Source organism: Bufo bufo, chromosome 2, assembly GCF_905171765.1.
Source record: "Bufo bufo chromosome 2, aBufBuf1.1, whole genome shotgun sequence".
NCBI lineage: Eukaryota > Metazoa > Chordata > Amphibia > Anura > Bufonidae > Bufo > Bufo bufo.
Genome location: NC_053390.1, coordinates 194950395 through 195055729, shown reverse-complemented (window position 1 = coordinate 195055729; position 105335 = coordinate 194950395). Strand labels below are relative to the sequence as shown.

General features: G+C 46.6%; 1 protein-coding gene across 4 annotated transcripts; it reads right to left on the bottom strand.

The window, feature by feature from the left end:
- Positions 1-18591: 18591 nt before the first annotated feature.
- On the bottom strand, positions 18592-81893 carry LZTR1 (leucine zipper like transcription regulator 1). Of its 4 annotated transcripts, none has more exons than XM_040415991.1 (20): positions 81600-81893; positions 78444-78506; positions 74684-74740; positions 73973-74052; positions 72823-72931; positions 56956-57039; positions 56330-56387; positions 55776-55915; positions 45782-45983; positions 43501-43611; positions 41822-41914; positions 35662-35757; positions 34729-34909; positions 33770-33939; positions 25600-25756; positions 23273-23399; positions 22447-22596; positions 21648-21753; positions 20522-20602; positions 18592-19339 (listed from the first exon to the last, which is right to left on the bottom strand). In XM_040415991.1, the coding sequence occupies exons 1-20, from the start codon at positions 81746-81748 to the stop codon at positions 19232-19234; spliced, it is 2322 nt and encodes a 773-aa protein (XP_040271925.1). In that variant the 5' UTR covers positions 81749-81893; the 3' UTR covers positions 18592-19231. The 4 variants fall into 4 exon arrangements, with proteins under 4 accessions (XP_040271925.1, XP_040271926.1, XP_040271924.1 ...); XM_040415992.1 differs by having other exon boundaries at positions 18592-19336; XM_040415990.1 differs by having other exon boundaries at positions 18592-19281; positions 81600-81892.
- Positions 81894-105335: the final 23442 nt, after the last annotated feature.

The following is a 105335-nucleotide window of genomic DNA, read 5'->3' as shown; positions in this document are numbered from 1 at the left end:
AAATGGGGTCACTTGTGGGGTAGTTATACTGCCCTGGCATTCTAGGGGCCCAAATGTGTGGTAAGGAGTTTGAAATCAAATTCTGTAAAAAATGACCTGTGAAATCCGAAAGGTGCTCTTTGGAATATGGGCCCCTTTGCCCACCTAGGCTGCAAAAAAGTGTCACACATCTGGTATCTCTGTATTCAGGAGAAGTTGAGGAATGTGTTTTGGGGTGTCTTTTTACATATACCCATGCTGGGTGAGATAAATATCTTGGTCAAATGCCAACTTTGTATAAAAAAATGGGAAAAGTTGTCTTTTGCCAAGATATTTCTCTCACCCAGCATGGGTATATGTAAAATGACACCCCAAAACACATTCCCCACCTTCTCCTGAGTACGGCAATACCAGATGTGTGACACTTTTTTGCAGCCTAGGTGGGCAAAGGGGCCCATATTCCAAAGAGCACCTTTCGGATTTCACAGGTCATTTTTTACAGAATTTGATTTCAAACTCCTTACCACACATTTGGGCCCCTAGAATGCCAGGGCAGTATAACTACCCCACAAGTGACCCCATTTTGGAAAGAAGACAACCCAAGGTATTCCGTGAGGTGCATGGCAAGTTCCTAGAATTTTTTATTTTTTGTCACAAGTTAGTGGAAAATGATGATTTTTTTTTTTATTTTTTTTTTCATACAAAGTCTCATATTCCACTAACTTGTGACAAAAAATAAAAACTTCCATGAACTCACTATGCCCATCAGCGAATACCTTGGGGTCTCTTCTTTCCAAAATGGGGTCACTTGTGGGGTAGTTATACTGCCCTGGCATTCTAGGGGCCCAAATGTGTGGTAAGGAGTTTGAAATCAAATTCTGTAAAAAATTACCTGTGAAATCCGAAAGGTGCTCTTTGGAATATGGGCCCCTTTGCCCACCTAGGCTGCAAAAAAGTGTCACACATCTGGTATTGCCGTACTCAGGAGAAGGTGGGGAATGTGTTTTGGGGTGTCATTTTACATATACCCATGCTGGGTGAGAGAAATATCTTGGCAAAAGGCAACTTTTCCCATTTTTTTTATACAAAGTTGGCATTTGACCAAGATATTTACCTCACCCAGCATGGGTATATGTAAAAAGACACCCCAAAACACATTCCTCAACTTCTCCTGAATACAGAGATACCAGATGTGTGACACTTTTTTGCAGCCTAGGTGGGCAAAGGAGCCCATATTCCAAAGAGCACCTTTCGGATTTCACAGGTAATTTTTTACAGAATTTGATTTCAAACTCCTTACCACACATTTGGGCCCCTAGAATGCCAGGGCAGTATAACTACCCCACAAGTGACCCCATTTTGGAAAGAAGAGACCCCAAGGTATTTGCTGATGGGCATAGTGAGTTCATGGAAGTTTTTATTTTTTGTCACAAGTTAGTGGAATATGAGACTTTGTATGAAAAAAAATAAATAAAAAAAATCATCATTTTCCACTAACTTGTGACAAAAAATAAAAAAATCTAGGAACTCGCCATGCCCCTCACGGAGTACCTTGGGGTGTCTTCTTTCCAAAATGGGGTCACTTGTGGGGTAGTTATACTGCCCTGGCATTTTCCAGGGGCCCTAATGTGTGGTAAGTAGGTAAATGACCTGTGAAATCCTAAAGGTGCTCTTTGGAATATGGGCCCCTTTGCCCACCTAGGCTGCAAAAAAGTGTCACACATGTGGTATCGCCGTATTCAGGAGAAGTTGGGGAATGTGTTTTGGGGTGTCATTTTACATATACCCTTGCTGGGTGAGAGAAATATCTTGGCAAAAGACAACTTTTCCCATTTTTTTATACAAAGTTGGCATTTGACCAAGATATTTCTCTCACCCAGCATGGGTATATGTAAAATGACACCCCAAAACACATTCCCCAACTTCTCCTGAGTACGGCGATACCAGATGTGTGACACTTTTTTGCAGCCTAGATGCGCAAAGGTGCCCAAATTCCTTTTAGGAGGGCATTTTTAGACATTTGGATACCAGACTTCTTCTCACGCTTTGGGGCCCCTAGAATGCCAGGGCAGTATAAATACCCCACATGTGACCCCATTTTGGAAAGAAGACACCCCAAGGTATTCAATGAGGGGCATGGCGAGTTCATAGAATTTTTTTTTTTTTGGCACAAGTTAGCGGAAATTGATATTTTTTATTTTTTTCTCACAAAGTCTCCCGTTCCGCTAACTTGGGACAATAATTTCAATCTTTCATGGACTCAATATGCCCCTCACGGAATACCTGGGGGTGTCTTCTTTCCGAAATGGGGTCACATGTGGGGTATTTATACTGCCCTGGCATTCTAGGGGCCCTAAAGCGTGAGAAGAAGTCTGGAATATAAATGTCTAAAAAATGTTACGCATTTGGTTTCCGTGAGGGGTATGGGGAGTTCATGTGAGATTTTATTTTTTGACACAAGTTAGTGGAATATGAGACTTTGTAAGAAAAAAAAATAAAAAATTCCGCTAACTTGGGCCAAAAAAATGTCTGAATGGAGCCTTACAGGGGGGTGATCAATGACAGAGGGGTGATCAATGAGAGGGGGGGGGATCAATGACAGGGGGGTGATCAGGGAGTCTATATGGGGTGATCACCACAGTCATTGATCACGCCCCTGTAAGGCTTCATTCAGACGTCCGGATGCGTTTTGCGGATCCGATCCATCTATCAGTGGATCCGTAAAAATCATGCGGACGTCTGAATGGAGCTTTACAGGGGGGTAATCAATGACAGGGGGGTGATCAATGACAGGGGGGTGATCAGGGAGTCTATATGGGGTGATCACCACAGTCATTGATCACGCCCCAGTAAGGCTTCATTCAGACGTCCGGATGCGTTTTGCGGATCGGATCCATCTATCAGTGCATCCGTAAAAATCATGCGGACATCTGAATGGAGCTTTACAGGGGGGTGATCAGGGAGTCTATATGGGGTGATCACCACAGTCATTGATCATGCCCCTGTAAGGCTTCATTCAGACGTCCATATGCGTTTTGCGGATCCGATCCATCTATCAGTGCATCCGTAAAAATCATGCGGACATCTGAATGGAGCTTTACAGGGGGGTGATCAGGGAGTTTATATGGGGTGATCACCACAGTCATTGATCATGCCCCTGTAAGGCTTCATTCAGACGTCCGGATGCGTTTTGCGGATCCGATCCATCTATCAGTGGATCCGTAAAAATCATGCGGACGTCTGAATGGAGCTTTACAGGGGGGTAATCGATGACAGGGGGGTAATCAATGACAGGGGGGTAATCAATGACAGGGGGGTGATCAGGGAGTCTATATGGGGTGATCACCACAGTCATTGATCACGCCCCTGTAAGGCTTCATTCAGACGTCCGGATGCGTTTTGTGGATCCGATCCATCTATCAGTGGATCCGTAAAAATCATGCGGACGTCTGAATGGAGCTTTACAGGGGGTTGATCAATGACAGGGGGGTAATCAATGACAGGGGGGTGATCAGGGAGTCTATATGGGGTGATCAGGGGCTAATAAGGGGTTAATAAGTGACGGGGGGGGGGTGTAGTGTAGTGTAGTGGTGCTTGGTGCTACTTTACTGAGCTACCTGTGTCCTCTGGTGGTCGATCCAAACAAAGGGGACCACCAGAGGACCAGGTAGCAGGTATATTAGACGCTGTTATCAAAACAGCGTCTAATATACCTGTTAGGGGTTAAAAAAAACACATCTCCAGCCTGCCAGCGAACGATCGCCGCTGGCAGGCTGGAGGTCAACTCTCTTACCTTCCGTTCCTGTGAGCGCGCGTGCCTGTGTGCGCGCGTTCACAGGAAATCTCGGCCATCGCGAGATGACGCATATATGCGTGACTCTGCGCAGGGCTGCCACCTCCGGAACGCGATCCTGCGTTAGGCGGTCCGGAGGTGGTTAAAAGTCTTACTTGAGCAAGACCCATTACTGTTAAAAGGTTGAGGCATCTGCTTTTGCATTTGTGAAAGGTCATATTTTCCCGTTGCAAAAACCAGCAGTAGTCCCCTATCATGTTGGGATTCCAGAAGCCTTGATACCTGTTCTCCATTGTAGAAATATCTTTATGGAGACTCTCTCCATGTTCGTCACTTACGTGTCCCAAATTGGGTGGGAAAAAGTCAAGATGGGAATGTCAAGTTGTTCATATGCTGTAAGCATGTTGTCTACTAATTCAGCATAGTTTGCAGCTCGTCTGTTCCCAAGGAAGTTCTGCACTACTAGCACAAATTCATCCCAAGCTGCAAGTTCCTGTCACTACCAGAGCTTTGAGACGTTCTCACAGCTCTGTTTCTCCGCCCCTGTGATGAGGTCTTTACTTTCTGTTTCCTTCCTCCCAGCTGTTCCTCCTGTCTTTGATTTCTCTGCCTTTAAATCACCCCTCCTCCTTTGTAGGGAGCGGATTATATTTCTCATTTGAGTTGTATCTCTTGCTTGAGTATCTTCACTTGTGTGCTATCATTTCACTGGACCTGTGTTCTGCTGCAGCAAGTACTCCGGATATTGCCAGCTGTCTTTGGATCTGTCTTCATCTGCTGCTGCAGCTCCTTCAGCTAAGTGTGCAGACATTGTAGTGTTTCTGTTTGTTTTCTGACTGGATCTGAGGCGACCCCGGGGCCGTCCATATACTGAGCAGGGCACCGGTGGCCGTGCCCCTTCCACTATTGTAGGGGTTACAGTGGTCATCAGTCTTAGGTACGCGGGCATGCCTCGTTCCACCATTTGGATCCGGGCATGTGCTTAGCAGCATAGGGAGAGCTTTGAGGGTCTGACAGGGGTCACCCTTTATCCTCCCTAGTTTGGGTCCGGTCAGTAGCTCTATTTACTTGTTGCTCACATACAGCCGTGACATTATAATCCGCCAAAACCGTCCTTTTTGACATGGATCCGCTTTCTGGCCTGGTTGACCGCATGCAGGGTCTTTCTTTGGAGGTAGCGGATCTCCGTCAATCTATGACTCAGCTTCATGCATTGGGCTATGTTCCGGCCCATGGAGTCTGTTGCGAGCCAAAGGTCTCACTTCCGGAAACGTTCTCCGGGGGCAGTGAGAATTTTGTTCGCTTCAGAGAGGCATGCAAACTCAATTTTTGCTTGTGTCCCCATTCCTCTGGTAATGAGGAGCAGAGGGTGAGGATTTTCATCTCCCTGCTCAGGGGTAATGCTCAGACTTGGGCTTTTTCGCTGCCATCAGGGGATCCCTCCCTTCGATCCGTGGAAAGATTTTTTGTGGCCCTGGGGCAGATATATGATGACCCGGATCGTGTTGCTCTGGCCGAATCTAACTTACGTTTTTTATGCCAGAACAAACTGTCTGCGGAGCTTTATTGTTCTGAATTTCGGAGATGGGCAGCTGATTCAGGTTGGAATGATGCTGCACTCCGGAGTCAGTTCTGTCATGGTCTCTCAGAGAGATTGAAAGATGCGTTTGCTTTCCATGAGAGACCAACGTCCTTAGAGTCTGCCATGTCATTGGCGGTACGCCTTGACAGGCGTCTAAGAGAAAGAAACGAGACCTCTCTGTCCAGCCATTGTCAGTCTAGGGGCAGTGGTGCGGACTCATTCAGTGTGCAGGGGCCTCATCCTGTCTGAGGAGGAGCCCATGCAGCTAGGTCGACTTGCCCCTGATAAAAGAGGATTTAGTCCTCAGAGTATGGTGTGTTTTTGTTGTGGGGGCATAGGTCATTTGGCAAATGTTTGTCCGTCTAGGAGATTCTTGAACTGTACTAAGAGCGATAATAAGAGAAAAACCTCAAAAGGTAAATCATCAAACTCTGCTTCATCTGCTACTTTGGGCAAAGTTGATGTAGGAATTGATGCTTTTCCTCTGACCTGCAGTTCCCGTTTTCTCCTGTCTGCCAGGGTGGCGCTAGAGAGCAAAGTCATTTCTTGTGAGATTTTTGTCGATAGTGGAGCGGCCGTCAATCTTATTGACACTCAATTTGTGGCCATGCATGGTTTTCAGGTTTGCACATTAGAAAAGGATATACCTGTTTTTGCTATTGACTCTGCTCCACTCTCACAGAGATCTCTGAAGGGCATTGTTCACAATATCCGGTTAGCTGTAGGTGACACTCATGTGGAGGATATATCTTGTTTTGTCCTTAACGGATTGCCTTCTCCTCTAGTTTTGGGGTTACCCTGGCTCACTAGACATAACCCCACTATTGATTGGCAAGGAAGGCAAATAAATGAGTGGAGTGACTTTTGTAGAGAGAATTGTCTCACAGCGACTTTTGCAGAGGTGTCTACTAAAACTGTGCCATCATTTCTCTCTGATTTCTCGGACGTGTTTTCCGAGAGCGGTGTTCAGGAGCTACCTCCTCACCGGGAGTTTGACTGTCCCATTAACCTCATTCCCGGCGCCAAGCTGCCAAAAGCACGCCTCTACAATCTCTCACAACCGGAAAGAATCGCAATGCGAACCTATATCTATCTCCGAGAGTCTCGATAAGGGGCATATTCGTCCCTCAAAATCACCTGTTGCCGCTGGGTTTTTTTTGTTAAAAAAAAAGATGGCTCTCTGAGACCTTGCCTAGATTTTAGGGAGCTGAACCGTATCACGATTCGCGATCCCTATCCCCTTCCACCAAATTGTTGGGGCCAAGGTTTTTTCCAAATTGGATTTGAGAGGCGCGTACAACCTGGTCATGGTCAGAGAGGGGGATGAATGGAAAACTGCCTTTAATACCCCTAACGGGCATTTCGAGAATCTCGTTATGCCTTTCGGCCTGATGAATGCTCCGGCCGTCTTTCAGCATTTTGTTAACAGTATTTTCTACCATTTAATGGGGAAATTTGTATTGGTGTATCTTGATGATATTTTGATTTTTTCCCCTGATGTTCAGACCCATCAGGATCATCTTTTTCAGGTTCTGCGGATTCTGCGGGAAAATAAATTGTACGCCAAGCTGGAGAAATGTCTTTTTATGGTATCGGAGATTCAATTTCTGGGTTTTCTCCTCTCTGCTTCTGGTTTTCGCATGGATCCGGAGAAGGTCCGTGCTGTACTTGAGTGGGAGCTTCCTGAGAATCAGAAGGCATTGATGCGCTTTCTGGGTTTTGCGAACTATTACAGAAAGTTCATTTTGAATTATTCCTCTGTTGTTAAACCCCTCACTGACATGACAAAAAAGGGGGCGGATTTTTCCTCTTGGTCGGAGGAGGCGCTTGCAGCTTTTTCTAAGATTAAAGAGAGTTTTGCGTCTGCTCCCGTCTTGGTGCATCCCGATGTTTCCTTACCTTTTATTGTTGAGGTGGATGCTTCCGAGGTGGGGGTGGGTGCGGTTTTGTCCCAGGGCTCTTCTCCTGCCAAATGGCGACCCTGTGCCTTTTTCTCTAAAAAACTCTCCCGGCAGAGAAAAACTATGATGTGGGAGATAGGGAGTTGTTGGCCATCAAGTTGGCTTTCGAGGAATGGCGCCATTGGTTGGAGGGGGCCAGGCACCCTATCACCGTTTTTACCGACCATAAGAATCTGGCATACTTGGAGTCAGCCAGGCGTATGAATCCGAGACAGGCCAGATGGTCTCTGTTCTTCTCCAGATTCAATTTTGTCGTTACATTCCGCCCTGGGATCAAAAACGTGAAGGCTGATGCTCTCTCTCGCTGTTTTCCGGGAGAAGGAAACTCCGAGGACCCGGGTCCCATTTTGGCGGAGGGGGTAGTTGTTTCTGCTCTATATTCTGATTTGGAGGCCGAGGTCCAGGCTGCCCAGACTAAGGCACCTGCCCGTTGTCCTTCTGGGAAGTTGTTTGTGCCTCCTGAGCTACGTCACAAACTCTTCAAGGAGCATCATGATACTGTTCTTGCTGGTCACCCCGGGAGTAGAGCCACAGTAGATCTCATTGCTCTGAGATTTTGGTGGCCGGCTCTTCGTAGGTCGGTGGAGGGTTTTGTGGCTGCTTGTGAGACGTGCGCTCGCGCTAAGGTCCCTCGTTCACGGCCTTCAGGTTCCCTTCTCCCGTTACCCATACCTTCCCGTCCTTGGACACACCTGTCCATGGACTTTATCACGGATCTTCCTCGTTCCTCAGGGAAGTCGGTGATCCTGGTGGTGGTGGACTGTTTTAGCAAGATGGCTCATTTCGTACCTTTCCCTGGTTTACCCAATGCTAAAACATTGGCGCAAGCTTTTGTCGACCATATTGTTAAATTGCATGGCATTCCCTCTGATATTGTTTCCGATAGAGGCACGCAGTTTGTGTCCAGATTCTGGAAGGCTTTCTGTTCTCGCCTGGGGGTTCGGCTGTCCTTCTCTTCTGCTTTTCACCCGCAGTCGAATGGTCAGACTGAGCGCCTCAATCAGAATCTGGAGACATATTTGCGCTGTTTTGTGGCAGAGAACCAGGAGGATTGGTGTTCATTTCTCCCTCTTGCTGAGTTTGCTCTGAACAACCGTCGTCAGGAATCTTCTGATAAGTCACCATTCTTTGGTGCACATGGGTTCCATCCGCAGTTTGGGACATTCTCGGGAGGGGCTCCTTCTGGTTTACCTGAGGAGGAGAGATTTTCCTCGTCTTTGTCTACCATTTGGCAAAAGATTCAGAGTAATCTTAGAAAGATGAGTGAGAAGTATAAGCGTGTGGCTGATAAGAGACGTGTGCCTGGTCCGGACCTGAATGTGGGTGATCTGGTGTGGTTGTCTACAAGAAATATTAAACTGAAGGTTCCCTCCTGGAAATTGGATCCCAAGTTTATTGGGCCTTATAAAATCTTGTCAGTCATCAATCCTGTTGCCTTCCGTCTTGATCTTCCACGGGTTTGGAAGATACATAATGTATTTCACAGATCTCTCTTAAAACCATATGTCCAGCCCACGGTACCCTCCTCTTTGCCTCCTCCTCCGATTTTGGTTGATGGCAATCTGGAGTTTGAGGTTTCCAGAATTGTGGACTCTCGCATTGTCCGCGGTTCTCTTCAGTACCTCGTTCATTGGAAGGGTTATGGTCCGGAGGAGAGGATGTGGGTTCCGGTGTCGGACATTAAAGCCACTCGCCTCATCAGGGCATTTCATAGGGCTCATCCTGAGAAAGTGGGTCCTGGGTGTCCGGAGTCCACCCGTAGAGGGGGGGGGGGGGTACTTTCTCACAGCTCTGTTTCTCCACCCCTGTGATGATGTCACTACTAGAGCTTGGAGGAGTTCTCACTGCTCTGTTTCTCCGCCCCTGTGATGAGGTCTTTACTTTCTGTTTCCTTCCTCCCAGCTGTTCCTCCTGTCTGATTTCTCTGCCTTTAAATCACCCCTCCTCCTTTGTAGGGAGCGGATTATATTTCTCATTTGAGTTGTATCTCTTGCTTGAGTATCTTCACTTGTGTGCTATCATTTCACTGGACCTGTGTTCTGCTGCAGCAAGTACTCCGGATATTGCCAGCTGTCTTTGGATCTGTCTTCATCTGCTGCTGCAGCTCCTTCAGCTAAGTGTGCAGACATTGTAGTGTTTCTGTTTGTTTTCTGACTGTATCCGAGGCGACCCCGGGGCCGTCCATATACTGAGCAGGGCACCGGTGGCTGTGCCCCTTCCACTATTGTAGGGGTTACAGTGGTCATCAGTCTTAGGTACGCGGGCATGCCTCGTTCCACCATTTGGATCCGGGCATGTGCTTAGCAGCATAGGGAGAGCTTTGAGGGTCTGACAGGGGTCACCCTTTATCCTCCCTAGTTTGGGTCCGGTCAGTAGCTCTATTTACTGTGTATGCTCTTGTTGCTCACATACAGCCGTGACAGTTCCAGAGGGTTGAGCTTTGTTCTGAATGTATCATGCATTAGTTTGTTAATTTCAGGGACAAAAAAAATTCCAGCCTTTATTTTAGCATCAGTTTTCAGTGTGCTAAACTTCTTCAAATACTGGAAACCATTTCCATCATGATCAAGTGTAATTACAAAGTTTTTCATTAAACCAAGTTTAATGTGAAGTGGTGGAAGATAAACTTGAAGTGGATCAACCAGTGATTTGTGTTGTAGAGCAAAAGAAAAGGTTGATTCCAGCTTCAGCGTATAAAAGTTTTCTTTATTCAGCTTGTAGTATAAAATCCGACACAAAGTCACATGGAGAGACACAGATAGATTGTGACGCCTTTCGGGCTATGGTATTGTGCCCTTCTTCAAGACAATACAATGGTGTTCAACAAAAAATATTATTTACTACAGTCAGGAATCCCTATGGGAGCTAAATACTCACCGTCAATAGCAAATATATATATATGGCGTGGTGGGAAAATAATTTTCTTTTTTCTGACCACAATCCCTATAGAGAAGATTTCAAATGGTATGGTCGTTATATCGACGATATGCTGTGGGTGTGGCAGGGGGACACAGAGAGAATAGCTGAGTGCATAGAATATTTCAACAATTGTACTACATCAATAAAATTCACCTTCTCCAGCGACCCAGGGAAAATTGTTTTTCCCGATTTATGTCTGGAGGGTGACAATCATACCAGCAGGGTGGTTACATACACCCATAGGAAGTCTACAGCTGGTAACACTATTCTCTCTGCCTCCTCCTGCCACCCACCACACGTCCTGAAAAATATCCCAAAAGGAGAAATGATAAGGGCCAGGAGGAATTGCTCTACTCAGGAGCTTTTTGAAAGAGAGGCTGAAAATATTGCAGCAAGATTAAAAATAAGAGGTTATACCCAAACCAATATCAATAGAGGTATTAATTTTGCCAGATCAAAAAACAGAGAAACCCTAATTTTTCCAAAAAGTAATAAAAATAAAAATAAGAACATGGACAATGAGAACAAAAATGAGAATGGGGATACAGATGATAGGGAGTGTAAAAATACATTGAAAAAAGAAGAAAAAAACACTAATAAAGAAAAACCTATCATTTTCACCACTAATTATAGCAGAGATTATTTTAAGATCTGCAAGATCATACGTAAACATCTTCATGTTTTAAACTATAATGAAGAATGGCATAATATAGTATCCACAGGGGTAAAATGTGTAGCAAAAAGAGCCCCCACAGTGGGCCAAAAAATCAGCCCTAGTCTGTTTAGGGAAAATTTTCCCAGAACAAGCATTTGGCCTAAAATAAACGGGAACTATAAATGCGGCAGCAAAAAATGTATCTGCTGTCGACATATGTCCATTTCAAAAGAGGTTACATCCATGGCAAACAATAAAAAACATTTGCTGAAACAATATATAAACTGTAAAACAGATCATGTGGTATATGTTATAACATGTAAAATATGCAATTTACAATATGTTGGTTGTACCACTAATGAACTGAAGGTGCGTATAAGAAAACATTTGAGCGATGTCCCTCATTTCATGTCTCGTAATGTCTCAGCGGCAACAAAACATTTTGCCACTGTTCACAAGGGCGATACCTCTGCGTTTTCTGTACAGGGAGTGGAGGTTGTCTCCACACCTGTCAGAGGAGGTGATCGCAAACAAAAACTTCTAAGTAGGGAAACATACTGGATGTTCATTTTAGACACTTGCATACCAAAGGGTTTGAATAGAAAGCATGATTTAACCCTGCAGTACATGTAGTGCACTATTATATATATATACACATTTATTGGCTTCTTTGTATGTGAAGGTTTGTTGAAACACTGTGTCCCCACCCATGTGTTCCTGGGAGGTTCTCCTAATCTAGTAACACCTGGGTCTGGGACACAGTCTCCAATCAATTCAGAAATTGAAGAAGGAGGAGCATATCCATTTGTGTGGTATATAAAGCTTTTGTTTTTAGTACACCATTGTATTGTCTTGAAGAAGGGCTCAATACCATAGCCCGAAACGCGTCACAATCTGTGTCTCTCCATGTGACTTTGTGTCGGATTTTATACTACAAGCTGAATAAAGAAAACTTTTATACGCTGAAGCTGGAATCAACCTTTTCTTTTGCTCTTGGACTTATCAAGTGTGGCTAGGTTCAAGCCACTCCTTTTCCGTGCTTCATGCAGGTGACTAAAGGTGAGAGCTGCTAAAATCCTTTCTCTTTTCATAAGTGATTTGTGTTGTACATTGTACTGACCAACTGTGTGCTCGACTCTGAGAGGCCACTGTCTCATTTTGTAATGATTGTTGTCATCACGACTGTTCCATAGGCACAAGAAACACATGTGCTTTGTGTACCCTAACTGTAGGCCAAGCAGCAGTGCTACCACTTTCAGGTCAGCACAAATTTTCCATTTATGTTCTGAGTATTTGATCATTTTCATAATTAACTCCATAGAAGCACGGGTCTCTTTCATTCCAACCACATGAGCCAATGGAACAGATGGTTTTTCGTTACCATTGTGCAACAAGACATAGTAACATAGTATATAAGGCCGAAAAAAAGACATTTATCCATCCAGTTCGGCCCGTTATCCTACAAGTTGATCCAGAGGAAGGCAAAAACCCCCCTGTGAGGTACAAGCCAATTTTCCCCACTTAAGGGGGAAAAAATTCTTTCCCGACTCCATTCAGGCAATCAGATAAATCCCTGGATCAACGACCCCTCTCTAGTAGCTATAGCCTGTAATATTATTACACTCCAGAAATACATCCAGGCCCCTCTTGAATTCTTTTATTGTACTCACCATCACCACCTGCTCAGGCAGAGAGTTCCATAGTGTCACTGCTCTTACCGTAAAGAATCCTTTTCTATGTTTGTATACAAACCCTCTTTCCTCTAGACGCAGAGGGTGTCCCCGCGTCAGTGTCTTGGGGATAAATAGATGATGGGAGAGATCTAGACAGCTTTCAAACTTATTTTGCTAGAGTCTATGAATAGTCTACATTCATCGAGAACATGTGTACCATCTAACTCCATCATACGACCATTTACATCAGTACAGAAACAGACATCGCTTTCCATTCCATAGTATGCAGCTAACTTGGTGTGTCGATAACGAAAGTGTGAAGTTGTGGTGCCTCATTGTAGCAAATTCCATTCCTGAAGTCCAGAAGCTAGCAGTTCTGACTTTTCTTTAGATAATGACAGATCTCTTACCAGGTTATCTAAATCTGATTGGCTCAGCAAGTGAGGCTGACCCTCCAGTTGTTCTTGATCAGGAAATACATTGTGACAATCAACATCTTCTTCTTCATCAGGATCAGAACCGTCTGTTTCAATTGCCATTCCTGCTGTGGGAGGGGCAGGCACTGGATTCTCTACATCGTGTGGTACTGGTTTAAGAGCAGACTCACAGTCAAGATACACAATTCGTGACTTGTTTCTCTTTGAATATCCGGCGATTTTAGTCATGCAAAAGTAACAGTCTGAATGGTGGTTTTTCTGCTCACGTCAAACCATAGGCACTGCAAAAGTCATTACTTTCCTTTCCTTTTACCATTCAACCACATTTGCTTTTATCCATCTTAAGTTTCAAAACAGATCACTTTATCAAAATCTGTCCAGCTTGCCTTATAAACTTACTGCTGACATCAGCCTGAGTGCGTCCGAACAGGTCTGGACATGTCCATTGGAATATCTTCAATATAATGCATTAATATTATAACTGAATAGGCTTTGCATGTATAACCTAAAATGTAGACGTGTCAGGCAAATTCCGAGTTCATATTTGTAATCAGCGCGCTCATTTTAGTATAAATCCCATTTTTCTCTCATTGTTGCGCGGTGAGGTGAACAGACCAAAAACAGCAAATTTGCCATTTTGATTATTTTTTTCCCGTTCACTGTTTGGGATAAATATTTTTATATTTTATAGCATGGGCGTAATACCCATGATGTTTATATTTTTTTAAATTGTCTATGTGTTTTTATTTTAATTTTGGAGAAAGGAGGGTGATTTCAATTTTTATATATTAAAAACCTTTTTATTATACCATTTTTTTTTTATAGTTCCCCTAGGGAACTTGAACAAGCAATCATTAGATTGCTTGTCTCATAGACTCTAATGCATCAAATCTGAGAATTTTACTGTGTTCCAACTGAGCCCTGCCACAGGCAGGGTCTCCATCGGAACCTATGTGCAGCAGCCTCGGATCATTCAGGAGGACTGAGGCTGCCGCACACACCATCTGGCTCCCCCAAATCCTCCCTTTTTTTTAACCTGACAGATGCCGTGGTCGCATTTGACGACGGCATCTGTGGGGTTAAATGTCTGCGATCGAGGACATCGTCGATCGCATACATTAGCCCCCTGGGCCTGCTGTTTAAAACAGCAGGCACCCAGCGACTATGATGTAAATTTATTTAGGCGGTTGGGAAGAGACACTACCATCAAAAACATTTTTATCACATTTTCTGCCTATATATACACCGATATATATATTTATATTTAAGCCTATAGATGATTTTCTGGATCGTATATATATTTTTTAACTTATCCTTTGTATTCTACTTTCTGTCCTGGCTCTTAAGTTCCTTTGTTGTTGGAAATTTTAGCATGGCAAACAGCCTCACTTGACTTTCTCAGTCAGAACATTCACTCTGACCAGAAGAGGAAGGGGGTGATTGACTCAATTAGAACATCACACATTACATTGACAAGTGTAATGCTCTTCTGTGGGCATCTTCATCTAGGAGAACAATAAATCTGTTATACTATTATCCTAATTCTACATCTACTATTATACTAGTAGTTGGCATTTTCCCCTCACAGTAGCAGTAAACTGATGATGGGCTTCATCTCTGTGTTAACTGCTAGAGAAGGACAATATGTTGCATGTAATTTTCAATAGCATAGCAGAAATGAAAAACAGCCCAAAATAGTTTTCTATGAACAGGGAGTTAAAAAAAAATACCCCTTTTCTGATAGAAGTCTCCCTTTAAAGGTCCTTTTACATGGTCCGATGCCTGGCCATAACAAGTCGCTCATTATATCAGAGTGACGCTTGTATATTATGCTTTTTACACTCTCTAATGCAAAGTGATTGCGGAGGACAAGATCCCCATACAATTTGTATATAGTCAGCAGAATGTCCTCTGAAGATTTGCCAATTTTCAAGAATGAGTATTTGTTTGGCCCGTTATTGACACACTGATGTAAAAGCTTCACTTACTTTAGAAAGGTGAGCCCTGAGGGCATGAACCTTTGTGATATCAGTGGGTATATGAAGGCTAATAACCTATTGTTAGCTGAGGGAACAGCATAAAGGATAACTAAAACCTTGGACATGTCTGCCAACAATAGATGGAAGAGTAAGTGTAATCTTATTACACAGACAAACTTCATTGAAGCCATTACGATTGGATGTTTTGTTGTGTGTTAAGTGTACATCATATTGTAGAATGCTGATAGGAATTCAGAATTTATACTAATGTACAATATTTGAAGAACAAAAGGTAGTTCTCAGACATCCACAACCGTATACAATTATTCATTAGGGATCTGAGATGGCCATTTTGTAAACAACTTGTGGTTTATCTGATAACATTGTTGTCTTGGATGACAATGCCATAAATTAAGCTGACAGTGGAATCAATGTTTAAGGCCCCTTTACAGTGCCCAAACATTGTGCAGATTACCGCCAACAAGCGTCCCTAGGAACACTCGTTAGTGATAATCTGCCGCAGTAAAAGTGCCACTGATTACATGATGAATGAGTGTAGGATAGTTCATGCGGTCACCTAAATCATTGTTTGCCGGCAGCAGATTGCGCGATGGCATTAGCGATTGCTCCTCTCCATGTTGTGGATGGGGTTGCTGCATGCAAATACAGCGGTCTCCTTCACTGACCAGCAGGCGATTGTTGGGAAGGAATGCTTCCTTCCCGACAATAGTCTACTCAATTGAGCAGTGTAAAGGGGCCTTAAGAGAGTAAAGCAACAAATCACAGTAAAAGGGGGACAGATCATGTACTAAAATTTGTCGTTAGACCGCATTCACATATACTCTATAAACTCCAGCAATCTAATCTGGTGGAGGAACAGACTGCCAGAGTTTACTGTATCTGGCATAGCCGAAATAGGTCCAAAGTCCTCTTTTTAGATGAAAATAAATTTTGCATTTCATTTAGAGTTTGAAGTCTCAGAGTCAATCAATGTTGCTTGATGTCCAGTGTGAAGTTTCCATAGTCAGTGATGGACTTGGCCTCTTCCCACACTGCCAAAAGTACTATTACCTGGTTTAATAACCATGGTATCACTGTACTTGAATGACCAGCAAACTCGCCTGACCTAAACCCCATTGAGAATCTATGGGGTATTGTCAAGAGGAAGATCAGAGACACCAGACCCAACAATGCAGATGAACTGATGGCCGCTATCAAATCAACCGAGGCTTCCATACCACCTCAGCAGTGCCACAGGCTGATCGCCTCCATGCCACGCCACATTGATGCAGTAATTCACGCATAAGGAGGGCCCAACCAAGTTGTGAGTGCATATACTGTACATACTTTTTAGTAGGCCAACATTTCTGTATTAAAAATCTTTTTTTTTTAAATTGGTCTTATATAATAAACTAATTTTCTGAGATACTAACGTTTGAGTTTTCATTAGCTGTAAGCCATAATCATCAGCATTAAAAGAAATAAATGCTTGAAATAGATCACTCTGTGTGTAATGAAACTATAGACTATATGAGTTTCACTTTTTTTTTATCGATTTACTGAAATAAATTAACTTTGATGATATTCTAATTTACTGAGCTGCACCAGTATGTCTGCTTTCGGCTGGACAAAAAATGCTGCGTACAGTGACCGGAACAGAGTGCGAACCGACATGAACCTGGTCTTATCTTACCTTTTGCAGAATTGTAAATATCAATATGATGGTTTTTCTCTTTGTAAATCTAGTAGACTATTTCTATGCAGTCTGGAACAAATAATGATCAGACACTATTACACTGCAGCAATAAATACATTTTATTTGTAAACGGATACATGGCTGCTTTCTCTCATATCACAATATACAGAAGATACTTGGGCACATTATGCATATACTATGTACAGTATGAATACACAGACGGTAGGTGTGTACAGTATATAAACATGCAGTTATATCATCCACAATTGCTTAAATGGAAAATGTCCATTCCGTTTTGGAATATTTATTTATTTTATGCACTTATATAGCGCTGACCTATTCCGCAGCGCTTTACAGACATTAGCATCAAGCTGTCCTCAATGGGGCTCACAATCTAAGGTCCCTATCAGTATGTCTTTGGAGTGTGGGAGGAAACCAGAGAACCCGGAGGAAACCGACGCAAACACGGGGCGAACATACAAACTCCATGCAGATATTGTCCTTGGTCGGATTCAAACCTAGGACCAAGGCACCAGTGCTAATCCCATAACCTGATCCTCCAAAATAAAGGAAAAGATTTACAATAAATTTGTCATTTAAAAAGGGATCTAAAATCAGAATTAAAAACTTCGGACAATTGCTTGAAATAAAAACCATCATAAAGTCATCCCATTCTCCAGTGCCGTTCGATGGTCCGGTACAGGACAGTGATTGGCTGCAGTGGTGCACGTAATGTTTGTAAACAAGCAGTTGCAGAAGCACTGCACCAGACCCCCAGAAAACAGAAATGGGGAAATAGGGGATTATATTATTTTTGAAGGAGTCATCCAAGAATTTTGATTATTTTGGACAACACCTTTAACAAGTTCCAGGTTTACTAGATCTGATTTAGCACATACACGTTGGTAAAATGCCATAGGATAGATTTCAGGAACGTTAGGATTCTGAGACGTTTTATTTTGGTGGCAAACTCAAAACGGACGGTGAAAAACTCAGTATAGCCATGCATTTCTCACAATGCTCTACTACACTGATTACAATGTAAGTTTTTCGCAATACTGCAAACTATGAGTATTTTTCAGAAATACTTCTGACTGTGCAAAAGCGTGCATCCCATTAGGGGACGTCAAGAGCCTCATGCCTTTTGTCTTCAACCGTTAACACGATAACGGCATGTCTAAATCACAACTACAGTAAAACTATTACCAGTTTATAACCTCAATATGTATATTCCTAGAAGAAATGGTCCAAAGAAGCTTCATTCACAAGTGCAAAGAAGAGTTTCATGGATTTGGAGGGGTTATACCAAACACAAGGGCTAGAATATGCACTATGCAAGTTTTACAACAGCGAAAGTGCCATTTGCTAAAGGCCACTGTAATCAAGTGCTTGTTCCATCTGAAAAAGCCCTCTCTGTAGTCCAAATGATGGTCATGAGGCCAGTTGCTTGCCAGCTATCACCAGGGGAAGCGTTCTGTCCATTTTAAGGTAATCCACCAGATGAGCACAGCTCTCCACTTTGGTTAACATAAAGCCATTTCCAATGGTCCTAAAAGGTGCCCATACATGAACGCTCATTCAGTCAGTAGCTATATCTCCCTACTCCCCCATATATGCTCGGCCAAGCGTGGACATGGGAAGAGAGGAGAAAGCTGCTGCCAGACACATCTGTATGCAACTTATCTCCTGGGACAGAGATCAACAACCTCCAGCATGCCAGGTGTTCTGAAACTACAACTCCCAGAGTGCTCCATTCACTTCTTAGGGTGTTAGAAGAACAGCCGAGTATGTTTGCATGCTGGGTGTTGTAGTTTCACAGAAGCTGGAGTGCGAAAGGTTGCCGATTCCAGTCCTAGGAGAACAAAAGGATCGGATGTCGAAATTCAAGGCACCTTCACATAGTCCTATTTTGGTAACTGTCTATTTTCTTTACAGATAGGGTTGGTTTTCTGCCCTAACGGCTGATCCACACGACCATGCTAGTCCAGGAAACATGATCCATGTGACTGCATCATAGTGTTTTTTATAATACAGTCAGTTCCTATCTGATTGCGGGGCTATTGTACTGTACTGTGAGCAGTCTGTCCAGGAGAGGTGGCTGACCCAGTCCGAGCACAGTCGTGTGAATCAGCCCTAAGAATGATGTTAGAATAAATAATTGGTAATTAAATGGGAATAAATCAGCTAAGTAATGTAAACGAAAAACACAGGAAATGGATGTGAAATCGCAGGCGAATACAAGCAACTCCTAAACATGACACACACTTTGATAGTGGCGTCACTTAGCGATACTTGACTTGTTACTGCTATAATGTGCAGGGCAAATCTTCTTAGTATCCTGATACAGTAAATGCAGATCACATCACCAGCTGGTTATGTACTAGATACAGCTTCATGGTCCCATATGTTCGGTCTGTGAAGGACATCCAGCTTCAGAAGTGAGGAATGCTTCATCAATTTGTCCACTACTATGTCCTAGAAAGCAGGCGTTCATATATCTGAGCCTAGTTCCGCACACTGCTTGTCTGAGATGTGGCTGGCCAGAGACTCGATAATGTTAATAAGCAAAGGCTGGCTCAATGAACGGAGGTTCGGCAGCTTGGCAACCTTCATGTGAAGAAGGAAAGGAGGGAAAATGAGAAGGAGTGTGGTCATCTTCTATCTGCTAATAAAGGTTAAATGGCTCTTAGATGAATATAAAAAAAAAAAGTTCAATTAAAAGTCAATGAAGTAGGTCTACCCTTAAAGGGGTACGTTAACAATTAGGAATACATGATCATTAGGCAATAGTTGTGTTGGAGGACCTTTGCTAGTTGAAAGCTTAAACTAAAAGGACCATTGGTTTTAAAGTAGTAGTTATGCAATGAGACAGGACAAACAGACAAGAAATAATGGTTTTATTTCTCCACACAAATGGTAAAAGTGCATAGAAGTCCACGAGAGACAAAAGATACATACAAAAGGTAAGTGCTCCAGGTAAATTTGTAAGTATCAGTTCCTTTCTGCAGTCACATATACCACAATGGTAAGGGTTTTCTCATCTTAAAAAATAACGGCATCCTCTGAAAACGGGTGTAGTGCTGTGTGTTTGTCTAAGTTTTGTTTGCAGTGCGGCACCCGGGCTATCTACTGTGCAAATAACGGCAGCCAACCTCATTCACGTGCACAGTGCCGCTCTGCAGTTTGAGGAGGTCGGCCGCCATTGTGCAGAAGAAAACTAGGGATGCGGCGTTACACCAATGCTGCATCCACTTTATTCTCAGGATCGGTGCAGGTCTTAGAGTGTGGACCACCTAGCTATATGCCATCACTTGATAAAATGGGAATACCCCTTTAATGTGGAAAAGAGATATGAACCACAACTGGTAACAAATCCTCAAGTGAAAGAGCACGAGCTAATAGACTGATTTACAATGATGAGATGGAAGAGGAGTGTTGGTGAGATGGAAGAGGAGTGTTGGTGAACTGGTACACAAAATAACCATTATTCTGATAATAGGGAGGCACTCACAAGCCTATGGAAGTTTTACAAAGATGGTTTAATGCAAGCCAACATTCAAGGTGAATTCAGGTGAAACGAAAGCCTTATTCACACGTCAGTGATTTTGAGCCAAAATCAGTTGCGGCTGTAAACACAGAATGGGTGCAGATATTTCCCTTATACCTTATGTCTGTGGAAGCTCCAATCACTGACATGTGAAATAAGGCTTAAGGCAGCCATTCCTCATGTCCTCCAGTCCCCTACTTCCACCATACAAAAATTCAAAGGCACAGCAGAAACGATTTCTCCAAAACTGAAGATGAGAGGACAACATGATCCCAGAGCCCCAGAAAAGACGCCACCAACCTTGGTGAACTGATGGACAATGATGTGGAGACAATGCTTCTTCATATCCAGGGCTTGTGTCTTGTCTGCTGCTTCTAGGATCTGAAACACATTTCACATTAAACCAGAATTTGTCCCATTTATTCTAGATTTAGTTGATTCAGATATTTCCAGAATCCAAAGCTTAAAAGGGGATGCCTACAATTGGAGGCATTTTGGCCTGCCCCCCCATGTTTCTACGCCTGGAAGCATACTTGCCTAATCCCCGCTACCGGGTTCCCACTCTTTCTGTCCCCTGCTGCCACTTCAATATCCAGCTAGATGGTTGTCACGTGTACTGCTGCAGTCAGTGACTGCCCGCAGCAGTGATGCAGGGACAGACCATGTCAGTGGGGGACTAAAGAAGCCAACTCAGCAGCGGAGAGCAGGTAAAGGAAAACCCCTTTAAAGGGTTGGTCAGTTCATATTACTAGCTGCACATGTGCTGGTAACAGCACTTGCATGCAGCTAGTAATACGTTTATTAAGCTATAGGCCCTGATGTCCAATAATTTAGTAAGAATAACTCACATTTACACACAGGTCTCGTGTCATACGTACCAGCGCTGTGCTGGGAACAAGGCCGTTGATGGAAGGTCCGACCCCTTTAATACCTCCATCCGATGTTGTGTGTGTAAGAATTATGTGCCTAGTGAAAGGGAAAATCTTCTCCAAAACACCCCCCCCAAACTAGAGTAAGTAATGCCAATCAGATTATGTCATTTTTATCTTCACACTCATTTGCATTCTGACCCTGGGCTCCAACAAACCAGAAGTAAAATGCACTGAGAAGACTCCAGGGCTCACACACAAAATGGACTCAAGCAGGAGTGATCATGAAGATAAAAATGACATAACCAGACTCTGTGTCACTTACACTATACACCACTTGCTCTAGTTTAGGGGGTGTTTTGTAAATGACAGATTCCCTTTAAGTGCTATTCGGTATCACAACTGATCCCTGCTCTGGTCTATTCTAACAGGCTGTACATAAAATACGTGTGTTAAATCTAAGAATGCCAACAGTGATCACATACAAGGGATTTATGATGGATAAATAAGTGTAATATCACATATATGCGGGACCAGTAAGTCATAGATTCCTCTACCTGAAGCACATTCTCAACCGTCACATTCATCTCCAGATTTTGCCGGCAGTATGCCTGCAGCCGGTTGCTGAAGAATCCATAATAATATGGAGCAGAGAACAAATAACTGGTGTTCACGTTAAGGAATACTGAAAATCATGTGGACACTTTATTATTAGGAATTTGACCATTTTGGAATGACTGTTTTGGGTACCTCTGTGAAATATCAGACACTGCCTAATGTATCTATTAGTAGCGATAGGGAATATGCACCCAATGGCACGTTCTCAATGGAGATAGCTGAGGAGCGGTCATGACTGCTGCCAGTACTTAATGGCAGAAGATTGGGCAATAGTTTGCACTCGTCCCCGAACATCACCATAAAGCTGCTCGATAAGCAAGGGTTAATTCTTTGGCTGATTGATAACTTTTTACGTGCCCAAAAAAAGATGCATTTGTCAGCAGCACACTGCCCAATGTACAGATGGGATGTGCTGCTGACTATATTGAAAACGAACAGCCGCATGAACGACTAAGTACTAAACAACTGTTCACGTGGTCATTTATTAATACAATTGTCTGCCAAAGGGTAAGAACACAGATTGCACCCACCTGCGGGAGCCAATGGCTGCATGAAAAATCTGTGGGTGTGGCCTGCTGTGCTGCACTGTGACCGGACCAAGTGTCCTTATCCTAAAAGGTCTTTAAACAAGTGCTAATTAACTTGTTATATGGTTGACTGGCACTTGTCACTGCCCATGTAAACAGACCCTTAAGAGACATCCCCCTACGTTTTCTTCAATCTGGGTTAAAAGGATACAGAGAGTCTTCAGGTGGCATATTGACTTCTCCATAATAGATGTATCGGAGTAGAGATTCAAAGGCTTGTTTGCTTGGCACCATCTCACCAATAGAAATATTCACTTGTCCATCTTCAGGCATGAAAGATCGGAACATGGCCTCAAAATAGCTGCAAAGAAAACCACAGTAAGAAACGGATTTACATGCAAACCTCTTGGGGTAAGATAAACAGGTTTTACCCTCTTTGGTCTTACCCTGTCCCGTACCTTACCCCATGCGGTACAGTGAATTCCATTGTAATGCCCCACACAGATTTCAGGGTTCACGGCAAACTGAAGTATTCACATAACATTGAAACTGAAAACAGCAGTGTCCACATCAGTGCTTCCCCGATTGGCCTTACTGAACTAAACTATATCACTGTAAGGCTTATACTGGCCATACATATTAGATCGAGGACGCCAAACCATCACCAATAAGATGGCATAAAAGGGTTAAAAAGGGCATGCCGTGATGGGACAGCAGACACACGACAAGCCAGGCAATAGGCTTCAAGCATGGGGAATAAGAGAAAACTGCAAGAGGTAAATAAAAAATAAAAAAAATTAAATAAAAAATATTCAAGGAGAAATGGGAGATCGTGTATTGATGAAAACCCACTTTAGAGTGAGAAGTAGTTTATGGCACAGACCCTTTAATATTAACATCACAAAACCAATTTCCTTTCAGCGGATTCTAGTTTACTGTGAAGCGAGTTCATGTGGCCTTCAGCTAAAGATCTGTTTGGCTAATATGAAATAAAATAGATATCTAGAAGACCGTATGCAGCATAGCTTGGTGCACACCTGGAGCGAGCAGCCAGAATGGTTTTGTGTGCAGGTCTTGGGTGTCCGTCCAGCAACAAAGTGATGTCACAAAAATCTCTTCCTGCACCCTCCAGATAAGCCTTCATATCCTGGACTAGAGAGGTGCCTAAAGGACAGACAAAACACTTGCAGTATCAGTACTTGCATCAAACACATCTACTTCACCTGCCTCTCCCATCTTAAAATGACGTTCCACTCCCCCTTATAACTGTATCATATTCCACTTTAGTGGGACACAAAGCTGTAGAGAAAATACAGGTTCGCCGCAGATAATGTATCATTACCTGCAGTCCTTCTGACAGACATTCAGGGAAACTACAGGGAATAAAGAAATAACCCGTTTGAAATCATTTTCCCGCACTGGCAGACAATCCGATAAAATCAGAAGAGAACACTGATTTCTCGTGAATGTAATAAAGATTTTTGCACCCATATCACATCCCGCCTTCCCACAGGTCCAGTGACCCCAGACTTGGATTCTTTGACGGATCTTTCTGACTTTGAGGTCACATGCTGACAGTCTAATGTCTGTTGGACTTCCGCATACCTCAAACATGGACCAGAAGAGTTGGATTTTACATGTCCAATCCGACTAGTAAGTTAAGCATCATCTGAGGTCTCGTCACACGCTGAAGATGCATTTTACTGTCTCACTAGGCATACAGTCACAAGGGGTACACTGGAGAACATCTATTATCATATTATAGGGATGAGCGAATCGACTTCGGATGAAACCTAAAACTTTGTTTCAATACTGTACGGAGCGAGTGCGCCGTACAGTACTAGAATGTATTGGCTCCGATGAGCCGAAGTTATTAGTTCGCCAAGGCTCGCGAGACATCGCATAATAACTTCAGAAATTGATTTATACTGTCATAAACCATTTCCCGAACTCGGGTTCAGTTCCATGTGGGCCGCAGACACAATGGTCAGGACGACACCTCAATGCTCTGTGACCTGTGCAGAAGTCATTGTACAAGGAATACATAAGCTTTGACAATCACCTATCGTGAATCCTGTTCTATCTATACACAGAGGTGATATCTCCTTATCATTACAGGCAGGTTTAGAATAATATATATAAACTGCAGTATAGTGATCTGTACAGACCAAGAAGTGGCACCTATTAGGCCTCTTTCAGACGGGCGTTGCGGGAAAAGGTGCGGGCACGTTGCGGGAACATGCACATTGTAATGCGTTTTGCACGCGCGTGATAAAAATCGCGCATGTTTGGTACCCAAACCCGAACTTCTTCACAGAAGTTCGGGCTTGGGATCGGTGTTCTGTAGATTGTATTATTTTCCCTTATAACATGGTTATAAGGGAAAATAATAGCATTCTGAATACAGAATGCATAGTAAAATAGCGCTGGAGGGGTTAAAAAATAAATAAATAATAATTTAACTCACCTTAATCCACTTGATCGCGCAGCCCGGCATCGCTTCTGTCTTCTTTCTTTGCTGTGTGCAGTAACAGGACCTGTGGTGACGTTACTCCGGTCATCACATGGTCCATCACCATGGTGATGGATCATGTGATGACCGGAGTGACGTCACCACAGGTCCTGTTACTGCACACAGCAAAGAAAGAAGACAGAAGAGATGCCGGCTGCGCGATCAAGTGGATTAAGGCGAGTTAAAATTATTATTATTATTTTTTTAACCCCTCCAGCGCTATTTTACTATGCATTCTGTATTCAGAATGCTATTATTTCCCCTTATAACCATGTTATAAGGGAAAATAATAATGATCGGATCTCCATCCCGATGGTCTCCTAGCAACCGTGCGTGAAAATCGCACCGCATCCGCACTTGCTTGCGATTTTCACGCAACCCTATTCATTTCTATGGGGCCTGCGTTACGTAAAAAACGCACAAAATAGAGCATGCTGCGATTTTCACGCAACGCACAAGTGATGCGTGAAAATCACCGCTCATGTGAACAGCCCCATAGAAATGAATGGGTCGGGATTCAGTGTGGGTGCAATGCGTTCAACTCACGCATCGCATCCGCGCAGAATACTCGCCCGTGTGAAAGGGGCCTTAGGCTTGGGGGCCAGGGCAAAAACAGTAGGCTCCAGCAGGTTTCTGGCATAAATGCCAGCTTTCTAATGGAGAAATACCGCTGTATCCATTGGTATTTTTCAGGCTGAAAGCCGGCATTTATGCCACATCCCATTTTAGTGAATGGGTATCTGGTGATGCCATATACAGTAACTCCAGTAGCCTGCTCCTCTTCTGGAGCAGACTATCAAATTTACTGACTGCAGATGTGAACCCAGCAATCTATCAAAACCAGTGACAAACCTATATCAACAGGCTGATCAGAGTGGATCCGGATGGGGGGCTGCTGCTTCCTACGTACAATCTCCACGATCAGTGAGGAGGACAAACGCTCAAACTCTTTCATCATTATCACCTGGTTGAAGTGCGATTCCTTTACAACAAAGTTTAGGCAGTGTTCCTGGTGAAGAGAGGGGTTAGGTCAGTAGTACTCCAACAATGTGTCTTGTGAACATTTCAAAAGCTCAGCGCACATTAATGAATAATCAAGTCTGAAGCATTCACCAAACTGGAATATTAACCCCTTCTGGACTGTCGTACATATACAGCGGAAGTCTTTTTAAAGGGCTTCTGTCACCGCCCAACTTTCAGTTTTTGACTTATTATATTTGTTAATGTAAGCAGATTCCATATATGACCCTCTTACCTCGGGCTGTGCAGTAATTACAGTAAAAAACGTACTTTTATTATATGTAAATTTCTTCTCTACCAGCAAGTTGGGCGGACTTGCTGGTAGCCGCCGCATCCTCTGTTTGAAAAAACGCCGCCCCCTCCTCCACTTGATTGACAGGGCCAGCGAGCGCTCTCCTCCTCTCGCTGGCCCTGCCTGCAGCCTCAAATCCCGCGCCCTGCGCCATACCGGTCGTTGTTCGGCGCAGGCGCTCTGAGAGAAGGACGGCCGCTCCTTCCTCAGTGCGCCTGCACCAATGACGTCAGCCCTACACCCTGGAGGGGAGGTCTTCTCTTCCGGGTGTAGGGCTGACGTCATCGGTGCAGGCCACTCCGGTCGTCATTCGGCGCAGGCGCACTGAGGAAAAAGCTGCCGTCGGTACGGCGCAGGCGCGGGATTTGAGGCTGCAGGCAGGGTCAGCGAGAGGAGGAGAGCGCTCGCTGGCCCTGTCAATCAAGTGGAGGAGGGGGCGTTTTTTCAAACAGAGGATGCGGCGGCTACCAGCAAGTCCGCCCAACTTGCTGGTAGTGAAGAAATTTACATATAATAAAAGTATGTTTTTTACTGTAATTACTGCACAGCCCGAGGTAAGAGGGACATATATGGAATCTGCTTACATTAACAAATATAATAAGTCAAAAACTGAAAATTGGGGGTTGGGGGGTGACAGAAGCCCTTTTAAAAAAATGATGCACGCTCACAAGCGACAGCCACCGGTTTTTGGCTGTTTCAAAAAGCAGGTACATGGGGGTAATATCAATGCAAATGGCAATAACGCCAACTGCAGACATTTTACACCTCAAATACCATGGTCAATTGTGCTTCGGGGGCCTTCGGGGGCTTCATGTGGTAATCAGGGAAGCCGTTCCTTCTCTGTGGTAGGCTAGATCCCGCTGAAAAATCCCAGGCTGCCACAACAGTAGTTCCATTGGATGCCTGCAGGTGGCAGGGCTCCACTGGAATATGCTGAATCTCCCATAGACAGCAGTCTGTGGTACAAGCGATTAAACAATTGCTTGTTAAAGTCACTTAGGGTTTAAAGGGGTTTTCCAGGATTTTAATATTGATGACCTGTCTTTAGGATAGGTCATCAATATCAGAAGCAAAATGGACGATTTGCCTTTTTTTTTTGTTGTTACTTCACCTCCTCCAAATAATTGAATAAAAAGTGATCAAAAAGTCATAAACACTCAAAAATGGTATCAATAAGAACTACAGATCATCCCACAAAAAATGAGTCATCACACAGCATCATAGACGAAACTATAAAAATAAGTTTTGGGGGTCAGAATAGGACTATGAAAAGAAAAAAGGAGACTTTTGTATAACTTACCAGTAAAGTCTCTTTCTCGCTCTTCCTTGGGGGACACAGGAAACCATGGGTATAGCTCTGCTCCCTAAGAGGCGTGACACTAAGTGAAAGCTGTAAGCCCCTCCTCCATCAGCTATACCCTCAGCCTGGAGAGAGAGACTGCCAGTTGCGTGTCCAAGTAGTGAAAGATAACCACCAACCGGAAAAAAAGAACTGTCAAGCCCCAACGGGGGCAACCAAGCCGGAACCACAACTGTAAACCCAAATGAAGGGCGGGTGCTGTGTCCCCCAAGGAAGAGCGAGAAAGAGACTTTACTGGTAAGTTATACAAAAGTCTCCTTTTCTCGCCCATTTTCCTTGGGGGACACAGGAAACCATGGGACGTTCTAGAGCAGTCCCAGAAGGGAGGGACCAGAACAACCAGACCAACACCCAGAGGCATCAATCAACTGCCGCCTGCAACACCAGACGGCCTAAAGCAGCGTCAGCCGACGCATGAGTATGCACCCTGTAGAATTTGGTGAAGGTGTGCAAGGAGGACCAAGTGGCCGCCTTGCAAATCTGCTCCGTAGAAGCCCGATTCCTCTGAGCCCAGGAAGCCCCGACCGCTCTAGTGGAGTGAGCGGTAACACCAAGGGGCGGAACCTTGCCCTTGGCGAGATAAGCCTCAGTAACAGCCATCTTGACAAAACGGGCGATAGCAACTTTGGACGCCGCCATCCCTCTGCGCGACCCCTCCGGAACCACAAAGAGCGAGTCAGTACGCCTGAAAGAGCTGGTTACCTCCAGATAAACCTTCAGCGCCCTGACAACGTCCAGGCGATGAAGCTTCCTCTCCCGGGGGTGGGAAGGGGAAGGACACAAGGAGGGGAGAACGATGTCCTCGTTCAGATGAAAGGTGGAGACCACCTTAGGAAGGAAGGAAGGGACCGGACGAAGAACCACCTTGTCCTGGTGGAACACTAGGAAAGGTTCCAGACAGGAGAGTGCAGCCAATTCGGACACCCTCCGAAGAGAGGTGACGGCTACAAGGAAAATAACCTTGCAGGACAGAAGCCGCAAGGAAACAGTCTGCAGAGGCTCGAAAGGAGAAGCCTGGAGCGCTGAGAGAACCAGGTTCAGGTCCCAGGGCGGTACGGAGGAACCGCGTGAGCCACGCCCTGAAGGAAAGTCTGGACAGGACCAAGGGGGGCCAGTGGGCGCTGAAACAAAATGGACAGAGCAGACACCTGACCCTTCAAAGAACTAAGACCCAGACCTTGGGCAAGGCCACTCTGAAGGAAAGACAAAACGGTGGGGAGAGAAAAGCGGAGCGGAGGAATCCCCAGATCGGCACAGAACCCCAAATAGGTCCTCCAGGTCCTATAATAGATCCTAGAAGAGGACGGCTTACGAGCGCGGATCATGGTGCGGACGACGTCCGCAGAAAAACCCCTACGCGTCAGGACGGTGGTCTCAACAGCCACGCCGTCAAACGTAGGGACCTTAAACGCGGGTGGAAGATCGGTCCCTGAGAGAGAAGATCTTCCCTGGCGGGCAGTGGCCAGGGCGCGTCCGCCAGGAGCAGCATGAGGTCGGCGTACCAAGATCGGCGGGGCCAGTCCGGAGCGACCAGAATCACCGAGACGCCTTCCGCCGCGATCTTCCGAAGGACCTTGGGCAGGAGTGGGATAGGGGGGAATATGTATGGACGCGCGAAGCCTCGCCAAGGAAGAACGAGGGCGTCGGCTCCGCAAGCTCCCGGATCCCTGGACAGATAGGCGGGGACCTTGTGATTGAACTTGGAGGCCATGAGGTCCACGTCCGGCATGCCCCAACGAAGGCAAATGGCCTCGAACACCTCCGGGTGAAGAGACCACTCGCCGGGGTCGACGGTGGTGCGACTGAGGAAGTCCGCCGCCCAATTGTCCACCCCTGGAATAAAAATTGCAGATAGAGCCGGGACGTGGGCTTCCGCCCAAAGGAGAATGCTGGCGACCTCCCGCATCGCTGCGAGTGCCCCCCTGGTGGTTTATGTACGCCACGGCCGTGGCGTTGTCCGATTGCACACGAACTGGATGACCCCGCAGCAGATGAGTCCAGTGTCGCAGAGACAGAAGGGCCGCTCTCAGCTCCAGGACATTGATCGAGAGTTTGGACTCCGATGGAGACCAAATGCCCTGGACGGATCGGGGAGGAAACACGCCTCCCCAGCCTAAGAGACTGGCATCGGTTGTAACCACCAGCCAGTTGAGCGGCAGAAAGGACTTGCCCAGAAGAGGGGCCTGTAACCACCAGCGGAGAGATGACCGCACCGGAGGCGATAGACGGAAGGGATGGTCCAGAGACTCCGGCGATTTGTCCCAGGAGGAGAGGATCGCCCGTTGGAGAGGGCGGGAGTGAAACTGCGCAAATGGGATCGCCTCGAAGCAGGCAACCATCTGCCCCAAGACCCGCATGCAGAAGCGGAAGGACGGTCGACGGTAGAGAAGGAGACCCCGAATCGCCCGACGGAGGGTCAGACGTTTTTCCGAGGGAAGACGTACCTCCGCCGCTCCCGTGTCTAAAAGCATTCCCAGGAAGACCAGATGTCTGGAGGGGGGAAGGGAGGACTTGGGGAAGTTGATGACCCAACCGAACCTCGCCAGGGTCTCTAGAGTGAGATCCACGCTGGCAGCCGCTTGAGAAAGGGACGGAGCCTTGATGAGGATATCGTCCAAATACGGCAGCAGAAAAACACCCCTGGAGCGGAGTAAGGCCAAAACCGGGGCCAGGACCTTGGTGAACACCCGGGGGGCTGTCGCCAGCCCAAAGGGAAGGGCGACAAATTGGAAGTGAAGGCGAATCGGAGGAAGCGATGGTGACACCGGGCTACCGGAACATGGAGGTAGGCATCCTGTATATCGATGGAAGACATGAAATCTCCCCGCTTCAGGGAAGCCACCGCGGAACGGAGGGACTCTATCCGAAACCGTCGAAGGAGGAGAAAACGGTTGAGCCTTTTGAGGTCCAAAATGGGCCGCACCGAACCTCCCTTCTTGGGAACTACAAAGAGGTTCGAATAGAACCCTTGGAACCTTTCCTCTAGAGGAACGGGGGTAATCACCCCCCTGTCCAGTAAGGCTTTAACAGCCGCGGAGAACTCGGCCGCGCTTTTCGGGTCCCGCGGAGGGCGGGAGCGAAAGAACCGATCTGGAGGGAAGGACGCGAATTCGATTTTGTATCCGGAAGACACAATTTCGAGAGCCCAGGCGTCGGAGACGTGAGCCATCCAGACGTCCCTGAAAAGGAGGAGCCGGCCCCCCACCTTCAGGCAGAGGACTGCTTTGCTGCGGGTGTGCGGGAAGCCTGCGGCCTGCGCCAGGAGGGCTGCGCCCGAAAAAACGGCTTCCTACGCTTATCCTGGGGAGGGGCCGAAGCGGCAGCTGCGGGGCGAGCCCCAGAGGTCCTGCGGGAGGACCGAAAACGAGACGCACCAGGGCGTCCGCGGGGGGCGCCCCTGGCTTGGGGTTGAGGAAGATGGGTGCTTTTACCACCCGTGGCTTCCGAAATAAGCTCGTCTAGGCGGGCCCCGAAAAGGCGGGAACCCGCAAAAGGTAGCCCCGCCAAGGAACGTTTGGAGGCAGCGTCCGCTTTCCAAACCTTCAGCCAGAGTTCCCTCCTGACGGAAACGGCCAGGGCGGAGGAGCGTGCTATAAGGGCTCCCGCATCAAGGGAGGCCTCACAAACAAAATTCCCAGCCCGAACAATAAGCTGGGCCAAGGAACGGAGGTCCTGGATGGGGACGTCCGAGTCCAACTCCTGCTCCAGCTGCATACCCCAAGCAGAGATTGCTTTACCCACCCAGGCAGAGGCAAAAACCGGTCTGAGGGCAGAACCGGAGGCAGCAAAAATGCCCTTGGAAAGGGTCTCCATACGACGGTCCTCCGCTGACTGAAGAGAGGACCCGTCGGGAACAGGAATGGCCGTGGTCTTTGACAGACGGGCCACAGGGGGGTCCACCTTGGGTGGGAACGACCAGGTGGCCACGACATCGGCTGGAAAAGGATAGCAAATATCCAGCTTCTTGGGATTGACAAAACGGGCGTCCGGGCGAGCCCAAGCCTTAGACACCACGGAAGAGAAATCAGAGTGGATTGGAAAGACTTTGGAGGCCTGCTTGGGTCTGATATAGGAGACGCTAGCTGCGTCAGAGCTAGGGGGGTCATCTTGCACTTTAAAGGTGTCACGAATATCAGAGATGAGTTGACCCATCGCTGAGGCTAGCTTGGACAGCAGGGCCGAGTCCATTTCCAAATCCGAAGCCGCCAATTCACCTTCAGAGGGCGAATCCTTTGGAGAGGAGAGGCCCGTCTGAGTGCGCACGCGTGGCGGAGAGAGAGAGGCATCCGAGGAGGAGGCGCGCTCTACTCTAAAACGCTTCTGAGAGTGCCTAGCTCGGGAAGGGTCACTAAGAGAGGGTGAACCCGCCGCAGCGGCAGAAGCGTTGGACCCGGAGGGTGCGACAGTAAGAGTGGCATCCTGCGGGGTAGGCGGCCCACGACATGGGTGAGGCTTTCCACGGCCTGGGACAGGGATCTAGCCCAGTCAGGCGGGTCAGAGGAAGCAGGGAGCGACACAGCAGGCGACTGAGGCTGTGGTGGAGCCCGGCATGCAGGACAGTGCGGATCAGACTGCCCCCGGGGAAAGGGTTCCCTACAAGCGGTACAGGCATGGTAGCAAGGCTTGGCGGCTGCAGAAGGGTCTGACATGGTGAAAAAAATGTTGCACTTAAAGGGGGAGACCCCAGAGAAAAAACGGAACAGGGATTACACCCAGGCAGCAGCACTGGTGGCACGGAGGGGGTTAACAGTCCTACCAGACCCGCGGACAGCGCAAGCGGCAGTAGTAAGGCAGCAGGCACGGAGGGTGACTCCTGAGGAAAGATGAAGAGCTTCAGGATCGGACGGCAGCAGAGGATTCCACGCAGCACTAGAGATGTGCTGCCCGACGAAGCAGGAAGCAGCGGAGCGCATGTGGGGAAGCTCCGCCCCCCCGCCGCGCTGAAGGAGAAGGCAGAGCCGCGCGCGGCAAAATGATTTAACCCCCAATAAAGATGAAGTGCCGGCCAAGCTAAAATGGCGCCGTTCGCGCCAAGTACGCGGGCCCCGCCGCGCCTGGATGAGGCAGACGGCCTCCTGCCCACAGCCGTCCCCCCGATGCCCTGCCGCTGGAGAAGACCGAAGTCCCCCCAAAGGATGCCCGGTAAGTTGCCGGCCCTGTTATGCCCATAAGAGCCCCCAAGAGAAAATGTGTCCCTGAAAAGGGGCACCGAACCTCCCAGCTGGGATGGTAGGGAATGCGGGGAGGCGGTCTAACTGAAGTTCCCCCTCACCATTAAGGTGCCCCCAATGAAAATGTGCCCCTGAAAGAGGCACCAAAAAACCTCCCTGGGGGGGAGGGGGGGATGATGGATGGAAAACGCTCGTGAGCCTTCAAGCGTAGTCGTAGCAGCGGTGGGAGGGAGGGAAAGGGGGAGGCTGGAGCAGCCACTCTCACCATCCGCTGTCTTCACCCTCAATCCATCCAGCAGGGTCGCCCCTTCAGCTACTGGCACCGCAGTGGCAGGAAGCCGGGGGAGGGACTTGGCGTGCGGGCGACCCTTGAGCTGGCGGGACGCAGGGGAGCGAGGCTGCCCTGGTCCACCTTGTCTTCTGTGGGGGAGGCGGCAGTGCGGAATTAACGGCACTGGCGCAACTCAACCCCGGGAGAAACAGAGGGGTCTAGTGCGCCTCTGTTGTCCCTGCAAGTAGAAAAAACCCGAATTAAAAACAACAAATAACGCAAAAAATAAAAAATTATAGGAAAGCGACCCTGCCTAAGCAGGGAGTGTCTTGCCTCCTTGGACACAAAAACTGGCAGTCTCTCTCTCCAGGCTGAGGGTATAGCTGATGGAGGAGGGGCTTACAGCTTTCACTTAGTGTCACGCCTCCTAGGGAGCAGAGCTATACCCATGGTTTCCTGTGTCCCCCAAGGAAAATGGGCGAGAAAAATATTTTTCCCAAAGTTTTAATTTTTTTAAGTATTAAAACACAAGAATTATCTAAATGTGATATCGTTGTAAGAATACTGACCCGGAGAATGAAGGTAACAGGTCAGCTTTACTGCATAAGGAATGCCGTAAAAACAAAATCCATAAAACCCTGACAAAATTGCATTTTTGCTTCCCACTATATCATATGCAATATTAAATGGTGCCTTTAGAAAGTATAACTCATCCCACAAAAAAATAGCTCTCATATGGCTATGTGACTGGTAAAATAAAAACTGGTATGGCTCCAAGAAGGCCAGAACTGAAAGGGTTAAGTTAGAGCAAAACCTGTGGTGGACATAGAATACATTACATACGTGACATCTGGTGCTTCCCATGCTGTGGAAAGTAACAGCCTTGATCGGGGCCCGCCGAGCATTACCTTCAGCTGGTCCAGCTGCAGCTTGTTGGCATTTTCACACACTACAAGGACATTCTGAAGGTCAACAGAGGCTTCAATGTACTGAACGCAGAGCTGCTCCAGACGGGACAGCTTAAAGTGCAGAGCTAGTTTATACACATCCATAATGAGGAGGACGTCCTGGACATGACCTGTGGGGGAGCAGTCATCAATCTCTATTTCAGTAATGCATTGTGGGAAATACGTCAAGGAGAGTATATTTACTTATTCTGATTTATAAGAAAGAGTTTGTACGGATCATGTGATCTACTTTACTGGACTCCAAGAGGATTCTCCTCCCTTAGGGTCTATTCCACAATTCCGTTCCGGAAAAAAATAGAACAGGTCCTATTCTTGTCCGCAAAAGATTAGGCATTTTCTATTAAGTGCCGGCGATGTGCGGTCCGCAAAATGCGGAACGCACATTGCCGGTGTCCGTGTTTTGCCGATCCGCAAAACACACACGGATGTGTGAATGGACCCTTACCAGAATATAAAATCCTGTTAGTTAGGCCTCATGCACACGACCGTTCTGTTTTTTTGCGGTCCGCAAAGCGCGGATCCGCAAAAAACGGAAGCCGCCCGTATGCCTACTGCGGAACGGGCGGCCCATCGGAGAAATGCCTATTCTTGTCCGCAAAACGGACAAGAATAGGACATGCTATATTTTGTTTGCGGGGCCACAGAACGGAGCAACAGATGCGGACAGCACACGGAGTGCTGTCCGCATCTTTTGCGGCCCCATTGAAGTGAATGGGTCTGCAATAAATGCAGCTCAGATGCGGACCACGACAACGGTGTGCATGGGACGTTATTGATATGCCCTCAAACTCACTGGTGTAATAAATTTAAAAAATTGATCTCAACAAGGTGACTGGTCACCATCCTGCCAGCCCCAACCCTGCCTTGTGTAGTGATTATTAGAATATGGCCAGATTTACCTTTTCGTGGGTACTTTATCTTGTCTGTGTATAAGAACTGCATGAGGAGTTCAAATGGCCGAGCTTCTGCATCTCGGATCACCACATCCAGCATGGGAAGAGACCGGCTTGTTTTCTGGGGACCACTTGTATTCTCCTGCTGCCCATTTAGGCCATCTTCTTCTGGATCCTGCTTTTCTTTCTGATTGTGCAGAAAACAATAAGTATATTTTAATAAGCCGAATGCATAAAGGCTTAAAGGGGCTTCTCATCTCTGACATTGGTGGCATATCACCATAGGCAGATAGGTGTGGGTCCCAGAGGGTGGGACCTGCACCTATCTCTAGAACGGGCCCCTAAAGTGATGAAAAGTGCACTACACAAGCGCACTTGGCGATTTTCACAACTCCCACAGAAGTGAATCGATAGCGCACTGCGCATGCACCGCCACCTCTATGGGTGTGCCGGAACTCCCATTGAATTTAATACAGATTGGCCGTGTGTGTGTGTGGTGGCTCTCTTTCAGTTTGTGGGGCCCGTTCTGGAGACAGGAGTGGGTCCCAGAGGTAGGACCTGCACCTATCTGACATTGCTGGCATAACCTAACAAAAGTAATAGAGTATTTCATGAAATCTAAACTACCAAAGCTCATTCTGCTTGTGTACTTCCATTCCATTTATTATTCTGCCCTGAAAGTGAGATAGATATTTTCAAAGAGAAATGAAATGTAAGCAATATCCCCCCCAATAGTCTTCCCATGTTAGAAACATTCTGATAAAAAATAGATGCTCGTCTAAAAGGGTGTAAATCTTTTTGCCTATGGCCAATTTTAAAACTTATTATAAATGTACTAAACAGTATATAAAGCATTTCATAAACTCATATCTTAATATATACAGAAACAAATGAAGGAGAAAACCACCCACACGGATCAAACACCATCACTGTACCCACCTGTCGCAGCCGCTCTATTGCTTGAGTGATTTTCTTCTGCAGATATTTACATCGCGCAGTGATAATGGAAATGTGTCCCCTGACGCGCTCCTCTTTCTAGAATTGGTTTAGTGGGAAGGCGGGAGAGAACACTTGGTAAGAGGTTTATTCAGTAATAAAACTGTGTAATTGTACAACTTTGCAGATATCTTGTAAAACACACACACACACACACACACACACACACACACACACACAAGCTTTGTCAGACTTGTAGGCACTATAAAGATAAGCTGTCTATACTCTTCTAATTTATATGGTGGCATCCCGACTCTCCCCAGACACAAATGTCAGGAGAGATAAGGATCAGGCATGTTGGATTCAACTGACAAGTCCTTTTGTTAGCGGGGAGATGAGTTGCTGCAAGGAGTCCGACAGCAGCTTTTGCGCCTCTCCTGTTCACTACATATGCACTCCTGGCGTAGCCGAGCATGCGTATGTAAGGAAGGATCACGTGTATGGTCAGGCTTGAGTCGTGTTCGCACGACAGATTTTTCATGCTCTATAATCTGATGTGGATTTTCAAAAGAATTCATGGCAGAAGTCTGAAGCTGACCCTCAGATCTGCAGTTTATCATGGCAGGAATCTATTCAATCGGCTAATCTGTCCACAGCTACCCACCATGGTTTTCTACTGACCTCTCACTTATTATGAAATATTGAATTCAGTCCCCATGCAGGTAGCAACACTAATTTCCCATGAAAACAAGGTGGATATAATGTGGATTTCAGCACATATTTCTGATGAGTAACATACCCATAGGTTTTTCTATACAAAGAAGAGATCAATATTCCTATGTGTACCACAAAAATGAGCCATCTAAGCAATTAAAAAGAACTACTCTTATAATCCAGCACCTGCTCATAAGACGCACCTAGGTTTTAGAGGAGGAAAATCAGAAAGAAAGAAAAAAAATTATAATATATATATATATATATATATATATATATATATATATATATATATTTTTTTTTTTACAAGACCCTCAAGACTTCCAATTAGGCCCTCAGTGTTTCTCAGACCTCATATCAAACCCCTAGTGTTGATCAGGCTCTCATATCAGACCCCCAATGTTGAGAGCCGAAATCAGACCCCCAGTAATTCTCAGACCTGATCCCCAATGTGTCTCAGACCTCATAACAGACAAAAAAAAACTATAATAATAAACTTACCTCTCCTGCTTTAGACGCTGCCACCCTGTTGCACAGTGCTGTGACCTGACGTCGCACAGAGTGAGGTCAGAGCACAGCCCCAGCAGATGAAGACCAGGGAGCAGTGTGTATAGCCAGCACAGGGAGCACTGTATTCACCGCTCCCCGGTCCTACCATGCTAATAATGGTATTCGCTCCATAAGACTCACTAACACCCCCCACTTTTTGGGGGAAAAAGTGAGTCTTACAGGGTGTAAAAAAAAAAAAAAAAAAAAAAAAAAGATTTTTGTAAAACTTACCAGTAAAATCTCTTTCTCGCTCTTCATTGGGGGACACAGGAACCGTGGGTATAGCTATGTCCTCTAGGAGGCGTTGACACTAGTAAAAGCTGTTAGCTCCTCCCCTGGTAGCTTCAGTTTGTGCACAAGCAGTAGGAGAAGCAAGCCAACCAACGAAAAAAATGTGGAACACCAACAATGCCAAAGGACCCAAAGGGGTTCTAACCAGCAACTGCAGCGAAACAACAACACTGGGTGGGTGCTGTGTCCCCCAATGAAGAGCGAGAAAGAGATTTTACTGGTAAGTTTTACAAAAATCTCGTTTTCTCGCCCATAATCATTGGGGGACACAGGAACCATGGGACGTCCAAAAGCAGTCCACAGGGAGGGAAAAAACACAGACCCATGGAAGCAAGCGTCCCTGCAGGCATCTAAGAAACTGCCGCCTGCAAGACCATGCGGCCCAAGACAGGGTTCGCCGATGCATAAGTATGCACCTGGTAAAATTTTGTGAATGTGTGTAAGGAGGACCAAGTAGCCGCCTTACACAACTACGCGGCCAAATCGCGATTGCTCCGAGCCCAAGATGCGCCCACCGCTCTGGTGGAGTGAGCCGTGACACCTAAGGGCGGAACCCTGCCCTGGGCACGGTATGCTTCAGCAATTGCAGACCGTATCAAACGTGCGATTGCCACCTTGGAGGCTGCCAATCCCTTGCAAGGACCCTCCGGAATGACAAAAAGGGAGTCCATACACCGGAAGGAACTGTAAGCTGCTAAATAAATCTTCAGAGCCCTGAAAATATCCAAATGGTGTAACTCCCTTTCCTTAGGGTGTGAAGGAGAGGGACACAGTGAGGGAAGGACAATTTCTTCGTCGATATGGAAGTCAGTGACCACCTTCGGGAGAAAGGAAGGAACGGGCCAGAGAACCGCTTTATCCTTATGAAGAACCAGGAAGGGTCCTCTACAAGAGAGCGCCGCCAACTCGGACAACCGTCTGATGGATGTGATAGCCACAAGAAAAACTACCTTCCAGGACAGGATTTGTGAAATCTCCCGCAAGGGCTCAAAGGGAGAAGCCTGGAGCGCTGAGAGGACTAAATTCAGATCCCAAGGTGGTAAAAGGAGGACGGTATGGAGGAACCGTATGTGCCACTCCCTGAAGGAAGGTTTTTTACAGGCCCCAGGGGGGCCAGAGGGCGCTGGGAAAGGATAGAAAGCGCCGACACCTGACCCTTCAAAGAACTAAGGGCTAGATCAAGGTCCAACCCTGATTGTAGAAAGGATAGGATCGTGGGGAGAGAAAAACGAAGTGGGGGGGGGGGGGGGGGGGGATGTTCCGGCTTTCACAGAAGCCCAGGAAGGACCTCAAGGTCCTGTTATAGATCCTGGACGATGCAGGCTTCCTGGCCTGAATCATAGTGCGGATGACATCCGCCGAAAACCCTCGATAGCCACGCCGTCAAACGAAGAGACCTTAAGTGCTGACCCTGCGAAAGAAGGTAGTCCCTAAGTGGCAGTGACCAAGGGACATCTCCTAGAAGGAGAAAGAGGTCGGCGTACCACGTGCGATGGGGCCAATCCAGGGCGACTAGGATCGTCGGAATGCCCTCCATCCTGATCTTCCGTAGAACCCTGTGTAGGAGGGGGAAGGAGGGAAACACGTAAAAGGAGGGAGAACCCCTGCTAAGGGGAGATCAGGGTGTCCACTCCGAAAGCTTCAGGATCAATTGCTCGGGAGAAAAAGGTGGGAAGCTTTTGATTGAGTCTTGAGGCCATCAAGTCCACATCCGGGCGACCCAAACGCAGACAGATCGCCTCAAACACATCCGGATGCAGGGACCACTCGCCCGGATCTATTGTTGTCCTGCTGAGGAAGTCCGCAGTCCAGTTCTCCACACCCGGGATGTAGATTGCTGAAATTGCCGGTACGTGGGCCTCCGCCCACCGCAAGATCTTGGCAGATTCCTGCATCACGGCGAAGCTGCGCGTTCCCCCCTGGTGGTTGATGTACGCCACCACCGTGGCATTGTCCGACTGGACTCTGACCGAGCGACCCCTTAGGAGATGGGTACAGTGCCTGAGGGAAAGAAGAATCGCCCTGAGCTCCAGGACATTGATCGGAAGCTTGGACTCCGACCGACACCATGTGTCTTGGACTGTCCTGGACGGGAAAACTCCTCCCCAACGTTGCAGACTGGCGTCGGTGGTAACAACCGTCCAGGACATTGGAAGGAAGGACCTTCCCAGAACTGGAACCGACAGCCACCAACAGAGGAACGACCTCACCTGAGGAGAGAGGCGGATGGGACAGTCCAGACTCTCGGATGATTTGTCCCAGGAGGACAGGATCGCTCTCTGGAACGTGCGAGAGTGGAACTGGGCAAAGGGGATCGCCTCGAAACAGGCGACCATTTTCCCTAACGTCTTCATGCAGAGGCGAATGGATGGGAGCCTGCAGTTGAGAAGAAATCTCACGGAGCAGTGTAAAGCCAGGCGCTTGTCCAGGGGAAGGCGAACCTGTGCCGCTTCTGTGTCCAGAAGCATGCCCAGAAACACAAGTTGTCCGGAGTGAGTAAGAGATGATTTCTGGAGATTGACCAGCCACCTAAAGCGTGCGAGGGCTTCCAGCGTGATCTCTATGCTGCTCAACGCTTGAGCGAAAGAGGGAGCCTGGATGAGGATGTCGTCCAGATAAGGCATAAGGAAGATACCTCTGGAACGGAGCAGGGCGAGAAGAAGGGCCAGTATTTTTGTGAAGACCCGAGGCACAGTCGCCAGCCCGAATGAAAGGGCGACAAATTGGTAATTATAGTCTCCAATTGCAAACCTCAGGAAGCGCTGGTGGCTCCGCGCAATGGGGACGTGAAGATATGCGTCCTGGATATCTACAGCCAAAAGGAATTCCCCCCGTTCCAGAGAAGCAATTACGGAACGAAGGGATTCCATCCGAAACCGCTGGAGGCGGAGGAACCTGTTCAGCAGTTTGAGGTCCAGGATTGGGCGCACAGAGCCCTCCTTTTTGGGGACCACAAAAAGGTCTGAGTAGAACCCCTTGAACCTCTCTGCCGGGGGAAAAGGAGAGATGACTCCTCGGTCCAGGAGGGACTGAATGGCCTGGGAGAAGGCGGCCGTCCGCTCGGGGTCCCGTGGAGGCCGGGACGAGAACTCGATTGCATACGCTGAGGATACAATTTTGAGTGCCCAAGCGTCAGAGATGTGGGTCCGCCAGACGTCCTAGAAGAGGGTGGGGGCGCATCTTCAGGCTGAGGATTGCTTAGCCACGGAAGGTCAAACGGCCCGAGTCCTGGGACGCCAGGATGGCTGCGCCCAAAAGGACGGCTTTTTGTGCCGATCCTGGGAAGTAAAACTGCCCCTCCCCCACCCCCCCCCTGCGGAAGAGCTCGCCGCGGGGCGGGAACTAGCAAATCGACGAAAAGGCCTACCACGGGAGGAACCTGACCTGGTGTGTGAGGCACGCTTCGCTCTAGGTTGTGGGAGATGAGTGCTCTTACCTCCTGTGGCCTCGGAAATAATTTCGTCCAGCCGGGTCCCAAAGAGACGGGCCCCAGCGAAGGAAAGTCCGATTAGAGAACGCTTGGAACTCGCGTCCGCTGTCCACACCTTTAGCCAGAGCATGTGGCAGAAGGAGACTGCAAGCGTTGAAGAGCGCACAATAAGGGGGCCTGCGTCCAAGGACGCCTCGCAGAGGAACTTCCTTGCCTGGATGATCAGCTGTCTTGCCTCCTATTGACACTAGAAAAAACTGAAGCTCTCTCTCCAGGCTGGAGGGGGTATAGCTGCCATGGGAGGGGTTACAGCTTCTGCCTAGTGTCAACGCCTCCTAGAGGACATATCTATACCCACGGTTCCTGTGTCCCCCAATGAATATGGGCAAGAAGAAAAAAATGGTAATATGATGACCTAACGCTCTTTTTAACACATAATCCAAGAAGCACTGAGCAAACTCTATTTATTCTCCTTGATCCACTAACAGTTATGACTTAAAAAATGTCTTTGGATCAAAATACTTTAAATTTCTGGACTGTACCATTAGTAACATCAGGACATCATATTATTTGAATGAAGTGCTCATGCATTTTACATTCTTAATGCTGGAAATAAATTAATTCATCTCAAACTTTGCATTCAACACAGTGTGCCATGGCTTTTCTCTTTTATGTGATATGTATTGAAGAACCCTTCATAAAGTGGATTTAGATGGGCAAATTATTTGCCTGTCTAAAAGGAGCAGCCGATCACCCGATCAATGATTAAAACGCTTGTTCATCGGGTGATCCGGTCGTTCGTGCAGGCATCTAAATTATCGTTTCTGGGCAGCAGACCGTGCTGTCTAAACAGCAATCTGCTGGCCAGGAACAATACAGCTGTATGAGCATGAGAGATCGCAAAAGCAATCCCTCGTCCTCAACTGTGGAGGGGATCGCTGCATATAAATGAAGTGCTCCACCCCCACTAAACGAGCAGCCAACTGTCATGAAGGAGCGCTTGCCTCCTGACAATCTGCTGCTCCTCGGGCACGTGTAAATTCTCCTATACAACACCTGGACAAAAAGGTGTGTTGGTGCCATTGTACGTATATATGTGAAAGGTAATCTCTATTTTACAATCCACAGCTATTTAATACTTAATACAATGTAATCTCGGCTGGTTAAGAAACTACTCACTTCTCCCAAGATAAACTCCACATCACAGAACTGTTGGTTCTCAAATAACCTTCCATAATCCTCATGTAAAGTGCATTTCGGATAACAGGAGAACTGAAAAAAATAAAATAAAAAAAGATGCAAAAATGGTTTGAAACGAGCAATTGAGACATTTCCCTCACCACACAAAGAAGCTAATCCTTTAAGACATAAAATATTCTAAAAACTTACCACTCATTTATTTTAATATTGATGGGTGGAAATTGTTACTGTAGTTTTATGACTTCCATATCAGTTGCAGTTTTTTGGACTTCCTCTGAAAACCGCATATTACAGCGTCTCAGCCTCTCCAGCCTCCAATAGAAAGTCCCTGTAACACTTCATTATAATGGAAGTGAATGGGCCTGGATTTAGACCCTCTGCTAGTAATAAAAATATCCACTTTCTCTCTGTATATACACACCAGTGTCTTGGCCATTCAAACATTATTTTGGCACCCATTCATCAAGGATCTCCACTAAATAACACTGCAAACCGCATGGGTGATTAGCGCATGCGCTGTGCACAGTGTTAACATGCCCCTCCCTCATCAGCAGCCATATTAACAGCCATTGAACAGTGCAAACACAAGTGGCTTATTGTGCTACACCACATTTCATCTGCAATGGATACTGCAAAGCAAATATATGTCCAGACTTAACATCCCCATCAAAATTAGCTATCTTTACAGATGGGGTTGTCTTGAGGAGACAAACTGCTCCCTTAAACTTAAAAGGATCTAGAGAAATCCTAAACTTTCATATAACTAGCTTTTTCTGCTATGGATCACTTGCTGCACAATTAAGCTTTAGTCTATGAATACTTGCCTGGCCCCCCTGAACAATAACCCAGCATGCTTATTTGTTCAGGTCTTACGTCCGCAGCAAAGCGTCCCCACATTGTCGTACCTCTACTACAACTATGTTTGCCAGTGTGATTGTGGAATGCTGAATTAACTTGACACTACACAAAACAGGACCTGTGATCTGCATTCTGCTTTGCCCACCTCCTACACCAAGAATCTATGACCCGGTTGAAGTCAGCTTTCCATCCCTACTGTAAACGTGGATTTGCACGTGCAGATTATCGGGAATGAACGTTCCTGCAAATGCTCGCTCCAGATGATCTGCCCGTCTGAAGGTGGCGCTGATCACCAGATGAATGAGCAAAACGCTTGTGCATAGGGTGATCCTGCAGGCACCTAAATTATCGTATCTTGGCTGCAGATTGTGCTGTCTAAACAGCGATGTGCCGGCCAGAACCAATGCAGCTGTATGAGGACAAGCGATAGCGGCCGTTCGTTTTCATACTGTGGAGGTGATGAGTGCATGTAAATGCAGAGCTTCACCTCTACTGAACAAGCAGACGTCTGTCAGGAATGCTTCCTTCCTGATAATCTGCTGCTGCTCAGCGCGTGTAAATGCGCCTTAAAAGAGGCATCTAGTGTGACTTATCAGGTTGCAGGAGACTCTGATGATGTTAAAATAACCTCCAGCCCTGTACCAGCCATTCTAAAATGAGCAGTAACTTGGACTGGCTTGCTCTGTCTAATTACGCAATAAAAAGTGACAAAAAGGACCAATTACAAATGTATAATAACTAATTATTTTTCTTCCTCCCTGCCAGGCTCGACTTGCACTCTTTACATCACTTTGCGTTACCTGAAAGCGATACATTTCTCCGCTCCTGACATTGTTATCCACAGTCCCTCCAAAGATATACATGGCATCAGCGATAACGGCTGCAGCGTGAAACAGGCGCCCACTAGGCAGCTGTAATACAGGGTCATGGATATTATTTCACCATAACCGACATCAACGGATTGTACATTTTTGTTGAGGGGTGTATTTAATAGTCCAGAGTATATGCTTTTGCAAACAAATTCAGACACAGCAGTAGGGTTATAGCCTAATAATGAAACATCCCATAAATGGAATAAAAACCACACACATACAAACACATTAAATACATAAATATTGAATATTGAAGAGGGGGCAGAGCAGGAATCTGTTTCCAAATGCTCAGATAAGGGCAGCCTGAAGTTCAGACCAAGGCTGCTGTGTGCCGCTCATTAAGGGCAGAACAGTTTAATAGTGTTGAGCAAACTATTTTGGTGTTTTTATGTTTAGCATACAAGGTTCGGGTTATCTAAGTATTCCATTATGGATTCCGCTAGCACGGACCATAAGTTATGGTTTGTGGTAGGGCTACAGCTATCGATTATTTTTGCAATCAAGTATTCTATTGATTATTCCAACGATTAATCGAGTACTCTAATAAGAAAAAAAGTGAATTAAAAGAACATTTTCCTTTTTAAAAACTCATCAGCCCCCCTGTGCCATCAATCCTCAGCACCATCAGCCCCCCTGTTCCATCAATCCTCAGCACCATCAGCCCCCCTGTGCCATCAATCCTCAGCACCATCAGCCCCGCCGTGCCATGTCCCCCAGTGCCATGAGCCCCGCCATGTCCCCCAGTGCCATGAGCCCCGCCATGTCCCCCAGTGCCATGAGCCCCGCCATGTCCCCCAGTGCCATGAGCCCCAGTGCCATGAGCCCCAGTGCCATGAGCCCCGCCGTGCCATGTCCCCCAGTGCCATAAGCCCCGCCGTGCCATGTCCCCCAGTGCCATAAGCCCCGCCGTGCCATGTCCCCCAGTGCCATAAGCCCCGCCGTGCCATGTCCCCCAGTGCCATAAGCCCCGCCGTGCCATGTCCCCCAGTGCCATAAGCCCCGCCGTGCCATGTCCCCCAGTGCCATCAGTCTCTCCATGCCGCAGGAGAAGGACCGCACTGTCGTCTTCTTCCCAACATGCACGGGACCTGATACCACACAGCATCAGGCAGCGCACGCTGACTATGTGTGCATGCCAGGCCCAGGACAGTGCAGCGCGGTGCCGAAGGGAGGCCACGGAGTGGCGAGTAACAGCCGGCTTTACTTCACTCACGCTCTGTGGTCACATGATCAAAACGAATCCTCGACTGAATTGAGGACTTTTTGTGTCGATTACATCAAGTAATCATTGCAGCCCTAGTCTGTGGTAGCGGAATCTATAACTAAATTCTTAGATAACCCGAACCTTGCAAACACAAGTTCGCTCAACACTATTTAAAAGGCTATGCCCATCTAGCTCCATTCCCACATATTAAAATAAACCTATAGATCACAGGCTCAAGCCAATTTTCCTACCAGGAATTCTCATGTTCCTGTAGGAATTTCCTCGTTCCCCAGCTTCTGAACGTTTGAGGTCGGTACTACTCCTCTGACAAATAAGCAACTCCGGGACTCTCTACTTCAAGATATCAGACTCTCACCCACCGAAAAAACATTCAAAAGAAACCTGAAAACCCACCTCTACAGACAAGCCTACAACCTACAGTAACCCTGCTGTCACTATACCACCATGACCACTACTGTGTTCTTCTCCCATCCACTGTAGATTGTAAGCCCTTGCGGGCAGGACTTTCTCTCCTTCTGTACCAGTTTGTAACTCGTCTTGTTCATGCTTATTGTACTTTTTGTTTTTTATTATGTATGTATCTTATGTACGGCACCATGGAATAAATGGCGCTTTAATAATAAATAATAAGCAGCACGGGGAAAACATCACAGCACTACTCACTTCTACGCGCAAGTCTATAAATTATTATTAGAATCCGCAGTACAGGAAAGCCTCAGAGCCGCCATATTTACTTCTATTGCAGAGAGGGGTACCTGGGCCGGGAGCAATACGGCCAGCCACGCAGAAAACAATAAAAGGCAATCTGCACAACCATGGCTGTAACCAAAATGGATGGGATACAAAAAGAGGCATATCTACGAAATGTTGCAGAGAAAAAAAAATTCTTCCACTCCTGTAGACTGCAACAACATTTGGTAAGGAGGAAAAACTGCTCAAGACAGTAATCTGGACAAAGTGCCAGGAGACTTTTGTGGTTTTTACCTCGCTGTCTGGACTGGGCTGTATTACCTCCCAGGATTGGGAGTCCACATCATAGCAATGCAGTTCATTAGGCAAAGTGTTGTCTGCCGCTCCACCAAATACATAGAGGTGGCGATCAAAGGCCACCATTGTGTGCCCATAACGCCTTTGTGGAGGCGGTGGTGACCCTCGCAGTAGGTGCTCAGTAGGAATGCGCATCCAGCTGTTTGAACAAAGTAACAGGTTAGATACAGACCTTTATTGGACAAAACATTGAGAATACAAGTTCTGAGTAGCTAGGCCAATGTCCCCCATCTAGTGTGGTGCTCAGGCCCTCTGCGTATGGCTCTTCAGTTGGTGGCAGTAATAAATACTGTTGTGAACTAGTATCAACAAGGATGACACCGTTTTTTACTTAGAGTTTCACCCTTTTAATGTTTATTTGTGTCTCGTACACTAGAAGAGGTTAAGAACCTCTGCTCGACACAGCTTCACATAAACCGTAATGTTTTTATGACTGACAAAGGATGCCTAACATTTGAATAGACCTTTGAGATTACAGATCAACATGTCAGAATTTTGGTTGGGAAGTCGCAAATTTTTGTTCAAGTCCTGTTTTGCGCAAAAAATTGCCCCTTTTTGCTCCATCTCCATATGACAGGGCATGGGTAGGAGGGTGAAGGGCTTAAGCGGACACCTTTATCATTACTTCCACCAGATTTCTAGGGCAAGTAATTCCAACATAGTATTCAGATTCTGGTGCACAGTACAGCTGAGATGCACTAGAATTATTAAGTGACATGCGCTTCTTAATAATTTTGGAGTATCCTCCGTCACAGCACTCAAGATCAAAACTGGCTTTAGAAATAGTCTTGAAAAAAATCTCCACTTAACACCGTTAAACCTAACCTTCCTCAGATAAAGTGTTATTCCTTATGTACATGAACAATGTCGGACACATTTTGAAAAGTCACTTTAAGGGTGCATTCACACGACCGTATTTTTGGCTCCGCATCCGTTCCGCAATTTTGCGGAACGGGTGCGGAACCATTCATTTCAATAGGGGTACAAAAGATGCGCTGTCCGCATCAGTATATCCGTTCCGTGGCCCCTCAAAAAAGATAGAGAGGACAAGAATAGGCATTTCTATCATACGGTCGGCTACATTCACACAGCCGGTATCTGTTTTTCTGATCCGCAATTTACAGACCGCAAAACACATACGATCGTGTGAATGTAGCCTAAACAATGTTGAAACCATATTCCGTTCAGTAAGAGGAAGTTTCTTTTTTCCTCATTGGTACAATCCCCAGTAATATTATAAATACAAAGAGCATTTAAAGTGAATTTTTAAAGGGGTTGTCTCACTTCAGCAAATGGCATTTATCATGTAGAGAAAGCGAAAACAAGGAACTTACTAATGTATCAGGGTGGATAACAATCAATGATTTAAAAAAAAAAAAATGTATTGGATTTTTTTGATTTAAATCAGATTTTTTTTAATATAAAATGCTTTTTGAGGAAAATATATTACCATCCAAAGGTTATTCCATCATGAAATAAAGATTAGTTTTTTAATTATGTAGAATAAGGCTGTATATGTTTAATTTTTTGTGGTAATTAAATTCCATTAATCCATTCACAATGTCATGCTCTTCCAGAGGTTTTTGTAAGATTATTGGGCAGTTTCTCTGCCTACAAGATATTATCACAATTGCTTGGTTTAACTTTTGCAGTTCTCAAAACTGAATTTGACTCAGCAGAGATCACATGCCTCTTCTTCACAGCAAAAATGTTATAACATGAACAGAGTTGAGAAAAAGACCTTAATCCTAACTTCTACAAACCTATGAATGCAGAATCAACCTAATATGAAAAATCTTCATCTACTTGCATATTATAAGTTATACCAGCAAGAATTAGTCTTTATGTAGAAAACTATGATTTAAATCAAGCCTTACTGACTAGTGATTTAAATCAGTTTGATTTAAATCAAATCCACCCTGTAATGTACTGTTACGACTACAACTGCAGTGCAGGTGACCAGTATGGGAACTGCTGTGCATGCGTGCCCATGTGCACTCCCAGCGAGGCCAGAACTTTTTCCTACAGTGTGTAAGCTAGGGGTGCACCGAAATGAAAATTCTGGTCCGAAACCGAAAATTCAGGATGCTCTTGACCGAAAACCGAAACTGCCTTTTTGCCCAAATACTTTTAAAATACTTTTTTTTTAATGATTGGCGCTGTTATGGAGAGGGGGATCTGTGGGTGGCTCTGTTATGGAGAGGGGGATCTGTGGGTGGCTCCGTTATGGAGAGGGGGATCTGTGGGTGGCTCCGTTATGGAGAGGGGGGGATCTGTGGGTGGCGCCGTTATGGAGAGGGGGGATCTGTGGGTGGCGCTGTTATGGAGAGGGGGGGATCTGTGGGTGGCGCTGTTATGGAGAGGGGGATCTGTGGGTGGCACTGTTATGGAGGGGGGGGATATGTGCACTGTTATGGGCATAACAGTGCACAGATCCCTTTCCCCATAACAGTGCACAGATCCCTTTCCCCATAACAGTGCACAGATCCCTTTCCCCATAACAGTGCACAGATCCCTTTCCCCATAACAGTGCACAGATCCCTTTCCCCATAACAGTGCACAGATCCCTTTCCCCATAACAGTGCACAGATCCCTTTCCCCATAACAGTGCACAGATCCCTTTCCCCATAACAGTGCACAGATCCCTTTCCCCATAACAGTGCACAGATCCCTTTCCCCATAACAGTGCACAGATCCCTTTCCCCATAACAGTGCACAGATCCCTTTCCCCATAACAGTGCACAGATCCCTTTCCCCATAACAGTGCACAGATCCCTTTCCCCATAACAGTGCACAGATCCCTTTCCCCATAACAGTGCACAGATCCCTTTCCCCATAACAGTGCACAGATCCCTTTCCCCATAACAGTGCACAGATCCCTTTCCCCATAACAGTGCACAGATCCCTTTCCCCATAACAGTGCACAGATCCCTTTCCCCATAACAGTGCACAGATCCCTTTCCCCATAACAGTGCACAGATCCCTTTCCCCATAACAGTGCACAGATCCCTTTCCCCATAACAGTGCACAGATCCCCCCTCCCCATAACAGTGCACAGATCCCCCCTCCCCATAGCAGTGCCATAGACCGATCCCCCTACCCATAACAGCCCCGGCCCTGCTGCTCACAGCATCACTCACTGCATCTTTATTTTACCTTACAATCGTGACGCTCCAGTAAGAACTCTGCAGGCAGAGCGGAGGGCGGCGTAACGTCACTTACTCACGTGACGCAACTGCTCCGCCCACTTTATGAATGAAGGAGGCGGAGCAGGCGCGTCACGTGAGTAAGTGACGTTACGCCGCCCTCCGCTCTGCCTGCAGAGTTCTTACTGGAGCGTCACGATTGTAAGGTAAAAACGAGATTTTTGTATAACTTACCAGTAAAATCTCTTTCTCGCTCTTTCCTTGGGGGACACAGAAGACCTTGGGTATAGCTCATCTCCCTAGGAGGCGTGACACTAAGTGAAGACTGTTAAGCCCCTCCTCCACAGCTATACCCTCAGCCTGGAGAGAGAGACTGCCAGTTGCGTGTCCAAGTAGTGAGAAAAGGCAAAGTCCAAAAATTGGAACCAACAAGCCAACTACCCAAAGGGTAAAACAAACTCGGAAACAGTCAGAGAAGAACAAAGAATGGGTGGGTGCTGTGTCCCCCAAGGAAAGAGCGAGAAAGAGATTTTACTGGTAAGTTATACAAAAATCTCGTTTTCTCGCCCAGTTTCCTTGGGGGACACAGAAGACCTTGGGACGTTCAAAAGCAGTCCAAAGGGGGAGGGACCACAGCACCAAGGCGAAGCACCCGAAGGCATCAAAAAACCGCCGCCTGCAGACCAGGCGGCCCAAAACAGCATACGCCGAAGCCCGAGTATGCACCCTGTAGAACTCGGTAAGGTGTGCAAGGAAGACCAGTGACCGCCTTGCACAAATGCATGGCCGAAGCCTAATGCCTCCGGCCCAGGAAAAAACCGACAACTCTGGCCAAATGAATGGTGACACCAAAAGCAGAACCCTGCCCTTGGTGCGGCAACCACAACAAGAGCCACTCTGAGAAAGCGGAGGAAAGCCACCCTGGAGGCCGTCAACCCTTTGCGCGGACCTCCTGGAAACACAAGAGACCGAACGTCGACAAGAGTCGGAGATCTCCAAGTAAAAACTGCAAGGCCCAAACAACGTCCAAATCGGTGAAGTGTCCGTTCCCTGGGGTGGGAAGGGGAGGACGACTGCCTCAATGAAATGAAAGACAAACACCACCTTCAGAAGGAAGGAAGAGACGGAATGGAGAACAGCCCTGTCCTGGGGGAAGACAGAAGGCTCGGAACAAGAAGGGCCGCCACTCAGGCACCCATCAGAGACACGATGGCTACAGAAACCCAACTGTACAGGACAGAAGGAGTATAGGGAACTTCTGTAACGGCTCCAAGGAAAAATTGGAGCGCCAAGAGCCTAGTATGTAGTTCCCAGGACGGTACCGGAGGACAGTACAAAGGAACCCGAGAGCCGCTCCATGGAAGAAGTTCCTGACAGGCCCAGAGGGTCGGGGAACGCTGAAAGAGGAAGGACAGGAATGACACTTGATACTTCAAGCAACAGAGTCCCAGCCCCAGGTCCAGGCCGGACTGGAGAAAGACAGAACCATGGAGAAAGGCAGAGTGGGGGAACGCCCAGCTTCCCACAGAACCCCAGGTAAAGCCCTAAGTCCTACCACAGATCCTGGACGAAAAACTCGGCTAGAAGCGAACACTAGCGAGCCCACTAGAGTCGCCTGGGCAAGCGGGTGAAAACCCAATGATCAGGCGCAGACCAGTAACACGGGTAGAACAGTCGGTAGAACTGGTCCCGTCGGCCCCCGAGCAAGGTTGTCCCGTATCCCCCCAGAGTGGGGAAGCAGAAGGACAAACGGACAGGAACCGAAGGGTCCGCCCAGCAACCGCCAGGACAAGACAGGCTAAAGCCGAAGCCAATGTAGCCACCACAGGAAGACGGACTACAGTTCCGGTGTGGGAGATCTAAAGACAATCCTGACCAAATGGTAGTCCTCCCAAGTTACCGAGAAGGTGAATCCAAAGCAGAAACATTGCCTAGAATGGAAAAAAAAAAAAAAAAAAACGCAATCTGCACCCAGCGGGAGGACAGAAAACGGTAGGCCCGGTAACTAGGCACACAGCTAGTACAGCCAGTGTGGACAAGGGAGACTCAAAAGGAACACCAGAACCATCCACATGAACAACCATGCTCTCCCCAAAGGGAAGGGCAGTGAAGGAACAGCCTCTGAAGCGTGGCCGGAACAGACGCCACATCGGAATGATCTGTACCGAGTGGGAGCCAAACAGAGCCGGCGAGAAAAGGCAGGCGAGACAGAGGCCGGTATAACACCCTCCAACCGAAAGGGGGAGTGGGCAACAGAGAGGCCATAGGACAGCTCAAAAGCAGAACACCGCTACACAGAGACGCCCGGTTCACCGCCTCGCAGAAGGCGAATACCCTGAAGAACCCAAGGTGGAGGTCCCCCGGACCTGTATAAGCGAGCACCCAAGAGAAGTTGGGTGACCTTCCCAAGAAGAGCGGCCCGAACCTGGTAGCAGATCAGACTGAAGCACCGAGGGCGCCAATCCGGAAAGAATCATACCACACTGCACCCGAAGAGGAGGAAATGGTATTAGGCGAGGGGACCGTAGTCCCGCCAGAGCCAACATAAAATGCGAAGGGCGCTGCAGACAGTGCTCTCGACCATGCGACCACTAGCACAGGGAAACAAGGCCGCGGAAGGACAAATGGGCCAACGAAATGAATGAGTACCACCCAGCTCTGTGCAGTAGCGAACAGTAGAGCCCGTCTACTTAAATATAAGGTATTCATTTGTTGTTTATTGGACAACACCTTAGGCTTACACAGATGGACAGAATGATCTCCTTAGAGAATAGTGCAAGGCTTGCGGCAATCATCGTATCCCAAGAGAAAAAGTATGTCGCAGGAGGAAAGGAGGCATACGTACGAGTAGCCCCGTAAGCAGTGAGAAGGCCAACCCACCTACGGGACGAGAAGGAAACAACGCACAAGAACGTCCGCTCACTGCAAAAATATCACTCAGCGAAGAGGGCCAGCCACAGAGTGCCACAGTATCTACGGGAGTGCAAACTGAAAGGAGTTATGCACAAGACTAGTATGGTATGCGATGGAACGCAAACTGACCGCCCCGAAAAAGGGGGGAAATGTACCTGGCAAGCTGCAGTGGGCAAGAATGCAAAGGCCTGCCCCAAAAAGGGGGTGATGCCCAAGGCCATACCTACGTCAGAGAAGTAGGGCATACCATACTTCGCCCAGAAAGGTGCCATGCACATGGCCACACAGTATCCAGCAGGAACGCAGGAGGTCCACCTAGTGAAAAAGGGGGGCATGCACAGGGCTATCTTAGCATTAAGTGAGTGTGCAACAATTCACCCAACCCGAAATTTCGTGAGAGTGTAACTACTCCGCCAATGAAGGGGAACATGTGCAAGTCCAGTACAGCACATACAAGGACAGCCTTGAATCTTGTGAGCGTGCAAAATTCCACCCATGGAATGAGGGGTGGTCACGCACAAGGCCAGCACCGTATCCAATGGAAGCGCAAGCGTTCCACCCATGTTAGAGGCCATGCTCAAGGCCAGCAATGTATCTGGTGAGAGTGTAGTATGCCGCCCAGAAAAGGAAGGGGGGGGGGGGGGGGGTCATGCACATGGCCAGCATCGCATCCAGGGAGAATGCGAGCAGTCGGTGAGAATGTGTGTATGCCACCGAAGGAGGCATGCCCATGGCCGGCAGCGAATCCAGTGAGAGTGCGTACACCGCCCACGGAAGAGGGGTCATGCATATGGCCGGCCGCGGATCCAGAGAGAGTGCAAGCACCCCGCTATGTATAGGGGTCATGCACATGGCCAACAATGTACCGGCGAGAGAACAACCACCGACCGAGGGAGTGTATGTATGCCGCCACCCGGGAAGGAGGCATGCCCAAGGCCGGCAGTGAATCCAATGAGAGTACATCATACCGCCTATGTAAGGTGGTCATGCACATGGCTGGCAGTGAATCCAGTGAGAGTGCCGAATGCCGTCCACAGAAGGGAGTCATGCCTATGGCAGGCAGCGAATCCAGTGAGAGTGCCGTGTTCCACCTATGGAAGGGGGTCGTGCACATGGCCAGCATTGTATCCGGAGAAACTGCAGTAGGCCGCCAATGAAAGGGGGATCATGCACAAGGCCAACCCGCAGTTAGGGAGAGTGCAGTATCCCGCCCAGGAGGGGGGTCCTGCACATGGCAGGCACCATAACTGGAGAGGGTGACGAATGTTGCCTACAGAAAAGGCATGCACTTGACCAGCGCCGTAGCGCGGAGAGGGCAAAAAACCGCCTAGAAGGGGAAAAAAGACCCTGGCAGCGCCGCAGCCGGGGAGCGCGACACCATGCCGCCTATGGAAGGGGGGCATGTATACAGGCAGCACTCTGAGATGAGGCTGCAGCGTCCTGCGCAGCCCACAAGTCATATATATAATAAATAATTATTTTTTTTTTTTTTTTTTTAACACACAGCCTCACTGAGGCAGAAAAAAATAAAATAAAAGGGGGGCCACCTACAGGGCACAGATCCACCCATACAGGCCCATCGGAAGCTGGCCTGTACCCAAAGGGTTAACAGGGATCCGGTCTGGGGGGCGGCACTGCGATCCTCTGGGGGCGGGGGAACCTCCAGGCGGGAAGAATTCGCGCCTGGAGAAGTTCCAGCCCCCTCCAACAGAGGCCTGAATTTTGCGGCCTAGTAGGCCGTGAAGCTGGGGCCTAAATTTTTAGCGGCGCCTGGCTGACCGGGGCCGCACAGTATTTAAAGTACCGGCCGGCCTACGGAGCGGCACATACCGGCCGCGGGTGCCCACCCCGCGGGCCGGAAGAGCCGGGGCCTAAATTTTTAGCGGCGCCCGGATGACCGGGGCCGCACAGTACTTAAAGTACCAGCCGGGCCTACGGAGCGGCACATACCAGCCGCGGGTGCCCACCCCGCGAGCCGGGGACCCGGATCGCGGCCTTGAAGTGGAACACAAGTTTTGCGGCGCCCGGCCGACCGGAATGTTCCGACGGTCGGCCGGGGCTGTTGAAGCGCTCATTTGCAGGCCGCGGTGCCCACCCAGCTGTCCGGAAGTGAGGACCCTGCACCCGGCAGCCATTTCACCCCTGGAGCGGGCCCGTGTCTAGAACAGCGCTCCATATGGCCGGCAGCTACAACCACCTTTCCCCTGGACCGGTGCCCGTGAGAGTAGGGAGGGTCAGTGGCAGCAAGGCACGGGCCCACTGGCCCTGAAGTAGTGGCCGGTAAGAGGGAGGGGGACCCTGAGACCGGGTCTGTGAGGGTGGGACGCCTGCATAACCCCTCCGTCAGGGGCAGCTAGTTGCGGACCTCCGCAGCTCCCTAGGCATTCCTCTTGTGGGAACAAGGGTGCCAATGTCCTGGAGGCCAGGAGAGAGGGAGCAGAATGTCGCCCTGCGACAGCCCAGGAGCCAGCCTAGGTCTAGCAGGGACAGAAGGGTCCATAGGCCCAGTATAGGGTCAGGCACGCAGGAGACCGGGGGGGGGGGGGGGGGACGTAGGGCTGGAGAAGCCTCTCTCTCACCATAGTCGTCTTCACCCTCGGTCCGTTCCAGCAGGGTCGCCCCTTCAGCTACTGGCACCGTAGTGGCAGGACGCTGGAAGAGGGACTTGGCGTGCGGGCGACCCTTGCGCTGGCGGGATGTAGGGGGGCTGGGCTGCCCTGATCCACCTTGCCTTCTGTGGGGGAGGCAGCAGTGCGGATGACCGGCACAGGCGCAGCTCAACCCCGGGAGAAACAGAGAGGTCTAGTGCGTCTCTGTTGTCCCTGATGATCTGGAACAAAAAGAAAATAAAAAGGTAAAAATCTAAAATTGAAACAAGGAGAAAGCAGCCCTGCAGAGCAGGGAGTGTCTTGCCTCCTTGGACACTAAGCAAAAAACTGGCAGTCTCTCTCTCCAGGCTGAGGGTATAGCTGTGGAGGAGGGTCTTAACAGTCTTCACTTAGTGTCACGCCTCCTAGGGAGATGAGCTATACCCAAGGTCTTCTGTGTCCCCCAAGGAAACTGGGCGAGAAATAAAGATGCAGTAAACCGCCCGCCCGGCGCCCGCCCGCAGATGGTGGGTGACAAATCCCACACCCCATATTTTCGGCCGATATGTAACAATATCGGCCGAAATGGATTAGGTACATTTTCGGCCGATATTTTCGGCTGCCGAAATTTCGGTGCACCCCTAGTGTAAGCACGACCACTGCTGCTGGATTGTAGGGTAGTCATAACTCCTGGACACGAGCAGTGTGCAATGTGATAGAAAAATGAATCCAGCCAGCAAAGGAGGCAATATGGACAATCACAGTAAGGTCCTTGTATTAACTTACTCTACTTGATAAATGCCATTTGCTGAAGTGAGACAACCCCTTAAAAAAGATTAGAATATATTTTTATTATTAAAGGGGTTGTTTCACCTCAGACATTGGAGGCATAATCACACTTCTCTTTAGAACAGAGCCTGCAAAGTGACGGAGAGTACACTGCGCATGCGTGGCCACCCTCTATTCCTTCCTACGGCAGGGCCGAAAATAGCCAACCAGCGCGCTCGGCTATTTTTAGCAGTCCCATTGAAATGAATGGCAAGCACACTGCACAAACACAGCCACCGCTCTATTCACTTTCTATGGGGCTGATGGAAATTGCAGAGCCAGCACACAGCTATTTTTGGCGCTTCCACAGGAATGAATGGAGGGGTGGCCGCTCTTTGGGGGGCTCCGTTCTAAAGATAGAACTAGCGATATGGTCTCCTAGTGTTATGCCCCCAATGTCTGGGGTCAGACAACCCCTTCAATATATTTCATATTCAGTCCACATTTGTCCCTTACACTTTTTCTGCAAACTCAAACTGGAATAGGTTGTTTGTGATCTTCGCTCCACTCTGACCAGAGAAGACAAACATTTTGTCCCTACAGACGGCCACAGGGAAGTTACAGCAGGAAGGAGGGATCTCTCCACTTTGTTCAATCTGCAATACAGATTACATAAATTCATTTACATATAGTATCATCTATCGAATACAAACTGCACAAAATGTAAAGCACAACATTATCTACATGCTGAATCTTTCACATTAACTCCAACTGGACTGCTTGGCTCACTTGTAAGCGTTTGCACAGTATGTGAAATGGCAACAGATCTTATACTGTCCAGGTAATCTTGCCGATAAATGGTGATGTGGATTCAATGCTGTTAGTATTATATATTTGGACAAAGGTAGTTACTTTTAATAAAGGGTACAGGCATATATAATAGGGACAGCACAACAAGCACTATAAGCATGCAGTACATATCCTGACCTCCATGTACCACATCCCTGTAGAAGCCTATACATTTTCAGTAAAAATATAAACCCCTTTAATCAATAGAGTCTCCATTTTACCTCTTCCCAGGCTGCTGACTCTCGATCCTGCAAACTGATGGTCCACATGTCATTCAACCTAAATGAAAAATACAAATAAAACCAAAATTATACAAAAACTAACATTTTGAAAAATGTAGTTGGCATTTACAACTTAATATTTATAGTGTGTCTGGTATTTGTGTGGTTTGTGAATGGGAGGCAGCTGCAATCACTAGGCCATCAAGCTACCCTCCATTTATTTCTATTGGAGTTCTGGAAATAGCCAAGCACTGTATTCACCTATATCCAGAACTCCTGTAGAGGGGAATGGAGAAGCAGTGCATGCTGACAGGTGGGGGTCCAAGCAGCAGGATCACCACCGATGTAATAGTTATCCCCTATTCTGTGGATAGGGGAAAACGTAACAACCAGGAATACTCCTTTAGGGATGCCATAAACATGTGAAGTGCACACCAATAGCATTTATTGGAGTGCTGCAATCATTCAGCTTGTAGATGTTCATTACAGATTTTTGTGCAGTCTAGACTCAAGACTCAGACATGTATTATGTCCATTCTGCTTACTTTACTCATTGCCTTCTGTTTGCACCCTTAGCATTTCTGCATTTGTTATAGGGTGCTCTCGGGTAGACACTGCTTATTTACCTTGCATTGCCATCATATCCAGCAAAGATCCATAGTTTATCATTGTATACTGTAGCTCCATGTGCTGACCGGGCCACTGGCAATCTGAAAGAAAAGGAAAGGAGGTCAGTTAATGGTGATCTATTGTAGGGTAAAACTAGACCTCATGCTCAACGTTTACCCATTCACAACGGTACGTATTCACAAACAGATACGACTGTACATGTCCATATGTGAAGAGTGTAAGTGTGTGGGTAAATATCCAAGTGAACACTCACTTTACATGACCCTTAAAGATAAAGGGCAAGTCTTAAATGCTCATTGAGTACACAGTACATCCTATAGCAGCTTGTAGTAGATCTCTTATCCTCACAACAGCAATACAAACCATTATTCACTGTGTTCTGCCCAATGCCAACACTATCAGTGAGCTTATTCCAATTGGCATGCCCAGACTATCCAAATATTGTGAAAACAATCTAAAAGGTGGTCATTAACTTCAACAGCTTTCAGCCAGGCGCTCTCAGCCCTCCCATACATATGCCTGCATGGTTCAGCTAAATGTGCATGTATTATCAAGGGGGAGAGGGACATAACCAGCTGCCAGACACCTCTGGCAACAGCTTATCTCACTCCAGAACAAAGGATTGGACATATTGAAATTCCACACATTGATTCGTTTCCCCAAAGTTTGTTCAGCAGACATCAAAGGGCCCCTTTAACAGACCGAGATTCCACTGATTGCCCGATGAACGACCGATAGTATGCTCATTTATGCAGGCACCCAAATAGTCGCTTGTCTAAACACTCTCTGCTTCCAGCAAACAATGATTCTGTATGGGGGAAGAGCAATGGCATTAGCGATCACTCCTTCCCATACTGTGGAGAAGATTGCTGCATGTAAATGCAGCTGTCTCCCTCAATGACAAGCAAGCGATTGCTTCCTTTCTACTTTAATACACACCGGATGGTCGTCCAGTTTCACCTTAATTATCGGGCTTGAGTGAGGTTAGTTTAATACTAGGGATGAGCGAATCAACTTCGGATAAAACATCCGAAGTCAATTCGCTCATCCTTATTTAATACGTAAGGATACCATTAATCTTAGGCTACTTTCACACTCGTGTTTTGGCTTTCCAAAACGGATCAGTTTGCTTTCTAATGCATTCTGAATGGAAAAGGATCCGCTAGGAATGCATCAGTTTGCATCAGTTCAGTCTCCATTCCGCTTTGGAGACGGACACCAAAACGCTGCTTGCATCGTTTTGGTGTCCGTCTGACGAAACTGAACCAAACGGATCCGTCCTGTCACACTATGTAAGTCAGTAGGGACAGATCCGTTTTCACTGACACAATAGAAAACGGATCCGTCCTCCATTGACTTTCAATGGTGTTCAAGACGGATCAGTCTTCGCTATGTTCTGAACGGATGCAGCCGGTTGTATTATCTGAACGGATCCGTCCATGACGGATCCGCACAAAAGGAGAGTGTGAAAGTAGCCTTATCTGTGAATGAATATGTGTTGTGATTAAAATGTATAGTTTATTACATAGACTCCATACATATTAGCATCCTCTATTACATAAATAGCAAACGGGAAGAAGGTATTCAAATGAGCTCTTAGGAAGCTCTGCCTCTGAGGCCACGAAATGTAAAGTAGTTTACATCTGGTGGCATCAGAGGCAGAGCTTGTTAAGAGCTCATTATTATTCCATATGGCCTATAGGACTCTTCACGCCGATTAAGGCGCTCTCCATATGGAGATATAGTACCCCCCTATAAATAGTAAATGATCAATATATAAAATGTATTGTATCAGTAAATTAAATTTACACTGTTTCTTGACTGAGTAGCTGATGATAAACAGATTAATATTTTATCAAGTCTGCCATAAAGGGAATAAAAAGAATCAGGCACGGGCAGGCCAAAAGGTAGAAAAAAAATGGATTTTTGTACTTACCGTAAAATCCTTTTCTCGTTGGATGCATTGGGGGACACAGCACCATGGGTATATGCCCACCTGCCACTAGAAAGGAAAAGTGTTGGCTCCACCCAGATGGGCTATACCCTCTGCACAGACACTTAACTAACCAGTTGGTACTAAAGCAGTAGGAGCACCAAAATCCAGAGCGAAAAGTGAAGCCAACATGTCCTAAACCAGAAAGAGGACCAATATCGAAGAGTCCTGGGAAACCCGGTACACCTGAACGAAGAAAAAACAACAAGGGTGGGATCTGTGTCCCCCAATGCATCCAACAAGAAAAGGATTTTACGGTAAGTACAAAAATCTATTTTTCTCGTGAATGGCACTGGGGGACACAGCACCATGGGACGTCCCAAAGCAGTCCCCGAGGGTGGAAAGAAAGAGCCATGCAAAAAACCTAATGTACCGCCGCTTGCAGAACATTGCGACCCAAACGGGCATCAGCAGAGGCCAAGGAATGGATGTGGTTAAAGGGCTTCTGTCACCCCACTAAAGTGTTTTTTTTTTTTTTTGGGCTAGTTAAATTACTTATTATGCGATAAATGAAAATATAATGGTCTTACTTACTTTGCTTCAGCAGTTTCTTCTAAAAACAAACTTTTATAATATGTAAATTAGGTCTCTACCAGCAAGTAGGGCGTCTACTTGCTGGTAGCAGCTGCAGAAAACCGCCCCCTCGTCGTGTTGATTGACAGGGCCAGCCCTGTCGGCATTTCAAAAATCAGTGCGCCTGTGTTCATTCGGCGCAGGCGCTCTGAGATGAGGAGGCTCGCCTCCTCAGTGCGCCTGCGCCGATGATGTCTTCTATTTCGGTGATGTCATCGGCGCAGGCGCACTGATTTTTGAAATGCTGACAGGGCCGGCCGGAGGAGGAGATCCCGGCTGGCCCTGTCAATCAACACGACGAGGGGGCGGTTTTCTGCAGCTGCTACTAGCAAGTAGACGCCCTACTTGCTGGTAGAGACCTAATTTACATATTATAAAAGTTTGTTTTTAGAAGAAACTGCTGAAGCAAAGTAAGACCATTATATTTTCATTTATCGCATAATAAGTAATTTAACTAGCCCAAAAAAAAAAAAAACACTTTAGTGGGGTGACAGAAGCCCTTTAAACCTGCCAGGTGGCATCCTTGCAGACCTCAGAAGCAGAGGCCAGATGCCAGACCGCCCAGGATGCCCTGACTGCCCTAGTGAAGTGAGCGGTCAACCGGAAGGGAAGGGGATCACGACCCTTTGCCACATAGGCTTCTTTGACAGCCGACCAAATCCAATAGGAGATGGTAGCTTTGGAGGCTTGCAAACCCTTACGTGAGCCCTCAGGGACGACAAAAGAGTCAGAACGACGGAAGGACTCAGTTTACTGGGGATACAGCCAGAGCGCCCGAACCAAATCCAGACGGTGGAGAGACCGCTCTCTGGGATGCGAAGGGTTGGGACAGAATGAAGGCAATCTCATATTGGAAAAAGGATACCTTAATACATAACTTATTTGTTTACTAATAAAATTAATCACTGACAATGTAAAGATACTGATAGGGGATTATCAAAAATCTAATCACTGAATCAAAAAATTCCCCTTAAAACATAACATTTATTTATTCTTATTACTAAAATCCCACTATAACTATGATATAATCAAATCAAGATATAGGTATATTACCACCATGTGGTTACTCACGGTACTGTTGACCAAGTGAAAAAATTTCTGCATCAATAGGAGTAGAGGTCCACGAGTATATGATAGTCTCTACTTGCAGGACAATGGATACAGGACAGGTGCTGTTATGTCTGATTTGTTTCTCCTGACGAGTCACACTGGATCTCCGTGTAGCCAGGTCAGATCAGCTTGTCTTCATTCCAGAATACAGGGCAAGTTATATACAAGTCTGCTTTAGGCAGTGTGGGAAAAATCCCTACAGGCTATGCTGCCCTGTCTACAAGCGGAGTAATCGCCCTGAAAGGGGCGGCCCCCACTTCTCGGTGGCTGTCCCCTATTGTGCTGTCCCTACCTCTCAGGTTCCCAAATAGTGGAGACTGCCAAGTATAAAACGAGATTTTGTAAAACTTACCAGTAAAATCTCTTTCTCGCTCTTCATTGGGGGACACAAAGACCATGGGTATAGCCATGTCCTCTAGGAGGCGTTGACACTAGTAAAAGCTGTTAGCTCCTCCCCTGGCAGCTATACCCCCTCCAGCCTGAAGAGAGAGCTTCAGTTTGTGAGAAGCAGTAGGAGAAGCAAGTAAACCAACAAAACAATGTGGAACAGCAACAATGCCAAGAACCGAACCAGGTTCTAACCAGCAACAGCCACAACTGTGGCCGAATATTGGGTGGGTGCTGTGTCCCCCAATGAAGAGCGAGAAAGAGATTTTACTGGCAAGTTTTACAAAATCTCGTTTTCTCGCCCATATTCAGTGGGGGACACAGAGACCATGGGACGTCCGAGAGCAGTCCACAGGGAGGGAAAACCACAGACCCATGGAGCAAGCGCCCGTGCAGGCAACTAAGAACTGTCGCCTGCAAGACCACGCAGCGACCATCGATGCATAAGTATGCACCTGGTAACTTCTTGCGAACATGTGCAAGGAGGACCAGAGCCACCTTACATTACTGTGCAGCCAAAGCGCGATTCCTCCTAGCCCAAGAAGCGCCCACCACTTTGGGGGAGTGAGCCGTGTCACCTAAGGGTGGAACCCTGCTCCGAGCGCGGTAAGCTGCAGCACTTGCAGACCGAATCCAACGTGCAATCGCCCTTTGGAGGCTGCCAATCCCCAGCGAGGACCCTCCTGAGAGAAAAAGGGGATCCGTACGCAGAGAGGGACTGACGGCTGCTAATAATGAGTAGAGCACCGACAACGTTCATAATTTAACTCCCTTCCGTGATATGGAAGTCAGAGACCACCTTCGGGAGAAGGAATGCTAAGAAAACTATATTCAGATACCAAGGCTGTAAGGACGGTACAGAGGAACCGTATGTGCCGCTCCTTGAAGGAAGATTTCCACGGGCACCAGGGAACCTGGAAAGCTGCCCAAGACAGAAGCGCCAGCACCTGACCCATCAAGGAAACAAGGGCTAAACAAAAGGTCCAACCCTTAAAGTAGAAAGGAGAGAGAAAACCCCAAAGTGAGGGGGACGTCTCGGCTTCAGAGAAGCCTTCAGAACCCCTTGAAAGAAGGAAGTCTCTGAGTGGCAGTGACCAAGGGACGTCTCCAGGAGAACGAGGTCGGCGTACCACGCGCGACGAGTCAATTTCGGAGCGACTAGGTTATGTCTGAATGTCCTCCATCCAGATCTTCCGTAGAACCCTGAGAAGGAGGGGGGAGAGACTCCCGCCAAGGAGAATCAGGACCTCCATGGCGAATGCTTCCGGAACTCTGGCTCTGGAGAGAAGGCGGGAAGCCTTTGTGTAGATACCGTTAGCACACCCGGACCAATGGAAGAGTCCCTGTAGGAGGAAGAATATGGAGGGCGTCACAGCCCACCAGTTGGGACCGGATTGTGTCTGGAATGGAAAGCCACCAAACGAATACCCCATGCAACGCAGGTGAGGGAAGGTAGCAACGTAGGAACTACCAAGGCATACGGGGTGACAATGAACCATGAGCCAGAGGGGGAAAAGACAGGAGAAGCAATAGGCTAGGTCTAAGCCCATACTTGGTAAGAGAACGACGCTATACAGAAGTAGCCAAAGATTAAGTGGCCGTGCGAAAAAACTCTGCCTGAGAAGGAAGCCAGGCAAGGGAAGTCACACTGCAATGGTAGCCCCATATCCTACTATCCGTAGAAACCAAGTGCCACACTGCCCCAGTTACGTGGAGCTAACCTTAAAAATTCTACCTGAAGGGCGCTGAACATGCGCAACTGCCAAGCTAGCTCCAGGGTAGGACCCCTACCAGAGGGGGATGTCCCACTGCAGCGACCATGAACTCGAACATTAGCGAAAATCTGCATCTGTGGAGGAAAACAAGCTGTAGGAGCTAAACCAGAGTCGCCAGCATAACCACTTCCCCAGAGAAGGGGGGAGTGGTGGATAGAGAATACAGAGTCAGTGAAAAGAGTCGACCCCCTGGAACGTACTCACTAGGTAAGTGCAACGGAGTATGTATTACGTATTGATGCGGACAATATCAGGACCGACTGGAGAAACAGAGGCCCATGGAGATGGGGGGTCTGTAAGACCCACAAGTGATGCTAGGAACCCCCTGGGAAGACATGTTATAATCAGGCGCGAAACCAGCACCAAAAGAAGGCTGCAACGATGAATAGCCACCATATCCACTGGTGGCACCCATATAACACTAGGGTAAGAGTGTCGGCCACCTGCGAGAACCAACTGTAGACACACCCTCTTGGAAATAAGCGAAGGCACCTAGAGCCGTAGTGCTGCAGAAGATGTTTAGTTACTCCCCGCTAGTGGATCACTAGCGGAAGGGGGAAATGGGACAGAAGCACGGTGATGTGCAACACTCCGCCTATGGATGGATAGCGCGACAGTTGGAACCATATTTAATGGTAGAGTAATTAGCTACCTAAGGAAGGTGTGAGCATACAGCAAGTACTGGTCAGTGGTAGGGAGAATACCCCACCTAAGAAGGGGGGCGAATGCCCACAGCGAGAACTAGCGCATATGGCGAGTCCTGTACCCCGTGGAGTGCAATAGTGCACCTAAGTAAGGGGGTAATGCATACAGCACATAATGTAACCAGTGACAATGTCATCGCGCCACCGATGGATCTGCATATGGCAGGTCCCGAACCCCAAGTCATTGTACTTAGTCCACCTATGGCAGGGGACAATGTATAAGGCAGGCACTGTATCCAGAAGTAGTGCAGTTACACCACCAAAGGAAGTGGGTAATGCATACGACAGTACTGCTGGCCACCTAGAGGCAATCTCTGAAAGATTGCTTCGGACTCATGTCGGTCCGAATCAGAAATTCTCCCCTCTTCCTGTACGGACCCACCCCAGTGAGGGAGGGTGTGTCTGAGCACGATTTAGGGAGGAAGAGTAGGGGAGCGGAAATATTCGAGGAGAAAAATGTCCTGCTGCGGTTCACTTGCGCGTAGAGCTTCCTTCAGAATCTCGCCCCTCGCAGTTGTGGACTGTGCAGGCGGGAACTTATCAACCAAACCACCCGAGGGTGGAACGGAAACTCCCAGAGGTCTCTCCACCGGATTGCGAAGGTGGTGCATTATCAACCAAAGAACCCCGGAGGGTGGATGGGAGATTCCAGCGGACCCCACTGGATTGCGCAGGTGGAGAATTATCAACCAACAACCAGGAGGGTGGATTGGGAATCCCAGAGGTCCTCCACTGTATGGCGCAGGTGGAGAATTTATCAACCAAACGGGCCCGGAGGACGGATTGGGATCCTGTAGTGGTCCTTCACTGGATTGCGCAGGTGGAGAATTATCAACCAAACGGCCCCGGAAGACGGATTGGGATCCTGTAGTGGTCCTTCACTGGATTGCGCAGGTGGAGAAATATCAACCAAACGACCCGGAGGGTGGATCGGGAATACTTCAACTGTCCTCCACGGGATTTGCGAAGGTGGAGAATTATCAACCAAACGGACCTGGAGGGCGGATTGGGAAAATGAGAGGTCCTCCCTATCCGAGATAGGACATGGCCCAGTGTGGTACCACACAGACAGGTTGGTCCCGCGGTAGTGAGGGCTAAGGAGGGGGACCCGTATGGCGCACATTTTATTTATTTATTTTTTAAACTACGATGCCGGCCTCAAGTGCACAAGAGGCAGGAAAGGGTTAAAATCCTCTGCATTACCAGCGTGCACCAGGGGTGGATCCCCAGATATGACGGCCTAAAGAGGTGGCTGGGCATGAAAGGGTTAAGGCCATTTTGAGGACCGGGGCGGGCTCAGCATGCTTCTGGGGGAGGGGGAGCAGGGCGGGAAGAATTCGCGCCAGAGTGCCCCCCCACCAGGGGATGAAGTTTGCGGCCTAGCAAAAGCAGCGAATCAAGCCCCTGCGCACAGCCGATTAGGGCATTGCTAGCCCCTGCATCGGCCGGCCAGAGACCAGAGCAGCGCGCAAAATGCACCGGCCCGGCAACGGACGGGGACTGCCCCCACGGGCCGGACAAACAACATCGCGGCCGGAACACCGATTCGGTGCCAACCGAACGCATGGCAGTTAACCCCCTCCGCAGCGGCGCGCCCGCTCCCGAAAGGGGTGGCAATGTATTAGGTGCCGCTCAGGAAGATTCCTGTGGAGGTGGAAGCGGCGTCTCCATCCCGCGGGCTGGCGGACACAGCGCGGGCGGGCAAATAACATTGTCGCTGGCACCGATGTGGTGCCGGCTGAATCGCATGGCGGTTAACCCTCTCCAGAGCGGCGCGCCCAGCGTCTGCTCCAAAAGGGGTGCATAATGTGGAAGATGACGGCCCCAGGAAGAGATCGGGAGCCTTCTGAGCTCCCTTCTCAGCATGTTCCTGCAACTTGGAGAGCCGAAGCGCGATGCCCGTATTAACCCCTTATGTGCAGTTGTCCCGCCTGGAGGACAACAATGAGCACCTGTGCCAGGGGTTATACCAGAGGGGGAGTGAGGTGCTGGGCTTGCTAAAAACCCTGTGCCTGTAGAATCTATTGCCACCAAGAGGGAGGGAGAAGACCAGACGACCCAGGAGGGTTAATACATGTCAGAATGGACATACTTACCTAGTCCCGTGTACTTACCTCATCTTCTGTCTTGCCGCCATCTTCACCCCTCCTCTGGTCCAGCAGGGTCACCCCTTCAGCTACTGGCACCGTAGTGGCAGAACGCTGGAAAAGGGGGGCTTGGATGGGTGACCCCTTGGCTGGCGGGATGCAGGGGAGCGAGGCTGCCCTGGTCCACCTTGTCTTCTGTGGGGAAGGCAGCAGTGCGGGTGACCGGCACTGGCGCAAATCGACCCCGGGAGAACAGGGAGGCTAGGCGTCCACTGTTTTCCCATCTGAAAAAGAAGGAAAAAAAATAAACTAAGGGGCGTCTTGCCTCCTATTGACACTAGAAAAAACTGAAGCTCTCTCTCCAGGCTGGAGGGGGTATAGCTGCCAGGGGAGGAGCTAACAGCTTTTACTAGTGTCAACGCCTCCTAGAGGACATAGCTATACCCATGGTCTCTGTGTCCCCCAATGAATATGGGCGAGAAAATCTGTATTTCCAAAACTTGGTGCAACAAAACTATAACAGTCCAGGTGAAACCTACTAGTGATGGTGGTGATCCGATGTAGAAGTTTGAAAGCTTATCATCCCAACACGTTTCCCCTTCAAAATAGAGAGGTTCATCAGGGGACATTGTTAGCTGTGCTCAGTGGCGCTGGAGAGGATAATCCTGTCATTAGATGAGTGGCTTGCAGCGGCGTGAAGCCGCCCAAACTGGGGTTTAAATATCCCTCCCCTCTTCCATTTCGCCTATCAGAACGGCGTTTGAGTAAGGCCAGTGCGCATGCGTCCGCCCAGCGCCAACGTCATGCCGCCTCAAACATATCAGGCGTACATTGTCAGCGCATATCATTAGGCGGGCGCAGGCACACACCTGTCACAATCCCGCACATGCGCACAATGAACTGGGCAGATAGTATAAGCGCGCTGGTATGTAATGCGCATGTGTCCGCAAAAACAATTAAGTGCAAGACTGACTAAATCCTAAGCCTGGCGCAGGCGCCAGGTTACATTATAGTTAGCAGCTAAAAGAACCAACTGTCCTAGGCAATCATTTTTGGGGCATTATGAATGCTGTTTATTGAAATGAGTACAAATCTATACCCCCAACCTTTTATGAATTGCCCTATTTTGTCTATAAGTAGATATCTGGATTACGGAGATAGGTGTGGGTTAAAAGTACTGATATTCAACCCAAAGTACCCCACTAGATTAGACAGTTTTTTCACACACTGCCTAAAGCGGACTTGTATATAACTTTCCCTGTATTCTGGAATGAAGACAAGCTGATCTGACCTGGCTACACGGAGATCCAGGAGAAACAAATCAGACATAACAGCACCTGTCCTTTATCCATTGTCCTGCAAGTAGAGACTATCATATACTCGTGGACCTGTACTCCTATTGATGCAGACATTTTTTCACTTGGTCAACAGTACCGTGAGTAACCACATGGTGGTGATATACCTATAGCTTGATTTGATTATATCATAGTTATAATTGGATTTTAGTAATAAGAATAAATGTTATTTTTTAAGGGGAAATTTTTTGGTTCAGTTACTAATAAAATTACCCTAAAAATCTATGAATCACACTACATAAATAGCTGCGCCACGATTTATGTAGTGTGATTCATAGATTTTTAGGGTAATTTTATTAGTAAACAAATAAAAGTTATGTATTAAGGTATCCTTTTCCAATATGAGATAGTTAACCAGTGTGGTTACCTAGTATTTCAGCATTGACCATTGCTCAATTTGGTTGTGTATTCAGTTACAGAATGAAGGCAGTACAATCTCCTCATTAATGTGGAAGGAAGAAACCACCTTGGGAAGAAAGGGGGCAACTGGGCGCAGGACAACCTTGTCCTGGTGAAAAACAAAAAGGAGACCGGCAAGAGAGCGCTGCCAGCTCAGAGTCTCTGCGAATGGAGGTAATCACGACTAGAAAGGCAACCTTAAAAGAGACGCAAGAAAGGGAGATCTCCTTCAAGGGCTCGAAGGGAGAGAACTGAAGAGCATCTAAGACCAGATTCAAATCCAATAGTTCCACTGGAGAACGGAAGGGAGGGACGCGATGAGCCACCCCCTGAAGGAAGGTTTTCACTTGGGAACGAGAAGCCAAGGGCCTTTGGAAAAGAACAGACAAGGCCGAGACCTGACCATTGAGGGAGGCCAGACGGAGGACCCTTCTCAAGGTTTGCCTGAAGAAAGGCAAGAATCCTAGGAACGGAAAAAAGGAGAGGGTGAACCTCGCCAGATTCACACCAGGCAAAATAAGCCTTCCAGGTACGATGGTAAATCCTGACCGACTGGGGTTTACGTGCATGATTTGGATGACTGACTCGGAGAGGCTGCGGAACCTCAGGACCGCGGCTTCAACAGCCACGCAGTTAAATGAAGCAGAGGTAAACTCGGGTGGAACAGTGGACCTTGCGAAAGGAGGTCGGGATGCAGTGGTAGCCACCATGGAGCGTCGGCGAGCAGGAAGACGAGATCTGCGTACCACGCCCTGGGGGGCCAGTCTTGAGCCACCAATACGCCGGGACCCGATCCATTTTGAGGAGTTTGAGTACCCGAGGAAAGCGGAAGGGGAGGGAAGAGATACAGGAGACTGAATTGGGACCACGGGAGCTCCAAGGAGTCTACCGCAAGAGCCAGAGGATCCCGAGACCTGGTGATGTGAAGCGGAAGTTTGTGATTCAGACGGGAGGCGAAAAGATCTACGCCTGTGATTCCCCAACGCTGACAGAGCTGTTGAAACACCTCTGGATGGAGAGACTACTCGCTCGGGTCAAGACGTTGGCGACTGAGGAAGTTGGCTGCCCAATTGCCACCTCCGGGGATGTGGACAGCGGAGAGAGCGGGAACGTGTCCCTCTTCCCACCGCATTATGCAAGAGGCTTCCATTAGGACCGCCACGCTTCTGGTGCCCCCCTGGTGGTTCAAATAAGCCTCTGCAGTGGAGCTGTGCGTCTAAATCCAGACAGGATGTCCGCGGAGGAGGCGAGTCCAACAGGAGAGAGCTAGGTAAATGGCCCTGAGCTCCAGGATATTGATCTGCAGGGAGCTCTCCCGTATCGACCACTGAACCTGGGCTGTGAGAGACCCGAAGACTGCCCCCCAACCTGCCAGGCTGGCATCGGTGGAGATCACCTGCGAACGGGGGAAAAGAAAGGATCTGCCGAGGGAGACTGTTCAGGGGTTCAGCCACAAACGCAAGTCCCGGCGGACCTGAGGGGAAAGGCGGATCGGGCTATCGAGACCTGACGGAGACTTGTTCCACAGGGCAAGAATTGAGAGCTGAAGGGACCGGGTGTGGAATTGGGTGTAAGGCATTGCCTCGAAGGCGGCAACCATCCAGCCCAGAACACGCATGCACGCCCTGATGGACAGAGGAGACGGCTCACGAAGATGAGCCAATGAGCCACTCCTGACTGGAGAGCCACTACCTTGTCCTGGGGAAGGAACACTCATCCGAGGAGAGTGTCAAAGACCATGCCCAGGAAATCCATCCTCTGGCTGGGAACAAGGGAAGACTTGGAGTGGTTTACCAGCCACCTGAACTGGGATAGCACAGACAAGGTGATGTGGAGGCTGGACAGGCTGTCCTCCCGGGACGAAGCCTTGACCAGAAGATCGTCCAGGTAGGGTATTATTGCAACTCCTCTGGCACAGAGAAGTGCGACGAGGGGAGCCAACACCGTTGTAAAGACCCTCGGGGTACCGCGAAGCGAAGGTACCTCTGATGAGACATGCAGATAAGCATTCCGGATGTGTCTGGACGACAGAATCTCACCCACCTCGAGGGAAGCAATCACCGACCTGAGGGACTCCATGCGAAAGTGACGAACATGGACAAAATAATTGAGCGCCTTCAGATCCAAAATGGGGCGAAGAGTACCGTCCTTCTTGGGAACAGTAAAGAGGTTCGAGTAAAACCCCTGAAAACGTTCCCAGGGTCAGAACAGGAACAATCACTCCATGCGCGTGAAGGGAATGAATGGCCTGAAAAAAAGCAGCCGTCCAGGAGGGGGACCTGGGCGGCCACGATTGGAAGAACCGACCTGTGGGAAGGGCGGAGAATTCTATTTTGTATCTGGAGGAAACTACCTCCAGGACCCAGGCGTCGTCCACGCTTGCGCTCCAGTGATCCTGATAGGAGAGCAAGCGACAACCCCCCCCCCCCCCACTCGAGGGGGCGACTCGAGCGGGGGAAAACTGTCATGCAGATGATGGCTTTGAAGACTGGGGTTTGGAAGGCTTAGGGCAGGTGTGTCTGGCCTTGAACGAATAGTCTTTTTGTCCTGATGGGAGGAGGAATCCCAAAAGGAGCGAAAACGCTGTGATCGCAATGCAGACATAGGATGGCGGCGGGGACGGTTCTGGGGCAGGAGAGAAGTTTTTCCACCCGTGGCCTCAGCAATAAGCTCCTCGAAACGCTTCCTAAAAAGCCTACCACCCAGGAAGGGGAGAGATATGAGCACCTTTTTTGAGGCGGCATCCGCCCAGGCACGAGGCCAGACCGTGAGGTGGATGGCCACAGAGTTAGCTGCCGCCCTGCTAATGCGGCGGGCCAATTCCAGGGAAACATCACAAAGATACCGGACTGCCTGGAGAAGATGAGCGGCAAGGAGATGGAGCTCCCCGAGTAGAATCCGGGGGCAAGGACCGAACCAGCTGTTTGGCCCAAAACAACAAAGGCCTCTGCCACCCATGACGCAGCAAAGGCGGGACAGATAGTGGAACCTGCTGCCACGAGTGCAGACTTGGACAAGGAGTCTATCGTCTTGTCTGACGGATCAGACAAGGAAGCCGCGTCGGCCAAAGGAAGGGTGGTGGCCTTAGCAAGACGGGCCACCTGTGGATCTACCTGAGGAGGGACAGACCACATAGTAATGGACTCCTCGGAAAAGGGAAAGAGGACGTCCGAACTCTTGGCAGGCTGAAGACGCCTATACGGGTGACGCCACTCCTTGGCCAGGAGTGCGTTGTGATCCACATGGTTAGGGAAAACCAAAGTGGAGCGCCTAGAGCGGCAGAATGATAAGGATTCCTGAGCCAAGGAGGAGGGGTCTTCCTGCAAGTAGAGAGTGTCCCTAAATGCCCTGATGAGATCCTGCATGGCCACAGACAGGGCAGAGCTCCGCTCTGCTCCGATCCGGAATCTGAGTCAGAAATGTCAGATGCGGCAGGAGAGGATTCGTCGCCAGCCTCAGAGGGAGTGACCCGAGGATGCCGAGGAGCGGGACATAGTTGTGACAACCCAAGGTAGTTTGCGGGACCCGGTGTCTGAACGTGAGCGTGCCCCGTCCGCAGAGGAGTCCCTGGGAGGGGCAGAGGCGGCCGCAAGTTGGGCAAGCAAGCGGTCCAGCGACTCCACCATGGATTGGGAGAGTTGGGCAAGGTTCCCTATGTCTTTGGACAGGGAAGAGGCCCATTCAGGAGGGACCGACACAGGAGGGGTGGACGGGGCATCCCGAGAGGACCTGGGGACAAGGCACTGCGCACAGACAGGGTCAGGCTGACCACATGGCAACTTTTTATTGCCACGGGCACATGTAAAATAAGTGGCGACCCAGAGGGGGGGCTGGGAATGGGAGTCTTCTCTGAAAGAGGACATGAGGGCTGAGTGGGAGCCTGAAAAAGAAGCAGCCAGCCAGAGGCTGTCCTACCAGACCCCAGATGCTGTGTCCCCGAAGAGGTGCTGCAGCAGCCGCAGAAGAGTGCAGGAAGGCTGCAGGAGAGATCCACAAGTGCTGACAAGATGGATACCCAGAAGCAGAAGCTAAGATCAAACTCCGCCCACAGGGCAAAAGCCAGCACTTGACTTGGGAGGGATCTCCTCCCCTCCTATCCCAGAGCAGAGAGGAGCGGGGAGGGGCCAAGAAAAAAAGCCCGGGAGGCAAGGGGTGGGTTGAGGATGCGGCCTAGGCGAGGAAAAAGCAGGGGCCTCGATTACAGAAGTGGACAGAAAAGGTGTGCCATCGGCGGGTAGGAACCGCAGGAAACCGGGGGCCCTGCGGGAAAACGGGGGGCAAAAAGGTTCACCGGGGAGAGTTATGGGTGGCCACTGGCCAGGGAGGAGAAGGGAGCCCAAGGGAGGGAAGAAAAAGGGCCCCCCACAAGAGTGGAGAAAATTTCACCCTCCTTGGAAAAACAGGGGGGAAAGGTAAACTCCCCAGGCTCCCCGAATATTCCACCCCCTGGCCCGAAGAGGGGAACTAACCCAGGAGACCCCCCCATGGGGCAGGGACGCAGGGGAGAGTACTTACCATCGATGTCTTCAGGAGCCGCAGGGTCGCCCCTTCGGCAAACTCGCATGGTGTAGAAAAGGAACGTGAATGACTCCAATTACATGAGATGTCACCTGTGAGTCAATGGATTAATAATTTATTCTGCCTGTGACTTTCTCATGTTCTTATATCTCTTTATTAGAATGTAAGGTAATTTTTAACTGATTCTATGGGGAATTTGAGGGTGCCATGGATTCATCAGAATGATGTCCTAAAAAAAACTTGCCAGTCATAAAGACTTTATTGCCAGTCAGGACTGATTAGATTGTCATAAAGCATACCCATACATTCAGATAACTTTTCATAATAAGCTGCCACATGTGTGTACATGAGTGATGGCATTAGAGATTACCATTATATATCTTGAATCTGATTTTTTTTTTGTTGCATAATACATAATATACACATGGAAAACCAAGAGAATCTGCTCCTTAACAGTCAGAAGCACCATATAGGACATTATAGAGAAGTACTGGGCAGTAGTGATGTGAATAAAGCATTTGGAGTGAGATATAACACTTATTAGCTGCTGAATCATTCCTCAGTTGTGTCTGTCTCTCTGCACTTCCTTCCTCCCCTTTCAATAGAGGGACGTAGTTGTAAGCTATAGTGCTTGGGAAGCAGAAGCAGTTCAAGTGCCAAGTCACTGAGCCTCAGCACAGGCACGAGAATATGAGATGTCTAGCCCTGTCAATCACTGGGGATAGGGGAGTGCACAGAGGAGATGAGCGTTTCAATAGCCGTGCTCCAAGACTTCTGGCCTATCCCTTGGTATTCGAAAGAGCCAATTAGCATATTAATAAAAAGGCACATATCTCAAGAATGCTTCCACATACAAAGAAAACTAAGGTATCCTTTTACTCAGCATGGTCAACCGTAGCAGGCAGCAGGCCTGGTTTAATAGGGTTGATCATGCTGACAGATGCTCTTTAATATCTACCAACCTTCCTTCAATTTTCCATTCTGTCCAGAGACCGGTCCCAAACTTGTATTCAAAGAGATCATTCTTATTCTTCAGATTGGAATTAGAATAGATGTCACCAGTATAGCCGCCTGGGAATCACAAAACACAACCCCCATTAGACACGAGGATAGTTGTTAGTCGTTTTAAATCCTACCCGAAAGGTAAGCACTGAAGCTGGAAACTGATGGAGTTACATGGTGAATATAGGATCTTTTATTTCCAAAGATTTAGGGCCTTTTGGGGGGATTTTTATAATAAACTGGACAACCTCTCTAAGGTGCCTATACATCTTTACTAGCTGTCTGCCAACAGCTCTTTCTCTATCCCAACTGCCTCAGTCATATACACGCGTGGTTCAGCATGCATTTTCAATGAGGACTGAGATGAAAAAGCCATTGCCAGACATCTCTAGTGGCGGCTTATCTCCCAGCGGAACAAAAGAATCAGTCGTTGAAATGCAATGCACTTGATCCTTCTCTTCCCCAACATCATCTGTCAGGGAAGATTCGGAGCTCCACATTCACCTTAGATGGTTGGCCGGTCCCACTGAAAATGACAGGTTCGGCTAACAATAGTCTAATGCGATCGGGGCCTTTGCAGTCTCAAATGGACTAAAACCTACACAGTGGAAAAGAATTACTGATCCAATGATCAATCACATGAAAAGAGCCAATAATATATGCTACAGTATCATTTCTTTATGTCTCACTGCTAGCTACCTATGGCTTAAGCTTTGAGGACACTATAAGGCCTCATGCACACAACCATGTCCATTTTGTGGTCCAGAAAACATGGATCCGCTAAATACTGGTACTGGTCCATGTGCATGCTGCAGTTTTCTCAGTCTCCTCACTAGAACTGGCTATTCTTGTCTGCACAATGGTCAACAATAAGACATGTTCTATAATTTGGGGGACAGCCATGTGGATACTGATTTTTTTGTGGACCATAGAAAAGAATAGGTCCGTGTACAGTCTGCAAAAAAATGCCAATTGGACATGAACCCAAAAAACGGTCATGTGCATGAGGCCTAAAGCTGTAATCGTGCAAGACAGAACTATGTTCTAACTGGCAGGAAACCATATACTCGACATGCCAAGACACTTCAGTTCCAGATTACTGGTACTCACCAAACACAAACATGCTGCTTCCATAGACCACTGCAGAATGGTGATATCTTGATGCAGGTGGAGTTCCTGTAGTAAAAGCCCTGTTGGAAGCGCAATACAGTAAAAGTTATACATTCTATAACGTACAATCACAAGACTGTATCCGTTTTGCAGGCTTCCAAGTTCTTCCGGGTCCGTGTGGCAGTGTCGCAAAAGATAAAACATGTCCTCTCTTTGGCCGCAATACGCGGATCGCGGACCCATTGTAGTCAATAGGTCCGCACCTTAATGTGAGGTGTACATGGCCAGTGTCTGTGTTTTCTAGATCGACAAAACGGACAGTCATGTGAACGCACCCTAATGCCGTGTATATGAACAATCAGAAAAGGCAGTCTTGCCTTTATACCTAAACCATACATCTACACATTAGTTTAGACTTAATTGTAAGCACTAAAGGAAAGGAGTCAGCTCTTCTCTATCATGACCAGACCGTAGAGAGAGTAGAGAGACATGTCAGAGACTCGGTCAGCCCGTCATCTACATCTACGCTTTGTCTCTCCTTGTGGCCAGTGATACATGTACCATGTTGCTTAGCACTAAAGCCTTAGAAACATTCTTCTATGGACATTCATGTAAGAAAATCTACTAATTTGTGTAGAAGGGCGTTTTCTTCACTAGGTATGTTTGAGTACTTGCGTTGCTTCTACCTTGCTTGGACAGTGCCGCACATACCTGCACCAGGAGCAGTCTTTCACGTCAAATCTCAGCAAGTCATTCAACATGTTCTTCCTGTTTATAACGAGCAATGAATTAGTACATATTCACTTACTATAAACGGCACATACGGCAGTCCTGACCGAATGCATTTATCTCCAATAAATTCAACAGTATCTCAACTTTCACCCATCTCCTGATATGTCAGAAGAAAATGGTATATAAGGCAGAAAAAAAGACATCTGTCCATCCAGTTCGGCCGGTTATCCTGCAAGTTGATCCAAAGGAAGGGAAAAAAATATAAAAATAACTTGTGAGGTAGAAGCTAATTTTCCCCACTTAAGGGGTTTGCACTGTGAGAGCTGGGACCCTTCCTCTTTGGGATGTCTGTAAAGTACTCATTTGCTGACCAACAGTTCTAAAGAATATTACAGTGCTGCCCATAATTATTCATACCCCTGGCAAATTTTGACTTAAAGTTACTTTTATATTAGATATTTACTAAAATAAATCCCACAATTAGATAAATATTGTAAATGACTGCAATTAGTTATCTGGCTAATACACATACATCAAGGATACATAACACCACGTTCACCATATATAAGTGTAACTCAAGCACAGAGTTTTGTTCCAGCCACTGAGTTGTACCTTTACCATCTCTATGATGAATCTGCCAATATCATACTGACAGAGGAAACGCGTCGGGACTTTGAAATATCTGGAAATCTGGAATACATGAACTGGGAGTTATAGGGCAAGTTGTTTTTAGGGTCAGCCACCGATAAGTGGGGTCGCTCTCTAGGGGGTGATTCTTCCGCATTTAGGCGGTAGACCTCTCCGCTTTCAGGCAGGGCCTGATAGAATTTCTAGGGACATATCTCCCACTCCTATTCCACTATTTTCATTGGAAAAGGGGGAAAAAGATAACACTGCTAAAATATCTTTGGATCCTTTATACAGTGGACGACTCTACAACAAAGATCGTTTGGATCCACCTATCAGAACCTAGGCCCACCACACCAGCCTGGAGTATTTGTGCATCAAACCGTGAGTGGTTATGACAAAATTCAGTGCTTGAGTTACACTTGTATATGGTGAACGTGGTGTTATGTATCCTTGATGTATTAGCCAGATAACTAATTGCAGTCATTTACAATATTTATCTAATTGAGGGATTTATTTTAGTAAATATCTAATATAAAAGTTACCGTAAGTTTTAAGTAGGTAAAATTTTCAGTGAATTACAGTTTATAATACCTACACAAATATGTATTAATACCACTGTGAATTTCTTACTTTTATTCAACCAGCAAGTAATTTTTTGACGGGAAATGACATAGGTGTCTCCCAAAAGATAATAAGACGATGTACAAGAGGCATTATTGTGGGGGGGAAAAAAAAACCATTTCTCAGCTTTTATTTACATTTGAGCAAAAAATACAAGATGTTACGCACTGTGGAAAATCTTAGAGGACGTGGTCGGAAGCCAAAAGTGACACCTGTGCTGGCCAGGAGGATAGTTAGAGAGGTGAAAAAGAATCCAAGGATCACCACCAAGGCCATCCTGGAGAATCTGGGCTCTGCTGGTGGCAAGGTCTCAAGGCAGACAATCCAACGGACACTGCCCACTGCTGGGTTCCACGGATGCAGACCAAGGAGGACGCCACTTCTCCAGATAAGAGACACAAAAGCTAGCTTGGCTTTTGCAAAAGCTCATCTGGACAAAGAAGAAGACTTCTGGTCTTCTGTGTTATGATCAGATGAAACAAAAATGTAATTGTTTGGTCACAATGATGTTTCCTTCATTTGGCGTAAAAAAGGAGAAGCCTTCAACCCAAAGAACACCATCCCCACTGTCAAACAGGGTGGTGGGAACATAATGCTTTGGGGGTGTTTTTCAGCCAATGGACCAGGGAAACTAATCACAGTAAACGGCACCATGAAAAAAGAGCAATACATGAGGATTCTCAACGACAACATCAGGCAGTCTGCAGAGAAACTTGGCCTTGGACACCAGTGGACATTTCAGCATGACAATGGCCCAAAACACAAAGCAAAAGTGGTGAAGAAATGGTTAGCAGACAACAACATTAACGTTTTGGAGTGGCCCAGCCAGAGTCCAGACTTGAATCCAATTGAGAATCTGTGGAGGGAGCTAAAGATCAGGGTGATGGCAAGAAGACCCTCCAACCTGAAAGATTTGGAGCTCATTGCTAAAGATGAATGGGCAAAAATACCCGTGGAGACATGCAAAAAGCTGGTCTGCAATTATAGGAAGCGTTTGATTGCTGTTATAGCCAAGAAAGGCTTTTCTATTGATTATTGAGAAGGGTATGAATAATTTTGGACTGGACATTTTTTGCTCAAATGTAAAGAAAAGCTGAGAAATGTTTTTTCCCCACAATACTTGTACATAGTCTTATTATCATTTGGGAGACACCTATGTCATTTCCCGTCAAAAAATTACTTGCTGGTTGAATAAAAGTAACTTCAAGTCAAAATTTGCCAGGGGTATGAATAATTATGGGCAGCACTGTATATACCAATAATTCTGTTTGTACCGGGTGTCGGACCCCAACGATCAGATACTGATGACCTATCCAGAGGATAGGTCATCAGTATTAAAGGGGTTGTCCAGGTTCAGAGCTGAACCCAGACATATGCCCTTCTTCACCCAGGCAGCCCCTCTGAGATGAGCATTGGAGCATTTCATGCTCCGATGCTCTCCCTTGCCCTGCGCTAAATTGCTGTCCGCTTGACGAAACTGAGCCAAATGGATCCAGTTGTATTATGTCTTCTATAGCCATGATGGATCCGTCATGAACACCATTGAAAGTCAATTGGGGACAGATCCGTTTTCTATTGTGCCAGTGAAAACGGATCCGTCCCCATTGACTTACATTGTGTGCCAGGACGAATCCGTTTCACTGACACAATCTGGCACAATAGAAAACTGATCCGTCCCCCATTGACTTTCAATGGTGTTCATGACGGATCCATCATGGCTATAGAAGACATAATACAACTGGATCCGTTCATGACGGATGCATGCGGTTGTATTATTGTAACAGATCCGTTTTTGCAGATCCATGACAGATCCGCCCAAATCGCGAGTGTGAAAGTAGCCTTATATATACTGGTATATAATTTTTTTTAAAGGGAACCTGTCACCAGGATTTTGTGTATAGAGCTGAGGACATGGGTTGCTAGATGGCCGCTAGCACATCCGCAATACCCAGTCCCCATAGCTCTGTGTGCTTTTAAGGTGTAAAGAAACTGATTTGATACATATGCAAATTAACCTGAGAGGAGTCCTGTCCCTGACTCATCTCACATACAGGACTCACAATAAAAGCACACAGAGCTATGGGGACTGGGTATTGCGGATGTGCTAGCGGCCATCTAGCAACCCATGTCCTCAACTCTATACACAAAATCCCAGTGACAGGTTCCCTTTAAGGGTGCATTCACACGACTATGTATTTTGCCATCTGCAAAACACGTATCCGCAAAAAATATGGATGACGTCCATGTGACATTCAGGTTGCATCCATTTTTTTGCGGATCCATTGTAACAATGCCTATCCTTGTCCGCAAAACGGACAAGAACAGGACATGTTCTATCTTTTTTAAAGGGCTACAGAACGGACATACGGATTTTTTGCAGACCCACTAAAATGAATGGGTCCGCATCCTATCCGCAAAAAATGCTAATTGGATGTGGACCAAAGATACGGTTGTGTAAATAGGGCCTTAATTCAATGACATCACTTACCCATTATCACCACCAAAAACGTAAATGGCGTCTTTGTAAGCAACAACGGTGTGTTTGCTTCGTCTGTAAAACACAGAATAAACAGGGTTACGTGTATATTAGGGCTTGTTCACACAATCTGTATAGTTTATGAAGATAAAACAGGTCAGTTTAGGACTTTGTCTTTGCTGCCATCTGTTTCCATTCTAGTCTGTGTGTTTTTTTTTTCCTTTTTAAATGCTATGAATAATATGAATACAGCTTAACAGAACCGTACATGGGTCCCTGGGTCATGGCGGTCATACATACAGTAAAGTGCAGTATTATTAAAAAGGACATGTCACCTCTCCTGACATGTCTGTTTTAGGAACTACTTGCACTTCTTCATGTAATAACAATTCTGGAGCATCTCTGCCATTTCTCTATTACTCCTACTAGAAGTTCATGAACGTATTGCCAGAAGGTCTACCTGGAGGTTACCAGTTGGGGGGGGGGGGGGGGGGTGTCCCTGAACAGCTGGAACTGTGCAGGGACCCCCCCCCCCCCCAATTGTTAATACCGAGATATACCTTTATTGCAAACTGCTGGCAATACATTGAACTTTCTTTTATTACAAGGGCAACACAAGTAGTACCTAAAACAGAAATGTCTGGAGAGGAAACGGGTCCTCTAAGACCTGATGAAACGACACTTTAAATTAAGTGACTCAGGCGAAACATGAATCAATACAGCAGCAGACTGCCGTCGGCCTATTACAAACGTGGGCCCACTGATATCACTGATACAAGCTGCTGTTACAGAACAGAATATTAAGGCTTATTCACATGAATATACTTTTCATCTGTGTGCACCACGGATTGCATTCGGACCACAGAGAGGTGCAATTCATACCACCGTTGGGAATCTGTGCTGAGAAAAGGGTGCGTCCTACTCATGGGACAATGACCCATATACAGGTAGGTGTCTAACAGCTATGTGAGCACACTGCGATGACTGTAAAAGGGGCCTCATCTCAGACTGATGGCATATCACTAGGACCTGAAAGGTGCGTGTCCCACCTCTGAGACCCAGAACAGGCCCCTGAAAGTGATGCGATGTGCGCTCTCCACTCACTTCTATCGCTGAGCGAGACAGTACTCTGCTATTTTCCGCAGACCCATAGAAGTGAATGGAAGGCGGGCATGCATGAGGTGCCAGTCCCTCTATCACAGCAGTTTGTAGAAATAATCAGTCGGCACTCATATCCTGGGCTGCAGGCCCAAACATCCAAGTAGCAGACGTGGATCAGCAGCCACTTTTTGATGAACAGAACACAGGCAGATGTCTATCCAGAACCAGGAGTGGATCCTCCATCTTGAGGTAGAAAGGAACGATCTGCATAGGTTCTGCTCCCACTTCTCTTTTGGATAGCAGACACGTCTAACAAAACGCTGATGTGTGAATAAGGCCTAAAAGGCGTTGTCGAGTCACACAAAAACGCAGGCAGCGGATGCAAATGGTCTAAAATAACAAGAGTCATACCTTTCTCTCCAGTCCTCACCCTGCAGCCAATCACTGGCCTTAGCAGCACATGGGATGTCACCGCTGCAGCCAAGAACACACACAGTGGTGGGAGGGATGAAGGGGAAATAAAGGAAGTATTGCTTCTATTGTTATTTTAAACCATTTACAGCCGTTTCCCAAATTTGTGTTAAAAGGGGTTATCTGAGATTTGGATATTGATGGTCTCCTCAGGATAGGTCATCAATATCACATTGACAGGTTCGGCCTCTTCCTAGGCCAGTGATGTCTCCTTTATCACTCACATGGCCTCGGCGCAGCTCAACCCCATTCAAGCCACTATCCAACAGACAGCAATGTGCTTGGCAAGCTGGAGGCGGCCATGGTGCTCCCCAGAGCCCCGCGACCTCCTCAAACAGATGATTGGTGGGGAGCTGGGAGTCAGACCCCCGCAGATTAAATTTTGATGGCCTATCAACGTGAAAACCTCGGAAATCCCTTTAATAAATTGCCCCCACACTACCACACAGTTGGCGTAAATGTAGAATAAGGGTACTTTCACACTAGCGTTTTTCTTTTCCGGCACGGAGTTCCGTCCTAGGGGCTCAATACCGGAAAAGAACTGCTCAGTTTCATCCCCATGTATTCTGAATGGAGAGAAATCCGTTCAGGATGCATCAGGATGTCTTCAGTTCAGTCACTGAACGGCATTTTGGACGGAATGAAATACCGCAGCATGCTGCAGTTTTATCTCTGTCCAAAATTCCCGAACACTTGCTGGAATGCCGGATAATTTACATTGAAATGTATTAGTGCCGGATCCGGCATTAAAAATACCGCAATGCCGGATTCGTCCTTCCGGTATGCGCATACGCAGACCTGTAAAAATGTTAAAAAAAAAATAAAAAAAAATAGAAACAGATCAGTTTGTCCGTATGACAAACAGAGAGACGGATCCGTTCTCGCAATACATTTGTGAGACGGATCTGCATCTGGATACAAATGCTGTCCGTTTGCATGCCGATTGCCTGATCCGGCAGGCAGTTCCAGCGACGGAACTGCTTGCCGGATCACTCTGCCGCAGGTGTGAAAGTAGCATAAAATGGTGCAATACAACAACACCTTTAATATGCATTATAAGTCGTATCTATCACAGAATAAGATTAAAGGGGCTCTCTACAGATACTGATGACCTCAAGTGAATGGGAGATTAGAGTCAGTACGAGAGTGCAGACCCTTCTGCTTCTGTTCTTACACTTAGGGCGTCATTTATTATCCAGAAATACACCTAGAAATCTGCGACTTTTCCCCGCTCAGGGCAGGTCTATAGAAGTGGGCGTGGCCCGACTCATTTATTTTCTACACCTGTTTAGACTTAGAAAGCGATCAGCTCAGAAGCAGTCTTACATTTAGAACTGGACGTAGAGGCCGGCGCCTCTTCATAACTCCAGCAGATCCACCGCCAGCTATAGGGGATATTAAGACCGGTATCTTAATAGATGACCCCCTTAGTCTCTGGCTGATCGAGGGGGTGTCAGACCTGCACTGACGACCTGTCCGGAGGACCCCTTTAAAAATGGGGCGTTCCTTTAAACCATACCACACACTGCCCTGTTTCCCCCAACATACATTTCAGAGACGCCCCCACATGTGGGGTGACTAGGCTGAGGCTCTTACCTGGCCCCCACAAACTCGTCACAGGGCAGCAGCCTCCTCCAGCGGTGAACACTCTCAAAGGGCCCGAAATTCAGAGTCAAGTACTCAACACTGTCAGAGCAGCTGTGGTCGAAGTCTACACTGGGGGCCACCTTAGACTTGCACGCCATTGGGGCGCAGGCTACAAGCACTGGCACCGTATATGATGGAATGTACAGGGTAGGCTCTGCCCTCACAGCTCAGCCATGGCACAGCAGAGCACCCGACTGCCGGGCACAGCAGCCATCTGACTGTCACTGCACTTCACCAGGAAGAGAAGTCACAGGAGCGGCGACAGGAAGAGAGCGGAATCAGCGGGACGACGGGACAGAACGGCCCAGACTATCAGTCCAACCTAGTGACTCTATGGTAAGTGGTAATTACTGTACTGCAGCGACATCTAGTGTTGGAAAACCAAACCAATGCCATGATATTATTTTAGCGCCATTTTGTATATTCATATTCTTGAAGGAAATCTGCCACTTGTAGTCCTGACCTTTTATACATTTGCTTCACACCCAAGACTAATCATATGAAGGGCTCTGTTCACACGGATGTCCAGGGGGTGGGAATGGGCTTCAAATGTTAAACAACAGGTTCCATATGTGGCTGACAAAGTTATTTGTGTAGGATGCATGCTGTGTATTGGGACACAAGAAAATAGTCAAATAAAAAGATACAATATCCAATCTACACAATATATAAAAAAAGAACGAGGCTGAAGTTGGTTTCTTATTCGTCCAGTTTCTTATTCACTGAAGTTGGTTTCTTATTCGGCAGTTTCTTATACATTACTATGACAAATAAACCTTTTTTCCTCTTATTCCTCTGCAGTAAATCTGTTTTTTTTCTACATAAATGTTAAATATTATTTGTGAACAATCAGATTAATAAAAAAAAAATCTACATTATTGGTGTTTTTACTGAAAAAAACGATAGTGAAAAATGGATGAAAAAATATGCATTTTAAATAAGTAACTGAGGAATATAAGGGGTTAAACGCCGTTGGGCCACTAATCAAAGGGTTAAAATATAAAGAGTAAGGACCCCTCCATAATACCCAACTGTACCCAGCCTGGCCCAAACTGTGGATTGGCAGGAAAACAGGTGCCAACCTTGCCAACTATATACATTTTCAGTATTTTGAATAAGTAACTGAGGAATTTAAGGGGTTAAACGCCGTTGGGCCACTAATCTAAGGGTGGAAATATAAAGAGTAAGGGCCCCTCCATAATACCCAACTGTATCCAGCCTGGCCCAAACAGTGGATTGGCAAGAAAACAGGTGCCAACCTTGCCAACTATATACATTTTCAGCATTTTGAATAAGTAACTGAAGAATTTAAGGGGTTAAACGCCGTTGGGCCACTAATCTAAGGGTGGAAATATAAAGAGTAAGGGCCCCTCCATAATACCCAACTGTACCCAGCCTGGCCCAAACTGTGGATTGGCAGGAAAACAGGTGCCAACCTTGCCAACTATATACATTTTCAGCATTTTGAATAAGTAACTGAGATATATATGGGGTTAAACGCTGTTGGGCCACTTATCTAAGGGTGTAAATATATAGAGTAAGGGCCCCTCCATAATACCCAACTGTATCCCTTACTCTTTATATTTCCACCCTTAGATTAGTGGCCCAACGGCGTTTAACCCCTTAAATTCCTCAGTTACTTATTCAAAATGCTGAAAATGTATATAGTTGGCAAGGTTGGCACCTGTTTTAATGCCAATCCACAGTTTGGGCCGGGCTGGGTACAGTTGCGTATTATGGAGGGGTCCTTACTCTTTATATTTCCACCCTTAGATTAGTGGCCCAACAGCGTTTAACCCCTTAAATTCCTCAGTTACTTATTCAAAATGCTGAAAATGTATATAGTTGGCAAGGTTGGCACCTATTTTAATGCCAATCCACAGTTTGGGCCAGGCTGGATACAGTTGGGTATTATAGAGGGGTCCTTACTCTTTATATTTCCACCCTTAGATTAGTGGCCCAACGGCGTTTAACCCCTTAAATTCCTCCATTACTTATTCAGAATGTAGAAAATGTATATTAGCAAGGTTGGCACCTGTTTTCTTGCCAATCCAAAGTTTGGGCCAGGCTGGATACAGTTGGGTATTATGGAGGGGTCCTTACTCTTTGTATTTCCAACCTTAGATTAGTGGCCCAACAGCGTTTAACCCCTTAAATTACTCAGTTACTTATTCAAAATGTTGAAAATGTATATAGTTGGCAAGGTTGGCACCTGTTTTCTTGCCAATCCACAGTTTGGGCCAGGCTGTATACAGTTGGGTATTATGGAGGGGCCCTTACTCTATATATTTACACCCTTAGATTAGTGGCCCAACAGCGTTTAACCCCTTATATTCCTCAGTTACTTATTCAAAATGCTGAAAATGTATATAGTTGGCAAGGTTGGCACCTGTTTTCCTGCCAATCCACAGTTTGGGCCAGGCTGGATACAGTTGGGTATTATGGAGGGGCCCTTACTCTTTATATTTCCACCCTTAGATTAGTGGCCCAACGGCGTTTAACCCCTTAAATTCCTCAGTTACTTATTCAAAATGCTGAAAATGTATATAGTTGGCAAGGTTGGCACCTGTTTTCTTGCCAATCCACAGTTTGGGCCAGGCTGGGTACAGTTGGGTGTTATGGAGGGGTCCTTACTCTTTATATTTCTACCCTTAGATCAGTGGCCCAACGGCATTTAACCCCTTAAATTCCTCAGTTACTTATTCAAAATGCATATTTTTTCATCCATTTTTCACTATCGTTTTTTTTTGTAAAAACACAAATAATGTAGATTTTTTTTTATTAATCTGATTGTTCACAAATAATATTTAACATTTATGTAGAAAAAAACAGATTTACTGCAGAGGAATAAGAGAAAAAAAGGTTTATTTGTCATAGTAATGTATAAGAAACTGCCGAATAAGAAACCAACTTCAGTGAATAAGAAACTGGACGAATAAGAAACCAACTTCAGCCTCGTAAAAAAAGACGTATGTATGTATGTATGTGTGTGTATATGAGTGTGTGTATATGTGTATGTATGAGTATGAGTGTGTGTATGTATGTATGTGTGTGTATATGTGTATGTATGAGTGTGTGTATGTATGAGTGTGTGTATGTATGTATGTATGTATGTGTGTGTATATGAGTGTGTGTATATGTGTATGTATGAGTATGAGTGTGTGTATGTATGTGTGTGTATATGTGTATGTATGAGTGTGTGTATGTATGAGTGTGTGTATGTATGTGTGTATGTATGAGTGTGTGTATGTATGTATGTATGTATGAGTGTGTGTATATGTGTATGTATGAGTGTGTGTATATGTGTATGTATGAGTGTGTGTATATGTGTATGTGTGTATGTATGTTCTGCAAAAACGCAACCATCCATTTCAACAAAACTTGGTATACACATCCCTTGCTACCTGGAAATAAATCTTGCAGAGGTCTCAGCTCTCTAGGACGTACCGTTCCCGAGATATTCCCCAAAAATGACCTGCATTAGCCAATACAAGCCTGCAAGTCTTTCACTTTAATCCTAACGGCCATACACACGGTCACATGTCCCTTATCAGCCAATAGAAGCTCACAGGTCCTACTTCAGGTTACCATATCAACTGATCACAGGTTTTAGCAATTCGTAGGTCATGAAATATTCGGTCATATAACGTATGACGGCACAACAACATTGCTACATGCATGGCGGGCAGGGGCCACTATTAAACGGACGGGCACTGTGGAGTTTACTGTTGAAGGGGCGGGCACCGTGGAGCAGAGACGGCTCTAGACTTTGTGAGGCCTTAGGCGAAACTCGAACATGAGGCCCCCACGAAGATTGTTGGGATGCTCGTGATCTCCCGTACGGCGCCCCGGCTCAGTCCTCAATAAATAAGCTGTGTCAACCACCAGCACAGAGCGGTGGTGTGGTCAACACTCCCCCTCCATGTATCTCTATGGAAGACTTGGAGATACACAAGTGCTGTATCTGCGGCTCTCCCATAGATACATGATGGAGGTGGAGTGTTGACCACCGCTCCGGGCACAAGGAGATCCGGAGTACCATACAGGAGATCGTGGGGGATCCCAACGACCAGACCCCTCCGATCAGACACTTATCTCCTATCCTTTGTATAGGGGATTTATTTTCCTATCCCAGGGTACCCCTTTAATATGCAGTGACAGCACAGTAAAGGGTTAATCTGCACAGTGACAACACAGTACAGGGCTTATATTCACAGTGCATATTAACACTTTGCATTAACCCTGGCCCAGTTCTTTAAATCTACCCTTCCCCGCACACCGCATTTAGCTATATTTGCCATACAGCAGCACAGTGGCGTTGCTAAGGCTGGTGTCACCCGGTGCGGTAGAAAATAGTGTCACCCCCCCAGGATGAGTCACGTAGGGGACGTCCTTCAAGCTCCGCCGCGGTGCCGCTGACACCCCTTACGTCCTTCACTGAGCCTGCCGACTGACCCAAGCGGTAATGCGGGGGGGAGGGTTTGGATAGTGAACAGACCGCTGATGTGGGAGGGGGGGGCTAAGCAGACAGATTGCCAACAGGAAGGGGGGTTGGGGGTGCTAGCAGGCAGATCAACAACTGGGGGGGGGGTCAGATTAAAATTTTTGAGAACAGGTTCCCTACTACGGCGGGCGCGTGGCGTCGGGACACGTACACCATATATATCCAACACACATACATATAAATACACCATATACATGGTACACATACATAAATACACTATACTATACAGCAGCACATACCTCTCACATCCAGGGCCTCCCAGGTGACGTCTCCTCCCATGTAGATCTTCTCTGTCATCATCTTCTCCGTTTGGTCCAGACACTTCTTTCAGCCGCCTCGTCTCTGCAGAGTGTGACACACGGACATCTTAGTGTCCTCACTTTTCTATCATCATCCCCCAACCTGGAGTCCCCACAGTGTTATTCTGCGGCTCGCTGTGCTCCCCAATACCCCCAAATACTATCCTGAAGAAATAATAGTGCCCCCATAGTAATTGTGCTCCTCATAGTCCCACCCATAGTAATTCCCTTCTAGAGTTCCATAATTAGTAATACTGCCCCCTACACTGCCCCACATTAAAGGGGTTCTGCACTTTTTTTTAACTGATGATATATCCTCTGGATAGATCATGAGCATCTGATCAGCGAGGGTCCGACGCCCGGGACCCCCGCCGCTCAGCTGTTTGAGAAGGCAGCGGCGCTATAGCAGTGCCGCGGCTTTCTCACTGTTTACCGCTGGTCCAGTGACGTCATGACTAGTATCACTGGCCTGGGCGGGGCTAAGCTCTGTTCACTTGAACCGAGCCTGGGCCAGCGGTAAACAGTGAGAAAGCCGCGGCGCTGCTATAGCGCCGCTGCCTTCTCAAACAGCTGAGCGGCGGGGGTCCCGGGCGTCGGACCCTCGCTGATCAGATGCTCATGATCTATCCAGAGGATAGATCATCAGTTAAAACAAAGTGCAGAATCCCTTTAAGTAATATGCCCCCCCACACTGCCTCACATTAAGTAATTTGCCCCCACACTGCCCTCCATTATGTAATTTCCCCCCCCCCCCACTAAGTAATTTGCCCCCACACTGCCCTCCATTATGTAGTTTGCTGCATTTCCACTAAATGCACTTTAATGCTCCATGAGTCATAGAGCATTAAAGTGCATTTCCACCTTCTGTTCAAGCTTTAACCTGGCTGGACCTGGAGGCCAACCCCCCCCCCCCCCCTAAATTTAATAAATACTATAATGGGGTATTAAATGACATCATCTAAATATAAAGTCAATAAGCACTCTCTGCGCTACTTACCACACCTCCTCCTCCTCCCTCAGGCGCGGCAGTGGCAGGTCTGACTGGCTGTGTGAGTGAGTCACTGCTGTCACGTGACTCACCACCCAATCCATTAGCTCAAGACTCGAGTCCTAGGCCTGCTGGCTGCTCCTGCAGTGCATCCGCTGCTGCGCCACTCACCAGGCAGTCACACCCCCTTCACCACGTGACGGCCGGGCAGACGTGCTTGCGAGAAGTAAGGAGAACTCCGGCGGCCGGCGGGTGACACCCTATCAGACTGGTGTCACCCGGTGCGGCCCGCACCCCCCGCACCCCCCTCGCAACGCCACTGCAGCAGCATATACCTGTTACGGGTCTTGCGGGATTACACACCGCACGACTGGGTTGCGCTCTCAAGTGACTGAATTCAGGACCGCGCGGCGCAGCAGCCTAGCAGATTAGTGGACAGACAAGTACAAGTGTAGTGGGGAATATTATTCGGGGCACTGGCTCAAGCCTGGAATGTTTTGACCTGAGGACGCTCCCACCCGACTTGCGGCGATGTCGGGTAGGAGCCAGAGCGAGGCCCCCACCAGCGCGAGGCCTCAGGCGGCGACCTAAGTGGCCTAATGGAAGAGCCGCCTCTGCCGTGGAGTTAACTGTTAAAGGGGCGGGCACCGCGTGGAGTTCACCATTAAATGGACAGGCGCTGTGGAGTTCACTGTTAAAGGGGCGGGCGCTGTGGAGTTCACTGTTAAAGGGGCGGGCGCTGTGGAGTTCACTGTTAAAGGGGCGGGCACCGTGGAGTTCACTGTTAAAGGAGCGGTCACTGTTAAAGGGGAAGCCACTGTAAAAGTCACCGTTAAAGGGGTAGTCACTGTTAAAGGGGCGGCCACTGTGAATATCACTGTTAAAGGGGCGGGCCCTGTTAAAGGGGCGGGCACCGTGGAGTTCACTGTTAAAGGAGCGGTCACTGTTAAAGGGGAAGCCACTGTAAAAGTCACCGTTAAAGGGGTGGTCACTGTGAATATCACTGTTAAAGGGGCGGTCACCGGTAAAGGGGTGGCCACTGTGAAAGTCATTGTTAAAATAGCAGCCACCGTGAAAGTCACTGTTAAAGGGGCAGTCACCGCTAAAGGGGCGGCCACTGTGAAAGTCACTGTTAAAGGGGCGGTCACCGTTAAAATGGCGGCCATTGTGAAAGTCACTGTTAAAGGGGAGGTCACTGAAGTCACTGTTAAAGGGGCCGTCACCGTTAAAGGGGCGGCCATTATGAAAGTCACTGTTAAAGGGGCGGTCACCGTTAAAGGGGCGGACACTGTGAAAGTCACTGTGAAAAGGGGGGTCATTGTGAAAGTCACTGTTAAAGGGGCGGTCATCGTTAAAGGGGCGGCCACTCTGAAAGTCACTGTTAAAGGGGCGGTCACCGTTAAAGAGGCGGCCATTGTGAAAGTCACGGTTATTTAATATAAAATTGCAATAAATAAATACCCGAGCAACGCCGGGTCATCAGCTAGTAAAGTATAATATGATGTGGACGGTACATGATTTGTACCTTACAGTAATACTACAAACCCTACTTGCAAACTCTCTGGGGACTGTCCAGGAGGCTCCCAGAACAAGGGGATACCTCCCGAACTCCTGAAAGAGCTGGCAAATCTCACACACAGCTCATGCGGGCTGCTTTCCTCCCTCCATAAGCAATATCTGTATGTGATGCCAGGATACCGCAGCCTCATCACCCATACTTGCGTTACATCGCCCATACTGACACGTTATGGAAAAGAGCTTGAGGTGTCTCAAAAGGGTGCGTTTCTATGTTGGAAACGGTTGGGGTCTTCATAAAGGGGCATGTCCACGCCCAGAAAATTTTTGATGATGGGCTTCTCATCTAATCTTCTGCAAGCCAAAAGAATACTATAAACTTTTCAAACTTGTGTGATCTCCCCACCTAGAATGTTTACAGGCCATTTTTTTAACTCCTTCCTGATGCAGCGATCTTCTGTTTTTTTTTTTTTTTTTACTCTCTTCCTTCCCAGAGTTATAACTTACCACATATAGCGATTTCAGTAACACATTTCAATGGATCCAGTGCCTTGGAATATAGAATAAAACATAACTTTTAGTTACGCTTTATTTGAAATTCCAAGGCACTGGATCCATTGAAAATTTGTTACTGAAGTCTTTTTATGACCCCAGATCTGGGCGATTCATCCGTGCTGCCTTTTCCTTCATATTACGGGAATCTCTGGATTATGGTGAGCTGTGCAAAACCTTTTTGTTTTTTTCTTGCACATATAGTGATGTGGGAGTTATGGCCCTCTTTGCACACTCTCTTGCTAAAATCTCTCTCAGTAGAATCTATGGTGGGCTATAGTACACTGGCAATAATGGCTGTATTTTCCACTGCAGGATACAGGGTTTTGAAGATATGCCTGACCAATACGTGTCCAGATATGAAGGATGTCTTAAAGAGAATCTGTCACCAGTTTTTGGAATCTTAACTAAGGGCAACATAAACTAGTGACAGGTCTCCTTAGCAAAATGCTGGGTCACTTTCTTTAATTGCTAATATCTTGAGCGCATACTGAACGAGTCCCCATATTCATGAGCTACTTTCTCTCCCCACCCACCTGCTGACCGATTTTCCTTTAATGGTGTCTGAAGGGACATTTGTAACTCCATTTTGTCTGCTTTAACAATGTGTATTGTGAAATCATCTAGTTCACGGGTGTCAAACACAAGGCCCGCGGGCCGAATCCGGCCCGCCAGACCTCGTCATGTGGCCCGCGCGGCCGCCGCCGATATGCGGCAGGCGAGCGAGCTGGCGGTGGCGGCTGGGCACAGGGAGATGAGCGCTTCCATTGTGGAAGCGCTCATCTCCAGTCATCTGTATCGCCGTCCTCAGGACAGCGATACAGATGCCTGCCTGTGCTGCGGTAGGGGAGGGAGAGGCGTGTCCCTTTCCCTTCCTCTGATAGGCTGCAGGCAGTAGGCCGGCAGCCTATCAGAGGCCGGAGCAGGCGACGCGATGACGTCATCGCGCTGCCTGAGCCATACAGCGTGGGACACAGGCCAGAAGAGGCCTGCATCGCATCACTGACATGGAGGTAAGTATGTGTTTTTTTTAATTATTTTTATTATGTACAATACTTTTACTGGCAGGGGCTGTTATTACTGGCAAAGGGGGGGCTGTTTGTTATTACTGGCAAAGGGGGGGGGCTGTTTGTTATTACTGGCAAAGGGGGGGCTGTTTGTTATTACTGGCAAAGGGGGGCTGTTATTACTGGCGGGGGCTGTTATTACTGGCACAGAGGGGCTGTTATTACTGGGGGCTGTTATTACTGGCACAGAGGGGCTGTTATTACTGGGGGCTGTTATTACTGGGGGCTGCTATTACTGGCAAAGGGGGGGCTGTTATTACTGGCAAAGGGGGGGCTGTTATTACTGGCAAAGGGGGGGCTGTTTGTTATTACTGGCAAAGGGGGGGCTGTTTGTTATTACTGGCAAAGGGGGGGCTGTTTGTTATTACTGGCAAAGGGGGGGCTGTTATTACTGGCAAAGGGGGCTGTTATTTCTGGCAAAGCGGGCTGTTATTACTGGCACACAGGGGCTGTTATTACTGGCACAGAGGGGCTGTTATTACTGGGGGCTGTTATTACTGGGGGCTGCTATTACTGGCAAAGGGGGGGCTGTTATTACTGGCAAAGGGGTGGCTGTTATTACTGGTGGGGGCTGTTATTACTGGCACAGAGGGGCTATTACTGGGGGCTGTTATTACTGGGGGCTGTTATTACTGGGGGCTGCTATTATCTCCAAATACTTATTATGAAATCTTTCTCATTAGGATAAAACACCTCATCAGCTCCGCCGAGCCCCCGGCCAAAGTGTGGAAGTGGCGTCCGAGATCCCCAAGGGCCAAGCCAAGTAACTGTAAGTTTTCCGGCCCTTTGAGGGTGACCAAACTGCTGATGCGGCCCCCGATGAATTTGAGTTTGACACCCCTGATCTAGTTCATGTACTGTTTTAAGTTCCCCTCTGTGGAATTTGAGAGATTTCCTCTGTCCTTGGACAGTTTCAAGAGACCCTTAAATTCCTTAGTTTAAACAGTCATACCTTATAAGGTCATCCTGGCTTAATGCATACTAAGCATATATGTGTTCACCTATGATTGGATGTCAAGGAAGCTCAACCTCCTCTATATCTATCACTTGCATGTTGCTAAATAAACCAGAGTGAATTTGAACAAGACACGTGTTTGGTGTTAAATCTGATTCATTCTCCTGGTGCCAGAAAAGACTTAATTCAAGCTGACCACCGAAAATCTGGTATCAGGGATGCCATAAGCAAGGGTCTAAATTGCCTAACAGTGTCTCTCACAGCAGCAAAGTCTGAATGGCTGTAGTAGCAGGTTATCTTGCTGACTCATGCTTGGCCCTGTAGATTCTAAGTTCTCCTTTATCTCTCTCTTTGTAGATATGGCAGAGATCGGTGAGTCTTTGTGGTTTTCTAAGGCTAAGGAGAGGGAGCATGAGGCAACAGCTTCTTCTATCTCTGAACTCTCCATATACACTTTCAAGCTAGGGGTGGATCCAGACACCACCTAGCCTTATATAAGGGCTGAGCCAGGTGTATTAACCCTGGCTGTACCACCCATACATAGCTTAGCTGGTTGCAATACATAACATTACATACAATATATAACAAACCATTTGCAGATACACCCTGCTCTGGGGTACTGCACACCTTCCTACCCCTAATATGTTGATATCATTGCAGACAGCATCCAACCACAGCATCTGTATCTGTAAAAGAGAATTTAATTGGTGAGCTTAGTCTTTGTGAACACCCTTTGTTTTTTCGTATGAGTATTCTTGTTGAGTATTTCTTTACATACATTTTATTGCATCATCAAATGAAAGTTAGGCCTCATGCACAGGACCGTATGTATTTTGCAGTGTGGAAAATGTGGATCCACAAAATATGGATAATGTCCGCATTTTTTGCAGACCCATTGACTTCAATGGGTCAGTAGTCCACATTTTGTGACCAAGTATAGGACATGTTCTGTCTATGTGGGCCCTCCTCCTTGATTTCTGATGTTTCAATCACAATTATAGCAAAAAAAAGGTGTATAAAATCAAGCACACTGTCATGCAATCTCAATAAACACACGTAGATACTAGTATGGGTCATGAACCCGAACTTTAGACACCGAACTTAAAGCACAAGTTCGCTCAACACTACTCAGTGACTTTAAACCTGGCAATGAAATAAAAAATGAATCACATTTTCCTCCATCATGCTGCACTCAATTCACCATAATGACAAAGTGAATACAGAATGTTTTACATCTTTGCTAATTTATTGAAAAGGGAAAACTAAAATCTTGCATTGACCTAATTATTCAGACCCTTTACTCATAACTTAGTTGAAGCATCTTTGGCAGCGTTTATAATCTCCAGTCTTCTTGGGTGTTATGTCACAATATTTGGACACCTGGATTTGGGGATTTTCTGGATTTTGGGGATTTTATCCCATTCTTCTCTGCAGATCCTCTCAACCATTGTCAGGTTGGATGGGGACCGTCAATGGACAGCCATTTTCAGGTCTCTCCAGAGATGTTCAATTGGATTCAAGTCAGGGCACTGGCTAGGCCACTAAAGGAAATTCAATGCTGTGTGCTTATGGACATTGTGTTGTTGGAAGGTGAACCTCCAGTCCAGTCTGAGGTCCAGAGCACTCTGCATCAGGTTTGCATTAACCCCTTAGGGACCCATGACGTATCGGTACGAAATGGTTCCCGAGTCCTTAAGGACCCATGACGTACCGGTACGTCATGTGTTGTTTCCGATCACCGCCGCCGGCGGGCGGTGATCGGAACAAGTTGTCTGCTCAAATCATTGAGCAGGCACCTCAGCTAAATGCGCGGGGGGGTCCCGTGACCCCCCGGTGTCAGCGATCGCCGCAAACCGCAGGTCAATTCAGACCTGTGGTTTGCGACTTTTACCTGGTGCGGCGGCGGTGGTGCCATCGGGTCCCCATAGGGCTGTGGGGGGGACCCGATGGCATGGAAGGCAGCGCGATGCCTTCCTTAGGCATCTGCGCTGCCTTCTGGTGACGAGCCTGTGAGATCCAGCCCCCTGGATCTCACAGGCCGGAAGCTGTATGAGTAATACACACAGTATTACTCATACAGCCAATGCATTCCAATACAGAAGTATTGGAATGCATTTGTAACATCCTGAAGTATGTCACTAAACTTCTGTATCCCTGCTACAATAATGTCAGGTGCATATGTATATTTCCATCTTATGTAATCCCACTGTGCATTGCCATGATATGCCTGTTTCATAATATTTGTTGTAATCTCAATGTACACCAGCAGGTGGCAGCAGTATGTAGCAGGTCATAGCCAGTTAAGTATCTAGACTGGAATAGTTCATTCCAGGCTAGCTCCCCCCTTTCTGAGGAGGAGTGGAATGTTCCCACATCCTACTTCAGGGGGAGGAGGGAAAGTTCTAGTCAGAGTAACCAGCCCCCCTGCTGGGGAAGGCTGTGTTAGTAGGAGCTCCCAGAAACAGGGATCCCAACCTAGGATCCAAGCCTCGGCTGAGGCCCAAGATCACCCTTCCCAGCCTGAGTCACCTATCTCAGCTGGTGGACAAAGAAAGCAGCCATCTACAGCACTATAGATCTCCAGGAAGACAACACCATACCCTGCGAGAAGTCCTGTAAGTACAGATTCAAAGACAAAGAGAAGCTAAATACCTCTTCAGCTAGTCAGGCCCAAACTAAGCAGACTACAGACAGAGCAGAAGACAGATACCTGCCAGATCTACTAGGCGTATGTTAAGAAGCAGAATAGATATAAATTTCTGCCACATATTGCCAATACCTGCTGGGATCCAAGACTATTGCTGTAACTTGTATGGATCAAAGCTGCATTAAGTAAAGACAAGTTGGATCCTATTACCTGTTTGGATCTCAATTATTCCTCCATTACTCCTACTGACCACACTCAATTTTATTGCAAGTGAGCCAGGATTCAGGAGTCCAGCCGTACCAAGGTAGGAGACACCGTTGACACTACCATATCTGCTATACAGAGACATTATCCCCCTCTGGCATTCCTCACCTGGTACGTGAGCTATAACATCTTAAAGAGCCCTGCTACAGTACCTACGCAAGCTGCAATTGGCGTCACGAACTACTACACATATATACTGACCCACTGCATAGCTGACCCACTGACCCAGTGTCCTGCTCATTGCACATTGTAAAGGATTAGACCCCCAAAAGTTTAAGTCCCAAAGTGGGACAAAAAATAAAGTAAAAAAAAATTGAAAAAATAAAGTTTTCCCCCCAAAAAATTAAAAATTTCAAGTAAAAATAAACAAAAACGTCATTTTCCCCAAATAAAGTTAAAAAAAAATAGAGCCCCTACCTGAGACCATTGCCCGAAAAATAAAAAAAACTATGGCTCAGAATATGAAGACACTAAAACATAATTTTTTTGTTTTAAAAAAGCTGTTATAGTGTAAAACTTACATAAATAAAAAAAAAATATACATATTTGGTATCGCCGCGTTCGTATCGACCGGCTCTATAAAAATATCACATGACCTAACCCCTCAGATGAACACCGTAAAAAATAAAAAATAAAAACTGTGCTAAATAAACAATTTTTTGTCACCTTACATCACAAAAAGTGTAATAGCAAGCGATCAAAAAGTCATATGCACCCCAAAATAGTGGTAATCAAACCGTCATCTCATCCCGCAAAAAATTAGACCCTACCCAAGATAATCACCCAAAAACTGAAAAAACTATGGCTCTCAGAATATGGAGACACTAAAACATGATTTTTTTTGTTCCAAAAATGATATTATTGTGTAAAACTTACATAAATAAATAAAAAGTGTACATATTAGGTATCAACGCATCTGTGACAACCTGGTCTATAAAAATATCACATGATCTAACCTGTCAGATGAATGTTGTAAATAACAAAAAATAAAAACGGTTCCAAAACGGTTCTTGTTATCTTGCCTCACAAAAAGTGTAATATAGAGCAACCAAAAATCATATGTACCCTAAACTAGTACCAACAATACTGCCACCCTATCCCGTAGTTTCTAAAATGGGGCCACTTTTTTGGAGTTTCTACTCTAGGGGTGCATCAGAGGGGCTTCAAATGGGACATGGTGTAAAAAAAAAACAGTCCAGCAAAATCTGCCTTCCAAAAACCGTATGGCATTCCTTTCCATCTGCTCCCTGCCGTGTGCTTGTACAGTAGTTTACGACCACATATGGGGTGTTTCTGTAAACTACAGAATCAGGGCCATAAATATTGAGTTTTGTTTGGCTGTTAACCCTTGCTTTGTAAAAGTTAAAAAAATATTAAAATGGAAAATCTGCCAAAAAAGTGAAATTTTGAAATTGTATCTCTATTTTCCATTAATTCTTGTGGAACACCTAAAGGGTTAACGACGTTTGTAAAATCAGTTTTGAATACCTTGAGGGGTGTTGTTTATAGAATGGGGTCATTTTTGGGTGGTTTCTTTTATGTAAGCCTTGCAAAGTGACTTCAGACCTGAACTGGTCCCTAAAAATTGGGTTTTTGAAAATTTCAGAAAAATTTCAAGATTTGCTTCTAAACTTGTAAGCCTTGTAACATCCCCCAAAAATTCAATATTATTCCCAAAATTATCCAAACATGAAGTAGACATATGGGGAATGTAAAGTAATAACAATTTTTGGAGGTATTACTATGTATTATAGAAGTAGAGAAATTGAAACTTGGAAATTTGCCATTTTTTACAAATTTTTGGTAAATTTGGTATTTTTTTTTATAAATAAAAAAGATTTTTTTTTTACTTCATTTTACCAGTGTCATGAAGTACAATATGTGACGAAAAAACAATCTCAGAATGGCCTGTATAAGTCAAAGCGTTTTAAAGTTATCAGCACTTAAAGTGACACTGGTCAGATTTGCAAAAAATGGCCAAGTACAGAAGGTGAAATAAGGCCGAGTCCTTAAGGGGTTAAAGGGAATCTGTCACCTATTTTGAACATATAAAACTGTTAACATAGCACTGTGCAATAAAGTACCTTCATTCCAGCATGTGTCTTCTTTCTTTTATTCAACTTTTCATTTAGATGAAAAAGCGATTTTTCTGATATACTAATTAAGCCTCAAGGTGCCCAGAGGGGCGTTATTACTCTCCTCTAGTGCCCAGTAACGACCCCTGCAGTGCCCAGCCCACCTTTCTTCCAAGCCCAGCACGCCTCCTAAGAAATACATTTACTCCCACATCCTTGCCGAACGGCGGCGCCCCCACCACTACGTCATGTAATTTATTCACCCCACCAGGGGCGGCGCCGTTCGGCAAGGATGTGGGAGTAAATTTATTTCTTAAGAGGCGTGTTGGGCTTGGAAGAAAGGCGGGCTAGGCACTGCAGGGGGGCGTTACTCGGCAGAAATTTTTGTACCCTTCTTCAGATCTGTGCATCCACACAATCTTGTGTCTGATCTCCACTGGCAGTTCTTTCTTCCTCATGGCTTGATTTTTGCTTTGATTAGACCTTATACAGACAGGGCTGTGTCTTTCCAAAACATGTCCAGTCAACTGCATTTACCACAGGAGGACTCCAATCAAGGTGTTGATGATGATCAAGAGACATGTTAGGCCCCAGAGGTAAATTTCAAGATGCTAAATTTCAATTCTGAAAACATTTCTAAAATTCTGTTTTCATTTTCTCATTATGGGGTATTGAATGAAGATTGATGGGGGGGAAAACTTGTATTTTAATTTTAATTTTTAATTTTAATTTTATTTTTAGCACAAGACCGGAACATAACAAAATGTAAAAAAAAGTAAAAAATTCCAGAGACTTTCTGAAAGTATTATATTACAAATTGTGAATAAAGAAATGATAATGTTGCATAATTATAAAGCATCATGTACTTTTCAGTTGAAATAAGGAGAACTTAGACACCTAGAATTGTACTTGGATTCTAGGAAATGCTGAGTTTTACTGTTCTTATTCCATGCAAGGTGTAATCTGGCTGGTATTCAGGTGATGAGTTATTTGGTGAAGTAATCGTTATCATCAGGGTTATAACAAATTAAAGTGAAGGGTCACACAGTACATTGGCTAGGAAAGGCAATCATACATGAAGATGAAAGGTGAATTAGAAGTTATAGTGTCTTACTTTTTTTCTGTGGCAGAGCTGTGTAATCATGGCCTGAGAACAATCCATAAACTGTTTATTATCAGATAGTCCATAAAAGTATTGAGTCTAAAGAGCATACAAACAAAACACATGCAATGTATGGCCTTTGACAATTCAAACCTTTTTGGCATGATCCACCTTCTACATGTCCCATGCGTATCAAGAATTTTATGCATAAAAATACTCTGCTAAATACTGCAAGATACAAAACATTTAGCTTCTGTCCAGAGTCACAGTGCCATTCATCTAAAAAAGTATCACAAGCCCGACTGACTACAAAAGTTATATTCCTTATCTAATTCATAAATCCAGATAATTCCCTCTTCAAACATGATCTCAAGTTGTTATCTAATCACTTGTCTTTAGCGTTATGATTTTGACATGCCATTAGACTACAGTGTAACCTCACAGATATGACCATCAAAAGTTACAGTAAAATTGGACTTTTAGAGGAGTGCTCCACACAGACGGTCATTATACATGAAAGGTGAAGGTAAACCAGTCCACCACAGAAGGATCTAGATCAGACATGGTTTTCGCAAAGAGGTCTTATTGATGCCATTTCATTGTACATTGGCATTAGTCTGTAAGCTAACCAATCCCCTGAATATTGTGTACTGTTACCTAGGAAGCAGCTACAGGAACAGGGCCAGTTTTAGACAGAACGTGCCTCTTGGCAAAATTAAAAGTGGGGTCTCAAATGCTGAAATACAGCCACACAGTCACATTCAGAATATAATATGCAGAGAGTCACAGTACTGATCTTCAGTGCTTCTATAACATTGCTAGGGTCTTAAAAGATTAGAGGCACAAACACCAAGGCACATGCTCCCCCCCCCCCTTCCCCCACACACAGAAGAACATATTTAGAACAGATGTACAGGTTGGGGGACACCTGGGAAATAGTGACCAATCCTAAACTCTAATTGTGGACCTTATGGAATTAGGAACAAAAAACAAAAACAATGTGGATAAATAGAAATGTAAAGGAAGCAATAAATGGCAAAAAGAAAGCATTTAAATCGCTAAAACAGGAGGGTAGCAAGGAAGCACTGAAAAACTATTAGAAAAAAAAAGAATATGTAAAAGACAAATAAAAACAGCCAAACTGGAGACAGAGAGATCCATTGCCAAAGAGAGTAAACATTTTTTTCTCTACTGTATTCATTGATGAAAATAAACTAGCAGATGAAATGCAGAATGTAAAAGTAAATTCCCAATTAAAAGTGCCCTGTCTGACCCAGGAAGAGGTACAGCGGCGTCTTAAAAAGATTGAAATAGATAAATCACTGGAGCCCGATGGCATACACCCCTGTATCCTAAGAGATTTAAGTAATGTCATAGCCCGACCCTTATTTCTGATATTTAGGGACTCTATACTGACAGGGAGTGTTCCACAGAATTGTTGCTTAGAAAATGAAAATGTGGTTCAAAAAATTCCAAAAACAGAGCCCGAAACTATAGGCTGGTAAGTTTAACATCTGTAGTGGGTAAACTGTTTGAAGTTTTTCTAAGAGATGCAGTCTTGGCGTACCTTAATGAAAATAAGCAAATAACGCCATATCAGCATGGCTTCATGAGGGATCGGTTATGCCAAACTAATTTAATCAGTTTCTATGAGGAGGTAAGTTCTAGACTTGACCAGGGTGAGTCAATGGATGTCGTATATCTGGACTTCTCCAAAGCATTTGACACTGTACCACATAAAAGGTTAGTATATAAAATGAGAATGCTTGGACTGGGAGAAAACATCTGTATGTGGGTAAGTAACTGTCTCAGTGATAGAAAACAGAGGGTGGTTATTAACGGTACATACTCAAATTGGGTCACTGTCACTAGTGGAGTACCTCAGGGGTCAGTATTGGGCCCTATTCTCTTCAATATATTTATTATTGATCTTGTAGAAGGCTTGCACAGTAAAATATAATTTTTTCAGATGAAGAATAATTAGCCCTTTGAATCCAGAGGAAACAAAACAGGCTGGTTTTGAGAGGTCCATTTATATAAGCTGGCATATAACGCGAGTTTGCACGTCGCGTGTTTGAGTTCAAGTGTGTGTTTGTATAAGTGTGCGACTTTAGATTAAGTGACTTCAGATTCAGGGACTACAGTGGGGGACTGCAGTAAATCAGTTTCTTATTACTGCCTTATATTGTATTTTTCCCTTTTCATTGTGTGATCTCCATTAGTATGTGTTCCATAATTGACAGCGCAGTCCAGTGCACATCTTGTCTGATGTATGCAGTCCTGGAACAGCTGTTCGAGGGTGTATATCATTGTTCAAAATGTGAGCAAATTACCCGTTTGGAATCCCAAATTGAGTATCTAAACGGGCGAGTTTCAACACTGAGAGGCGTTAACAATTTGGAAAAGAGTTTGCTACTCACTGAGCAAGCACTCTATGGGGTAGTTGAGGGGGAGTGTGAAAGCGAGGAGGCTGAGGAAAGTGAGGTAGCTAGCTGGGTAACAGTTAGAAAGCGGGTAGAGGGAAGAGTGCCAGGGAGGCTAGCCCTGATCTGTCACACCCCAACAAGTTTGCACGGTTGGCAGATGAAGGGGATGTCGGCTCATGGACAGCACTGCTGCACCTGGACACTTCCTCTGCCAGTCAGGGGAATGTCAGCTACAGTAAGCAGGGGACCAGAAGAGCAGGGCAGGCCAGACAGGTGCTGGTAGTGTGATACTCTATTATTAGGGCTACAGAAAGGGCAATCTGTCTCAAAGACCATGATCGCCGAACAGTGTGTTGTCTTCCTGATGCTAGAGTTCGACACATCGCGAATCGGGTTGATAGATTACTGGGAGGGGCTGGAGAAGACCGGTCATGGTCCATATCGGAACCAATGACAAAGTTAGAGGAAGGTGGAGAGTCCTTAAAAATGATTTTAGGGATTTAGGTCAAAAGCTTAGGGCAAGGTAGAGTTTTCCGAAATACTGCCTGTACCACGAGCCACACAAGAAAGGAAGCGGGATATTAGGGAGGTTAACAAGTGGCTCAAGAACTGGTGTAGGAAGGAGGGGTTTGGGTTCCTGGAGAACTAGGCCGACTTCTCTGTCAGCTACAGGCTCTATCGTAGGGATGGGCTGCACCTCAATGGGGAAGGAGCAGCTGTGTTGGGAGAAATGATGGCTAGAAGGTTGGAGGAGTGTTTAAATTAGGGACAGGGGAGGGTAATTTCGTTATAGGATGGGAAGATAGTGCAGATAGAGACCGGAGGCAAGGTAGTGGGACTGGGGGAAGAATGGAAGGAGGGACTAGAACAGTTCAGAAGAAAAGGTGTAGGGTAAAAAATATACATAAACCTCTTAATTGTTTGTATACTAATGACAGAAGCCTGACTAATAAAACTGGTGAACTGAAATTATTGATGTGTGAGGAGGACTATGACATAGTGGGAATAACTAGACACGGCTGGATGATAACTATGAATGGGCAGTCAATGTACAAGGTTACAGTCTGTTTAGAAAGGATCGTTAAAACCGGAGAGGGGGAGGGGTCTGTGAGGGACATGAACATGTGGAGTCACTGTGGGTAGAAATAGGAGGCAAATGGAGGCAAAAATAATACATTTCTAATAGGAGTTTATTATAACCCACCTAATATACCAGAGTCCACAGAAAATCTACTACTAAACGAGATAGACAAGGTGGCAAATCGTAATGAGGTGGTTATTATGGGGCACTTCAACTACCCAGATATAGACTGGGAAACTGAAAGGTGTACATATAAAGGAAACAGGTTCTTGACAATAACCAAAGACAATTACCTTTCCCAACTGGTTCAGGACCCAACTAGAGGGATGGCCATACTGGACTTAGTATTAACCAATAGACCTGACAGAACAACAGATGTGCAGGTTGGGGGACACCTGGGAAATAGTGACCATAAAGTAATAACCTTCCAATTATCCTTCAAATGAGCGTTTCTACAGGGAGGAACAAAAATATTAAACTTCAAAAAAGCTAACTTTAGCCAACCAAGAGAGGCCATAGGCCTAACTAACTGGAACAAAGTTCTAAAAAATAAAAATACTGCCACAAAAAAAGTCACCACCTGGATTTAACTAAGCAAATAGTTATGTGCCTCCTATTGGATAATTAATGCATGGGTGATTATCTTTCAGCTGGCAATAAGTTATTTAACCCCATTTGGTGCAATGAGTTGCTTCTCATTTTTTAAACAACCATGTCGAAAGACACATCTCGTGGTCGTGGAAAAGATGTTAGTCTGTTTGAGAAGGGTCAAATCATTGGCATGCATCAAGCAGAGAAAACATCTAAGGAGATTGCAGAAACTACTAAAATTGGGTTAAGAACTGTCCAACGCATTATTAAAAACTGGAAGGATAGTGGGGACCCATCGTATTTGAGGAAGAAAAGGGACGGGGAAAAAATCCTGAATGATCGTGATCGGTGATCACTTAAACATTTGGTAAAATCAAATCGAAGAAAAACAACAGTAGAACTCGGGGCTATGTTTAATAGTGAAAGTAAGAGCATTTCCACATGTACAATGCAAAGGGAACTCAAGGGATTGGGACTGAACAGCTGTGTAGCCGTAAGAAAACCACTAATCAGTGAGGCAAACCAAAAAAAAAGGCTTTAATTTTCTAGGGAGCATAAAGATTGGACTTTGAAGCAATGGAAGAAGGTCATGTGGTCTGATGAGTCCAGATTTACCCTGTTCCAGAGTGATGGGTGCATCAGGGTAAGAAGAGAGGAAAATGAAGTGATGCACCAATCATGCCTAGTGCCTACTGTACAAGCCTGTGGGGGCAGTGCTATGATCTGGGGTTGCTGCAGTTGGTCAGGTCTAGGTTCAGCAACAGTGTGTGCTCCAAGAATGAGATCAGCTGACTACCTGAACATACTGAATGACCAGGTTATTCCATCAATGGATTTTTTCTTCCCTGATGGCACGGGCATATTCCAAGATGACAATGCCAGGGTTCATCGGGCTTAAATTGTGAAAGAATGGTTCAGGGAGCATGAGACATCATTTTCACACATGGATTGGCCACCACAGAGTCTAGACCTTAACCCCATTGAGAATCTTTGGGATGTGCTGGAGAAGGCTTTGCGCAGCAGTCAGACTCTACCATCATCACTGAAAGATCTTGGTGAAAAATGAATGCAACACTGGATGGAAATAAATATTGTGACATTGCAGAAGCTTATCGAAACAATGCAACAGCGAATGCGACTTTATTTTTGGACAGGCAGTGTATTTATTAATGATCTTGTAGAAGGCTTGCACAGTAAAATATAAATTTTTGCAGATGACACTAAACTGTGTAAAGTAATTAACACTGAAGAGGACAATATACTGCTACAGATGGATCTGGATAGCTTAGAGGCTTGGGCAGATAAGTGGCAGGTGAGGTTTAACACTGACAAATGTAAGGTTATGCACACGGGAAGGAATAATGCAAATCACCCGTACATACTAAATGTTAAAACACTGGGTAACACTGTAATGGAAAAGGACCTAGGAATTTTAATAAACCGCAAACTAAGCAGTAAAAACCAGTGGCTGCCAAGGCCAATAAGATAATGGGTTGCATCAAAAGGGGCATAGATGCCTGTGATGAGAACATAGTGCTACCACTTTAAAAATCACTAGTCAGACCACACATGGAGTACTGTGTACAGCTCTGGGCTCCTGTGAACAAGGCAGACTAAGGAGGGCAACTAAAGTAATAACTGGAATGGGTGGACTACGGTAACCAGAAAGATGATAAAAATTAGAGTTATTCAGTTTTGAAAAAAGACGACTGAGGGGATATCTAATAACTATGTATAAATATATCAGGGGTCAGTACAGAGATCTCTCCCATGATCTATGTATCCCCTGGACAGTGACTGTGATGAGGGGACATCTTTTGCATCTGGAGGAAAGAAGGTTTCTACACAAACATAGAAGAGGATTCTTTACGGTAAGAGCAGTGAGACTATGGAACTCTCTGCCTGAGGAGGTGGTGATGGTGAGTTCACTAAAAGAGTTTAATAGGCGACTGGATGTATTTCTGGAGTGTAATAATATTTCAGGTTAAAGCTACTAGAGCTGGGTTGTTGATCCAGGGAGTTATTCTGACTACCTGATTGGAGTTGGAAAGGATTTTTCTTCCCTAAAATAAGGAGAATTGGCTTTTACCTCGCAGGTTTTCTTTCCTCTGGATCACCTTGCAGGGTAACAGGCAGAACTGGATGGGCAGATTTTTTTTCCAGCCTTATAAACTATGGGTGTCATTTACTATCAGAAATAAGCCTATACTAGGTGTATTCCTGGTGCAGATTGCAGCACACAGGTTATTTGCGCCACAATCTGACTTTTCCTCGCTGACTCCAGGTCTAAAAAAGTGGGCATGTCGTGGCAATGGGTGGGCTGGTAGGCCCTTCTCATTCATCATTTTCTATGCATGTTTTAAGCATAGGAAATGGTCTAAATTTAAGCCAGCAAGGTTATACATAACTTCAACAGATCCACCGCCAGCTAAAACGCCGGTGTTAATAAATGACCCCCTATGTAATTATGTTATATAGATAAATATATTGTTAATGCCCGCCTCAATCCCACAATTGGCGGCCAGACCTCTGTGCCCCATGCTGCAAGCTGCAGCCTGGCTGCTAGATCTCTTCCTGTGTCTATATTAGTGTTTGTTCATTGAACCTCTCCCTGCAGCACTGGAAAAGTTATTTCCTCTTTTTGCTCTGTGTTCAGCTGCCTGACTAATAAGTACATTAGCCTTCATATATGCTGTGCTTTTTGTTCCACCCCTGGCCTATGCAATAGATTCCTTTTGGTTCCACTTGCTTACTAGACCCTGCAAAAGAGCTATAATCTGTCTGTCTACTGACTTCTGTCTTTTTCCTGGATCCTGACTCTCTTCCGTCTGACCCATGCCTGTTCACTGTACTGACCCTGGGCTACCTGCCCTGACCTCTGGACTGTTTCTCGGATTCACATGTACTCTATCTGCCCTGCTCTCTGCTAGTTTCCTGACTATGTGTATTGCCTGATCCCCAGGTGATTTGCACCTATGTCTCTAACCCCAGTGGGTCAGCATCCAAACAAACTGAGACTATTCCAAGAGGTAGCTGCATGGTGGCTCACCTGCAGCTAAGGCTAGATGCCTATAAAAGGTTTTCATGGTTGAAACAAGGGGACTGCTAGGGTAACTGTGGTTGTCACAGTGGGTCCACACTCAGTGTCTGTAAGAGATACCACTATACAAGGCCCTATCTGTAAAGAATAAATCAAGGCAACTGGACTTACTGTAGATTTCTTGAAAACGTTTCACTTGTTCTTCCAATGAGCTTTCTCAATTCTGAGTGACTGTACAAGAATTCTCTGGGAATAAATATGTAATTGAATCAACATCTAGTAATTATACCCAGCATGGGGTCAGAGGTCATTATACCCAGCATGGGATCAAAGGTGTTGATTCCATTATCCTAATTGGAGTCAGTAGGTGATAATGACCTCCCAGAAACAGGTGTCAAGACAGCATTGTATGTGGCAGACAATAGATGTCTAATTAGGATAATGGAATCCACACCTTGGTTGGAAGAACGAGTGAAACGTTTTCCAGAAATCTACAGTAAGTCCAGTTGCCTTGATTTATTCTTTACAGATATACCATGACCTGGATAAATGAGAACCTTCACAGACATATTCAGGGCC

Bases quoted from the DNA above. Each gene is read 5' to 3' on its own strand.
- LZTR1 (XM_040415989.1), bottom strand. From the start codon at position 81,748: ATGGCGTGCAAGTCTAAGGTGGCCCCCAGTGTAGACTTCGACCACAGC. The intron at 74,053-74,683 runs GTATGTGCGGCA...CGCTTCCAACAG, and splicing joins AAAGACTGCTCCTGGTGCAG to GGCTTTTACTACAGGAACTC. The intron at 20,603-21,647 runs GTAGAGGAATCT...AATGTGTTTCAG, and splicing joins CGGTTGAGAATGTGCTTCAG to ATCCTAGAAGCAGCAGACAA.